Source organism: Coregonus lavaretus (assembly GCF_964263955.1).
Source record: "Coregonus lavaretus genome assembly, chromosome: 28".
Classification (NCBI taxonomy): Eukaryota; Metazoa; Chordata; class Actinopteri; order Salmoniformes; family Salmonidae; genus Coregonus; species Coregonus lavaretus.
Genome location: NC_140015.1, coordinates 33,669,503 through 33,803,478, shown reverse-complemented (window position 1 = coordinate 33,803,478; position 133,976 = coordinate 33,669,503). Strand labels below are relative to the sequence as shown.

The window sequence follows — 133,976 nt, the reverse complement described above, 5'->3', positions numbered from 1 at the left end:
GGCGCAAACCCAACACCTCTCATCACCCCGAGAACACCATCCCCATCATGCTGTGGGATGTTTTTCATCAGCAGGGACTGGGAAACTGGTCAGAATTGAAGGAATGATGACCTTTTAATGGCGTCAGACCGAGGCTCTGCATCTGTCCTCGTGCTACTAGACCTTAGTGCTGCCTTTGACACCATCGATCACCACATTCTTTTGGAGAGACTGGAAACCCAAATTGGTCTACACGGACAAGTTCTGGCCTGGTTTAGATCCTACCTGTCGGAAAGATATCAGTTTGTCTCTGTGAATGGTCTGTCCTCCGACAAATCAACTGTACATTTCGGTGTTCCTCAAGGTTCCGTTTTAGGACCACTATTGTTTTCACTATATATTTTACCTCTTGGGGATGTTATTCGAAAACATAATGTTAACTTTCACTGCTATGCGGATGACACACAGCTGTACATTTCAATGAAGCATGGTGAAGCCCCAAAATTGCCCTCGCTAGAAGCCTGTGTTTCAGACATAAGGAAGTGGATGGCTGAAAACTTTTTACTTTTAAACTCGGACAAAACAGAGATGCTTGTTCTAGGTCCCAAGAAACAAAGAGATCTTCTGTTAAATCTGACAATTCATCTTGATGGTTGTAAAGTCGTCTCAAATAAAACTGTGAAGGACCTAGGCGTTACTCTTGACCCTGATCTCTCTTTTGACGAACATATCAAGACTGTTTCAAGGACAGCTTTTTTCCATCTACGTAACATTGCAAAAATCAGAAATGTTCTGTCCAAAAATGATGCAGAAAAATTAATCCATGCATTTGTTACTTCTAGGTTAGACTACTGCAATGCTCTATTTTCCGGCTACCCGGATAAAGCACTAAATAAACTTCAGTTAGTGCTAAATACAGCTGCTAGAATCCTGACTAGAACCAAGAAATTTGATCATATTACTCCAGTGCTAGCTTCCCTACACTGGCTTCCTGTTAAGGCAAGGGCTGATTTCAAGGTTTTACTGTTAACCTATAAAGCGTTACATGGGCTTGCTCCTACCTATCTTTCCGAGTTGGTCCTGCCGTACATACCAATACGTACGCTACGGTCACAAGACGCAGGCCTCCTAATTGTCCCTAGAATTTCTAAGCAAACAGCGGGAGGCAGGGCTTTCTCCTATAGATCTCCATTTTTATGGAACAGTCTGCCTACCCATGTGAGAGACGCAGACTCAGTCTCAACCTTTAAGTCTTTACTGAAGACTTATCTCTTCAGTAGGTCATATGATTGAGTGTAGTCTGGCCCAGGAGTGTGAAGGTGAACGGAAAGGCTGGAGCAACGAACAGCCCTTGCTGTCTCTGCCGGGCCGGTTCCCCTCTCCACTGGGGTTCTCTGCCTCTAACCCTGTTGCAGGGGCTGAGTCACTGGCTTGCTGGTGCTCTTTCATGCCGTCCCTGGGAGGGGTGCGTCACTTGAGTGGGTTGAGTTACTGACGTGATCTTCCTGTCTGGGTTGGCGCCCCCCCCCTTGGTTTGTGCTGTGGTGGAGACCTCTGTGGGCTATACTCGGCCTTGTCTCAGGATTGTAAGTTGGTGGTTGGGGATATCCCTCTAGTGGTGCGGGGGCTGTGCTTTGGCGGAGTGGGTGGGGTTATATCCTTCCTGTTTGGCCCTGTCCGGGGGTTTCTTCGGATGGGGCCACAGTGTCTCCGGACCGCTCCTGTCTCAGCCTCCAGTATTTATGCTGCAGTAGTTTATGTGTCGGGGGGCTGGGGTTAGTTGGTTATACCTGGAGTACTTCTCCTGTCTTATCCAGTGTCCTGTGTGAATTTAAGTATGCTCTCTCTAATTCTCTCGTTCTCTCTTTCTCTCCGAGAACCTGAGCCCTAGGACCATACGTCAGGACTACCGGGCATGATGACACCTTGCTGTCCCCAGTCCGCCTGGCCTTGCTGCTATTCCAGTTTCAACTGTTCTGCCTGCGGCTACGAAACCCCTACCTGTCCCAGACCTGCTGTTTTCAACTCTTAATGATCGGCTATGAAAAGCCAACTGAGAGACCTGAGCCCTAGGACCATACGTCGGGACTACCGGCCGTGGTGACTCCTTGCTGTCCCCAGTCCGCCTGGCCTTGCTGCTATTCCAGTTTAAACTGTTCTGCCTGCGGTTATGGAACCCCTACCTGTCCCAGACCTGCTGTTTTCAAACTCTTAATGATCGGCTATGAAAAGCCAACTGAGATTTATTCCTGATTATTATTTGACCATGCTTGTCACTTATGAACATTTTTGAACATCTTGGCATGGTTCTGTTATAATCTCCACCCGGCACAGCCAGAAGAGGACTGGCCACCCCTCATAGCCTGGTTCCTCTCTAGGTTTCTTCCTAGGTTTTCGCCTTTCTAGGGAGTTTTTCCTAGCCACCGTGCTTCTACACCTGCATTACTAGCTGTTTGGGGTTTTAGGCTGGGTTTCTGTACAGCACTTCGAGATATTAGCTGATGTAAGAAGGGCTATATAAAATAAAATTGATTGATTGATGTTGCTAAATACAGGGAAATTCTTGAGGGAAACCTGTTTCAGTCTTCCAGAGATTTGAGACTGGGACGGAGGTTCACCTTCCAGCAGGACAATGACCCTAAGCATACTGCTAGAGCAACACTCAAGTGGTTTAAGGGGAAACATTTAAATGTCCAATTGAGAATCTGTGGTATGACTTAAAGATTGCTGTACACCAGCGGAACCCATCCAACTTGAAAGAGCTGGAGCAGTTTTGCCTTGAAGAATGGGCAAAAATCCCAGTGGCTAGATGTGCCAAGCTTATAGAGACATACCCTAAGAGACTTGCAGCTGTAATTGCTGCAAAAGGTGGCTCAACAAAGTATTGACTTTGGGGGGGTGAATAGTTATGCACACTCAAGTTTTCTGTTTTTTTGTCTTATTTCTTGTTTGTTTCACAAATTGTTTTATTTTGCACCTTCAAAGTGGTAGGCATGTTGTGTATATCAAATGATACCAACCCCCCAAAAATCAATTTTAATTCCAGGTTGTAAGGCAATAAAATAGGGAAAATGCCAAAGGGGGTGAATACTTTCGCAAGCCACAGTACAATTGTGTATTATACACTTTTTTGAAATGTGTATAATTTTTGTTGGTTCTGGGATTCAAACTAGCAACCTTTCAGTTATTGGCCTAATGCTCTAACCGCTAGACTACCTGCTGCCCAGGTTGAAGTTCAGGTTGAATTTACAGGTGAAAAATTATGTATTTGTTTTTCATTAAATAGTTTTTCATTTTCCTCTGAGTTCACACATTTCTCTTGTACTTCATTCCTCATATTTTCCCTAAACTCTATGGTTTCATAAGCAATTTATCCTTAAACATTATACTACTTTATAAAATCATTCAATAACTTTGTCTTAAAGATGAGATTATGATAAAGTCAAGCTTCACTTAGTCAAAATTTCCCACAATGTATCTTCCCTTTAGACAGTTGGTTGGTCATGGTGGATAATATCAGACATAGCAATTTTTTTTAAAGAACAGCTCCTTTTTTAAATGTATACTAATCTTTGTAATTTAACTCAAAAGATGGATTATCAGGGCTGTATTAACTAGGAACCAAATTGAAGCAAACAGTCCAAAACTGGGAGGGACTAACTTGAACTTGTTTTCGTTGTGAAACCTTTTCCATTTGACCAGATCTTGCTTCAGTTATTATGTTATTTCATAATGTAATTGACTATTTACTCTTTAATAAAAACACTAAATAAATAAACATGGAAGCATTGCAAAAGTCTCCAAATGGGTTCTATACAGTATATGAAAGAGGAATGGAAATATTTGTTGCTAATAGTAACCAATTTTTTTAAATCCTTGCCATGCATTAGCCAAGTTGCAACAAAGGTATATTCACTTTTCTACAGAAGTGCCTTTATATTTTTTGGGAAGGTTTTGCTAAATGCTTTTGCATTGTTCACACTGCCAGAATCGACTTTTTTGCTTGTTTAACTGTTCATCCCCATTTCAAAGAGCATTTCTCGTCTGACACTAGCTAGGATCCCATAAACTTGTGCTGTGATTTTTGTCGACATTTAGAAAGTTTGCGTAGAAGGTAGATGCATCAATTGCCTGCCACAGTGTAATGACGTCACACCTGGAGAAAGAAATATGGGCGATTATTTTGAATTTTTTGAAAACCTATAATGTGGAATAGAAATGAAGTGGTTGAAGTGTTTCCATGAGCCATTTAGGCAAATTGCGCATGAAAGTGGCGACCGCCTGTATGCCCTGAACGCCTATCTGTTTCATGTCTCAGGTAGCCCACAAAAGCCAGCATGGATAGAATGCAATAATTTACTAATATTTGCCATATTCTAATAATTATCATGAGCCTAGGCTACTTATAGCCACAGTTTGTGCCATGGTGTAACTTGCACTCACATAGGCCTAGAGATGTGAAACAATTTGATGGTGAAACTTCAAATTGCTTGTGAAGCAATTCAGGCATTCTCGAAAGTCTAGACAATCCGTGTCTTGCAAAGAAACATTATTTTTATAGTTTAATAAATTGATTTAGCAAGCGGTAGGCATTTAGAATTAATTGTGGAGTGGAGCTTTATAGTTATGCGATTACATCACATGCCCTGAGTACCCTAAAAAACATTTCCATCATCATTTGCTGCAATAAAGAAACTTTGACTAAAGAAAACGTCACACTGTCTGCCCGCTCCATGATCCTGCCATCACGGTTGACAACTCCATTGTGTCCTCCTCCCAGAGTGCAAAGAACCTTGGCGTGACCCTGGACAACACCCTGTCATTCTCCGGTAACATCAAAGCGGTGACCCGATCCTGCAGGTTCATGCTCTACAACATTTGCAGAGTACGACCCTACCTTACACAGAAAGCGGCACAGGTCCTAATCCAGGCACTTGTCATCTCCCGTCTGGATTACTGCAACTCGCTGTTGGCTGGGCTCCCTGCCTGTGCCATTAAACCTCTACAACTTATCCAGAACGCTGCAGCCCGTCTGTTGTTCAACCTTCCCAAGTTCTCTCATGTCACCCCGCTCCTCCGCACACTCCACTGGCTTCCAGTTGAGGCTCGCATCTACTACAAGACCATGGTGCTTGCCTACGGAGCTGTGAGGGGAACAGCACATCCTTACATTCAGGATCAGACCCTACACCCAAACGAGGGCACTACGTTCATCCACCTCTGGCCTGCAAGCCCCCCTACCTCTACGGAAGCACAGTTTCCGCTCAGCCCAGTCAAAGCTATTCGCTGCTCTGGCACCCCAATGGTGGAACAAGCTCCCCCAAGATACCAGGACAGCGGAGTCACTGACCACCTTCCGGAGACACTTGAAACCCTACCTCTTTAAGGAATACCTGGAATAGTATAAAGTAATCCTTCTACCCCCCCACCCCCCCATTATTTTTTAAATTATTTTTTAAAAGTGGTTGTCCCACTGGCTATCATAAGTTGAATGCACCAATTTGTAAGTCGCTCTGGATAAGAGCGTCTGCTAAATAATGTAAATGTTACACTATCACTATAATAACATGTAATTGCTGTCTGTAATTACAGGGGTGTAACAAGGAATGCATCCCAATGCATCATATTTCAGCCTGCGCTAGCCAACTGAAAACCGACCATCTCATTGACACAACTCTGCTTTATAAAGGGCTCTGGAGTCTGATGCCTAGGTCAAGCTTTCGTTCCACATTCATGGGAGCTTATCAGCGCAAACGGGTTCACAAAGTATTTTATATAAAAAATATATAGTTTAAACTGTTTAAATCATTTAATGGGGCATTTGACAATGGGTCAATTACTTTAACCATCAATTAAACATGCTTATACACATTAATAAACACTTATGGTTAAAATTGTAAAATAGCCATTAATGCTTACCAAATTGCAAGCCTATTAAGCTTGGTTGAAAAATGGTGAAAGAAAAACCCTTATTCCATCACGTAACCTTGCAAGGATTTCACTGTTGAAGAACATTCATCACTTTTGGATGGGATGCGTTGATGCTATTATTTATTTATCCCAGGAATTAAGGAATCAATCATGTCAAGATCTGCCCATCTGCACAAATAACAACGACCTGTGCCCACGTTTTGACACTGACATCAGAAGTCCAGTGTGCAAAATCCAGATATGAGATTGCCGCGAAAGAAACAGTGTTGTAGACAAGACAAAAACGACAACACAGAAGAGAGAAAATGCGTTTTCCATGCAATTTCTTTAGCTGTTTTGGATACATTTATTCTGCTGGACCAGGGGTATTCAACCTGGGGTCCGCGGAGGTACTCCAGGGGGTCAACCCCCTAAATGGATTATTTATGAATATCGATAGCAACAACAGAATAAACAAATGTTTAATTACATACCTTCGGTACAAAAGAGGGGAATATCTTATTTCTAATGATGTCAACTCGTAATATTGAGCAAATTATACTCATTGGGCTATTACACTCACTGGAGTATCTGACATAGGCTTGGAAAAAACACCTGCAAGTACCAGTCGCAGCAAGTGCTGCTGGTACGCTTTCTTGACTTGGACATACATTTTTGCCTGCCAACAAATAACTTTTGTTTCATCAGCTAAACAGCTGCTATTAGCAAAAATGTATTTTGAGTTACCTTTCTAGCTAATTGGCTATGTTAGAGTTTACACTCCCTCTTTAATTATTTACCATTTTAGTCATTTAGCATACACTCTTATCCAGAGTGAATTACAGGAGCAATGAGGGTTAGGTGACTTGCTCAAGGGCACATCGACAGATTCGAACCAGCAACCTTTCAGTTACTGGTTCAACGCTCTTAACTGGTAGTCTACCTGCCGCCATTATTATGTGGAGAGGTCAAAAATAATGAAAAAATATACAAAATCTATTCATTTGAACATTTGAATTCTCCTTGAATTAAGCTGATTCCGCTGATGATAAGACGAGATGTATTCACCAGTTTGCCTGGACGGGGGTCCCTGGGCAAGAAAATGTTGAAGACCCCTGTGCTAGTCGATTTAGCATAGGTAGTTTGCCAGCTAGCTAGCCTAGTGTTGGTTAGCCCATTCATAGAGGCTAACTTTCTTTAGTGTCTATTCATGAAGGTCTCTTCTGGCCGGGGGAGTTTTGTTAAGTGCTCCGACGCTCATTTTGAGCGTTAACTCGCATTGCTTGCGGTACGGTTTTGGAAGCATAAGGAACGTATCTTTCACATCAGTGTGAAAAAAAGAAAAAAAGGTAACATTTCTACACACCTATATAGGGTTAAGGTGAGGGGTTCCCACATGGCCAAATCTCCATGTTAAAGTGCTTGTTTACGGAAGACAGAGGTGACCACGTGTTAATTAGCTATCTAGCATGCTCGAACACCTGTGTGTAAGCTTAACTGGGGAGGAAGTGTAGCGGAAGTGTAGTTCGATGGATCTGTGCAAACCAGCTACATTAAGTGTATTTGTTTTATTTGAAAGATTATTTCATATCGCAAGCAATGATAATTGACGTTTCTAAACGTTAAAACAGAGTGTTGGGATTGTAGTTCAGATGATCCCATCGGTAAGTGGTGCTTATAGCTGAGAACCCTTTGGATAAGGGTTCTTGAGAGCAAAGTGTTGGCTAGCTAGCTAGCAAAGGTTAACTGGCGTTTTTGTTAGGCCTACTAACTAAGCTAGCTAGCTAGTTACATCAGTGGTCACCAACCGGTTGACCGATCTCCAAGACTTTCCTAGTCGATCACCAAACATTTATGTAAAAAGCCGAACGATAATCCTTGCGTTCCTATTTTTTTATTAGTTTCGCACTGTTTGCAGTAGATGCACTTGATTCATCTGCCCTGCACGCCGGGTAATCGAAGTGTTCCCAGTTCCCATTTCAAACCATTTAACGTGTCTGTATTTACAAACTCTGCCTACCCGGTGTGCCCGGAGAGCAAATCAATTGCACCTATAGGCATACGGCTTGCCAATCAGATAGCTCAGATCACCGTGTCTGCAAACTCCACAAGCCCACAGCGAGGATAGTCGACTCTACTGTGTGAGATTTCAAAACTTTTAAAACCATGACTAGAGAGAGACTGTCAACGAATACAGCAAAGAGCTGCTGTTTTTATGAATGAGTTCATGTTTAACATTTTATTTCACTACTGTCAACACTTTTTTCAACACTTGATTAACCATAAAGCGCCCTCTCCCTATCCACTCGCACTACAAAGTGTATTGATAGACTTGCGTTGTTATTAGCGGCTTGTGTCTTTCTAATATCGGGGAGTATTTCAAATTGTCTGGTCATGTAAGTAACAACATGAATTGGAATGAGTCAGAAATAATGAAGTGGACTCGAGTTTCACCATCAGCTGGAAGACGGTGTCCCCTTTTTGGTCAGTTAGTGGAGGGAGGAAGAGCTGAGGGATGCTGAGAGGCTGCTTTCGCGCTCTCTCTCATCTCTCCCTCTATCCCTCCAGGCACCACCAGTCCAGTAAAAAAAAACGCTAATGATTGTCACGATCGTTGACAGATGAAGCGGACCAAGCGTACATTCTTTATTTGTGTACACAACACGAACCAAAAACAATAAACAAACGATACGTGAAGTCCTAGGTTACAACACAAACCTTTCGGAACAAGATCCCACAAAACTAACATGCCAAAAGGCTGCCTAAGTATGGTCCCCAATCAGAGACAACGAGCTACAGCTGTCTCTGATTGGGAACCACCCTGGCCAACATAGATATAAACGATCTAGAACGAAAAACATAGAAAACTAAACAATGAAAATCCACACCCTGGTTCAACATTTAAGAGTCCCCAGAGCCAGGGCGTGACAATTATTTCAATGTATGCCTCACAAGTAATAAAACAAATTATCTATTACCAGTGTGGTCATATACTTCACGTTTCGAAATATCATTTTAAAATGGTCTGAGAAGAACAACATCTGCAGAGAAATTCAAGAATAGCTAATATGCAATGATAATGTGTTGAGCCTATAGCCTACTGCACAAACCTCATTGCAACATAACTGTTTTTAATAGGTTTAATAGGTTGCATATGCATAAATTCTGAGTGGTAGATCAAGGTCTTCATTTTGACTCAGGAAGGGATCTCGGCTCAGAAAGGGTTGGTGACCACTGAGCTACAGAATAGACTTTCCATGCAATCAGTTTTTTATTTATTAGCTAGCAAGCTAGCTAGCTAGCTAGTTTTTCTAACCTTGACTAGCTAGCTAGCTATCTAAAGCTGGCAAATATCTATGCTATGGTCACTACTCGCTAGCTAACTAGCTAGCTAACTGGGCTCGATGTAGGGCTGGGCGATATATCTAATTAATTTGAATTAATGTTTTAGGGTGATGGTCCAAATGCCTGTATCGCAAGAATCAAGGATTATATTTGTTTCTATTTTTTATGAGTGTTCATGTCTTTTTGGTCTCGTCTCCTTCGCTCCTTCTGTGCTGTGTGCACTGCATGTTTCCACTCGCACACAGACATCAAGTCCCTCCCACTGCCACTCACAACAATTACCACGATAGATCATCTTCCTCTCTGACAACAAGCAGTTTCAACTAGCTATTCACATTTGAGGTTTGTTCTAACAAAAGTCGTATGGACACCAAAACACATTGAGACATTAATTTACTGTAATAGAGGAGAACTTAACCTTTGTAACGATACCCTTTTTATGTCTCAACTCCCAAAATGTTGAACAGAGCAGACCCTACTTTAAAGGGTAAAGTTCATGATGTCCCCTGTAGCTCAGTTGGTAGAGCATGGCACTTGCAACGCCAGGGTTGTGGGTTCGTTTCCCACGGGGGGCCAGTATGAAAATGTATGCACTCACTTAACTGGAAGTCGCTCTGGATAAGAGCGTCTGCTAAATGACTAAAATGTCAAATGTAAATGATGCCGTTGACCTTAACAAATTGCCCCAGGACCAGTGGAAGCAAAATAGCCCCATAACATCAAAGATCCACCACCATATTTTACAGTAGGTATGGGGTTCTTTTCTGGTCATACTTTCTCATTTCGACACCAAACCCACCGTAGCATCCCAACCCTGTGACGCTCATCTTTTCCCATTGAATGCAATGTATTGACATAAGCATCAACCATTGTGATGCTCATCTTTTCCCATTGAATCCAATGTATTGACCTAAGCATCAGCCCTGTGACGCTCATCTTTTCCAATTGAATGCAATGTATTGGAATAAGCGTCAACCATTGTGACGCTCATCTTTTCTATGTCATTTGGTAATTTGGGTGAACAATCCCTTTATGGCCATTGTTGCAAACATAGTTGATTATTTGGAATGAATTTTATAACACGTTTCCTTCTTTTACAGGACAGTAATGTGGACTGAATGCAATGTTGTGAAACCCTCTGTATTTTCAAGTTTTGTGGTGGCAGCATCATGCTGGCTGCAATGAATCCTAAAGAAGGATTAATGTGGGCTCCTCCTGCACAGCGGCTCCAGAGACGTGCTTTGAACATCAACTGTCTATCATATGTGCGCACAGGAAAATAGAACATGCTGCAGGCCGCATAGAGAAGAAAAATGCATGTTTAGAACTGATAATTGATTGCTTGGTGCAAGAATGAATGAATTGATTATTGAATGTTATCGATGGACAAAGCATTGTAGAACCAAAACATACACAGCCGCTTCTGCTCAACAAACTCAAACTCGAGAATTGTTTGGGGGGCTACTGCAGTTCGAACAATAAGCATTTTGGTTGCATTTAGTGATGGGCATTCTGAGTCTTTTCAGTGAGTCAGCTCATTTGGCTCCATTAATCTAAAAGAGACGTTTATTTGGCTCCCAAACAGCTCTTCGTTCAGTAGTGCTTAAACGTTGACCTAAAACCGTGAACGAATTGCTAATCAATAATGTAACGACCCGGTATTGTGTTCTGTGTTCGTGGGTGTGTTATCGTTCTCATGGGTGCTAGCAGGGGTTAAATATGCCAGGACAGATGGAAAGGTTGGGGGGGTATGATGCGTAATCCCGCGGGGTTTTGGAATGCTTAAATAGGGGTTACGGTCTCATCTCTCTCTCTTCTGTTCGGGACCCTTGACTTGACATGTAATATTTGTGTACGTTCGGAATTTAGCAGTGTGGGCTGTGGCCTGAACAATAGCCCCAGTTAGGAATAAACCTGTGTTCTGCCTGTACACCTGGTGCCCGTCTCTCTTTTACTTTATGACCCAGCTGGGTCATTACAATAATATAAATAATAAAACATTGCCTGCCATTATGTCAGATTGTGATATAAATTCAAATACATTTTTACCTTAACAAATTATTAGAACGCACTGCAAAAATGTGTGTGGAGCAGGATGAGGCGCTCTCCTCACTATCTATTGTTCCTGCATTGAGGAGTTATTATCTTCAGAAAATGTTTTATAATTTATCTGTAGATAATCGTTGTCTGGTGCTCAAAAAGCAGTAGTAACGGTATGCAAATCAGGGAGCCAAATGATGCGATTCGGTTCTCGACATTCATCAGAGATTTGTTCAAAAAATAGCCATATGTCGCGAACGACCCAACACTAGTTGCATTCCGCCAAGAGTCGTTGTCAATCTAGTCCGCAACTAGACCTTGTTTCGAAGGTACCGTATCGAGAAATAACCGTATTTGTATGCCTAGCAATCACAAATGTGCATTGTTTGAATCACACTTTTATAAATCTCAGTCACAAATGACAGCTCCTATAAGACCCCAATAACTTGGGAAATTTTGTTTTTCCCCGTTGCCAGCAACATTGCTTGGCAATATTGCAACAACAGAAAATCCAGTGTTTCATGGTTTCAGATGTGCTGCCATTATGTTTGTCTGATTACGTCCACCCTCTCTTCTCTTCCACCCACATGCATACACGTGCACACTCACGTACACACGTGCACAATACACACAACCACCCAACAGATTCATTCAATCACATTTATTTTATAAAGCCCTTTTTACATCAGCAGTTGTCAAGCAGGGCCCGATTTCGACCCCAGTTGAGCGTGCATAAATGGAACATACTTCCCTTTTTATGCACTTTTCTCTCTGTGTATTCTTACCTTGAACTTAAGCATGAGTATAGCATGATGTTCACCCACTATTCCTTCGGGGTGGAGCTCTAAGAAATAAAGGTGTGGCAGAGGTGTGTTTACAGATACACCATATTCTGACCTTTACTTAATTCCCTCATAATTCCACCACATTTATGTGCGAGGAAACCATGAATAAGGGTGAGCGAACCTGCAGGTTCCACGTGGAAAAAGCATCTACTTGACAAGAGCAGCTATTGATAAGAGCTAGGTAAATGAGTAATCTGTTTGGATAAGGGAATTGTAAATATAAATTACACTTATTTTACCCTATTGCTCGAGACAAATGTGAAACCAGTCATATGGCAGCAAACTGAAGCAGATCAACTTTCCCACAGTAAAGTTTAGGAAATGCTGTGCCATTATGCAGAATTTAAACTGTACAGCCTTTTAACTTGCAGGGATGGGCACTCTCCAATGTCTTAATTATAAGCTACCCAGACTTTCTCTGTTTCCTATTTCTATCATTTTCAATATTAGCCACTATCAGTATGGACCATCAGTAGGCCTAATAACCACACATACAGTGGGGGGAAAAAGTATTTAATCAGCCACCAATTGTGCAAGTTCTCCCACTTAAAAAGATGAGAGAGGCCTGTAATTTTCATCATAGGTACACGTCAACTATGACAGACAAAATGAGGAAAAAAAATCCAGAAAATCACATTGTAGGATTTTTAATGAATTTATTTGCAAATTATGGTGGAAAATAAGTATTTGGTCAATAACAAAAGTTTCTCAATACTTTGTTATATACCCTTTGTTGGCAATGACACAGGTCAAACGTTTTCTGTAAGTTTTCACAAGGTTTTCACACACTGTTGCTGGTATTTTGGCCCATTCCTCCATGCAGATCTCCTCTAGAGCAGTGATGTTTTGGGGCTGTCGCTGGGCAACACGGACTTTCAACTCCCTCCAAAGATTTTTTATGGGGTTGAGAACTGGAGACTGGCTAGGCCACTCCAGGACCTTGAAATGCTTCTTACGAAGCCACTCCTTCGTTGCCCGGGCGGTGTGTTTGGGATCATTGTCATGCTGAAAGACCCAGCCACGTTTCATCTTCAATGCCCTTGCTGATGGAAGGAGGTTTTCACTCAAAATCTCACGATACATGGCCCCATTCATTCTTTCCTTTACACGGATCAGTCGTCCTGGTCCCTTTGCAGAAAAACAGCCCCAAAGCATAATGTTTCCACCCCCATGCTTCACAGTAGGTATGGTGTTCTTTGGATGCAACTCAGCATTCTTTGTCCTCCAAACACGACGAGTTGAGTTTTTACCAAAAAGTTATATTTTGGTTTCATCTGACCATATGACATTCTCCCAATCCTCTTCTGGATCAGCCAAATGCACTCTAGCAAACTTCAGACGGGCCTGGACATGTACTGGCTTAAGCAGGGGGAAACGTCTGGCACTGCAGGATTTGAGTCCCTGGCGGCGTAGTGTGTTACTGATGGTAGGCTTTGTTACTTTGGTCCCAGCTCTCTGCAGGTCATTCACTAGGTCCCCCCGTGTGGTTCTGGGATTTTTGCTCACCGTTCTTGTGATCATTTTGACCCCACGGGGTGAGATCTTGCGTGGAGCCCCAGATCGAGGGAGATTATCAGTGGTCTTGTATGTCTTCCATTTCCTAATAATTGCTCCCACAGTTGATTTCTTCAAACCAAGTTGCTTACCTATTGCAGATTCAGTCTTCCCAGCCTGGTGCAGGTCTACAATTTTGTTTCTGGTGTCCTTTGACAGCTCTTTGGTCTTGGCCATAGTGGAGTTTGGAGTGTGACTGTTTGAGGTTGTGGACAGGTGTCTTTTATACTGATAACAAGTTCAAACAGGTGCCATTAATACAGGTAATGAGTGGAGGACAGAGGAGCCTCTTAAAGAAGAAGTTACAGGTCTGTGAGAGCCAGAAATCTTGCTTGTTTGTAGGTGACCAAATACTTATTTTCCACCATAATTTGCAAATAAATTCATAAAAAATCCTACAAGGTGATTTTCTGGATTTTTTTCTTCTCAATTTGTCTGTCATAGTTGACGTGTACCTATGATGAAAATTACAGGCCTCTCTCATCTTTTTAAGTGGGAGAACTTGCACAATTGGTGGCTGACTAAATACTTTTCCCCCCCACTGTATTCAACTGCCAATTTACTGTTAGTTCCCTTTAGTTGGTATAGCCTACAATAGCATTCCATTTAATTACATTGTTTTGTTTACCTTCATTTGCTTCCTCTGTAAACGTCATCATGGCCGAGTGGTTGTTGCTGAGTATCATTAGTAACAGTTGATAATATAAAAAAAGACTGGCTAATTAAACCATTATGGAGCGGAGCGCAGACCAAGCAGTAACAGTTTGAACCCAATACTTGGCCGTGTCGTCACACAGTTCCATGGTTAGTGCAGGCAGTAGACAAGGGTATAGCCTACTATTGTACACTATTATTTTTATTATAATTCTATGTATACTAATCTTCCAACCTTACCATGGGTTGAAGAACTGAATTTGACAATTTTCAGAATGAAACAAACCAGTTTTCTTTCGTGCTTAAAGGCTCTCCAAACCTGTTTTTTAAAATAATTTATAACTACTTTCCTAAATCTAAATAATCTACAAAATCAGAGTATTTTTAAAACTACCAATTGGTGCTGAAATGGAGACGAATATGCATATATTTAGATGGATTTCATTGATCCCTAATATTCTGAACCCATTCTCTCAAGTCTGTGGACAAAATTCAAACTAAAAAGGTACACTGTATTTAAAGGGATGGCTTAAGATAAATGTACTGAAAACCCAATTGAATGAAAACCCCACAAGAAAATCTGTTGGCCACCAATTTATTCAGAGCGTGCAAGGTCGCCACACCTGCAGAGCGTGTTACGCGACTGAATAAGATACGTCTGAATACCAAATACTGAGAAGTGTGTAGGGCCCATGCAGATGCAGAAGCACAATGGTTAGGGAAAACTCCCTAGAAGGCAGGAACCTAGGAAGAAACCTAGAGAGGAACCAGGCTCAGAGGGGTGGCCAATAAGGCCAGATCGTTATTCCAGATGATCAAACATTCATAGAACACCAGCCAGGTCAAATAATAACCATAGTGGCTATAGAGCAGGGTTGGGCAAGCCCACAGATAATTTTCTTTAGAAACTCAGTTGGGCTTTCAACTTACTGTGGAGAGTTAGAATAGTAGAATACACAAGGTGAAATTTCGAAATTTGGTTGTTCATCAGCAGTTTTTCTATTGTTATGTCAGTCACTGACTGTCACTCAATTAGCCCATGTCAGCAAAACATTTTTTAGATTGGTAAATTAGTCTAGCGGCCAGTTTACCGGGCAACCATTGATTTTGTCACTCACACTCAGATATCATATTAAAAATTGCAAATTTTTCTCTCTGCCCCATGGCAATATTATTAGAATTGCATGAAATGTGTCATAAAATTGCTAAATCTTCTCTCTGCCCCATGGCAAAATGTGTGAAATTGCAGGAAATTAACTCTAACTCTAAAACGCCGTCAAGAGAGGGCCACTAAAAAAAAATCCTTGCAAGGTGGATGGGATTCCCAACAAAATTTTGCTTAGGGCCTTCAAAAAACTAGGTCCGGCTCTGACTGCATGTGTGGCTATGGATGTGGGTACGCAGACACATGAGCCACCGCAGTCCCTCATGATGCCTTCCGATGCATCCCCATCAAAGTTGCCCCATCTCTGCTATAGAGGGTGCAGCAGTTGAACACCTCAGATTGTGGCCAGTAAAAGAGGAAATGTCATTTGAATGTCTGATCCACCCTTAACAGTAACTGCCTGGTATGGTATGATAAAGACTTCAAAAGACAAATGTCACGGATCCAAGAGAAAACTCATTATACTGTATCTTGAGTTGGATGATCATTTTGTAAATACTCTGTGACTATTCAAAGTTTGAAAAAACATGTAGATCTGTCTGCAAAGACAGACAGGTAGATTTTAATGTACTCGTTTCCACTGAAAGTAGAACTGTAACTGAGTAATCAGTGGATTTGTCATGTGTCATCCCAGTCCTTGGGAGGTGAAGCTGTGTTAACTATTTCTAAATGTCCTTTTGACACAAAGATCCTGATCAAATGTGGGATGATTCAGTTCTCAGTAAGTGGGGGTCTGACTCTTGTAGTTTAAAAACGTTTCTGTGGAAAGGAACCATGGAGAGCAAATTAGGCAGCTTGGGAGATTTCATAAAGATTAGAACATAAAGGAAAATATTCCATTGAGAGCAAGCATGGAGAGCAAATTAGGCAGTTTGGGAGATTTCAAAAAGATTAGAACATAAAGGAAAAGATTCCATTCCCACTGAAAGGTGACTTCCGAGCTGTGTGATATTACATGAAGTAATACAAAAATCAGCTGTTTTTATAAAGGCATTTTAACCTCTGCAGTTGTCACTAACTGCTTTACAGATACCCAGCCTAAAAGCAAGCAATGCGGTATCAGAAACTCACTAGACAGAAGGAACCTACACAGCAAATTAGCAAGTGTTAAAATCCTGGTGTTAATGTAAAAAGTGTTATATCTGAGTGTTGGTTGTAGTGGGGTTAACACCAGTGGGATTGATATTGACACCACATGTGGTGAATAAATTAACTGTTATTTGAATCACAGTGTAATCAACACATTTTTACATTTCAGTCATTTAGCAGACGCTCTTATCCAGAGCGACTTACAGTTGGTGAGTGCATACATTAAACAAATTTATTTTTATTTTTAATACTGGCCCCCCGTGGGAAATGAACCCACAACCTTGGCGTTGCAAACGCCATGCTCTACCAACTGAGCCAAATCCCTGCCGGCCATTCCCTCCCCTACCCTGGACGACGCTGGACCAATTGTGCGCCGCCCCATGGGTCTCCCGGTTGCGGCCGGCTACGACAGAGCCTGGATTCAAACCAGGATCTCTAGTGGCACAGCTAGCACTGCGATGCAGTGCCTTAGACCACTGCAAATCAAAATATATTTTATATTTAAAGTAGCCACCCTTTGCACACTCTTGGCATTCTCTCAACCACCTTCACCTGGAATGCTTTTCCAACAGTCTTGAAGGAGTTCCCACATTTGCTGAGCCCTTGTTGGCTGCTTTTCCTTCACTCTGCGGCCCAACTCATCCCAAACCATCTCAATTGGGTTGAGGTCGGGTGATTGTGGAGGCCAGGTCATCTGATGCAGCACTCCATCACTCTCCTTCTTGGTCAAATAGCCCTTACACAGCCTGGAGGTGTGTTGGGTCGTTGTCCTGTTGAAAAACAAATGATAGTCCCACTAAGCGCAAACCAGATGGGATGGCGTATCGCTGCAGAATGCTGTGGTAGCCATGCTGGATAAGTGTGCCTTGAATTCTAAATAAATCACTGACAGTGTCACCAGCAAAGCACCCCCACACCATCACACCTCCTCCTCCATGCTTCACGGTGGGAACCACACACCCTACTCTGCATCTCACAAAGACATGGCGGTTGGAACCAAAAATCTCAAATTTGGACTCATCAGACCAAAGGACATATTTCCACCGGTCTAATGGCCATTGCTCGTGTTTCTTGGTCCAAGCAAGTCTCTTCTTCTTATTGGTGTTCTTTAGTAGTGGTTTCTTTGCAGCAATTCGACCATGAAGGCCTGATTCACGCAGTCTCCTCTGAACAGTTGATGTTGAGATGTGTCTGTTACTTGAACTCTGTGAAGCATTTTTTTGGGCTGCAATTTCTTAGGCTGGTAACTCTAATGAACTTATCCTCTGCAGCAGAGGTAACTCTGGGTCTTCCTTTCCTGTGGCGGTCCTCATGAGAGCCAGTTTCATCATAGCGCCTGATGTTTTTTGCGACTGCACTGGAAGAAACTTTCAAAGTTCTTGAAATTTACCGGATTGACTGACCTTCATGTCTTAAAGTAATGATGGACTGTTGTTTCTCTTTGCTTATTTGAGCTGTTTTTGCCATAATATGGACTTGGTATTTTACCAAATAGGGCTATCTTCTGTATACCACCCCTACCTTGTCACAACACAACTGATTTGCACAAACACATTAAGGAAAGAAATTCCACAAATTACCTTTTAACAAGGCACACCTGTTAATTGTAATGCATTCCAGGTGACTACCTCGTGAAGCTGGTTGAGAGAATGCCAAGAGTGTGCAAAGCTGTCATCAAGGCAAAGGGTGGCTGTTTAAAGAATCACAAATATAAAATATATTTTGATTTGTTTAACACTTTTTATGGTTACTACATGATTCCATATGTGTTATTTCATAGTTTTGATGTCTTCACTATTATTCTACAATGTAGAAAATAGTAAAAATAAAGACAAAAACTTGAATGATTAATTGTGTCCGAACTTTTGACTGGAACTGTATTTTAAAAGTAATCTGGGTTGATAAATTACTTCATTTTTGTAATCTGATTACGTAATACCTGTAACATGTAATCCATTACTACCCAACCCTGCAGTTTCCTGTGCATCGTGGTTACTGTCATATATAAGTCCCAGACTCACTGGACGGCTGTCAAATTGAGACAGTGGTAGACCATGGAGATATCTGGGGACAATGTTTATCTCAATGAAGACGGTATGGGAAAACAAACACCAGGAGCGAAACACTCTGGTAATGTATAAAGCTATACCGCTATTTATATATACACACACACACACACACAACAAACAAACACACACACACACTTATTATCCATGCTTGTATCACTTGTGTCATGCACATTATTTGGTGTGTTTGCACTCAGATGTTTAGGCAGTTAATGCAAAAATGATTGTAGGTTATAGAAACACCTTCTCTTTTCAGAATCTAAGAGCCCGGGGAGAAGATCCCCCGTAGCTGCTGTAGTGTGTCTGGGGCTGCTGTGTGCTTTCCTGCTGCCTGGGATCATAGGCCTGTGTGTCCACTGTAAGTTTAATTTGGTATTTGAAAAACAACAAAGCAGTCACCCCGCCACATTCGTAAAACCATTTTATAAATCGAATCTTATACTCAAAGTTTGAAATCTAAGTACATTTTAATAAAAGAGGCCCCAGGTACTCTATAATAATTTTCCCACTTAATTGTTGATGCTTACTGTCGCTTTACGTCACAAAACAGAATAATTTTGCATTCTGATTATTTAATATCTTTCTAGTCTATCTGATATAATGTATTTTTATATTATACAGGGTTCAATTCTTGGGCCGACTCTTTTCTCTGTGTATATCAATGACGTCGCTCTTGCTGCTGGTGACTCTCAGATCCACCTCTACGCAGACGACACCATTTTGTATACATCTGGCCCTTCATTGGACACTGTGTTAACAAACCTCCAAACGAGCTTCAATTCCATACAACACTCCTTCAGTAGCCTCCAACTGCTCTTAAACACTAGTAAAACTAAATGCATGCTCTTCAACCGAACGCTGCTTGCACCCGCCCACCCGACTAGAATCACTACTCTCGACGGGTCTGACCTAGAGTATGTGGACAACTACAAATACCTAGGTGTCTGGTTAGACTGTAAACTCTCCTTCCAGACTCACATTAAGAATCTCCAATCCAAAGTTAAATCTAGAATCGGTTTCCTATTTCGCAACAAAGCCTCCTTCACTCATGCTGCCAAACATGCCCTCGTAAAACTGACTATCCTACCGATCCTTGACTTCGGCGATGTCATTTACAAAATAGCCTCCAACACTCTACTCAGCAAATTGGATGTAGTCTATCACAGTGCCATCCGTTTTGTCTCCAAAGCCCCATATAATACCCACCACTGTGACCTGTACGCTCTTGTTGGCTGGTCCTCACTACATATTCGTCGCCAAACCCACTGGCTCCAGGCCATCTATAAATCACTGCTAGGCAAATCCCCGCCTTATCTTAGCGTATTGGTCACCATAGCAACACCCACCCGTAGTCTGCGCTCCAGCGGGTATATCTCACTGGTCATCCCCAAAGCCAACACCTCCTTTGGCCGCAATTCCTTCCAGTTCTCTGCTGCCAATGACTGGAACAAATTGCAAAAATCTCTGAAGCTGGAGACACTTATCTCCCTCACTAACTTTAAGCATCAGTTGTCAGAGCACCTTACCGATCACTGCACCTGTACACAGCCCATCTGAAATTAGCCCGCCCAACTACCTCATCCCTATATTGTTATCTATTTTGCTCATTTGTACCCCAGTATCTCTATTTGCACATCATCTCTTGCACATCTATCATTCCAGTGTTAATACTAATTGTAATTATTTTGCACTATAGCCTATTTTATTGCCTACCTCCATAACTTGCTAAATTTGCACACTGTATATTATATGTATTTCTGTTGTATTTTTGACTTTGTTTTGTTTTACCCCATATGTAACTCTGTGTTTGTTTTTATCGCACTGCTATGCTTTATCTTGGCCAGGTCGCAGTTGTAAATGAGAACTTGTTCTCAACTGGTTTACCTGGTTAAATAAAGGTGAAAAAAAAAAAAAAAAAAAAAAAAAAATGTCTTTGATCTTATGAGCTGCATGGGATTGAGAGGATAAGGACATTCCATGTAGTTATTTCTGTCACTGATGGGTGCCAGAAGGTCTGCGTGCCAAGGTGGTCCTCTGTAGCTCAGCTGGTAGAGCACGGCGCTTGTAACGCCAAGGTAGTGGGTTCGATCCCCAGGACCACCCATACACAAAAAAAAAATGTATGCACGCATGACTGTAAGTCGCTTTGGATAAAAGCGTCTGCTAAATGGCATGTTATTATAGCTTGGGGGCCACTTGTGTTAATCTTAGAATGAGTACGTGATGGAATATCCTTATTAGGGTGCAAAATGGAATTAGCTTGCAAAGCAGTATATAAACAGAGAGATTTTGTATGCCTATCATTCAGATGACAATAGGCTACACCCGTACCACTTGTCATGTGAATCCAGTACTGTAATATTAAATAACTCTGAACCAACTCTCCATCTAAGTGTTTAACTATTCTCTTACATCCTGAAGTACTAGATACCAGAGAAACTCATCATAAAACTATCCAACTGAAAGAATTATAGCGAAATCTTTACGTTTCGGAGAAAGTTACTGTTGATCTAACCACATAACATTTTATTTTTACATCAGAAATACTGCTCAATCTAACTGTCTCTGTTGTCTGGGTAGGGGATTCCGCTATAGAATGTAAGTTACAGCCCCAGAGCCCAGGAGCCAAAACCCAGGAGCTGCAAAGAAATCAGAGGCAACAATGGTGAGTATTAAATGTATGATTAGTCTGTTGGAAAAAACCAGTGAAACTGACGTACGATGACTAATATGATGTCCTCATACACACCCAGGCAACTGTGGCATGCCACTGGTTTGTAATATCTGAGTCTACTCTAGGGCTAAATCATATTTAACAATCTACATTTGATAAACCTGACTATCTGACTCCATTACATATTATAGTTAAAATGTGCAATCAAGTATTATGAGTTTAGCTGACTAAGATCAAGGAATGGTCATGAGAAGCCAATTCACATAAAAGTTACAGGGCAATACTGATATTAGCATAGCCAGCGGTGTAAAGTACCTAAGTAAAAATACTTTAAAGTACTACTTAAGTAATCTTTTGGGTATCTGTACTTGACTATTTCTATTTTTTACTAGTTTTACTCCACTACATTCCTAAAGAAAATTATGTACTTTTTACTCCATGCTCATGTTCCAATTATTTCTGATGAGTTCAAGTCCATATGTGAAGAGAAGTTTTCTATAGTAGAGATTAGAGATGCTCTTAAATCTATGAAGAAGGGCAAAGCACCTGGAACAGATGGTCTTTCTGTGGAATTCTATTTACACTTTTGGAAACATTTAGAGCGACCAGTATTCAACATGTTCCAAGAATGCCTAGCTAAGGCTGAGATGATTACTACCATGAAACAAGGGGTTATTTCCTTAATACCAAAACCTGATAAAGATCCCCTTTTCATATATAATTGGAGACCTATTACATTATTAAATACAGATTACAGATTACAAAAAGATTAGCATATGCTAATAGACTTAAAATGGGCCTAAACCACCTTATTAATGAAACCCAAACTGGTTTCAAGAAAGGTCGCCATATCAGCTGTAACATTAGGTTAGTTTTAGACTTGATTGATTACGCTGATTCAGTTGACTCCGAGGCTATTATTTTATTCTTTGACTTTTGTAAAGCATTTGATACAATTGAACACTAGTCCCTAATACGTTCGTTGTACACTTTTGGTTTCGGGACTAGCTTTGTCTCTGTTATCAATATGTTTTATAAAGATATTAGTAGTTCTATTATGATTAATCGTAACACATCTAAAATATTTAATATTCACCGTAGTGTACACCAGGGTTGCCCTATGTCAGCTTTCTTATCCCTTTTAGTTGTAGAATTCCTATCTATTAGCATTTTAAACAACCCTGTATTAAAAGGTATTTCAATATTTGGAAAATATATACAAATATCTTAATTAGCAGACGATACAGCTCTGTTTCTAAAAGACAAGGATCAAGTTGTTATTGCACTTAATATGATCAAATCATTCTCTTCTGCTTCTGGTCTGGAACTTAACTTAAATAAATGCTAAATATTGTCCCTGCATAACTCAAATGACCAATCTGTTGAGAATATTCCAGTGAAAAATAATCTGAAATATTTAGGGGTGCACATGGCGAAAAACCATATTGTCTGTCAACATCTCAATTTCTCTCAGAGTTTAAAGGAAACAATATCCACAATAACTGGCTCCAGCGTGACCTCTATATTATTGGAAGGGTTTTATTGTCCAAAGCAGAGGGTCTGTCACGTTTTGTCTACCCTGCTCTATCCCTATTTGTAGCTGATCAAACCAGCAAGGATATCAACAAAACTTTCCTAGACTTTATATGGAAAAATAAACAACGCAAACTGAATTAGTCTGTAATATCAAACCAAAGAGCTGATAGTGGGCTTCAGGTACTAGATTTCAACAATGCCTTTAAAGTAAACTGGATAAAAAATATGTATGCTTAGCTCTGAATCTATATGGTACTTCATTCCCTGTCATATTTTTATGAAATTGGGTGTTCTTCAATTTTTGTGGAAGTGCAACTATTCTCTGGCAAAATTACCCATCAAACTGTCAAAATTTCATGAACAAGCCCTTTCAGCCTGGAAACTATGTTATGTCCACAACTTCTCCCCACACAAGGCACTTCTGTGGAACAACAACAATATTGTGGTTAAAAACAAGTATTTGTTCTTCCCTAAGTGGTTTGAAATAAATATTATATTTGTGCTTGATTTATTTGATAAAGAAGGAAATATACTCTCTTCTAGAAAGTTCTTAGAAACATATAACTTCCCAATACATTATAAAGAATGTAATTCTATATGCAAAGCATTACTCAATTAATGAAATCTCATCTGTGTTTTGGAGAACATGTCAAGCTAGATGCACAATTTATGTTAGGAGGTTGCCCCCTGCTGGATAAGAAATGTAATAATACATTCAAAAGATAACTTTAACTCCAAGAACAAGATCTCTTCTAGAGGGAAATTCTTCTGAAATGCATATATTACTGAAATTGAATGGAAGAAAGCTTGGTTGCTCCCTCACACATTTTGTATATAAAATAAGGTGGAAGAAATTCGCTTTAAAATCTTGCACAAAATATACCCTTGCAATAACTTGTCTAAATTCATGGACTTAGAAGACATATGCCTTTTGTGACAAAGAAGGGGAAACTATTATACAATTTTTTTTATGTGTGACTCTGTGAAGTTATTTTGGAGCGAGTTAAGCATTTACATTTTTTTATTTCATCAATAAGACCCATGTATTTACAATGAAAGATGTAATATGTTGTTATTCAAATGAAAACAAAACTACTGAATTAGTCGTTAATTTTTTCATTCGCTCTGATAAATGTTATATACACAAAAACAAATATTTGAAATCTGTCCCCAAATGCAATATATATTTTACTTGAAATCCAATATTTAATAAAATCTCTAGAATTAGTCAATAACAGAAAAAAACACTATATTCTTACAACTATCATAGGTTTGTACAACTCTAACCCCTGACCTTATTTCATTTATTTTATTTTAGATACTTTAAATCTTTTGAAAGTCAATTCTTTTTTTGCTTTAATGTTATTTTATGTTTCTTCAGAGAAAATATACGTGTAGTGATGTCCTAGGGTTTTTTGTTATTGTATTGTAATTAGAAATTGTATATATATTTTTTTTAAGTCATCATTATGAATCAAGTCGACAATCTACTGGCAAATACTTTTTAATCCTAGTGATATAAAGAGAAATAATAAAGAGAAATTATAGATAAAATGTATCGATGCTCATTGGCCATTGGACATAAACATTACACAACAAGTTGGAAATCGCAAATTCAACAATGGAATCAGTGGCTAACTGCAAGCATTGCAAAGCAATCACTAGCCTGCTATTCAGTGGAGTGGGTGTGTGGTCCCAAGTCTGGATTTAAGGGTCTCTTTTCCAAGTTTAAAATGATAAACATTCAGCATTAGCCATGCTGTCAATCAAGCATGATTTCTGCTGCGCTCAAAACAACTGAACTTGGAACTGGGAAATCTGATTTCAGTGAGTTCAAGACAACTGGGAACTCGGGAAAAAACGAGCTCCGACTGGGAAAATACGTTTTGAACGGTCATCCAACTCGGAATTGTAAATCGGGAATTCGGGCCTCTTTCTTGAGCTACGACCTGAAGATCACTGACGTCATCATGATTCAACCTTATTTTTTTCAGAGTTCCCAGTTGTCTTGAAAGCACCATAAATCCAGAGAACACCAGACTTTGATGACAAAGTTTGATGACAAAATTTGTTCAGGAAGGACCGCCGCGCCACCTTCCTGTTCAAGTGAGCACAGCACAACAAGGTGAGTCCAAAAATGTATTGTATGCTGCTGCATAAATGATGTAATATGCCAGGGAGATATGTATACTGTATCTAAGAAAGTAATACTAAGTGTATGTTGTGTAGTAAGCTGTTAGTAGCCCATGTGCCTCACCCTAATCATTTGGTCTATTTTCCCCTCTTTAATTTCGCCTACTGTTCTGACTTGGTGGTGCACATGTAGCCTATAACCTGTTTTAGAGAAATGTAATCATTAAATATTGTAAGAGCTTACATTGTCTGCTTATATGTGCCCTTTATTTATCCTACGGTTCTGACTTGGTGTACAGGGAGAATACTGTAAGAACGGCCCATGTTCAGAATTCTGTCGCTGTACATTTCAAAAGTGTTATATTGACTACGTCTATCCTAGCTCGCTCATTAATGTTTTAATCGAAATTACGGATTTCCTCTTATCCGCTTGTCGTCCCCTTATGCCATAGTTTGTACATCTCAATTGTCAGTAGGAACCACATTTGTTTAAGCAAGTCAGCCATATCAGCTATATATTTTTTAAAGGTAGTAAATGAGGCTGAATGAACTGTTTCGCTGCCAGACAAGGCTCCGCTGATAGCCAGGTGTAGCAGTGGTAAGGAGTTGGGACTGCTGTTTGGACTCGAACAGTTTGTGGGCACAATTTGTCACCATTATAGTGCAATTAATGTATTGTTTAGTGTTGTGTTGTGTAGTGGCTTTGCTGGCATGCATATATTTTTTGCCCCACCAAGATTGACATGCTAAAATTGCCACTGGATAGGATAGTGTGTAAAATAATGAATTTGAATAATTTATCTGCTCTGTATTATTGTTAGCTAGCTAGCCAGCCAGTTTTAGTGGAAGAATTCCATACATTTTTCAAATTAACTGCCAATATGAAATTCCATTCAAACAATGCAGTCAATCCACAGCCATACAATGGGTGAAATCAGTTGATGATATGAATTGGACTAGTTGTAAATGCAACAAGTACTGATATTGTATCATATAATAGCACTCAAAGCATTCCAATAAAACAATAATACATTTATGGTCTGTTTACATATACTGTATTTTAAAGGCTATTTATACAGAAAATGGATATAAAATCTGTATGAACAGTATTTGTAATTATATGACAACACTTCAGGTTGACAATTCTATTACACATTTTCTGATATATCAAGCCTTAATGTTATTTTCCTGCAGAAGTAAAATCAGGATTATGCCTCTACTGCCATTTATTCCAATTAGACTGGTAGGATTTCTCCCTGACCAATATGGCTGCCATTATCAACACATTCTGGAATGTTGAGGGTTTATGACATAGGCCCTCTAGTAATTGAATATTGTAATTTGGAATGTTCTATCAACTAATGCTGGATTTCCATGGGAACATAGAATGTTCATTCAAATGATGCAGAGTAAAGCACAGCGGCTCATGCCATAGAATATAATGCATTGTTTGTAATGTCAACATTACAGTAAAGCACAACATTTTATACTGAGTTTCCTGCGCTTATCTTCCTTGTTTACTCCGGTGGGTACGCTCAATATTGTCCACCGGGCCACACATCACATTTCCCTATCAGGTGAGGATTTTGATTGTATCCATTTAGGCCTAGTTAGTATTTGGTTAACTACTGGTTTTACTTCATTTCGACCTCGAGTTCTTACTAATGCTATATAAGCTGTCTCATACAGCAGCACTGAGATAGAATAGTAATAACTTCCACACTTCATTCGTAAAAAAACAGGTGAAACTCAATTGTTTGCTTATACTGTGTTGCCATGGTGTCTCTTTCAGAAGGGACAACAGGAAGTATGCTGAGGGTTTTGAAAGAATCAAATCTCTATCAAAATTGGCACAAGATCATTGGTGACAAATATGCGTATGCACTATCTTACAACACTGAATGGGTCCATGACTGCTCCCCGTCCTCCCCACTTATTAGTAGTGGAAGCTTCAACACTGGAGGCTCAGGAGTAGAGTCCTCTGACCAATGGGACCAGTGGGAACCAATTGTCCATGGGGTCTCATCGGCCTACCAACACCTCATGGTGGACCAACTCATAGAGGACCTTGACTCCACCACAGGATATATTCCAGTCACTGTCACCCCACAGACTGGCAAACATGGTGGAAGCTTCCTCTGTAAAAGCCCAGAGGGAGAGCTCCCTGACTCCAACGAATGGCAACCCCTGGCGCGCAGATATTTAACTGCCACCATCCAACTCCTCCTGGCCAGGGAGGATGTCAACATCCCTACCTCGGAGATTGAGCCAAACAGTGATGCCCACTCTACTGATATTAATTTAGCGGTCACCAAGGACTGCAGCAAAGTTTTGACTGAACCTGATAATGATGACAAGCACTCTATGGCCCTTGATCAAGTGCAGATCCATATTACTGAGGTGTCGTCCAATGACAAGGAATTCTCAACATTCAATTACATTTAATACACTTTATTTGTCCCCATGGGGCATTTTCTTAAAAGTAAATGTCTTGTTTTTCCTTATAATTATTGTAATCCCCAATAAGGGCATCACAGGAAGTAGAACTAGCAACCACAATAGAAATGCTGTGCAGATGAACGGTTAAAAGCACTATATTGCCTCTGACCTGATCATCAGCTGAACGGTTAAAGCACTATATTGCCTCTGACCTGATCATCAGCTGAACGGTTAAAGCACTATATTGCCTCTGACCTGATCATCAGCTGAACGGTTAAAGCACTATATTGCCTCTGACCTGATCATCAGCTGAACGGTTAAAGCACTATATTGCCTCTGACCTGATCATCAGCTGTAATGTTCTGTTAATTTCTTAATGATTCAACATGTTAAAATCGTCAACATTCATCAACACCCAACAGGTGAACTACTACACATGATCGATATTTATTATAATAATAATAATATGCCATTTAGCAGACGCTTTTATCCAAAGCGACTTACAATCATGCGTGCATACATTTTTGTGTATGGGTGGTCCCGGGGATCAAACCCACTACCTTGGCGTTACAAGCGCCGTGCTCTACCAGCTGAGCTACAGAGTCCTTTATGTGCATTGGGCCGAGATTCACTCCTCAAACTCTCTCCTTAGACCCAGCTCACAGCACAGAGCTGGTGAGGTGAAGGGTTGAGGGTGAACCCCAGTAATGGTGTGAGGTCCAGATCATCCTCTGTTACTCCAGGAGGAGGAGAGAAACTAAAGTGCTGCAGGAGGGAGGTGAAGAAGAGGAAGAGCTCCATCCTGGCCAGACCCTCCCCCAGACACACCCTACGACCTGTGAGAGAAAGAGATGGGAGATAACATGAAGTCTGTCCAATAGATTATTCTAGAACTACTTCCTGCCTCGTGCTACAAAGGTACATTGAAGGAGTTATTAATACCTGCAGAAAAGGCCATGAAGGTGGCCCTCTTGATGAATCGCCCCTGCTCATCCAGAAAGTGGGCGGGGTTAAAGGTGTGGGGGCTCTCCCATTCGCTTTTGTCCTGCAGGACGGAGGTCAGCAGAGGAAACACAGACGACCCTTACAACCAATAGAATTAGAGACAAATCCAGAGTATAAGAGATGATTGACATCAACATTACAACACTTGCTAAAAGATGGGTTTACTTACAGAGCAATTCAATGATCTCTAATTGTATAAATGTTTTAAACATTACAGATTCAAATCAGATATCTGGTATGACAGTGCAGTTAGTATGCCATCTAGTATGACAGTGCAGTTTCAGTGTAAGATATTTGTCTCTACAATAACCAATACATTATAGTCATGGAAATGTACATGCAAATGTATGATGAAAACCAGGTATCTAACCTTTTTGATTAAGTATCCCTGGAAGGTGACGTCTCAGCTGGTGGTGTAAGTGATGGACATGGGTACAACGTTGGCCAGTCTCTCGGTCTCATGGATCACTGCATCAGTGTAGGGCAGGTTCTTCCTGTCCTCTACCAAGGGCTGATGACTTCCTATAACCCTGCTGATCTCCTCCTGGACCCGGTCTGAGACAGAAAGAAGGGAGGACCAAAGTTACTATAAAGTTAAACCTCAACCTCAAGGGACCTTCAAACAAGAACTAGGAAGGTCTGTGAAATTCTAAAGCAGAACAACATAGGTAAAGCTACACAGAAATGTGTTTTGTTGTATGTGACAGAAATGTTATTTGTCGTAGTTACGCATGATCATCAGTCTGTATCTGTATCTGGCTGTATCTATTGGTCCTTACACTGTATGTGGGTCATGAGCAGCAGCGCCCATCGAAGGGTTGTCTCTGTGGTGCCGGTACCAGCAGCAAACAGATTCATCACAGAATACATGAGGTTATCGTTGTGGTAGAAGGAGTCCATGGGGCCTGCATCCTGACAGACACAGACCCACAAATAACATATAGAAGTCACATGGCTGATTCAAAGAACACACATGATGATGACAACTCCAAGGTTATTATAGTAAACTAAAACTAGCTAGTAAACGGAAATAATTATAAAAACTGAAACTGAAATCTTTGGCTCTGAAACTAAAATATGAAACTAAAAGTGAAACTAGGCAATATGTGATGCCACTGATGAAAGTTACTGCGTTAACTCTCCATACCTCCGGGGTCTGCTTTCGGACAAGGAACAAGTCCACAAAGCCACTACACATCTCAGGGTTGCGAGTCTCATTCAGGCCCTTGATCAACTCTTTTATCTCCTTCTTGTTGATGTCAACATAAGTTTCCACTTTTTCAGCTCCATCTCCCGATACAGAAAAGAAAAGCATGAGCTTACACTGCCTTCAAAATGATTCAGACCCCTTGACTTTTTCCACATTTTGTTAGGTTACAGCCTTATTCTAAAATGTATTAAATTTGTTGTATTTTTCTCATCAATCTACACACAATACCCCATAATGACAAAGCAAAAACAGTATTACATAAGTATTCAGACCCTTTACTCAGTACTTACAGCCTTGAGTCTTCTTGGGTATGACTCTACAAGCGTGGCACACCTGTATTTAGGGAGTTTCTCCCATTCTTCTCTGCAGATCCTCTCAAGCTCTGTCAGGTGGATGGGGAACGTCACTGCACAGCTACAGTTGAAGTCGGAAGTTTACATACACCTTAGCCAAATACATTTAAACTCAGTTTTTCACAATTCCTGACATTTAATCCAAGTAAAAATTCCCTGTTTTAGGTCAGTTAGGATCACCACTTTATTTTAAGAATATGAAATGTCATAATAATAGTAGAGAGTGATTTATTTCAGCTTTTATTTATTTCATCACATTCCCAGTGGGTCAGAAGTTTACATACACTCAATTAGTATTTGGTAGCATTGTCTTTAAATTGTTTAACTTGGGTCAAACGTTTAGGGTAGCCTTCCACAAGCTTCCCACAATAAGTTGGGTGAATTTTGGCCCATTCCTCCTGACAGAGCTGGTGTAACTGAGTCAGGTTTGTAGGCCTCCTTGCTCGCACACGCTTTTTCAGTTCTGCCCACACATTTTCTATAGGATTGAGGTCAGGGCTTATTGACGGCCACTCCAATACCTTGACTTTGTTGTCCTTAAGCCATTTTGCCACAACTCTGGAAGTATGCTTGGGGTCATTGTCCGTTTGGAAGACCCATTGCGACCAAGCTTTAACATCCTGACTGATGTCTTGAGATGTTGCTTCAATATAGCCACATAATTTTCCTTCCTCATGATGCCATCTATTTTGTGAAGTGCACAGTCCCTCCTGCAGCAAAGCACCCCCACAGCATGATGCTGCCACCCCCGTGCTTCACGGTTGGGATGGTGTTCTTCGGTTCGCAAGCCCCCCCCTTTCCTCCAAACATAACGATGGTCATTATGGCCAAACTGTTCTATTTTTGTTTCATCAGACCAGAGGACATTTCTCCAAAAAGTATGATCTTTGTCCCCATGTGCAGATGCAAACCGTAGCCTTGCTGAGCGGCCTTTCAGGTTATGTCGATATAGGACTCGTTTTACTGTGGATATAGATACTTTTGTACCCGTTTCCTCCAGCATCTTCACAAGGTCCTTTGCTGTTGTTCTGGGATTGATTTGCACTTTTCGCTGTTTAAAGGCACAGTCAACTTAGTGAATGTAAACTTCTGACCCACTGGAATTGTGATACAGTAAATTATAAGTGAAATAATCTGTCTGTAAACAATTGTTGGAAAAATTACTTGTCATGCACAAAGTAGATGTCCTAACCGACTTGCCAAAACTATAGTTTGTTAACAAGAAATTTGTGGAGAGCTTGAAAAACGAGTTTTAATGACTCCAACCTAAATGTATGTAAACTTCCGACTTCAACTGTATTTTCAGGTCTCTCCAGAGATGTTCGATCAGGTTCAAGTCTGAGCTCTGGCTGGGCCACTCAAGGACATTCAGAGACTTGTCCCGAAGCCACTTCTGCGTTGTCTTGGCTGTGTGCTTATGGTCGTTGTCTGAGGTCCTGAGCAGGTTTTCATCAAGGATCTCTCTGTACTTTGCTCCATTCATCTTTCCCTCATTCCTGACTAGTCTCTCAGTTCCTGCCGCTGAAAAACATCCCCACAGCATGATGCTGCCACCACCATGCTTCACCGTAGGGATGGTGCCAGGTTTCCTCCGGACGTGAAGCTTGGGATTCAGGCCAAAGAGTTGAATCTTGGTTTCATCAGACCAGAGAATCTTGTTTCTCATGGACTGAGAGTATTTAGGTGCCTTTTGGCAAACTCCAAGTGGGCTGTCATGTGCCTTTTACTGAGGAGTGGCTTCTGTCTGGTCACTCTACCATAAAGGCCTGATTGGTGGTGCTACAGAGATGGTTGTCCTTCTGGAAGGAACTCCCATCTCCACAGAGGAACTCTAGAGGACCATCAGATTATTGGTCACCTCCCTGACCAAGGCCCTTCTCCCCCGATTGCTCAGTTTGGCTGGGCGGCCAACTCTAGGAAGAGTCTTGGTGGTTCCAAACTGCTTCCATTTAAGAATGATTGAGGCCACTGTGTTCTTGGGGACCTTCAATGCTGCAGGAATTTTTTGGTACCCTTCCCCAGATCTGTGCTTCGACACAATCCTGTCATCTCGGAGCTCTACGTACAATTCCTTTCGACCTCATGGCTTGTTTTTTGCTCTGACGTGTACTGTCAACTGTGGGACCTTATCTAGACAGGTGTCTCTCTGTGTGCCTTTCCAAATCATGTCCAATCAATTTAATTTACCACAGGTGGACACCAATCAAGTTGTAGAAACATCTCAAGGATGATCAATTGAAACAGGATGCACCGGAGCTCAATTTCGAGTCTCATAGCAAAGGGTTTTAATACGTTTGCAAAAATTCTAAAAAACAGTTTTTGCTTTTTCATTCTGGTGTATTGTGTGTAGACAGACTGCTGAGGATTTTTATTAATTTAATCCATTTTAGAATAAGGCTGTAACATAACAAAATGTGGGAAAGAGTCAAGGGGTCTGAATACTTTCCGAAGGCACTGTATATGCTGACCATATTGCTCAACATAACGGAACAGCCTCTCAACAGAATTTAGAACATGGATATCACGTCGATATCATTATCTGTCATTATCTCATTTAGTTATCCGTCTATACTGAGAAACAGAGAACACACTGATTAAATGTAATCACAAAACGGAATAAGAGGAAGTAGCAATACAGGTTCATCTTGATTGTCTTTTAGGTCTGAATGTGTTTCACACTTTCTGAAGAAGCAATTAGCAGATTGTGAGAAAGGCACGTCACGACAACATGAACAAAGAACTGACACAATTCCCTCTCACAACTATTAAATACTTTTCTCCACGCTTCCTGGTAATACGAATGTCTTTGACCAACCCCTACTTTTCTATTCAGGGGAGTGAAATAATAACCCAAGCCCAATAAAGGTTGTAGGACATAGGTCGGTTTCCCAGACACAGATTTAGCATAGTCCTAGACAAAAAATTATCCATTAGACATGCTATTAAGTCCAGGACTAGGCTTAACCTGTGTCTGGGAAACCGGCCCATAGGTTCCAGGTTGTATGACATACGCTAATCTGGCAATACAGCAAGGAATAGGGAGGTCAGATAACTGGTCCTGCAAGATTTCTTTCCCTAGTCAAAGTTTCTGTGCCTTCCCCTCTGAAAACACCAGAGAAATAAATGGGTTGTAACTACTGAGGGTATATAGATGGGTCATGTTCTGATTAGCAAACCAAGCATATAGGTGTTAACATAGTATATATGACCACAGTGTACTCCTGGCTGAGTCCAGCTGGTCCAGTTTTATAAGGTTATAGAACCGCTGTCTTAAAATGAGAAATACCTCATCATTGATCATGTATAATGGGAGTATGGTGTTTCTAAAGTAAAGGAATACTTGTTTTTGCTTCTATTTGCATAGAGCAAATTTAATTAAAAAATAATAGCAGTAATTATACAGTAGACAAGGTTAGTTCCATGATACAGTACATACGATTTCAATGATGAAGATTCCCTTTTTTAAATATGATACATTGTATTTTATCCTAATCATTTGCATCATCATCACAATGTTTTCAAGTTCTCTTTAACTTAACTCAAAATGTGACATTTGGGTTGATTCTCAAGAAGTAGCTGTAAGACATGTCCATATAGGTGAACTGTGCATCTATATGATATGTAGAAACGTAACAAAAACATCATTTGTCAGGACAGAGCCCTGTATAATCAATAAGCCCTATTTTTTTGTCTTCCAAGCATGAACGTCTGCCTCTAGTTAAGTGTTGTCTGTAACCACTTGCCTATCAGTTAGTCAACTATCAGTTTGTCAACTATCCTACGCAGTGCTTAAGTTTAACCATCCCAGAAACAGCTACTGTTGCAGAGGTTCACTTCAAGAGTGCTTTTAAAAAATACATAGAGTCAACTCGTTAGATTGAGTGAGCTATGAGTAGGAATGTCACCTTCAGCAATACATAGGTGTTTGTTAACAATAACATCAGTTCAGAAAGCAATACAAGACCATGGTCGTTTCTTCACATGTTACAATGACCCTCACATGTGTGAGGCTGTTTTACAGTCAGTTGCATTGATAAGTTAACCATTATCAGAAACATTATTTTAAAGGGACAGTTCACTTTTTTAAAAGTTAAAACGTCAACAAAAAAAAGTCAACTGACGTTTACACTATTCTCCCATGATTACTGTTGATAGTTCAGATACATAACCACATCGACCAGTGTAGCATTGGGAGAACATAGGAGAGTTAGCATGTCTAGACACAAGAGGAGTAAATATTGGACTAGGCCTAATCATTTTTCACAAAGCAAAAAAATTAAATAAATGGAATGCTGGGACAAGAAGAAGCAGGAATTCTCTGTCTGGACAGAAATACTTTCATTCCAGTGGAAGCTACTGTCTTTAAACCTCGCATTCGCTTCATTCAATTACATTAAGAAAGGCTTTGCAAATGAAAAGAACAACAGCCAATGGACGGAAAAAGGTGACTGGTTTGTTGAGTGGACGGTGTGTTATTTTACTCTATAGTAAAGTACTCTAAGCTCTATATTAAGAGGATGTAACAGTGCATTGGTCCATAGCTGTAATGCATCTACACATTCATAAGCAAAAACGTCATTTTGTTTCAGCCTTCAGGAATAACATTGTAGTACTGTAGTAGTATAATTGACAGCAGTCAAGGGACAGCACACAAACAAATAAAGTTAACATGGAATGCTTAAGCTGCAGTTAAATTTGTGTGGGTAAACAAACCAAAATATGCCTCACTTTAAGGGATAGTTCAGCGATTTCACATTTTACAAAGTCGTTGACCTATCCCTTAAAGTCAAATAATTACCGTAACTGTTATAGGTCAGGAATGACAACATGTTCACCAATATAACATATATGGAACTCAACAGGTGGATTTAGTGATTCTGTATCTATGTCCACTGCTATAGTCAGTGGACAGACCCAATGCTAAGCATAGGAACCAAACAGTCCAACATGCCCAAATCCTTCGAGATACTTTTTTTCCTTTGTGAATCTTGCAATTAGGAATTTTGATGATGGTTTGAGGGCATCTCAATACCTAGCACGGTTTTTTTGTGCAATGCAATGCAGTGCAGAGAGGTTGTTGTTATTTCAGATATGCATTTGTTAGCTAACGTTCCTGCAACGTTTCTGCAAACCAATCTAATGATTTCCTACAGGAAGTGGCTTCAGTACCATGAATCTATTACATACAGTGGGGAAAAAAGGATTTAGTCAGCCACCAATTGTGCAAGTTCTCCCACTTAAAAAGATGAGAGAGGCCTGTAATTTTCATCATAGGTACACGTCAACTATGACAGACAAATTGAGAATTTTTTTTCCTGAAAATCACATTGTAGGATTTTTTATTAATTTATTTGCAAATTATGGTGGAAAATAAGTATTTGGTCACCTACAAACAAGCAAGATTTCTGGCTCTCACAGACCTGTAACTTCTTCTTTAAGAGGCTCCTCTGTCCTCCACTCGTTACCTGTATTAATGGCACCTGTTTGAACTTGTTATCAGTATAAAAGACACCTGTCCACAACCTCAAACAGTCACACTCCAAACTCCACTATGGCCAAGACCAAAGAGCTGTCAAAGGACACCAGAAACAAAATTGTAGACCTGCACCAGGCTGGGAAGACTGAATCTGCAATAGGTAAGCAACTTGGTTTGAAGAAATCAACTGTGGGAGCAATTATTAGGAAATGGAAGACATACAAGACCACTGATAATCTCCCTCGATCTGGGGCTCCACGCAAGATCTCACCCCGTGGGGTCAAAATGATCACAAGAACGGTGAGCAAAAATCCTAGAACCACACGGGGGGACCTAGTGAATGACCTGCAGAGAGCTGGGACCAAAGTAACAAAGCCTACCATCAGTAACACACTACGCCGCCAGGGACTCAAATCCTGCAGTGCCAGACGTGTCCCCCTGCTTAAGCCAGTACATGTCCAGGCCCGTCTGAAGTTTGCTAGAGTGCATTTGGATGATCCAGAAGAGGATTGGGAGAATGTCATATGGTCAGATGAAACCAAAATATAACTTTTTGGTAAAAACTCAACTCGTCGTGTTTGGAGGACAAAGAATGCTGAGTTGCATCCAAAGAACACCATACCTACTGTGAAGCATGGGGGTGGAAACATCATGCTTTGGGGCTGTTTTTCTGCAAAGGGACCAGGACGACTGATCCGTGTAAAGGAAAGAATGAATGGGGCCATGTATCGTGAGATTTTGAGTGAAAACCTCCTTCCATCAGCAAGGGCATTGAAGATGAAACGTGGCTGGGTCTTTCGGCATGACAATGATCCCAAACACACCGCCCGGGCAACGAAGGAGTGGCTTCGTAAGAAGCATTTCAAGGTCCTGGAGTGGCCTAGCCAGTCTCCAGATCTCAACCCCATAGAAAATCTTTGGAGGGAGTTGAAAGTCTGTGTTGCCCAGCGACAGCCCCAAAACATCACTGCTCTAGAAAAGATCTACATGGAGGAATGGGCCAAAATACCAGCAACAGTGTGTGAAAACCTTGTGAAGACTTACAGAAAACGTTTGACCTGTGTCATTGCCAACAAAGGGTATATAACAAAGTATTGAGAAACTTTTGTTATTGACCAAATACTTATTTTCCACCATAATTTGCAAATAAATGCATTAAAAATCCTACAATGTGATTTTCTGGATTTTTTTCTCTCATTTTGTCTGTCATAGTTGACGTGTACCTATGATGAAAATTACAGGCCTCTCTCATCTTTTTAAGTGGGAGAACTTGCACAATTGGTGGCTGACTAAATACTTTTTTCCCCCACTGTAATTTACATCCGACCAAAAAGGATGAGCAAGCGTTAGCGCATGGCATTAGCATGGCATTTAACCCAGTAAAAAAAAAAAAAAAGTCCACCCTTTCAATCGTTTCTGATAAGGCTATAAGGGCTACTACCATTGTGTTGATTTGTTTTACAATTGCCTCACTTGAAGTGCTTCATTGTATATTTCAATCATATCAGTGACAAACAATACCCACTGGGCACAATTCTTTAGGACCAAAGTAAGAATCATATGAGGAGACCAAAATCATAAATAACACAAAGAATGCTGCATACACGTGCACAAAAGGAGGCAACCCTGTCTGTCACACATTCACAACCCTGTCTGTCACACAGTAGCCTCGCAGTAGACCACAGAGTCACAGTAGACTCGCAGTAGACCACAGAGTCACAGTAGACTCGCAGTAGACCACAGAGTCACAGTAGACTCGCAGTAGACCACAGAGTCACAGTAGACTCGCAGTAGACCACAGAGTCACAGTAGACTCTCAGTAGACCACAGAGTCACAGTAGACTCGCAGTAGACCACAGAGTCACAGTAGACTCTCAGTAGACCACAGAGTCACAGTAGACTCTCAGTAGACCACAGAGTCACAGTAGACTCTCAGTAGACCACAGAGTCACAGTAGACTCGCAGTAGACCACAGAGTCACAGTAGAGTCGCAGTAGACCACTCATATCCAGTGGTATCCAGTGGTAAACATGGTCTTTAAACGTCAAAGACAAGAAATATGTAACATCTAAGATTGGTTACTTGGTCATATAGCAGACCCCCCCCCCCCTAAACCAAACTCCCTAACCTTCCCTCTGGACTGGCCTAAATGTCCAACACACACAAACTGATTGAACAGAAGAGAAAGGAGTGGTTGATGGTTAAGACCCAGGCTTGGATCAACGTGTCCAGTCTCTGTGGCGGTCCAAGAACACGGCCACGTTGAAGTCCAGGTGTCCAGGGATTCAACCTCTGCTCCATCACTGCACAGTGTCTGTCTGTCTGTGTATATGTATGTAAGTGTGTGTAGATCAAGAGCTGAGCATAGCTCAGTGGCGCGTCACATAGTCGAGTCCATGTACACAGGTCATCCACACAGAGTGGAGAGATGCACACGACGGATGGACAGAGAGAAAGAGAGAGAAACAGAGAGATGGAGCTCCCTCCCTCTTCTTCCTCCTCGCTCCATCTATTTCCTGCTGCAGTGCTGGAACTGGGCGAAGCTGAGGAACACCTGTTCCAGGGAGATCTGGCTCACAGCATAGTCGTCGATGTTGTACTTCTCTTTGGCTGCCTCCAGGGTGCCAAACACCTGGGGGAGAATGGGGGGGATAAAGAGAGGGGAGAGAAAGAGGGGGAACATGGGGGAGTAACATACGGTGAGTCACATAGGGTGAGTCACATAGGGTGAGTCACATAGGGTGAGTCACATAGGGTGAGTCAGTGCTTAGACTGAAATCACAAGCTGTTTCTGACAACTTCAATAGTCTGGAGTAGTCAGACACAAATCAATTGCAAATACACTTAGTGCCAAGAGTCATTACACTCTTCGTATTTTTTAAACTTTTATTTAACAAGGCAATTCAGTTAAGAACTAATTCTTATTTACAATGACGGCCTACACCAGCCAAACCCGGACAACGCTGGGCCAATTGTGCGCCGCCCTATGGGACTCCCAATCACGGCCGGTTGTGATACAGCCTGGAATCGAACCAGGGGGTCTGTAGTGACGCCTCAAGCACTGAGATGCAGTGCCTTAGACCGCTGTGCCACTCGGGAGCCCTATCTAAAATCTAAAAAGGCAGTTTGGCTGACATGTTAGGGCCAAGGAGAAGGGTTAAGGAGTGAATAGGGACCGGCTGAGAAAGAGAGATAGTTACCTGTGCCCAGGTGAGAGTCTTGTCAGTCAAGTGGTAGTGCACCATACCCTGGTGTTCATCTGCCAGTAGACTTCCTGTGGAGAGAAGGAAGTGATGTCATGTTAGACCAACCCCCTAAACCATTGACAGTCATACATCTTGGATCGCCTCGGGGGGTGGGGTGAGTGCGTGCGTGCGTGCGTGTAGTGCCTTCGGAAAGTATTCAGACCCCTTGACTTTTTCCACATTTTGTTACGTTACAGCCTTATTCTAAAATTGATTAAATACGTTTTTCCCCTCATCAATCTACACACAATACCCCATAATGACAAAGCAAAAACTGTTTTTTAGAAATATTTGCAAATGTAAAAAAAAACAAAAAAAAAACTGAAATACCTTTTAATAAGTATTCAGATCCTTTGCTACGAGACTCGAAATTGAGCTCAGGTGCATCGTGTTTTCATTAGTTATCCTTGCGATGTTTCTACAACTTGATTGGAGTCCACATGTGGTCAATTCAATTGATTGGACAGGATTTGGAAAGGCACACACCTGTCTATATAAGGTCCCACAGTTGACAGTGCATGTCAGAGCAAAAACCAAGTCATGAGGTCGAAGGAATTGTCCGTAGAGCTCCGAGACAGAATTGTGTCGAGGCACAGATCTGGGGAAGGGTACCAAAAAATTTCTGCAGCATTGAATGTCCCCAAGAACACATTGGCCTCCATCATTCTTAAATGGAAGAAGTTTGGTACCACCAAGACTCTTCCTAGAGTTGGCCGCCAAGCCAAACTGAGCAATCAGGGGAGAAGGGCCTTGGTCAGGGAAGTGACCAAGAACCCGATGGTCACTCTAACAGAGCTCTAGAGTTCCTCTGTAGAGAAGGACAACCATCTCTGCAGCACTCCACCAATCAGGCTTTTATGGTAGTGGCCAGACGGAAGCCACTCTTCAGTAAAAGGCACATGATAGCATGCTTGGAGTTTGCCAAAAGGCGCCTAAAGACTCTCAGACCATGAGAAACAAGATTCTTGGGTCTGATGTGCCTCCCGAGTGGCGCAGTGGTCTAAGGCACTGCATCGCAGTGCTAGCTGTGCCACTAGAGATAATGTATGCACTCAATAACTAAGTCGCTCTGGATAAGAGCGTCTGCTAAATGACTAAAATGTAAATGTAAATGATGTAACCAAGATTGAACTCTTTGTTCTGTTTGGAGGAAACCTGGCACCATCCCTACGGTGAAGCATGGTGGTGGCAACATCATGCTGTGGGGATGTTTTTCAGCGGCAGGGACTGGGAGACTAGTCAGGATCGAGGGAAAGATGAACGGAACAAAGTACAGAGAGATCCTTGATGAAAACCTGCTCCAGAGCGCTTAGGACCTCAGACTGGGGTGAAGGTTCACCTTCCAACAGGACAACGACCCTAAGCACACAGCCAAGACAACGCAGGAGTGGCTTCAGGACAAGTCTCTGAATGTCCTTGAGTGGCCCAGCCAGAGCCCGGACTTGAACCAGATCTCTGGAGAGGCCTGGAAATAGCTGTGCAGCAACGCTCCCCATCCAACCTGACAGAGCTTGAAAGGATCTGCAGAGAAGAATGGGAGAAACTCCCCAAATACAGGTGTGCCAAGCTTGTAGAGTCATACCCAAGAAGACTTGATGCTGTAATCGCTGCCAAAGGTGCTTCAACAAATTACTGAGTAAAGGGTCTGAATACTTTCATAAAAAAAAAAAATGTTTGTTAGCAAACATCATGGGGTATTGTGTGTAGATTGATGAGGGGAAAAAACTATGTAATACATTTTAGAATAAGGCTGTAACGTAACTAAATGTGGAAAAAGTGTGTGTGTGTGTGTGTGTGTGTGTTTGTCTCTGACCTGGGAAGGTGCTCTCGATGAAGTCCTTGAAGAGTTGCAGGTCGCTGTCCTCCACCTCCTTGTCGACTCGTACTTTAGCCAGCAGTGTGTAGCCGCTGCCAAACTTACTCTTCAGGTGCTGGGGACTGCCCAGACACTTAAACTGACCGTTCACCATCACAGCCAGCCTGGTGCACAGGGCCTCGCATTCCTCCATACTACAGCAGAGAGAGCAAGACAGAAGGGGAAGAACAGTGGGAAAAAGAGAGGAGAGGGAGAAAGATTGAGAGAGATAAAAAGAAGATACCAAGCATGACAACATCTATTTCAATCTCTGAGTCTCTCTGTTCCTTCCTGAAACAAAGTAATGGCTGTACTGGAAGGTGGAAGATGATGAAGAAATGAGGATGATCATGTTAGCGATGAAGAGGACGGTGTGTGTGTGCGCGCTATGTTCACCTGTGAGAAGTGATGATGATGGCCTTTCCAGACTCTCGGGTGCGCGTCACGGCGTCCCACAGCAGTCGCCTAGCAACCGGGTCCATGCCGGTGGATGGCTCGTCCAGGAAGATGACCGGGGGTCCACCAATCAGAGCCACAGCCGCACTCAGCTTCCTCTTATTGCCCCCACTGCAGGGAGAGAGAAAGAGGTGAAGGAGGGAAAAAGAGAGAGGGATAGGAAGGGATGGGGAGGGGGAGGGAGAGGGAGAGGGAGGGGGGCAAGATGGAGAGATGTATGTAGGAGGGAGGAAGGAAGGAGGAAAGGGAGTGTGTTTGTACTCAGCAATCTCTTGACATTCGTGAGCTATGTCTAGAGGAACAGAAGGAGTAGTGTACACTATAGGACAAGCTATGTCTAGAGGAACAGAAGGAGTAGTGTACACTATAGGACAAGCTATGTCTAGAGGGACAGAAGGAGTAGTGTACACTATAGGACATGCTATGTCTAGAGGGACAGAAGGAGCACAACAAATATAGAGCAAGAAAAGGACTCTGTGACCAGCAACTGCCCCACACACACTCACACACACACACTCTGTCCCCCACCTCCAAACCAACACACACACACCCAACCCCTTCCCCCCTACTCTCTCCCCTGAATGCTTACCTGTAGCTGCGGCACAGTTTGTCAGCATGGGGATCTAGTAGTAAGGACCGTAGCACGTTCTCCACGCAGCCCGACACGTATTTCTCTGGTATCCCCCGGAGCCTAGCGTACATGCACAGCGTTTCTCTTCCTGTCATGTGATCCAGGACAGCGTCGAACTGCGGGCAGTAGCCAATCCTCTGCTGTACCTACGACACATGGGAGAGAGGGTGGTGTCATGCAAGGTGATTTTGTGAGTTTCATTGTATATTAGAACTGGTTCGTGTTCAGGAGGCACAAAGCGTAAGAAAACAGCCCCTAATTGAGAAGGTCCTATCTGTATGTGTTCAAAAGGAAATGCTAGTTTTTGTTTTCTGTTGCAAAATGCTTTGCTACGGTGTGCCCTAATGAACTTTCAAGTAAGGGCGGCAGTTAGCTTAGAGGTTTGAGTATTCCCGAGCCGACAAGATGAAAAATCTGCAGATGTGCCCTTGAGCAAGGTAGTTATCCCTAATTTGCTCAAGGGATGCCATACTACTATGGCTGACCCTGTAAAACAACACATTTCACTGCACCTATCCGGTGTATGTGACAAAACAATTTTAATAATTTTTCAAAAGTGCTAATTTCCCCCTCCCTCTCTCCCTCCCTCCCTCCCTCCCCCCTCTCTCCCTCTCCTTACCTCCCTCTCGCTCTCCTACCTTCTTGACATCCCTCAGGATGCTGTAGCCGTCAATGTAGGCATCACCAGAGGTGACGGTCTCGTCCCCTGTGAGCATCTTGAAGGTGGTGGTCTTCCCTGCTCCATTGAAACCCAGCAGGCCAAAACACTCTCCTTTCCCCACTGCTAGAGAGAGTCTGTCTACCGCCAATACTGTTTCACCACTGCTGTAGACCTGGGGGAGGGAGAGGAGAGGGTGGGAGATCACTGCTGTAGACCTGGGGGGAGGGAGAGGAGAGGGTGGGAGATCACTGCTGTAGACCTGGGGGGAGGGAGAGGAGAGGGTGGGAGATCACTGCTGTAGACCTGGGGGGAGGGAGAGGAGAGGGTGGGAGATCACTGCTGTAGACCTGGGGGGAGGGAGAGGAGAGGGTGGGAGATCACTGCTGTAGACCTGGGGGGAGGGAGAGGAGAGGGTGGGAGATCACTGCTGTAGACCTGGAGGGAGGGAGAGGGTGGGAGATCACTGCTGTAGACCTGGGGGGAGGGAGAGGAGAGGGTGGGAGATCACTGCTGTAGACCTGGAGGGAGGGAGAGGGTGGGAGATCACTGCTGTAGACCTGGGGGGAGGGAGAGGAGAGGGTGGGAGATCACTGCTGTAGACCTGGAGGGAGGGAGAGGAGAGGGTGGGAGATCACTGCTGTAGACCTGGGGGGAGGGAGAGGAGAGGGTGGGAGATCACTGCTGTAGACCTGGGGGGAGGGAGAGGAGAGGGTGGGAGATCACTGCTGTAGACCTGGGGGGAGGGAGAGGAGAGGGTGGGAGATCACTGCTGTAGACCTGGGGGGAGGGAGAGGAGAGGGTGGGAGATCACTGCTGTAGACCTGGAGGGAGGGAGAGGAGAGGGTGGGAGATCACTGCTGTAGACCTGGGGGGAGGGAGAGGAGAGGGTGGGAGATCACTGCTGTAGACCTGGGGGGAGGGAGAGGAGAGGGTGGGAGATCACTGCTGTAGACCTGGGGGGAGGGAGAGGAGAGGGTGGGAGATCACTGCTGTAGACCTGGGGGGAGGGAGAGGAGAGGGTGGGAGATCACTGCTGTAGACCTGGGGGGATGTAGAGGAGAGGGTGGGAGATCACTGCTGTAGACCTGGGGGGAGGGAGAGGAGAGGGTGGGAGATCACTGCTGTAGACCTGGGGGGATGTAGAGGAGAGGGTGGGAGATCACTGCTGTAGACCTGGAGGGAGGGAGAGGGTGGGAGATCACTGCTGTAGACCTGGGGGGAGGGAGAGGAGAGGGTGGGAGATCACTGCTGTAGACCTGGAGGGAGGGAGAGGGTGGGAGATCACTGCTGTAGACCTGGGGGGAGGGAGAGGAGAGGGTGGGAGATCACTGCTGTAGACCTGGGGGGAGGGAGAGGAGAGGGTGGGAGATCACTGCTGTAGACCTGGGGGGAGGGAGAGGAGAGGGTGGGAGATCACTGCTGTAGACCTGGAGGGAGGGAGAGGAGAGGGTGGGAGATCACTGCTGTAGACCTGGGGGGAGGGAGAGGAGAGGGTGGGAGATCACTGCTGTAGACCTGGGGGGAGGGAGAGGAGAGGGTGGGAGATCACTGCTGTAGACCTGGGGGGAGGGAGAGGAGAGGGTGGGAGATCACTGCTGTAGACCTGGGGGGATGTAGAGGAGAGGGTGGGAGATCACTGCTGTAGACCTGGGGGGAGGGAGAGGAGAGGGTGGGAGATCACTGCTGTAGACCTGGGGGGAGGGAGAGGAGAGGGTGGGAGATCACTGCTGTAGACCTGGGGGGAGGGAGAGGAGAGGGTGGGAGATCACTGCTGTAGACCTGGGGGGAGGGAGAGGAGAGGGTGGGAGATCACTGCTGTAGACCTGGGGGGAGAGGAGAGAAAGAGACACAGAGAGAACGACAGAGAGAGAGACAGACAGACAGAGAGAGAGAGACCCTCACCACTACTGGATGCCTCTGGGAGGGAGAACAGACTAACAGACAGGTGCTGTACCTTGCTGAGGTCCTGCAGTATGAGAGGGCTCCCCACCATAGACTCTACTATGGGCTGACACTCCAGAACCCTCTTCCTCTCCTCCGCTACGTCCCTGTCCTCCGGCAGTAGGGCCACATCCCCTATCAGAGGCAGCTAGGAGACACATACAGACTATTACTATCAATGGGCTCTTTTTATACTACTGGCATAATACAGCTGTAAGAATTTGCAACAGGGAACATTATGTTGAATTTTGTACCCAACCACACCAAAATATACCAGCTTTTCAGAAATCAGAAATTCTTCAAAGAAATGTGTATAATTTCCTCTTGTATACAGCCCTACAGAAACAAAGGGGGCATTAGTTTAATCTCGCTCAGGGCACCAGGTGGGCGGAGTATGCACATTTGACAATTCCATAGGTCATAAAGTGAAAACTCCACCCACCTGGGGCATGAGGCAGCACCCTATGGTCAATTCTCTGGCCCCTCCCCTGCTGACCTGTTTACGTCTCCTGGCGAGGTGGGTGAGGAAGCGGCAGAGGGTTTTGACACACTGCATCTCGATGATGAAGAGGAGGGTGATGAAGACTACACCCTGCAGGGACAGGGCCACGAGGAAACGGCCTACCCCCGGCTCCGACATGGAGAAGTAGTTCTCCTGGTACGTGATGTCTGGAGGAGGGAGGAGCAACAAGACCAGTCAGGGCTACGAAGGGTTAACTAGAAAATGGCAGGACAGGTTCTTCATCATACTCATTACCATCGTCGTAGTCAGAATCATTCTCATCAACATTATTGTGATCATCATCATCAACACAATATTCCTACAACTACATATCATGTAACACAGTGGTACTCAAACTTTTTCAGCGGGGACCCCATTATTTATTTTTTACGCAGGAATTTCTGGAGAGACCTTTTTTTATTTTTTTATTGTGGCGACCCCACCCCACCCCAAATCTAACGACAACCTTAAAATCTGTTTAAAAAAAAATTCACATCAACAAATATCAACAAACAACCTTTTACTCATTACATTTGTATCTCTCCTATCAAAATTAAGAGAACCAATACATATATTTACACAATAACATTACATTTTTCAAATGATCTTTCTCAATAACATTTGTATATTGTTCCATAAAATAATACTCTACATTTTTGGTCCCCACCCCACTCCCCAAAAAACGACTAATACGATAGGTAGTCCTACTGAACTACGGACACAGTGATACAGCTACGGTTTCTCTCTCCCTGCTGTAGCAGAGCATCGTGCACTACTCACTCAAGAAACGGCAGAAGCCCGTGGCCATGGGGTTGGAGGTGCAGAAGGTGATGAACTGGTAGTTCTGGTAGAACTGGCTGAAGGACATGCCCAGGCAGTAGTTAGGGAAGAGCAGGAACACTTTGTCCAGGATACGAGACAGGTCCTGTAGCTTTAGCTCTGAGAGGGGGAGAAGAGAGGAGGAGAGGAGGGAGAAGGGGAGAGGGAGAGGAGGGGAAACAGGAGGAGGAGAGGAGAGGGAGAGGAAGGGAAACAGGAGGAGGAGAGGGAGAGGAAGAGGAGGGGAAACAGGAGGAGGAGAGGAGGGAGGAGGGGAGAGGAGAGAGGGAGAGGAGGGGAAACAGGAGGAGGAGAGGAGGGGAAGGAGGGGAGAGGGAGAGGAGGGGAAACAGGAGGAGAGGAGGGAGGAGGGGAGAGGAGAGAGGGAGAGGAGGGGAAACAGGAGGAGGAGAGGGAGGAGGGGAGAGGAGAGAGGAAGAGGAGGGGAAACAGGAGGAGGAGAGGAGGGAGGAGGGGAGAGGAGAGAGGGAGAGGAGGGGAAACAGGAGGAGGAGAGGAGGGGAAGGAGGGGAGAGGGAGAGGAGGGGAAACAGGAGGAGAGGAGGGAGGAGGGGAGAGGAGAGAGGGAGAGGAGGGGAAACAGGAGGAGGAGAGGAGGGGAGAGGGAGATGAGGGGAAACAGGAGGAGGAGAAGGAGGAGAGGTAATGAGAAAAGAGAATCAAGGTAAGGGAAATTCATCAAATGTATTTCCACAGCGTATTTTGCCAGCCTAATCCCCAGTTGTGAAGCAAATAAGAGCACCAGGCTGGCACTGGCTACGCATCCCCACAGTCGCTGGACCATCCTGAAAATATCAGAGCCGGCACAGTTTGGTTTGGGTCGGCACGATAGTGTGAAACGCTAGTATCTAGTATCCTGGCCTTGGCTCTCACCTGGGATGGTCATGATGGTGACAGTGAGGAAGGTGGCGGTGCCGCTGATGATGTTGAAAATGGTGAGGCGGGTGTATGCGGAGGCGGCAGTGGAGAACAGGAAGCTGAGCAGGTACATGAGGGGGACGACGGCCCAGCCGTATAGCAGCAGGAGTAATAACACGTCAACCAGGTGGTTGTCCGCTACGAAGGCCTTGACTGCAAACGCCCGGAACACCACCTGTTGGGAGGGAGGGATGTTTGGGGGGGATAGCCGATATTTTTCAGTTTACCCTCCCCACTCAGACCACTCCATAGACAGTCTTAGCAAAATTCTTGCTTGAGAAATTGCTCTTGCTAAGAAGCTATTTTTGTTTCCTTTTGAGCATTTTCATTGGAAACAATCACAGTAATGTACTTAATTGTTACCCAGAAATGATTTGATATTGATATAAAAACAGCTGCATTGTGCCTTTAAGTAAATCCAGATGGTATACTGACCAGCATGAGCACGCAGGGCAGGAAGAAGTTGACCAGGTCCCAGAGCAGTGCAGAGAACCAGAAGTTGGAGAGGTAGACGCCGCTGACCTGCTGCACGTGCTTGGATTTGATTGAGCGCTCGGTGACCAGGAGCAGGGCGAAGGTGCTGGACAGGGACGCCATACCGTACATCAGGTTGATGGCGATGGCGAATCCCGTCTGACCTCTGTGTCGAGGAGGGAAGGAGTGAGAGAGAGAGAGGGGGGGGATTACTATTTATTATTAAAACTGTCCCTAAAGCAAAAAAGCAATTTGAATTGAATTGAGAGAGTGAGGGGGAGAGAGGGAGAGAAAGAGAGAGTGAGCGAAAGAGAGAGCGCAATGAAAGAGAGAGGAGGGTAAACAAGTGTGAAAGAGACGGGAGGAAAAGAAAGAAGGGGATGGAGCTGGGAGGAGTGACAGAAAAAGAGAAAGAAAAGTAAGGGAGGAAGCAAATTATTTATTGAGTGGTGAGGTAGGCAGACAGAGGGGAAAAGGAGAGAGAGAGATGGAGGAGTATTATGAAACTAGAAATATTCATCTTCATCAGACCTCTATCCTCTCATCCTTCTCTCACTCAGTCCTTCCTCCCATCAATATAACTTCGCTGACCGAACCACTACCACTCTCTCTTTATCCTCTCACCTCTAAAAAACCTCCTGATGAATGATGTTGGTCAATATCTCCCCCTCAGACCCTAACTTATCATCAACCTCTGTTGCTTCCCCATCGATCCAGCCAGCAGGGCCGGGAGCTCATTGACTGGGCCTACATCCCAAATGGCACCCTATTCCCTACATAGTGCACTACGTTTGACCAGAGCCCTATGGACCATGGTGAAAAGTAGTGCACTCTATAAGGAATAGGGTGCCATTTGGGACGTAGCCTGGTTTAATTGGGATTTAGTGGCTGTAACGGATGTGTGGACCGCAGGTGTTTAAAGGAGAGACCATAATAGGGACCCAAAACAAGGTGGTTGATGGAAAAGTCAACTTCTATCTAACAACAATAAGGAAGATAAATCGACTGAGTCAGAGTGACTCATGCAGAGTACCCAACTAAACATTCACCCCTCTTCTCAAATGTGTTAAAGATAACACCTGTGTTCCTTCCATACCCTCTTTTCCGTCCCTACAACTTCTCTCCTTTTTTTTTCATCCATTCTCCCTTCCTTTCCCATCCCCTCTCCTCTTTTCATAACACCCGCTCCACTTCCATTCCCCCATCCCTCCCTCCCTCCCCCCTTCCTCCTCCCTTCCTCCCCTATATCCCTGCCATCCTCCCCATTCCCCACCTCCACTCACTCTGTCAGCTGACTCTGAGCACTCTCGGAGACGTTGCGGGGCATTGGCATGTTTCCCGTCATAATCGAGGCGTTGGGCCCGGCCAGCATCTTGAACAGGGTATTGTCCACCATCATCAGGGCCGTGGCGGCCGTGTGGTAGCCCTGGTTATTGAAGTAGGCCGTGACCTCGGCGAACTTCCCCGTGCCGCCACAGAACGATGCACCCACCACGCAGCGCTCGTTGAATGCCCCGCCCTCCTCCTCGGTCTTGGTGAGCACGTACTCAGTGAAGTCTAAGGAAAAGGAGCAGGGGATAGGGTGGATCAGTAAAGATAAGCTTTTTCCATGGGTGCATCTCTATGGTCTAAAGCCTGAAGTAGATTCCACCATGCGTGTTTGAGATTGACTAGATTGCAGACAGGCTGCACAGAATCACTGATCTACAAATGACCTTGCATCTCAAATAACTACTCATTATGTGATCATCCGATCCCTTCCAACATGCTGACACGCTTACCGCTAATACTGACATCCTGGGCTTTCTGGGCGGCCAATTGCGAGGAATACACCTGTGCCAGGGCGATTGCCAGAGGTCCCTTGCCGGGCTCCAGGGCCACGGGTACGGTGGTGGGCCCGTAGCGGCCCAGTGCCAGCCTCAACTGCGGTGAGTCGTGGCGCCCGGGGAAGGTCTTCGCCACCACCAGGGCCAGCACGGTGAACACCAGGGGCACCAGGAACTGGGCAACAATCACCTTCCAGTTCCTCCAGCTATAGAGCGCCCGCTTCAGGAACATGGCATAGAACTGCTGCATGTACAATCTGGCCTAGAAAGACAGAGACAGAGACACAGACAGAGACACAGACAGAGACACAGACAGACAGACAGACAGACATACATTATTTTCATATCATCTGTGATTTAATACAGTATGTTCCTATATTTTGTAAGCTCCTAAACTTTCCTATTAATAAACCATATTGATGACAGAAAGAGAAGATGTGTTAACAGGCAACCTTCTATATTGACATTCAGCTTACTTTCTGCCTGAATCCACACAAAAAACTATCCTCTCTCACCCCTGTGTTGAGCTTGATGTTGGAGCAGTCCTCGGAGATGAGCGTGCCGCTGTCAGTGAAGTCGGTTACGTCGGTCATGGCGCTGTAGCTGCTGGCGTCGTCCAAGGTCCAGTCGTGGGAGCGTCTCTCGTGTTGGTACTGCAGCGCTGGCAGCTGGATGGCCTGGATGTCCAGGCTAGAATCCACCAGCTTCCCCACTCTGGGAATACACAGGAATGTACAGCTTAGTACAGTAGCATTATATCTAACCCTAACCCTGGATGTCCAGGCTAGAGACCAACAGCTTCCCCACTCTGAGGACACACACAAGGAAATACAAACATTATAATATGGTTGATGTTGTATCTATTACTTATCTTTACCATTCTGACAGTACACAGGGACATATGCAACTCAGTGCACTTCTCTAGCCTGACAGTACACAGGGACATATGCAACTCAGTGCACTTCTCTAGCCTGACAGTACACAGGGACATATGCAACTCAGTGCACTTCTCTAGCCTGACAGTACACAGGGACATATGCAACTCAGTGCACTTCTCTAGCCTGACAGTACACAGGGACATATGCAACTCAGTGCACTTCTCTAGCCTGACAGTACACAGGGACATATGCAACTCAGTGCACTTCTCTAGCCTGACAGTACACAGGGACATATGCAACTCAGTGCACTTCTCTAGCCTGACAGTACACAGGGACATATGCAACTCAGTGCACTTCTCTAGCCTGACAGTACACAGGGACATATGCAACTCAGTGCACTTCTCTAGCCTGACAGTACACAGGGACATATGCAACTCAGTGCACTTCTCTAGCCTGACAGTACACAGGGACATATGCAACTCAGTGCACTTCTCTAGCCTGACAGTACACAGGGACATATGCAACTCAGTGCACTTCTCTAGCCTGACAGTACACAGGGACATATGCAACTCAGTGCACTTCTCTAGCCTGACAGTACACAGGGACATATGCAACTCAGTGCACTTCTCTAGCCTGACAGTACAAAGGGACATACAGTAACTTTGGAAAGTATTCAGACCACTTGACTTTTTCCACATTTTGTTACGTTACAGCCTTATTCTAAAACGGATTAAATTGTTTTATTCCCTCATCAATCTCCACACAATACCCCATAATGACAAAGCAAAAACATGTTTTTTTAAATGTTGGCTAATTTAGTAAAAATGAAAAAATGAAATATCACATTTACATAGGTATTCAGATCGTTTACTTTTTTATTTTATTTCACCTTTATTTAACCAGGTAAACCAGTTGAGAACAAGTTCTCATTTACAACTGCGACCTGGCCAAGATAAAGCAAAGCAGTGCGATAAAAACAACAACACAGAGTTACATATGGGGTAAAACAAAACAAAGTCAAAAATACAACAGAAATAAATATATATACAGTGTGTGCAAATGTAGCAAGTTATGGAGGTAAGGCAATAAATAGGCTATAGTGCAAAATAATTACAATTAGTAATAACACTGGAATGATAGATGTGCAAGATATGATGTGCAAATAGAGATACTGGGGTACAAATGAGCAAAATAAATAACAATATAGGGATGAGGTAGTTGGGCGGGCTAATTTCAGATGGGCTGTGTACAGGTGCAGTGATCGGTAAGGTGCTCTGACAACTGATGCTTAAAGTTAGTGAGGGAGATAAGTGTCTCCAGCTTCAGAGATTTTTGCAATTCGTTCCAGTCATTGGCAGCAGAGAACTAGAAGGAATGGCGCCCAAAGGAGGTGTTGGCTTTGGGGATGACCAGTGAGATATACCTGCTGGAGCGCAGACTACGGGTGGGTGTTGCTATCGTGACCAATGAGCTAAGATAAGGCGGGGATTTGCCTAGCAGTGATTTATAGATGGCCTGGAGCCAGTGGGTTTGGCGACAAATATGTAGTGAGGACCAGCCAACAAGAGCGTACAGGTCACAGTGGTGGGTAGTATATGGGGCTTTGGAGACAAAACGGATGGCACTGTGATAGACTACATCCAATTTGCTGAGTAGAGTGTTGGAGGCTATTTTGTAAATGACATCGCCGAAGTCAAGGATCGGTAGGATAGTCAGTTTTACGAGGGCATGTTTGGCAGCATGAGTGAAGGAGGCTTTGTTGCGAAATAGGAAACCGATTCTAGATTTAACTTTGGATTGGAGATTCTTAATGTGAGTCTGGAAGGAGAGTTTACAGTCTAACCAGACACCTAGATATTTGTAGTTGTCCACATACTCTAGGTCAGACCCGTCGAGAGTAGTGATTCTAGTCGGGTGGGCGGGTGCAAGCAGTGTTCGGTTGAAGAGCATGCATTTAGTTTTACTAGTGTTTAAGAGCAGTTGGAGGCTACTGAAGGAGTGTTGTATGGCATTGAAGCTCGTTTGGAGGTTTGTTAACACAGTGTCCAATGAAGGGCCAGATGTATACAAAATGGTGTCGTCTGCGTAGAGGTGGATCTGAGAGTCACCAGCAGCAAGAGCGACGTCATTGATATACACAGAGAAAAGAGTCGGCCCAAGAATTGAACCCTGTGGCACCCCCATAGAGACTGCCATAGGTCAAGACAACAGGCCCTCCGATTTGACACATTGAACTCTATCTGAGAAGTAGTTGGTGAACCAGGCGAGGCAGCCATTTGAGAAACCAAGGCTATTTAGTCTGCCAATAAGAATGCGGTGGTTGACAGAGTCGAAAGCCTTGGCCAGGTCAATGAAAACGGCTGCACAGTACTGTCTTTTATCGATCGCGGTTATAATATCGTTTAGGACCTTGAGCGTGGCTGAAGTGCACCCATGACCAGCTCGGAAACCGGATTGCATAGCGGAGAAGGTACGGTGGGATTCGAAATGGTCGGTGATCTGTTTGTTGACTTGGCTTTCAAAAACTTTTGAAAGGCAGGGCATGATGGATATGGGTCTGTAACAGTTTGGATCTAGAGTGTCACCCCCTTTGAAGAGGGGGATGACCGCGGCAGCTTTCCAATCTCTGGGGATGTCAGACGTTACGAAAGAGAGGTTGAACAGGCTAGTAATAGGGGTTGCGACAATTTCGGCGGCTAGTTTTAGATAGAAAGGGTCCAGATTGTCTAGCCCAGATGATTTGTAGGGGTCCAGATTTTGCAGCTCTTTCAGAACATCAGCTGTCTGGATTTGTGTGAAGGAGAAGTGGGGGGGGGCATGGGCAAGTTGCAGCGGAGGGTGCAGAGCTGGTGGCTGGGGTAGTGGTAGCCAGGTGGAAAGCATGGCCAGCCGTAGCAAAATGCTTGTTGAAATTCTCGATTATTGTAGATTTATCGGTGGTGATAGTGTTTCCTAGCCTCAGTGCAGTGGGCAGCTGGGAGGAAGTGCTCTTATTTTCCATGGACTTTACAGTGTCCCAAAACTTTTTGGAGTTAGTGCTACAGGATGCAAATTTCTGTTTGAAAAAGTTAGCCTTTGCTTTCCTGACTGCGTGTGTATATTGGTTCCTAACTTCCCTGAAAAGTTGCATATCGCAGGACTATTTGATGCTAATGCAGTACGCCACAGGATGTTTTTGTGCTGGTCAAGGGCAGTCAAGTCTGAGGAGAACCAGGGGCTATATCTGTTCTTAGTTCTGTATTTTTTGAATGGGGCATGTTTATTTAAGATTGAGAGGAAATTACTTTTAAAGAACAACCAGGCATCCTCTACTGACGGAATGAGATCTATATCCATCCAGGATACCTGGGCCAGGTCAATTAGGAAGGCCTGCTCGCTGAAGTGTTTTTGGGAGCGTTTGACAGTGATGAGGGGTGGTCGTTTGACCGCGGACCCGTTACGGACGCAGGCAATAAGGCAGTGATCGCTGAGATCCTGGTTGAAGACAGCGGAGGTGTATTTAGAGGGTAAGTTAGTCAGGATGATATCTATGAGGGTACCCATGTTTACGGATTTAGGGTTGTACCTGGTAGGTTCGTTGATAATTTATGTGAGATTGAGGGCATCTAGTTTAGATTGTAGGATGACCGGGGTGTTAAGCAAATCCCAATTTAGGTCACCAAGCAGTACGAACTCTGAGGATAGATGGGGGGCAATCAATTCACATATGGTGTCCAGGGCACAGCTGGGGGCTGAGGGGGGTCTGTAGCAAGCGGCAACAGTGAGAGATTTATTTCTGGAAAGGTGGATTTTTAGAAGTAGAAGCTCAAACTGTTTGGGCACAGGCCTGGATAGTGTGATAGAGCTCTGCAGGCTATCTCTACAGTAGATTGCAACTCCACCCCCTTTGGCAGTTCTATCTAGATGGAAAATGTTATAGTTGGGGATGGAAATTTCAGAATTTTTGGTGGCCTTCCTAAGCCAGGATTCAGACACTGCTAGAACATCAGGGTTGGCGGAGTGTGCTAACGCAGTGAATAACTCAAACTTAGGAAGGAGGCTTCTGATATTTACGTGCAGAAAACCAATACTTTTACGGTTACAGAAGTCAACAAATGATAGCTCCTGGGGAGTAGGAGTGATACTGGGGGCTGCAGGGCCTGGGTTAGCCTCTACATCACCAGAGGAACAGAGGAGGACTAGAATAAGGATACGACTAAAGGCTTTAAGAACTGGTCTTCTAGTGCGTTGGGTACATAGAATAAAGGGGGCAGTTCTCCGGGCGTTGTAGAAAAGATTCAGGGCATTATGTACAGAAAAGGATATGGAAGGATATGAGTACAGTTCAGGTAACCCTAAGCGTTGGGTAACAATGAAAGAGACAGCATCACTGGAGGCACCGATTGAGCCGGTCTCGGCGTGTATGGGGGGTGGAACAAAGGAACTATTTGAGGCAGTTTGAGAGGGACTAGGGGTTCTACAGTGAAATTGTATAATAAGAACTAACCCAAACAGCAATAGGCAAGGCATAATTGACATGGGAGAGAGGCATAAAGCAGTCCCAGGTGTTATTAGAGAGAGCTAAGACAACAACTGGTAATAGCGATAACGTTTGGGCTAAGGCTAAACAGAATAAACAGGACAGGGTACCGTGTAAAGGAACAGTCCAGCAGGCATCAGCTGTGCAGCTGAGTGATCATAAGGTCAAGTGAACAGCAATATGTGAGTCCGAGAGCAGTTCAAATTGGTGCTTCAGCACAGCTAGCAGGGAGCACAGTTGTAGTTTGCGTGTGCTAGCGGGCCGGGGCTGGCAGATGGATCTTCGTGGTCGTCGCAACGGGAAGCCTGTTGAAACCACATCAGACGATTTCGTCGGCAAACCAGTCGTGTTGGATCGGCGGGGCTCAGTGTCAACACTAGGAGGTCCCGTCCGGTTGACAGAGAGGTAGATAGCCGGGAGATGGGCCTGAGGCTAGCTCAAGGCTAACTGGTGCTTGCTATAGGGCAATGGTAATTAGCCAACAACAGGTTGCAGCTAGCTAGCTGGTTGCGATGATCCGGCGCTAGGGTCCAGTGATTCCGGCAGAAAGTCCAATAAACTCTGGGTCGATAGCATGCTGTGCAGACTGGCCGACGAATTGTCCAGGCTAGAGCTAGAGCTGGCTGGTGGATAGTGTAGGCCACGGACAATGGTGAAGACGCTAACGGTGACTAATAGCAAGTAGCCATTCAGTTGCAGCTACACTAGTTTCAGCTTAAGGTTCTTGATGAAAGTTATAAAGAAATAATAGAATCCTTTCCACGTTGGGTGAGGCGGGTTGCAGGAAAGTATATTTAGTTAAAGAATGAAAAGTAAAAATTGAGAAATATATACAAAATAGACAAAAAAAACAAGAAACGGGATATTTACACAAGGACAATGAATAAAAGCGACCGCACTGCTACGCCATCTTGGATACTTTGTTGAAGCACCTTTGGCAGCGATTACAGCATTGAGTCTTCTTGGGTATGATGCTACAAGCTTGGCACACCTGTATTTGGGGAGTTTCTTCCATTCTTCTCTGCAGATCCTCTCAAGCTCTGTCAGGTTGGATGGGGAGCGTTGCTGCACAGCTATTTTCAGGTCTCTCCAGAAATCTTCGATCGGGTTCAAGTCCGGGCTCTGGCTGGGCCACTCAAGGACATTCAGGGACTTGTCCCGAAGCCACTCCTGCATTGTCTTGGCTGTGTGCTTAGGGTCGTTGTCCTGTTGGAAGGTGAACCTTCACCCCAGTCTGAGGTCCTAAGCGCTCTGGAGAAGGTTTTCATCAAGGATCTCTCTGTACTTTGTTCTGTTCATCTTTGCCTCGATCCTGACTAGTCTTCCAGTCCCTGCCGCTGAAAAACATCCCCACAGCATGACACTGCCACCACCATGCTTCACCGTAGGGATGGTGCCAGGTTTCCTCCAGACATGACGCTTGGCATTCAGGCCAAAGAGTTCAATCTTGTTTTCATCAGACCAGAGAATCTTGTTTCTCATGGTCTGAGAGTCTTTAGGTGCATTTTGGCAAACTCCAAGCGGGCTGTCATGTGCCTTTTACTGAGGACTGGCTTCTATCTGGCCACTCTACCATAAAGGCCTGATTGGTGGAGTGCTGCAGAGATGGTTGTCCTTCTGGAAGATTCTCCCATCTCCACAGAGGAACTCTAGAGCTCTGTCAGAGTGAACATCGGGTTCTTGGTCACCTCCCTGACCAAGGCCCTTCTCCCCTTATTGCTCAGTTTGGCCGGGCGGCCAGCTCTAGGAAGAGTCTTGGTGGTTCTAAACTTCTTCCATTTAAGAATGATGGAGGCCACTGTGTTCTTGGGGACCTTTATTTAATCCATTTTAGAATAAGGCTGTAACGTAACAAAATGTGGAAACAGTCAAGGGGTCAGAATACTTTCCCAAGGCACTGTATGCAACTTAGTGCACTTCTCTAGTCTGACAGTACACAGGGACGAATACAACTTAGTTATAACAATTTTACTGAGCTACCCTACAGAACTGAGCTTTATCATGACAACATATAAGGAAATATACAATTTAGAGTAGTTAGATACCTAGTGTTAAATGATGAGATTATGACAATTTAATTCAGCTGTAAATTAATTTAACTATGCTGAGTTTTTCCAGAACATGTGATCTGACCAGGAAACTAGCTTTTCCTAATCATGTCAGGTGGTCCGGAAGAACGTAGGACTCTTTCTTTGTACTGTATGACATCTTGACAGTTTGTACAAAACGTATTTATAGACATGAAACATTAATTCATAATTGGATGAATCATCGTGTTCAGGAAGTGGCTTATGGAGAGAGCACTCTGTGCGAATCAGATGGGATTTTGATGCTGAAATCTCTTCACAGGACTCAGGAACACACCCCAGGGGGGTGTCTATTGTACACAAAACAAAGGAGCACATCGGAGAGTACTTAATAAGTGTGTGTTATTGGTGATGGTGAGCATTTTATGTAATTCCAGCCCTGCTAACTCTCTTGCCTTCTCCCTCTCAGAGGGGATGGACAGGAGCTTGGACAACCACAATAGCCAGAACACAATTTCTGTTCGTTACAAATCTATGATGAATTCAGCCAGCCAATCTCCACTCCCACAATGCCTGACAGACATCTTTCTGTTTCAACAGGCAGACAAAGAAGACAGGTAGAGGAGAGAGACGGAGCGGCAACATTTGATTCCATCTACAGCTAAATTCTCAAGGAGCTTCATCTAACAGTTCTATAAGAGATCAGCAATGAAAATGGACTAGGGGCCTCTGCAGTAGCTCTATGAAATTGATAATGGCCATGAGACCACATATGTAGTAAGATGAAAAGAAGCAGAAATTACTAAGCCAAGGTAAGAACAGTCTGAACAGGTGTTAAATTAGGTAGCTTTCAGCATATGTAAACAGAAACTGAAATGACAGGACTAATGTAGATGGTCCACCCCTTCAAAGAGCAGGGTGGGAATAAAGCTGAATGAAATTAATAATGGAAAGAGGCTGTATGTTGTAGGGCTGAAAATAAGCTGAAAAGACCAGTTAAGGCTTTAGCTACAGCATGTACAAGCCAGGGTATGTACAGACTGAACACGTGTTAAGATGGCGGCTTTTAGTGTAGTTAAAAATAAACCCTAATGATAGGATTAATTTAGATGGTGTTACACCTTCAGCTACAGTATGTACCAGTGTGAACAGATTGAACATGTGTTAAGATGGTGGCTTTTAGTGTAGTTGAAAACAAATAGACTAAATGAGGCTTTTGTATACGGTTAATGACTGAGACACTCACTGATAGACCCACAGCATGATGTAAAAATAATGACGCCTGAAATTAGACATTTTGGAGGTAATTGCTACATCCTGTTTAGAGCCTTTACAGCTGTGTCCTACTGAAAGAACACGTGCCTACAAGAACGTGTGCACGCACACAAACTGTACTAACAGACAGTAACACAAACTGTACTAAACCCCCCCCCCCCCCCCCCTCAAAACACACACAGACAAACAGGCTTTAAACACACAGGCAGAAATAATTGCTCAGAAGTAGGCTGAAGGCAGCTGGCTGGTGATGCGGAGTAATTGAGCGGAAGATGAGAACTGGAATAAGTGTGGGTGTCAGTGGAGGCTCTTCAGAGGAGGAAGGGGAGGACCATCCTCCTCTGTGAATTTCATACAAATAAACATTGTAAAACATAAAAAAAGTTATCCTTTTTAGATACAAATACACAAAGTATATTCACATCACCAAATAATTGATAAAAAAAACATTTTTTTGCAATGAAGGTCTACAGTAGCCTCAACAGCACTCTGTAGGGTAGCACCATGGTGGAGCCAGAGGACAGCTAGCTTCCGTCCTCCTCTGGGTTCATTGACTTCAATACAAAACCTAGGAGGCTCATGGTTCTCACCCCTTTCCACAGACTTCCACAGTAATTATGACAACTTCCGGAGGATGTCCTCTAATCGATCAGAGCTTTCGCAGCATGAACTGACATGTTGTCCACCCAATCAAATGATCAGAGAATTAATCTAGTACTGAAAGCATAAGCTACAGCTAGCCAGCACTGCAGTGCATAAAATGTGGTGAGTAGTTGACTCAAAGAGAGAGAAAGATGAAGGAGAAGCAAGAGAGAGATAGAGATTGTCATTTAGTTTTTTTACTTTCAGTTTCACTTACTTAGCTAGCAAATGCAGATAGCTAGTTAAGCCTACTCAAACACCCTGCTCAAATAGAGGGATGCTATGTTAGCTAGCTGGCTATGACTATCCAAAACAACACTGGAACTCTTCCAAGTCAAGGTAAGCTTTAGGTTTTACTAATTTATTGCCACCGGGGCCCGCCGGTGCAAGTACTAAACTGCTTACTGACTGTACACTGTAACGTTACTGCATGATTGTAGCTACAGTTGAAGTTGGAAGTTTACATACACTTAGGTTGGAGTCATTAAAACTCGTTTTTCAACCACTCCTCAAATTTCTTGTTAACAAACTATATTTACATTTACATTTTAGTCATTTAGCAGACTATAGTTTTGGATAGTCGGTTAGGACATCTACTTTGTGGATGACATAAGTAATTTGTCCAACAATTGTTTACAGACAGATTATTTCACTTATAATTCACTGTATCACAATTCCAGTGGGTCAGAAGTTTACATACACTAAGTTGACTGTGCCTTTAAAATGCTTGGAAAATTCCAGAAAATGATGTCATGGCTTTAGAAGTTTCTGATAGGCTAATTTACATCATTTGAGTCAACTGGAGGTGTACCTGTGGATGTATTTCAAGGCCTACCTTCAAACTCAGTGCCTCTTTGCTTGACATCATGGGAAAATCTAAAGAAATCAGCAGAGACCTCAGAAAGAAAATTGTAGACCTCCACAAGTCTGGTTCATCCTTGGGAACAAATTCCACGGGGTACCACGTTCATCTGTACAAACAATAGTACGCAAGTATAAACACCATGGGACCACGCAGCTGTCATACCGCTCAGGAAGGAGACGCATTCTGTCTCCTAGAGATGAACGTACTTTGGTGCGAAAAGTGCAAATCAATCCCAGAACAACAGCAAAGGACCTTGTGAAGATGCTGGAGGAAACGGGTACAAAAGTATCTATATCCACAGTAAAACGAGTCCTATATCGACATAACCTGAAAGGCCGCTCAGCAAGGCTACGGTTTGCATCTGCACATGGGGACAAAGATCATACTTTTTGGAGAAATGTCCTCTGGTCTGATGAAACAAAAATAGAACTGTTTGGCCATCGTTATGTTTGGAGGAAAAAGGGGAGACTTGCAAGCCGAAGAACACCATCCCAACCGTGAAGCACGGGGGTGGCAGCATCATGCTGTTGGGGTGCTTTGCTGCCGGCGGGACTGGTGCACTTCACAAAATAGATGGCATCATGAGGAAGGAAAATTATGTGGATATATTGAAGCAACATCTCAAGACATCAGTCAGGAAGTTAAAGCTTGGTCGCAAATGGGTCTTCCAAATGGACAATGACCCCAAGCATACTTCCAAAGTTGTGGCAAAATGGCTTAAGGACAACAAAGTCAAGGTATTGGAGTGGCCATAACAAAGCCCTGACCTCAATCCTATAGAAAAATTGTGGGCAGAACTGAAAAAGCAAGGAGGCCTACAAACCTGACTCAGTTACGCCAGCTCTGTCAGAAGGAATGGGCCAAAATTCACCCAACTTATTGTGGGAAGCTTGTGGAAGGCTACCCGACACGTTTGACCCAAGTTAAACAATTTACAGGCAATGCTACCAAATACTAATTGAGTGTATGTAAACTTCTGACCCACTGGGAATGTGATGAAATAAATAAAAGCTGAAATAAATCATTCTCTCTACTATTATTATGACATTTCACATTCTTAAAATAAAGTGGTGATTCTAACTTACCTAAGACAGGGATTTTTTACTAGGATTAAATGTCAGGAATTGTGAAAAACTGAGTTTAAATGTATTTGGCTAAGGTGTATGTAAACCTCCGACTTCAACTCTATGTTGACTACTAATATGGTGACAACGATGTATGCTGTAGTGGTTATGATATGGTTTGGAAAGGTTTTTTCGCCTGGTCACATACAGCTGATGTGTTGTGCATTGAAGTCCACAAGCGAAGAGAAAAGGTGAGAGGAGGACAGCACATAGATGTGAGAAGGAATACAACGTGGCTGCTATGAAAGTGAACTGTGTTTACGCGTGATCAGGGGTGTATTCATTCCGCCGATTCTGTTGAAAAACCTTTCTTAAACGGAAGCAAATGGAACGAAACGGGGATAAACATACCTGAATTTGTCCAATAGAAACTCTTGATTGCAACTGTTAGACTAATGATTACACCCTAGATCAGCTAGATGCAGGCAAGAGTGTGCAAGGCGGTATTGAATGTGTCACTGTCTGTCACCTCAAATGTTTCTCTCGACGTGCATCTATGTTGTAAACGTTAATTCATAGGCTAGGTTGTAACAACCTCATGATGGGTATGGGGACATTTTTTGTATCACGTAGTAGCCTAAACCTATCGCTGTTACATTGAACTGGGTGAATGGAATATGAATGACAGTCATCCAATATACTGTAATAGAAATAATCATCCACCCTCATCTTAGACGGCACCGACCGCCACTGGTGTGTGTGTGTATGTTTGTGTGTGTGTGTGTACACTTAAAAGCCTGCAGGTACATACATACTCATGACAAGTCTTAATTACAACGGCAGGCTTTAAGTAAAGTGTATTATCAATATTTGATCCAGGCCTAGCTGGTACTCTCCCTGGGAGCTGTGGTGAGAGATCCAGACCTAGCTGGTACTCTCCCTTGGAGCTGTGGTGAGAGATCCAGACCTAGCTGGTACTCTCCCTGGGAGCTGTGGTGAGAGATCCAGGCCTAGCTGGTATTCTCCCTGGGAGCTGTGGTGAGAGATCCAGACTTAGCTGGTATTCTCCCTGGGAGCTGTGGTGAGAGATCCAGACTTAGCTGGTATTCTCCCTGGGAGCTGTGATGAGTGTGTGGTCCCATACCTGAGGAAGACCTCCTCCATGGTGGTGACAGAGGCTCCATAGCTGGCGATGCCTAGCTCCTCTCTGTTCATCTCCAGCTCTGCAAACAGCAGCTCAAACCTGGAGAGGTAAAAACATTGATCCATCAGAGATCAATCAGACCCGGGTCTAAAACAGTCTTGTGTCATGGGGGAGCTATGGATACATCTCAGGCCGTTAAACCACCTCTTAACAGTCACTCAATACAGATAAAACCAACAACTATGGCTGTGACCAAAATGGCACCCTATTCCCTTTTCAGTGCACTACTTTTCACCAGGTCAAAAGTGATCAAAAGTAGTGCACTAAATAGGGAATAGGGTGCCATTTGGGACGTCAGCTATATATATCTACTTGAAATATCACCCTCACCTCTAGAAGTAGAGGTCTCTGTAATCATACTGTAGCAAGTAGCAACACCCTCAGATTGGACCCAACTTGGGCTCATCAAAATAGACTGACAGAAATAGTATGTCACACTAAACTCAGAGCTGTGGCCATCGGCACTGATAGCCTGTGTGAGATTGGGTATTGATTTTAGGTTGGGAGGGAATGAGAGACATACAGGTGTGTGTGTGTGTGTGTGTGTGTGTGTGTGTGTATGTCTTACCTGTTGGTGCTCTCTTTGGGCAGTATGTATGAGAGCTCAGCCCCGGCACTGCTCTCCAGCGTGGCATTGGGAACGTACATGTGGACCAGCCGTGTGATCTCAGACACGTTGCACAGCGCGTCCTTCACGATCACCATGTGGTAGCCAGCACCTGAGACGCAGGAGAAGGAAGATGAAGTTAGATCTCTGAAACATTCTCTTATCACCTCAAGACATTCTACAACTACTAGTTATTCACACTATTCACATTCAGCACGTTCTGTATTGTATTCTTCACTCCGCACTCTTCCACTTCTCACCCATTCTGTCCAACCCATTTCCTTTCACCACTCCATTCCACCTCTTTTCTCTTCTCTCACTTTCTACAACCTCTCCATCACACCTGTTCATTTTACCTTCCCTCCTCTCTTCCCTTTGCCCCATCCTTTATCCTCTCTACCATGCCTCTTTTTCTCACTCTTTTCTCTCACCGTATTTGTTCTTGAGAAACAGCGGCGACCCGCAGCACTGCAGCTCTCCCCCAGCCATGATGGCTATTCGGTCCCCCAGCAGGTCGGCCTCGTCCATGAAGTGCGTAGTCAGCAGGATGGTGCGCCCACGTTTCTCGCCCTGTAGCAGGTCCCAGGTGGCCCGTCGCGCCGACGGGTCCATGCCCGACGTGGGCTCATCCAGCATCACCACCTGGAGGGGAGGGGTCGTGAGATGGAGGGATGGATGGACAGAGATTGAGAGAGGGAGGGGGTGGAAGGGAAGGGACAGAAAAAGTGCCAGAGGGGTAAAATGTGTTGAAATAGCCTTGTGTGTTGCACATACAGTGTCTTCAGAAAGTATTCATATCCCTTGACTTATCCCACATTGTGTTGTGTTACAGCCCAAATTCTAAATGGATTACATAGATTTCTCACCCATCTACACACAATACCCAATACTGACAAAGTGAAAACATGTTTTTAGAAATGTTTGCAAATGTATTGAAAATGAAATACAGAAAAGTATAATTTACATAAGTATTCACACCTGAGTCAATACCTTGTAGAAGCACAATTGGCAGCGATTACAGCTGTGAGTCTTTCTGGGTAAGTCTCTAAGAGCTTTCTACACCTGGATTGTGCAACATTTGCCCAATATTCTTTTCAAAATTCTTCAAGCTCTGTCAAATTGGTTGTTGATCATTGCGAGACAAACATTTTCAGGTCTTGCCATAGATTTTCAAGCAGATTTAATTCAAAACTGTAACTCGGACACTCAGGAACATTCACTTCTTCTTGGTAAGCAACTCCAGTGTAGATTTGGCCTTGTGTTTTAGGTTATTGTCCTGCTGAAAGGTGAATTCATCTCCTAGTTTCTGGTAGAAAGCAGACTGAACCAGGTTTTCCTCTAGGATTTTGCCTGTGCTTAGCTCCATAACGTTTCCTTTTTATCCTGAAAAACTCCTCAGTCCTTTACGATTACAAGCATACCCATAACATGATGCAGCCACCTCTGTGCTTGAAAATATGAGAGTGGTACTCAGTAATGTGTTGTATTGGATTTGCCCCAAACATGACACTTGATATTTAGGACAAAAGGTTAATTTCTTTGCCAGATTTTTTGCAATATCACTTTAGTACCTTGGTGCAAACAGGATGCCTGTTTTGGAATATTTTTATTCTGTATAGGTTTCCTTATTTTCACTCTGTCAATTAGGTTAGTATTGTGGACTAACTATATTGTTGTTGATCCATTCTCAGTTTTCTCATATCACAGCCATTAAACACTGTAACTGTTTTAAAGTCACCATTGGCCTTGTGGTGAAATCCGATAAGTTTCCTTTCTCTCCGGAAACTGAGTTAGAAAGGATGCCTGTATATTTGTAGTGACTGGGTGTATTAATACACCATCCAAAGTGTAATTAATAACCTCACCATGCTCCAAGGGATATTCAATGTCTGCTTTTTTTTTTACCCATCTACCAATAGGTGCCCTTCTTTGTGAGGCATTGGAAAACCTCCCTGGTCTTTGTGGTTGAATCTGTTTTTGAAATTCACTGCTCGACCGAGGGACCTTACAGATAATTGTATGTGTCGGGTACAGAGATGAGGTAGTCATTCAAAAATCCCGTTAAACACTATAATTGCACACCGAGTGAATCCATGCAACTTTATTATGTGACTTGTTAAGCAAATTTTTTCTCCTGAACGTATTTAGGCTTGCCATAACAAAGGGGTTGAACACTTATTGACTCAAGATATTTCAGCTTTGAGTTTTAATTAATTTGTACAGATTTAAAAAAAACATAATTCCACTGACATTATGGTGTATAATGTGTAGGCCAGTGACAAACATTTCAATTGAATCCATTTTAAATTCAGGCAAAATGTGGAAAAAGTCAAGGGGTGTGAATACTTTCTGAAGGCACTGTGCATGTGTATATGTATTTATTCATGGAATTATTGTATGCTTGTACACTGACAATGCCATGCTAACTACCCCTCTGGGATAAATAAAGTCATTTTGAATTGAGTGACGAGACAATACCTTTGGGTCAATAGTAGTGCACTGAATAGGGAAATGGGTGCCATTTGGGACGCAGACCAATACTGACCTTGGAGTCTCCGATGAGGCCGATGCCGATGGATAGTTTCCTCTTCATCCCACCTGACAGCGTCTTGGAGTGGGAATGCCGTTTGTCCTCCAGGTTCAGGATCCTGATGATCCGGTCCACTTCCGCCGGAATCTTCTCCTGGGAATACCCCTTCAGCTGGGGACGAGAGAGAGAGACATAAGGAACACCCCTTCAGCTGGGGACGAGAGAGAGAGACATAAGGAACACCCCTTCAGCTGAAGACGAGAGAGAGAGACATAAGGAATACCCCTTCAGCTGAAGAAGAGAGAGAGAGACATAAGGAATACCCCTTCAGCTGGAGACGCACAAGAGAGAGAGCGCATAAGAGAGAGAGCGCAAGAGTGGTACTCAGTAATGTAGTCCCCTGTAGCTCAGTTGGTAGAGCATGGCGCTTGCAACGCCAGGGTTGTGGGTTCATTTCCCACGGGGGGCCAGTATGAAAATATATGCACTCACTAACTGTAAGTCGCTCTGGATAAGAGTGTTTGCTAAAATGACCAAAAAAAAGAGCGCAAGAGCGCAAGAGAGAGGGAAGAAGGGAAGTATGGAATGTGAGGAAAAGTTAAAGCGTGGGGAAGTGAAAATGAGAAAGTAAACTTAGAAGGAACGATAAGAGGACAGAAGATAAGGAACGTAGAGGGGAAAGGAATGGTGTCTGTCTGACTGTCTCTGTGCCTGTCTGTCTCTGCGCCTGTCTGTCTCTGCGCCTGTCTGTCTCTGTGCCTGTTTGTCTCTGCCCCTGTCTGTCTCTGCGCCTGTCTGTGCCTGCGTGCGTGTTTGCATGTCTTACCTGTGCGTAGAAAAGCAGGTGCTCCCGGACAGTGAGGTTGTCAAAGAGCACGTCGTGCTGCGGACACAGGCCCAGGCTGTGGCGAATCAGAGCCATGTCCTGACAGATGTCATAGCCGTTAATGTAGGCCCTGCCACTGCTGGGAGGAAACAGACCTGGAGGATACAGAGAGAAACATAAGGAGTGAGTTATACAATACAAAGCCTATTGTGAGTTTGGTTTGAGAGTGAAAACACTGGACTGTCTATGCTTTTGGTTCTGTTAGCATCATCACTGTTTTCAATTCCGTCTGTAGATTGTACAAGGGAAAAGTAGCAATGTGTATGGCTGTATGTGCATGTGTCCCACCTGTCAGCATGGACAGTGTTGTGGTCTTTCCGGCTCCATTGTGCCCCAGCAGAACCGTGATCTGGCCCTCGAACATGTTCACCGTCAGGTCCTTGACAGCCTGCCGCGTCTTGTTACCCACTTTGAACTCCTGGCAGGATTAAAATCATTACATATAAATGACTACAATGGCCTACCTATCCCTGGATTCAAGTCATTACATATAAATGATTACAATGGCCAGCCTATCCCTGGATTAAAGTCATTACATATAAATGATTACAATGTCCAACCTATCCCTGGATCAAAAGCATTACATATAAATTATTACAATGGCCAGCCTATCCCTGGATTAAAAGCATGACATATAAATGATTACAATGACCAACCTATCCCTGGATTAAAATCATTACATATAAATGATTACAATGGCCAACCTATCCCTGGATTAAAGTCATTACATATAAATGATTACAATGGCCAGCCTATCCCTGGATTAAAGTCATTACATATAAATGATTACAATGGCCAACCTATCCCTGGATTAAAATCATTACATATAAATGATTACAATGGCCAGCCTATCCCTGGATTAAAATCATTACATATAAATGATTACAATGGCCAGCCTATCCCTGGATTAAAGTCATTACATATAAATGATTACAATGGCCAACCTATCCCTGGATCAAAAGCATTACATATAAATTATTACAATGGCCAGCCTATCCCTGGATTAAAAGCATGACATATAATTGATTACAATGGCCATCCTATCCCTGGATTAAAAGCATTACATATAAATGATTACAATGGCCAGCCTATCCCTGGATTAAAATCATTACATATAAATGATTACAATGGCCAACCTATCCCTGGATTAAAAGCATTACATATAAATGATTACAATGGCCATCCTATCCCTGGATTAAAATCATTACATATAAATGATTACAATGGCCAACCTATCCCTGGATTAAAAGCATTACATATAAATGATTACAATGGCCAACCTATCCCTGGATTAAAATCATTACATATAAATGATTACAATGGCCAACCTATCCCTGGATTAAAAGCATTACATATAAATGATTACAATGGCCAACCTATCCCTGGATTAAAAGCATTACATATAAATGATTACAATGGCCAACCTATCCCTGGATTAAAAGCATTACATATAAATGATTACAATGACCAACCTATCCCTGGATTAAAATCATTACATATAAATGATTACAATGGCCAACCTATCCCTGGATTAAAAGCATTACATATAAATGATTACAATGACCAACCTATCCCTGGATTAAAAGCATTACATATAAATGATTACAATGACCAACCTATCCCTGGGGGAAGTCATTATTATGGTCTTTATTGTCCATCTCCACCCCTGGGTCTAAGGGCCCAGCATCATAATCACCTTCTCCTCATCTCCTTCTCCCAAATGTAGCCACGTTTTTTATCCACCCAGCCCTGGGTTGTGTTCATTAATCTTCAAACGGAAGAAAACTTACTAAAAATTTACTAAAAATCTCCTCCTGCCTAGTTCAAAATTATCATTACATAACAATATGAAATGAGATGCTCTTTTACATGTTGAGGACCACTTTGAAATAAACACACACTCCCATAATGGTAAAGCTACAAGGGGGTTTCTTTCTTTATTTTTTTAACGTGTTCTACCACTTGATGTCTCAGTCCCAATGCGCTCCCAACTCCTTGGCCCTAACCTTCTATACTTAGGGAACTGAAGGGTCTGGACAGTATAAGCAGTGTAGTGGAGGAGCTGCCACCGTGTTGCTTCCACCTTACAGATCTAAAGACATCATAGGGTTACAGCCAAGGGGAGGGGTAGGGATCGATTTTGGGACTGGGTGGACAGTTTGCATTTAAGACCTTGCCTTGTTCAGGTGTTTGATCTTGACTCCTGAGACCAGGCCGGCTGGCTCCTCCTCGATGAACTCTCCCTTCAGTGCCTTCTCCACGTCCTCCTCTTCCTTCTCCATGGCCATGCGGGGGCTACTGCACCAGTAGGATGGCTGGGGGGAGAGAGAGAGAGAGAGAGAGAGAGAGAGAGAGAGAGAGAGAGAGAATCAGTGGAATGCTTCTCTTTCCTCAGCTCGTACCCTTATGGTCAGTATCAGAAAGATGCCTCTATCAAAGGTCTTGTCTATGGAGTAAACCTTGACCTAGTCAGGGATGGGTAACTCCAGTCCTCGGGGGCCGGAGTGGTGTCACACTTTTTCCACATCCCTAGCAAACACAGCTGATTAAACTAATTGCATTCTAAACTGAAGATCATGATTAGTTGGTTATTGGAGTCAGGTGTGATAGCAGGGACTTTGGATCGAAAACAATTCAGTGAGACCCAAACTAAGGTCAATGGCAATGCATCCAAAACAAAACAAAACCACCCTATACAGCCGCTAATGGGGAAGTAATTGAGTTGTTAGAAAAACTGTCTGTCTGTCTCTTTGCTCCTTATCAAGACACTACACCAGCGTTTCCCAAACTCGGTCCTCGGGACCCCAAGGGGTGCACGTTTTGGTTTTTGCCCTAACACTACACAGCGGATTCCAATTATCAAAGCTGGATGATTTGTTTATTATTTGAATCAGCTGTGTAGTGTTAGGGCAAAAAAATAAATGTGCACCCCTTGGGGTCCCGAGGACCGAGTTTGGAAACACACACACACACCAAACTAAATCAACAAAAAGTCCCTCTTGAAAGAGAACAACAGCTGTGACTGTAAATTAAGGTTGGGATGTGGGTGGGCTGTTTTATGCTTAATTAATTAGTTATCCATCCCATTCTTGTTAAGCAGTTCGCATATCAATTACAATAATCTAAAGGACTCTATGGAATGGTTAATTGAGTAGGGAGGGAATAAGCACTATTGCTGCAAAGTATTGCTGACCTCACAAAATGAATTTCCATGGAAATGGACAATACAAGCATTGCATTGTATAGTTGTCTAGAGTCATTTCCTTGTCTATTCTCGTCTCTCTCTCTCTATCAAGCCAACTCATGCTGACTAAGACTATTGTTCATTACTGGATGCAACGTCAGCAAATTAAATACGTTTCCCTTCCAGCAGAGAGTCAATGAAAATGTGATCATCTTAGTCTATTTTACTGGTAGTCAATCTAAGTCATCCTAGTCTGGCCTGTTTAATGCTAAGTGGCTATTAAGAACATCTCCCTCCCCTCTTAAAGGAACCATCAGACATTCTCCTAACTCTAGTGGACCTTAAAGGAACCATCAAAGTCATCCATCTAACCATAGCCCTACTTTTGTATACTTTTTAGCCAGTAGTTCTGAAAGTAGCACTCATGGTCCCTGAAAATTGCATTCTACGTCACATATGAGCAGATATGTGCACCATGTCATTGCTCTCTCTCTCTCACTCTGCTGTGTGTGCGCCTCTTGCTAGCTGTCACTCTGAAGCTCATTGGTTGAACTCAAATTGTTAGGGGGCTGGCCCACGTCGGGGAAAATGTAGGGAAAATGGCGCAGCACAGCTTCTAGAAAAACAGTTTCTTTCAAACTAGCGATTTCACGGCTAATTGAGGTAAGACAGTAATTCTGTGCATAGATTATGCATGTATGAACTACACATTGACACCTCCAGCCCAAAGCGGGAGGTTTAAAAAATACTTAGTAGTCGCCAAAGTACTGGAGCATGTCTTTAAAGGAACCATCAAATATATCTGTCTAACCCTAACCCTAGTGGAACTTAAAGGAACCATCGAAGACATCCGCCTAACCCTAATGCAGGGGTTCTCAAACTTTATTGGGCTGAGGACCCCTTTTGTGATAGCAAATTCATTGCAAAACATTTTGGGTTTCCAGTCCTCATACACAGCCAGCCAGTCAGCCTGACTCACTCTCACTGTCTGACACAACATACACTTCCTGATACTTCTTGCTAATAAAAATACTTGGGTCATTCTGCATTCCTCTCAGACTACGGGTCAACGGCCAAAGCTCTAATGCGCATGTGTCAAACTCATTGCACAGAGGGCCGAGTGTCTGCAGGTTTTCACTTCTCCCTTGAACTTGATTGATGAACTAAGGTCACTAATCAGTTAGGAATTCCCACACCTGTTTCTTTAGGGCTTAATTTAAAAGGGGGGGGGGAAAACCCGCAGACACTCAGCGCTCCATGGAATGAGTTTGACACCCCTGCTCTAATGGCTCTAGTAAATAAATTCAGAGCATGCAGGTCATAAAACACTATTTCTGGCCCAGTAGTCCTATTGATTGTTATTGTATGTGAATATAATTGAAAAGAGATAAGTTCTCTTCTCATGTCTTAAGTAGATATTACTCCCCTGGGAACACTGCCTTCCTGTACACACACACACACACACACACACACACACCAATCCCCCCACCCCCACCCAGACCCAGACCAAACCTACACCCACCCCTACGTACCAGTAGGAAGAAGTAGCAGGGCAGGGGGACTCCGTACTCCCCTGGGAACACAGCCTCCACGTACCAGGCCACCAGACCATAGAGCAGGGCATCCAGCAGCAGCAGCCCCAGCACCTGGGCCAGGGAGAAGTCATCGTCCACTGTCACTGGCTCAAACAGGTTACACCACTGGATCCCCGTGCCTGAGGGAAGGGGGGAGATGGACGGGAGGGGAGAGAGTGAATAAAGTTGGGTAGAGAAAAGTGAAATGCATAAACTGTGAAGACTCATAATTGGAGTGTTGGTATTTAAACACAACATTGGTATGAGGGAATTGGTGTGTCTCTCTGTGTGTATGTGGCTGCATGTGTGTTAACATGTAACCATGGCTCACCTTTGCCCTCAAACATGCCCAGTAGCTGCGCTCCCATGGCCATGGCCACATTGGAGATGAGGCAGGCGGACACCTTCTGGGCGTGGCTAAGCAGGTCGTAGCGAGGCCACAGGAACAGGTACGGCAGGTAGGACAGGAAGTAGATGAAGCCTCCCGCCGCCGCCGCCACGTTGGCTGGAGAGGGAGAGAGACGGAGTGTGCTTGAGATAGATTATAGCAGTCGGACTGCACAGAATCACTGATCTACAAATCACCTTGCATACCAAATAACTACTCATTATGTGATAAAGATTAGTGATTTTGCAGCTGGCCTTGATCAAACTGATCTCCTTAAACAAGCTGAGAGGGAAAGGTCAGGAGGGGGGGGGGGGGAACAGTGTAGATGCAAAATGGATGCCAAATCAATAGACAGTCTGTGGGAAATGCTCAACACTTTATGAATAACAAAAGTATGTGGTACTTGTGGCTTTTATACAGTGGGGAAAAAAAGTATTTAGTCAGCCACCAATTGTGCAAGTTCTCCCACTTAAAAATATGAGAGAGGCCTGTAATTTTCATCATAGGTACACGTCAACTATGACAGACAAAGTGAGAAAAGAAAATCCAGAAAATCACATTGTAGGATTTTTAATGAATTTATTTGCAAATTATGGTGGAAAATAAGTATTTGGTCAATAACAAAAGTTTCTCAATACTTTGTTATATACCTTTTGTTGGCAATGACACAGGTCAAACATTTTCTGTAAGTCTTCACAAGGTTTTCACACACTGTTGCTGGTATTTTGGCCCATTCCTCCATGCAGATCTCCTCTAGAGTAGTGATGTTTTGGGGCTGTCGCTGGGCAACACGGACTTTCAACTCCCTCCAAAGATTTTCTATGGGGTTGAGATCTGGAGACTGGCTAGGCCACTCCAGGACCTTGAAATGCTTCTTACGAAGCCACTCCTTCGTTGCCCGGGCGGTGTGTTTGGGATCATTGTCATGCTGAAAGACCCAGCCACGTTTCATCTTCAATGCCCTTGCTGATGGAAGGAGGTTTTCACTCAAAATCTCACGATACATGGCCCCATTCATTCTTTCCTTTTCACGGATCAGTCGTCCTGGTCCCTTTGCAGAAAAACAGCCCCAAAGCATGATGTTTCCACCCCCATGCTTCACAGTAGGTATGGTGTTCTCTGGATGCAACTCAGCATTCTTTGTCCTCCAAACACGACGAGTTGAGTTTTTACCAAAAAGTTATATTTTGGTTTCTTCTGACCATATGACATTCTCCCAATCCTCTTCTGGATCATCCAAATGCACTCTAGCAAACTTCAGACGGGCCTGGACATGTACTGGCTTAAGCAGGGGGACACGTCTGGCACTGCAGAATTTGAGTCCCTGGTGTCGTAGTGTGTTACTGATGGTAGACTTTGTTACTTTGGTCCCAGCTCTCTGCCGGTCATTCACTAGGTCCCCCCGTGTGGTTCTGGGATTTTTGCTCACCGTTCTTGTGATGATTTTGACCCCACGGGGTGAGATCTTGCGTGGAGCCCCAGATCGAGGGAGATTATCAGTGGTCTTGTATGTCTTCCATTTCCTAATAATTGCTCCCACAGTTGATTTCTTCAAACCAAGCTGCTTACCTATTGCAGATTCAGTCTTCCCAGCCTGGTGCAGGTCTACAATTTTGTTTCTGGTGTCCTTTGACAGCTCTTTGGTCTTGGCCATAGTGGAGTTTGGAGTGTGACTGTTTGAGGTTGTGGACAGGTGTCTTTTATACTGATAACAAGTTCAAACAGGTGCCATTAATACAGGTAACGAGTGGAGGACAGAGGAGCCTCTTAAAGAAGAAGTTACAGGTCTGTGAGAGCCAGAAATCTTGCTTGTTTGTAGGTGACCAAATACTTATTTTCCACCATAATTTGCAAATAAATTCATTAAAAATCCTACAATGTGATTTTCTGGATTTTCTTTTCTCAATTTGTCTGTCATAGTTGACGTGTACCTATGATGAAAATTACAGGCCTCTCTCATCTTTTTAAGTGGGAGAACTTGCACAGTTGGTGGCTGACTAAATACTTTTTTCCCCCACTGTAGCTCCTGTCGTCACACTAGTCATCCATGTCAGAGGCAACATCTCGGCAGGCACACATCAACCACACACACACACACACACACACACACACACAAAGAGGTGTGAGAAGCATGAGGATGTGTGATGACGGGTACATAAAGTGTGAATTAACACTTCTCTTCAGCTTCACCGACATCCAGGCAATTACTCTAATGACCCCACAGGCACAGCCTTGAGAAGGTCTGTATACGAATGGTCTGCATGCTTAGAAAAGTCTGTATGATAATAGTCTACACCGATAGGATTCTCGAAAAGTTGTGACACGCCGCAACGTCGGGAGAGCTATAGTCACAACGCATGGGTCCACTGCACCATCAGTGTTTTCTAAAGCTACTGTCAAACTTTTTTGTCGTTGGCTCGTCAGCTTCTACAGAACCTTCAGACAAGAAGACAGTAAAGGAGGGGGGAAACGGTTGGAGAAAGGGAGGAGAGAAAACAGAGAGGAGAGATGCATTGTGCAAGAAGAGAAATCACTCAACACGTTCATCTTGCTCCTCATTGTTCATGTGAAAGATGGGCCCTGTGAAAACCCACTGGCGGCTGACAATGTGCTGCTTTAGGCCTGAATGGAGCCAACCTACAGAGAAACTATTACGTCTCCATTATCTGTTCCTTTGGAGAACGAGAAAGAGAGAGAAGAGAAAAATAACCTCCTCCATCCTTTCAGATTAGATGTGAAGGCAGTATTTAGCCTCTGTTCACCCATCAACTCCTTTCATCTCTATCTAGTCTGGCACCTAACCTCAACCCATTACTATCTAGTCTGGCACCTAACCTCAACCCATTACTATCTAGTCTGGCACCTAATCCCAACCCATAACTATCTAGTCTGGCACCTAATCCCAACCCATAACTATCTAGTCTGGCACCTAATCCACACCCATAACTATCTAGTCTGGCACCTAACCTCATCCCATTACTATCTAGTCTGGCACCTAACCTCAACCCATTACTATCTAGTCTGGCACCTAATCCCAACCCATAACTATCTAGTCTGGCACCTAATCCCAACCCATAACTATCTAGTCTGGCACCTAATCCCAACCCATAACTATCTAGTCTGGCACCTAATCCACACCCATAACTATCTAGTCTGGCACCTAATCCCAACCCATAACTATCTAGTCTGGCACCTAATCCCAACCCATAACTATCTAGTCTGGCACCTAATCCCAACCCATAACTATCTAGTCTGGCACCTAATCCCAACCCATAACTATCTAGTCTGGCACCTAATCCCAACCCATAACTATCTAGTCTGGCACCTAATCCCAACCCATAACTTCACTGTACCGTAAAACTTAAATTAAACGCTGAGTCTCAAATAGCCGCCTGTCCCTTTTAATAGCCGGGCATCGGCACATGTCAGCAAATAAACGTCTGTTTCAAATAAATGCCGGGTCTAAATTAATTGTTTACACGGTTACCATGGACATAGCTCATATTCCCACGGTCATTTTTAATTTTTTTATTCTGTCAACGTTGCTAGCCATGGTACCATCAATAAGAAAACACGACATCAAAATCAAGCTAGCAGTGATCAAATTCGCAGAGCAAAATTCGGGCCAGGCAACAGCCAGGCATTTTGGGATTGATCCAAAACGAGAGACAGAATGGCAAAGTCAAAAAGTTGAACTTCAAGGTTTGTCTGAGGTGGATCAGAAGAAGATTGGGGGAGGAAAAGGGTTAGTAAGGAAATAGACGCCTGGCTTAAATAGAAGCCTGTCTAGTAAGCGCTTGTTGTGTTTAGTTATTGAAGCAAATAAACACTGGACTATTAATTAATCTTTATAATATGGCGCCGACAGATATGGCAGCTCTGCTTCTAGCTCCTAAGCAACTTTGCAGTATTTTGTTTTTTTGTGTGTTATTTCTTCCATTTTTAGCCCAGGAATTTGTTTGTGTTATTACATACAGCTGGAAATAACTTTTGGATAACAGAGCGGTGCTAACTCACCAGCATTTCGACCAGGAATACGACTTTCCCGAATTGGATCCTTTGTTCGTACCCTCCAGGGCAACTGAACTTATTCCAGAGGCTGCTCCAAAAGGTATTCGGAGTGGACTTCTAGTCCGACTCAGGAGGCGTGCACACCATCCACCGCTTCCGAGTATATTACTCGTTAATGTTCAGTCTCTGGATAATAAAGTAGATGAGCTCAGGGCGAGGATCTCCTTCCAGAGAGACATCATGGATTGTTACATACTCTGTTTCACGGAAACATGGCTCTCTCGGGATATACTGTCCCCGTCCATACAGCCAGCTGGTTTCTCAGTACATCACACAGACAGGAATAAAGAACTCTCCGGGAAGAAGAAAGGCGGGGGTGTATGTTTCAAGATTAACTACTCATGGTGTGATTGTGATAACATACAGAAACTCAAATCCTTTTGTTCACCCGACCTAGAATACCTCACAATCAAATGACGACCGTATTACCTCCCAAGAGAATTCTCTTCGGTTGTAGTCACAGCCATGTATATTCCCCCTCAAGCCGATACCACGACAGCCCTCAAAGAACTACACTGGACTTTATGCAAACTGAAAACCACATATCCTGAGGCCGCATTTATTGTACAGTAGAAGTCGGAATTCTACATACACCTTAGCCAAATACATTTAAACTCAGTTTTTCACAATTCCTGACATTTAATCCTAGTAAAAATTCCATGTCTTAAGTCAGTTAGGATCACCACTTTATTTTAAGAATGTGAAATGTCAGAATAATAGTAGCGAGAATGAATTATTTCAGCTTTTCATCACATTCCCAGTGGGTCAGAAGTTTACATACACTCAATTAGTATTTGGTAGCATTGCCTTTAAATTGTTTAACTTGGGTCAAACTTTTTGGGTAGCCTTCCACAAGCTTGCCACAATAAGTTGGGTGAATTTTGGCCCATTCCTCCTGACAGAGCTGGCGTAACTGAGTCAGGTTTGTAGGCCTCCTTGCTCGCACACACTTTTTCAGTTCTGCCCACACATTTTCTATAGGATTGAGGTCAGGGCTTCGTGATGACCACTCCAATACCTTGACTTTGTTGTCCTTAAGCCATTTTGCCACAACTTTGGAAGTATGCTTGGGGTCATTGTCCATTTGGAAGACCCATTTGCGACCAAGCTGTAACTTCCTGACTGATGTCTTGAGATGTTGCTTCAATATATCCACATAATTTTCCTTCCGCATGATGCCATCTATTTTGTGAAGTGCACCAGTCCCTCCTGCAGCAAAGCACCCCCACAGCATGATGCTGCCACCCCCATGCTTCACGGTTGGGATGTTGTTCTTCGGCTTGCAAGCCACCCCCTTTTTCCTCCAAACATAACAATGTCATTATAGCCAAACAGTTCTATTTTTGTTTCATCAGACCAGAGGACATTTCTCAAAAAAGTACAATCTTTGTCCCCATGTGCAGTTGCAAACCGTAGTCTGGCTTTTATGGCGGTTTTGGAGCAGTGGCTTCTTCCTTGCTGAGCGGCCTTTCAGGTTATGTCGATATAGGACACATTTTACTGTGGATATAGATACTTTTGTACCTGTTTCCTCCAGCATCTTCACAAGGTCCTTTGCTGTTGTTCTGGGATTGATTTGCACTTTTCGCACCAAAGTACATTCATCTCTAGGAGACAGAACACGTCTCCTTCCTGAGCGGTATGACGGCAGCGTGGTCCATGGTGTTTATACTTGCGTACTATTGTTTGCACAGTTGAACGTGGTACCTTCAGGCGCTTGGAAATTGCTCACAAGGATGAACCAGACTTGTGGCGATCTACCATTTTTTTTCTGAGGTCTTGGCTGATTTCTTTTGATTTTCCCATGATGTCAAGCAAAGAGGCACTGAGTTTGAAGGTAGGCCTTGAAATACATCCACAGGTACACCTCCAATTGACTCAAATGATGTCAATTAGCCTATTAGAAGCTTCTAAAGCCATGACATCATTTTCTAGAATTTTCCAAGCTGTTTAAAGGCACAGTCAACTTAGTGTATGTAAACAGTGAAATAATCTGTCTGTAAACAATTGTTGGAAAAATTACTTGTGTCATGCACCAAGTAGATGTCCTAACGACTTGCCAAAACTATAGTTTGTTAACAAGAAATTTGTGGAGTGGTTGAAAACCGAGTTTTAATGACTCCAACCTAAGTGTATGTAAACTTACGACTTCAACTGTAGCTGGGGATTTTAACAAAGCAAATTTGAGGAAAACGCTACCGAAGTTCTACCAACACATTGACTGTAGCACTCGCTCTGGGAAAACATTGGACCACTGCTACTCAACTTTTCGAATTGCCTACAAGGCCCTCCCCCGCCCTCCCTTCAGCAAATCTGATCAAGACTCTATTTTGCTCCTCCCTTCCGATAGGCAGAAACTCAAACAGGAAGTACCCGTGCTAAGGTCTATTCAACACTGGTCTGACCAATTGGAATCCATGCTTCAAGATTGTTTTGATCATGTGGACTGGAATATGTTCTGGGTAGCCTCTGAGAATAACATTGACGAATACACGGATACGGTGACTGAGTTCATCAGACATATTCAATCTCTCCCTATCCCAGTCTGTGTCCCCACTTGCTTCAATATGTCCACCATTGTTCCTGTATCCAAGAAAGCAAAGGTAACTGAACTAAATGACTATCGCCCCGTAGCACTCACTTCTGTCATCATGAAGTGCTTTGAGAGGCTAGTTAAGGATCATATCACCTCCACCTTACCTGACACCCTAGACCCACATCAATTAACTTACCGCCCCAATAGAGCCACAGACGATGCAATCGCCATCATACTGCAAACTACCCTATCCCACCTGGACAAGAGGAATACCTATGTAAGAATGCTGTTCATTGACTATAGCTCAGCATTCAACACCATAGTACCCTCCAAGCTTATCATTAAGCTCAGGGCCCTGGGTCTGAACCCCGCCCTATGCAACTGGGTCCTGGACTTCCTGACGGCTGACGGGCCGCCCCCAGGTGGTGAAGGTAGGAAACACCACCTCCACTTCATTGATCCTCAACACAGGGGCCCCACAAGGGTGCGTGCTCAGCCCCCTCCTGTACTCCCTGTTCAGCCATGACTGCGTGGCCACGCACACCTCCAACTCAATCATCAAGTTTGCAGACGACACAACAGTAGTAGGCCTGATTACCAACAACAAACGAGACAGCCTACAGGGAGGAGGTGAGGGCCCTGGGAGAGTGGTGCAAGGAAAATAACCTCTCACTCAACGTCAACAAAACAAGGAGCTGATCGTGGACTTCAGGAAACAGCAGAGGGAGCACGCCCCTATCCACATCGATGGGACCACAGTGGAGAAGGTGGAAAGCTTCAAGTCCCTCGGCGTACACATCACTGACGATCTAAAATGGTCCACCCACACAGACAGTGTGGTGAAGAAGGCGCAACAGAGCCTCTTCAACCTCAGGAGGCTGAATAATATTGTCTTGGCCCCTAAAACCCTCACAATCTTTTACAGATGCACAATTGAGAGCATCATTTTGGGCTGTATCACCGCCTGGTACGGTAACTGCACCGCCCGCAACCGCAGGGCTCTCCAGAGGGTGGTGCGGTCTGCCCAATGCATCACCGGGGGCAAACTACCAAGACACCTACAGCACCCGATGTCACAGGAAGGCCAAAAAGATCAACCACCCAAGCCACGGCCTGTTCACCCCACTATCATCCAGAAGGTGAGGTCAGTACAGGTGCATCAAAGCTGGGACAGAGAGACTGAAAAACAGCTTCTATCTCAAAGCCATCAGACTGTTAAATAGCCATCACTAGCCAGCTTCCACCCAGTTACGCAACCCTGCACCTTAGAGGCTGCTGCCCTATATACATAGACTTGGAATCACTGGCCACTTTAATAATGGCTCACTAGTCACTTTAATAATGTTTACATACTGCTTTACTCATCTCATATGTATATACTGTATTCTATTCTACTGTATTTTAGTCAATGCCACTCCGACATTGCTCAATCTAATATTTATATATTTCTTAATTCCATTCTTTTACTTTTAGATGTGTGTATTGTTGTGAATTGTTAGATACTACTGCACTGTTGGGAACACAAGTATTTCGCTACACCCGCAATAACATCTGCTAAATATGTGTATGTGACCAATCAAATTAGATTTGATTTGATAATTGAAGTTTTACAAAATTACATAGAAGACAACTCTGGGCCAGGGAGAGGTAGTTAGAACAGGGGATTCATTGGTCCTCTGTGTGCAATGCCAGGGTCGAAGATTCATCTTAAGATAACTGGATATATTTATTCTGTGCCCGTCAGCTGAACAAGAGCTAGGCTATCTGTATTTGTTATCTGTGATTCTTTCAACCTTTATTTATCAAGGTTAGCCTTGTTGAGATAAAATATCTTCTTCAAGAGAGACCGAGAGAAAGTTTCACCGTCTGACACAAAAGACACTTCCTGATAATATACAAGGCCTTCGTCATTCTGCATTCCTTTCAGACTAGCACTCACGGACACACACATTCAGAGAGAGACAGAGAGAGAGAGTGAGTGAGTGAGCGAGTGAGAGAGAGACAGAGAGAGAGAGTGAGTGAGCGAGCGAGTGAGAGAGAGACAGAGCGAGAGTGAGTGAGTGAGAGAGAGAGAGAGAAAGAGAGAAACATTACTCACAGAAAACATTCATCATCTTGAATCCTATTCCACCTGCTTTCCCACCTAGGGACATGAATAATTCAGTCCCCAGAGAGCCCAGGGTGCCTACCTGACAGTAGGAGAGGGAGAAAGAGAGAGGAGAGGTGGAGAGAGAAGGGGATATGAGCTACTCTACCTTTTCCTGACAAATGGGGGAGAGTGGTAGCAAATATAAATAAATTAGGCGAGAGCGAGTGCGGAGACAGAGACAGGGAGAAAGAAAGACAAAGGAAGAAATGCCTCATCTCTAAACGCAAGACACTAAAAACCTCAGACTCTACAGCCCACAAAGGGGCGCTCCTTCCATATCAGCCCCTGATCCAGTCCCCAGTGGACCCCAACGTTCAGGCCTGGTTGATTCCTCCATTACTACCAGCAAGAAGCAAAAAGCAATTAAGAAATAATGTTTCAGTTTGCTTCCTGAATTTAAATGAAGCACTCTTTGCCAAGTCATGCTGAGGAGCCTGTCTGAATGGGAGTACCCACTCACCTAACCAGCTAAAAGCCCTTTCTCACTCTACTCTAATAATGACATCATACTGTATGTCACACACCCAACCAATAGGCTCAAAGAAGATGCATATAATTTACACTGCAATCAGACGCAATTTCAAGATTTTAATTAGCTAAGCTTTCAGCTACTCTTTTAAAAGCCAAACCCTGACAGAAATTGTATGACTGCTGGGAGTAAATAACAGCTTGCCTGATTACACCAGAGTCCAAAATGGCCTTGAACACAATCACAGATCATTTGAATCTCTATCTGCACTCTTTTGTTAAAGAACGATTTGGAGAAATTGGAGGGTCTGGACTGGACTTTTTTGTTCGAAAAGATAAGAAAGTATAGAAGGAGAAATGATAAAGGACTATCAAGTGTAATCAACTGAAGGCCACTTAATAAATCACAATTTCCTTTTTGTGTGAGGGTATTATATTAGCAATAACCAAATGAGCCGGTGTGTGATTGGCTGTGTGTGATTGGCTGTGCTTTAATCCTCGGTCGTGTTCAGTAGGCACAAAACAGAAGAAAACCTCCCCAAACTGAGTGAAATGAGGAGGTACCATCTGAACGTGTCCAATAAGAAACACATATTTTTGTTTTACGTTTTGAAACGTTTTGCTACAGTGTGCCTTTCTGGACCCTGACAACGGTGGACATAAACAACCAAACAGCCTCTGTAAAAGTCAGTACGTAGACTTGTTGACATGACTGTCTGCTGACCTCACAAGTCATCATTACAGTACAGCACAACTCTGACCACACCAGCAGGGCTAAGAAATCAACATCCGCATTGTGCCGAGCCTACATTAGCTCAAGACCCAGGATGTGTAGAACTGGAAATGTAATGTATCATATAGCATCAATCGCCTTAGATTATAACATAAATAATTCATTATTCTAAAACGCCCAAGCAAGCGTATTCGCTGCAAAACACAAACATGTTCACATACATGTTTTTCACCACATCTCCTCTCCCCTTTGTTCCAGTTCGTCACGCTGACTGATTGTTCTATTATTCCATGAAGCTGAAATGACATTTGATTGACCATCTTCCAGGCTCCAATGATTGATGGAGCTGGTTTACTGCTGTTCACTCAGAGAGGAAAGACTAACAACCACAGGAGAGTCAAATAATATGACCTACAGTACATTGAACAGAACATACTATACACAATGGAGCATCTCTCAGATAGCAGAGAACAGCTAAGGTTTTAGAAAACCATGAATAAACAGACAGACAGAAGAATGGATAGACAGACAGACATCTTGAGACACACACTAACAAACCTCGAGACACACACACACACCTCTTGAGACACACACTATCAAACCTCTTGAGACACACACACACACCTCTTGAGAAGAAGGCACTGATCATGAAGCTGAAGTTGATGGTTGCCACGGCGAAGACGAGCAGGAAGACTAATACCAGGGTGGGGTCACTATAGGTCAACACAGCTCCATTAGGGCTGACCTAGAAAAGGCCAGGACAGGAAGGAACATCATTATCATCATCAATACTAAACACACTGTATTTGACACCGACACCTTGGTTTGGGTTCATTAGGGCACACTGTAGCAAAACGTAGGAAAACCTTTTGCAACACAAAACGAAAACAAGCATTTCTTATTGGACAATTTCAGGTAGTCCTTCCATGTTTCAGATGGTTTTCTTTCGTTTAGTGCCTAATGAACACATTAGCTTTATTATATCAACCTTATTCAGACAGGTACTGCTAGTCAGAGACATTCTCTTGATTGACGTGACCTCGTTAGTCAAGAGGTGAACAGTTGAAAAAACAATTGACAATTTAGAATCATGCCCCTTCTCTAAGCAATAGAAAGAAAAAAACTAGTGAAGTGTTTTTGTTTTGTAACATAACAGTTATGTAAAGTGTAAACTCACCTTGATGCAGAAGAGCAGCGTGACGAAGAACATGGAGATGGAGAGGAAGAGGAAGAACATGAGGAACCAGGCCATCCAGTGCAGCCAGTTACTGAGGCCCATCATCCGCATGTACTCCTGTAGAGAGTGAGTAGAGTGAGATTAACAGTTTGCTTGATTGACAGACAGGTAATCCACCACCTCACCCCTTCACCCACCTTGAGCTTCCTCTCCTTCTCCTGCACCACGGCCCTCACGATGTTCAGGGAGGTGTAGGTGAGGCTGAGCACCAGGAGGAGGGGCAGCTGGTTCTGGATGGCCAGTATGAACACGTCGTAGATGAACGGTGGGAAGGGGAACCGGCGGAGGACCACCCGGGTGCGGGAGAGGAGCCAGGCTGCTCCCGTGCTGTTATAGGAACGCATGATGGCCCGGTTGACCGCATGCTGCACCGCCAGGAAGCCCTCGCGGAAGTAACCTACGGAGAGGAGCCAGGTTATGTTAGAATAACTGCGTCTCAATTCTAACAATGTGGGCCCTTGTGCATTCCTCCCTATGGATCAGTGCAAGCATGGGCTGGAGCCTAGGGAGTTTCTTTCATCAGTCTCCTGACAATGTTGTCAAACACAAGTCATGATGACACTGACAAGCCATGACGACACGGACACAAGTCATGACGACACGGACACAAGTCATGGCGACACGGACACAAGTCATGGCGACACGGACACAAGTCATGGCGACACGGACACAAGTCATGACGACACTGACAAGCCATGACGACACGGACACAAGTCATGACGACACGGACACAAGTCATGACGACACTGACAAGCCATGACGACACGGACACAAGTCATGGCGACACGGACACAAGTCATGATGACACGGACACAAGTTTTTCCTGACCACGTGACTTGACCTGGCAAAACTCGGAGCCCTAGTTAGAGCCTATCCCTAGGGCCTATTGTTTTTCCTGTTCATGTCATATTTTGGTGGGAAAAAACATCTGGTTCTAAGTATGACACTCTTCCATTACCATGGAGATAAACAGGAAATTATGACTCATTATCTGACCTTTTTACCAGATCATTCCTTCACCCCACCAAAAGTTCATATTAACATATGCTGATCTGAAAATGATGACAACAGCTATTCACTGAACAATCTGAACTGATGAAGGGATAACTGGCATTAAGAGGCAGGAGCTAGGCCTCAGTAATGATGAACCCTTTTTAAATTGTATCTATATTTAAAAATCATGTATTCTGACTGAAACTCTTTGTGGTAATTATCATGTAGACTGGAATGGTGTCCTCTAGGCGAGCCTTGGGCCATGTTCATTAAGCACACACAAAAAAAAGATTTAAAAAAAGATAAAAACACTGAAACACCAATAAGAATGGAACATTTTCATAAACGTTTTCCATTTTGTGCTTTAATGAACATGACCCTGATATCTCCCATTAGAGACACATTAACACAGCCACTTAATTTTAGATCAAAGGTCTGGCTCAGTAGAGGACACCAGAACGCCATCTCTCCTGTTCTCATCCCTCGTTAATCATCTCTTCCTCTTCCGGGAGTCAGAATATGGACATAGCTTCAAAGAGGAAGGAGGAAGGGCATCAAAAGGCCAGGATCAAAGATGGAGGACCTGGAGCCATGAGCAGAGAGATGGGGCAAATCTCAAATGGCATCCTATTCTCTATATAATACACTACTTGTTATGCAACCACCACCATTGTTTCTGGAAAAGATCTAAAAACAAATACCTGAGCCATCACTATCACCATTTATCAGAGAGAACTAAGTGCATCCATGTGGATGGACAAAAAAAACTAACATCTAGTTTCCTGATGATAAAGGCAAAGCTGTGAAAAATACAGTTTGGGTCAGAAAGGTAGTGTGACAAGGGGGTATCACTAGATTACAGGGCTCAGCCAAACCCTGTGGCCCTGTGACACAAAGCCAGGGTTGCCATGGGAACAAGGAGGGAGCAGGGAGGAAAGGTTATCTTTCAAGGGGCTGTACAAATAGCTAAAGCTCTCCCATCGAGTGGGTGATCTGTGAACACAAGAGATAATGACAGTGCACCTGACTGCGGCAGTTGGTTAAACCCACCTGTGTAGGAGTACAGAATTTGACATTTTATATAGTATATGCCACTTAGGAGACACTTTTATGCAAAGTAGAGTTGCGTTTAATAAAAAAATAAAAAAAGTGTTTGTCATGCTTCAGACAGCTACTGTCTCTCCACACACACAAACTCATTCCTCTCGTATCTGGCTCTGATCCACTGTTCCCGAAGGAGCCTGCAGAAACAGTTGGTGTTGTTTACTATATTTACTGTGTTTATGCTTGAAAAGATTCACTGTCAATAATGTCTCATTAACCAACATGGATGACAGATCAGGGTGGTGTTCATTAGGGCACACAACTGAAAATGTTTTGCAATGGAAAACAAAAAGGAGAATTTCTTATTGGACCAGTCCAGATAGTTCCTCCCTGTTTCAGTCCGTTTGGTGCCTAATGAACACAAGTTCTCATCCAGTGAATGTATAATGCAGTACTTATCTTTTAAATATTATAAATATTATATTGCTCCTCTGCCCTGTCAAATAATCAGGATTGCCAAGTCAAAATATTTTTGCTACAGAAATGATTGGAATGGACAATCACCCATAAACATATGTTGACACACTTCTCTCCAATTCCCTCTGACTCGCTCTGAATTTATCACTCTCATTCCACGTCTTCTTCCCTCCCTCCCTCCCTCCATCCCCACCCTTGTCTTTCAACACTTTCCCTCACTATCTCTCTCTCTTCGCTCTGTCTGTCTTATCAGTAATCCGTCTTAACATGCACACAGGCAATATGAACAGACAAACACAAACGTATAAATCCTGAGACTGTGTGTGTGTGTGTGTGTGTATTTTTATCCTTGTGGGTACCGGAAATCCCTGAAAGTCCCGACAAGGATAGTAAAACAAGGAAAATTATCCATCTTGGGGACATTTCCCACTTCCCCACGAGTACAAAGGCCATGTTAAACTTAGGGGATAGGTTTAGGGTTACAATTAGGGTTAGGGCTCACCGGGCGTGCCCCCCTGGAGGTCGTACTGCTCCCTAGGACCGGGAAGTTGGAAGAGGGGGAACAGGTTAAGGGTGTGCCAGTCAAAGTCATTGTTGATGTTTAGCTCAGACTTCTCCTTGGCCGGGGCATTACGGGGACTAAAGGTGAACCGCAGGTGGTAGCTGACCTGTAGGGTATAAGAGGAGGAGGAGAGGAAGAGAGGGAGGGAGGGAGAGTAAAAAAGAGAAAGACATTATGAACAACTGGTAGAGTATATTTTCTTTTTGTAGATGTGAAAGGTCAGTTGATGTACACTACCGTTCAAAAGTTTGGGGTCAATTAGAAATGTCCTTGTTTTACATGAAAACATACATGAAATGAGTTTGAATAGGAAATAATGATTTTTAATAGAAATAATAATGGTCCTTCAAACTTTGCTTTCGTCAAAGAATCCTCCATTTGCAGCAATTACAGCCTTGTAGACCTTTGGCATTCTAGTTGTCAATTTGTTGAGGTAATCTGAAGAGATTTCCCCCCATGCTTCCTGAAGCACCTCCCACAAGTTGGATTGGCTTGATGGGCACTTCTTACATACCATACGGTCAAGCTGCACCCACAACAGCTCAATAGGGTTGAGATCCGGTAACTGTGCTGGCCACTCCATTATAGAAAGAACAACAGCTGACTGCTTCTTCCCTAAATAGTTCTTGCATAGTTTGGAGCTGTGCTTTAGGTCATTGTCTTGTTGTAGGAGGAAATTGGCTCCAATCAAGCGCCATCCACAGGGTATTGCATGTCGTTGCAAAATGGAGTGATAGCCTTCCTTCTTCAAGATCCCTTTTACCCTGTACAAATCTCCCACTTTACCACCACCAAAGCACCCCCAGACCATCACATTGCCTCCACCATGCTTGACAGATGGCATCAAGCACTCCTCCAGCATCTTTTCATTTGGTCTGCGTCTCACAAATATTGTTTTTTGTGATCCGAACACCTCAAACTTCGATTTGTCTGTCCATAACACTTTTTTCCCCCCAATCTTCCTCTGTCCAGTGTCTGTGTTCTTTTGCCCATCTTAATCTTTTATTTTTATTGGCCAGTCTGAGATATGGCTTTTTCTTTGCAAATCTGCCTAGAAGGTCAGCATCCCAAAGTCGCCTCTTCACTGTCGGCGTTGAGACTGGCGTTTTTGCGGGTACTATTTAATGAAGCTGCCAGTTGAGGACCTGTGAGGCATCTGTTTCTCAAACTAGACATTCTAATGCAGGGGTGTCAAACTCATTTTAGCTCAGGGGCCACATGGAGGAAAATCTATTCCCAAGTGGGCCGGACCGGAAAAAATCATGGTATATATAACTTAAAAACAACAACTTCAGATTGTTTTCTTTGTTTTAATACGATCAACATACAACATAAAGCTGGAGCCTGAGGACAGTGTGTCCAAAATAGTACAAGCACAACATCACTATTAATCATAAAACACGTCAAGTTTATTTGAAAATTCTAAAGAAAAAGAACACACAAACACACAATGCCTCAGTGATTAACAGAACTGTTTCACAGATCTATATCAGGGTGTCATTTCTCAGGCAGAAATGTAGATAAAAATAATGAAATCCTGTTCCCCAAACAAGTGCAAGAACCACAGAGTCAAGAATAGGTTAAATATACAAATAAAATAATATCAATTAAAAACAATAGCACATCAACATAAAAACATATAAACATAAAGCTGGAGCCTGAGGACAGTGTCCAAAAGCACAAGATCACTATTAATCATAAAACACCTCAAGTTATTTGAAAGTTCTGAGGACAAAGAACACACAAACACACAATGCCTCAGTGATTAACATAACTTTTTCACAGATCACAGAACTATATCAGGGTGTCATTTCTCAGGCAGAAATGTAGATACAAATAATGAAATCCTGTTCCCCAAACAAGTGCAAGAACCACAGAGTCAAGAATAGGTTAAATATACAAATAAAATAAAAACAATTAAAAACAATAGCACATCAACATAAAAACATATAAACATAAAGCTGGAGCCTGAGGACAGTGTCCAAAAGCACAACATCACTATTAATCATAAAACACCTCAAGTTATTTGAAAGTTCTGAGGACAAAGAACACACAAACACACAATGCCTCAGTGATTCACAGAAGTATATCACAGAACTATATCAGGGTGTCATTTCTCAGGCAGAAATGTAGATAAAAATAATGAAATCCTGTTCCCCAAACAAGTGCAAGAACCAGAGTCAAGAATAGGTTAAATATACAAATAAAATCAATTAAAAACAATAGCACATCAACATAAAAACATATAAACATAAATCTGAAAGCGTTGCTCAAACTCCCGTAACAGTCCCGTTATTTTATCTTTGAACCGCTTCATGTCTGCCACATGTTGGGTCGCGCACACATTTTTCAGACAGGGGAAGTGAGCTGCATCACCACCGGCAAGTTGCGTCTCCCACAATGACAGCTTCAACTTGAAAGAACGTATACTGTCATAATACTGCGTGACAACTTTGTTGCGCCCTTGCAGCTGTTTGTTCAAGTTATTCAGGTGCTCTGTAACATCCACCATAAATGCAAGGTCCTGCATCCATTCTGCGGAATGAAATTCTAACACTGGTTTGCCCTTTTCTTCCATGAACTGTTCAATTTCTTCTCGTAAATCAAAGAAACGCCTCAGCACAGCACCTCGGCTTAACCATCTTACCTTAGTGTGGTATGGCAGGCCATAGATGTGGTCTTTCTCTCTGAGAAGGCTGTCAAACTGACGGTGATTCAGGCTTCTGGATCGGATGAAATTAACAGTTTGGATGACCACCTTCATGACGTTATCCATCTTTAATGACTTGCAACACAAAGCCTCCTGGTGCAAAATACAGTGAAAAGTCAAAAAATCATGTCCTCCATTTGCAGATTGCACTTTCTCTCTGAACTTTGTCACAACGCCTGCTTTTTTCCCGATCATTGAGGGCTATACCATCTGTAGCCAGGCTGACAGCGCGGGACCAGTCCACTCAGACCCTGTCCAGCGCGCCGACGAGTGCGGTAAAAATATCAGCTGCTGTCGTTGTATCTGTCATCGGCACCAACTCCACGAACTCCTCGGTGACGGTCAATGTGTCATCAACTCCGCGGATTGAAAATGGCCAGTTGTGCAACATCTGTAATGTCCGTGCTTTCATCAATTGCAACCGAAAACGCAATAAATGACTTTACTTTTTGCTTCAACTGGCTGTCCAAATCCACTGAAAGATCGGAAATCCTGTCTGCAACTGTGTTTCTTGTCAGGCTGATATTTGCAAAAGCCTGCCGCTTTTCAGGGCACACAATCTCCGCTGCCTTCATCATGCATGTTTTTACAAATTCACCCTCACTAAATGGTTTTGAAGCCACTGCGATTTCATTAGCAATGAGGTAGCTAGCTTTCACTGCAGCGTCACTGATGTCTCGGCTGTGAGTAAACACAGACTGCTGTTTCTTCAGACCCGCCAACAGTTCATTCACCTTCTCTCATCTCCGCTGTCCTTGAAAGTTGTCATATTTGTCGGCATGAAGACTCACATAGTGGCGACGAAGGTTATATTCTTTCAGCACTGCAACATGCTCTGAACACACCAAACATACAGCTTTCCCATTCAATTCCGTGAAGAAATAGGATGACCATTTTTCTTGGAACACTCTGCACTCTGCGTCCACTTTTCTCTTTTTTGACAGAGACATATTGGGGCAATGAGGGTGCCAAAGCACATAATGTTAAAAGTAGAAGCCGTAATAAATATCGCGGGCAAAACAAAGTAGCTCATTGGCTGCACGTGCTTGACCTACTTGCTCTGCCCCGGTATAAACAGTTTGCTTGCTTAACACAATTGCTATTGCGCCATCCAGTGGACGCAATTGGAACAGCAGTTTATTTTATTGAAAAATTGCAGCGCATTTTTATACTTTACAAAATTATTATTTTTTTACTCCCACTCCTCTTTCGATTCTGGTTAGAGCCATTTTGCGCTGTTCTGTGAAGGGAGTAGTACACAGCGTTGTACGAGATCTTCAGTTTCTTGGTAATTTCTCGCATGGAATAGCCTTAATTTCTCAGAACAAGAATAGACTGACGAGTTTCAGAAGAAAGTTCTTTGTTTTTGGCCATTTTGATCCTGTAATCGAACCCATAATTGCTGATGCTCCAGATACTCAGCTAGTCTCAAGAAGGCCAGTTTTATTGCTTCTTTAATCAGCACAACAGTTTTCAGCTGTGCTAACATAATTGCAAAAGGGTTTTCTAATGATCAATTAGCCTTTTAAAATGATAAACTTGGATTAGCAAACACAACGTGCCATTGGAACACAGGACTGATGGTTGCTGATAATGGGCCTCTGTAGATATTCCATTAAAAATCATCAGTTTCCAGCTACAATAGCCATTCACAACATTAACAATGTCTACACTGTATTTCTGATCAATTTGATGTTATTTTAATGGACAAAAAAATTGCTTTTCTTTCGAAAACAAGGACATTTCTAAGTGACCCCAAACTTTTGAACGGTAGTGTATATTGATCCACCACCATCTACCTCTCTGCCCACCCCACACCTAAGCACCACCACATTCCACTATGACACAGACAGACAGACACACCCTCTCTCTGTACTCGACAGACAGACAGACAGACAGACAGACAGACAGACAGACAGACAGACAGACAGACAGACAGACAGACAGACAGACAGACAGACAGACAGACAGACAGACAGACAGACAGACAGACAGACAGACAGACAGACAGACAGACAGACAGACAGACAGACAGACAGACAGACAGACAGACAGACAGACAGACAGGACAGACAGGACAGACAGGACAGACAGGACAGACAGGACAGACAGGACAGACAGGACAGACAGGACAGACAGGACAGACAGACAGACAGACAGACAGACAGACAGACAGACAGACAGACGCTGGGCCTGAGATCATCAAGCTATCAGCTCAGTCTGCTCATGACTGACTGACCACAGGTCTCGCTAAAAGACAGATGAAAAGAGGCAGAGAGAGAGGGAGAATGAGAGAGAGAAAAGAAGACAAGACACACTGCAATTAATCTCCCAACGGGCCCTGGTCTAAAGTAGTGCACTATATAGGGAATAGGGTGCCATTTTGGGACACAACCAAGCTCTCCATCCACCCCTCAGAGCGGGCTGTGAGTGAGCCTCTCTCAGGTTAAACATGGTCCATCCACCCCTCAGAGCGGGCTGTGAGTGAGCCTCTCTCAGGTTAAACATGGTCCAGCTTCATAAACCTGTCAGTCAGACTAACTGCTTCAGATAAGCAATAGAGTGTGATTGGTCTGCACTCAAAAAGACGTTGCATAAAGCTTACTTCATTTTTCTATTTTTGTTTTTACTGCATCAGGATAGCATACACAGAGCGTTTTACTCATCAACCGAACTTTTGGGAGAGCGCGATAGACTTACTGTTTCAGACAGACACCATCCTCCCTATGCAGATTTAACAGTATCAACCCAGCCAGGGAATTCTGTTGCCTCTTTTTCCTGATTTCCTTCCAGCAGGACATTCCTGCTGCACAGGTTAAAAATACACTGTGGAACTTTAGCTTTTGGTGCACCTAAATGGGTGTGGCGAGGTCTGCCGCTTTCTGTCCAATGAGGTCATTTCTGTAGAATATTTCTGTCTCTATAGGGGACCCCTTTTGGCTCAAGAGCACCCCCAGAGGCAAAACTTCTGTATAGCCTCTTCAACCAGGAGGAAATACTAAGTGTGGTTAAATGTTAGCACGTCAAGGACTTGGCTGGACTGCAGGTGACTCCAGGATTAAAGTATTTGAATGACTGGCAATAATACTGTCAGTGAGAACCAGATGCTTTCATTTGTAAACAAAGAGCTGATTCAGGGTTCAAGATTCAAGTAGGGTAACCACATGTACCGGATTGTGCGGGACAGTCCCGCATTTTGGCCCTTCGTCCCGCAACCAAACAATCATGTCCCGCATTTTATCAACAAATTAAAACCCCACTAATTTAGGAAAAAGGTACATTTGTCGCGTATTTCGGTCAGACTTCCTATTCATTTGATGAGAATTGACATTCCAACCTGTCTCTTTTGCAGTCACGTTGCACTTATGACAAGATAAATATCAAGGATGTGGGGCCGGTGATGTTAAACTATTCTCCAATCGTTGTTGAGATCTGATATTCTGCACAGCGCAAGAAGAGAAGTAGGCCAATGTCATATCATCACCCAATCACATTTGTCAAATCCTTTCAGGCTAAATTCCAGCTAAACTTGGAGAGGATCGTTAACTACTTACAAAAAGTGTGCGTGCGTCTAACGAAGAGCTACAAAAGTAAGTAAATAGCCATATTAGACTGAAAGATATAAGGTCATTTTGTCAAACTTGTGAGGCTCTTCATGCTCATTAGTTGCTCAACGTATTTGCTACTACTTCACTCAATCCCATTTTAAAAGTCTCTCCTCCTAACTGTTTTACATTTCCTGAGACCAACCTGAAATGTTTCCTTGACTATATATTCCCAGATTTCCATAAAACTGCCACGCAAGTGGTCTCTCGTTTATGCATCACAACATTTTGCTTGAGGAAAAACAGTAGGCAAGGTACACTTCAATTAGCTCGCTCGGTGCAGCAGTAGGGAGATTTGTGTGCGTGTAACTTGGGAAAAACTATTCAAGTGTAGGCTACACTGTCCCACGAATGTCCCGCAAAATCATACCGTTGTCCCGCATTTGGGCATTTTAAATGTGGTCACCCTAGGTTCAAGTACAGTGAAGCTGTCCAGCCAGTGTGACTGGTCACTAACATACTGTAATAAATGCATGTGTTCCCTGTCTATCAACCCCACATCCACGTGGTTCAGAGGGTAGGTCTTCCCCCTCTATCCAGCAAGGACAGGATTCAGATAAGAGACTTTCCCAATTCCCCCAAATACGCTCACTGCCATGAATCTCCTCCACCCCATCCCCTCTACCTTCTTGCCCGTTTCCTCACCCCTTCCCTTCCCAGTCTTGAAGCCTGCATATCTCCTTCATCAATGATGAATGAACAAACTAAGACACAGTTTATTGGTTTGTTAGGAAACGGGCAGGCATACAGTGCAAAATGTAGGGCTGTCCCAGACTAAAAAACATCTTAGTCGACCGAAAGTAGTCTGTTCTTTTGACCAATCGATTGTATTTTTCTATATATAGACACACCGTATGTGTTTGAATAAAATCAACTATATACAGTCGTGGTCAAAAGTTTTGAGAATGACACAAGTATTGGTCTTCACAAAGTTCGCTGCTTCAGTGTTTTTAGATATTTTTGTCAGATGTTACTATGGTATACTGAAGTATTATTACAAGTATTCCATAAGTGTCAAAGGCTTTTATTGACCATTACATTAAGTTTATGCAAAGAGTTCATATTTGCAGTGTTGACCCTTCTTTTTCAAGACCTCTGCAATCCGCCCTGGCATGCTGTCAATTAACTTCTAGGCCACATTCTGACTGATGGCAGCCCATTCTTGCATAATCAATGCTTGGAGTTTGTGGGTTTTTGTTTGTCCACCCACCTCTTGAGGATTGACCACAAGTTCTCAATGGGATTAAGGTCTGGGGAGTTTCCTGGCCATAGACCCAAAATGTCAATGTTTTGTTCCCCGAGCCAGTTAGTCATCACTTTTGCCTTATGGCAAGGTGCTCCATCATGCTGGAAAAGACATTGTTCGTCACCAAACTGTTCTTGGATGGTTGGGAGAAGTTGCTCTCGGAGGATGTGTTGGTACCATTCTTTATTCATGGCTGTGTTCTTAGGCAAAATTATGAGTGAGCCCACTCCCTTGGCTGAGAAGCAACCCCACACATGAATGGTCTCAGGATGCTTTACTGTTGGCATGACACAGGACTGATGGTAGCGCTCACCTTGTCTTCTCCGGACAAGCTTTTTTCCGGATGCCCTAAACAATCAGAAAGGGGATTCATCAGAGAAAATGACTTTACCCCAGTCTTCAGCAGTTCAATCCCTGTACCTTTTGCAGAATATCAGTCTGTCCCTGATGTTTTTCCTGGAGAGAAGTGGCTTCCTCGCTGCCCTTCTTGACACCAGGCCATCCTCCAAAAGTCTTTGCCTCACTGTGCGTGCGATGCACTCACACCTGCCTGCTGCCATTCCTGAGCAAGCTCTGCACTGGTGGTGCCCCGATCCCACAGCTGAATCAACTTTAGGAGAAGGTCCTGGCGCTTGCTGGAATTTCTTGGGCGCCCTGAAGCCTTCTTCACAACAATTGAACCTCTCTCCTTGAAGTTCTTGATGATCCGATAAATGGTTGATTTAGGTGCAATCTTACTAGCAGCAATATCCTTGCCTGTGAAGCCCTTTTTGTGCAAAGCAATGATGATGGCACGTGTTTCCTTTCAGGTAACCATGGTTAACAGAGGAATAACAATGATTTTAAGCACCACCCTTCCAGTCTGTTATTCTAACTCAATCAGCATGACAGAGTGATCTCCAGCCTTGTCCTCGTCAACACTCTCACCTGTGTTAACGAGAGAATCACTGACATGATGTCAGCTGGTCCTTTTGTGGCAGGGCTGAAATGCAGTGGAAATGTTTTTTTGGGATTAAGTTCATTTTCATGGCAAAGAGGGACTTTGCAATTAATTGCAATTAATCTGATCACTCTTCATAACATTCTGGAGTATATGCAAATTGCCATCATAAAAACTGAGGAAGCAGACTTTGTGAAAATGTATATTTGTGTCATTCTCAAAACTTTTGACCACGACTGTACATTGAGCTTGTCTGATGCTTTAAGCACACTTTGATGAAATAAGACACAACTTACTCAAGAGGGAGCAAGACATCAAGATAAAAAAGAAGAAAAAAAACGTAACCTGACCATCCTCCTCCCACTACTGCTGGCTTTCGCAGATTCTGCCCTTACTCTCCTGAAGTTTCCGGTAATAGTCTACACAAGGAATTGGTAACCTTTCTCATGTGGAATGACAATTTATCTTACTATTTCTACCAATCTGCATGCCAGTTATGGTTTACAACTATTAACTTGGGACTGGCCCGAAGCTAGCAAACTTGCAATTTTGTATAAAATCTTCTGGGCCCTCAGAGTTTCCTGCCCCAGGGAGCTCGGGACAGACACAGCTGTAGGCTATTTGCAGGCTATTTGCGCAAGGGATAAGAAGTAACCAGGTAAGCCTATTTTATGACATTTCCACTGGATCAGAACATTACATTTTTCCCTTTCACACAGTGATTATTGAAAGGGATAGAGCTGGAACAATTTTTCAAATACATCGAGGAACTATTTTCATTCTCAATGGATGTAGAAATTGACTTTGTTCGCTTGCTGTTTGAGGTGAAGTAAACATAACTTTGAGTGTTAAGCCAATCAGAAATAATATCAGATCCCCAAATGAGCACATTTGTCTGCCTACACTTGCGCGCAGGCCAGGTAGCCTATAGTCCTACTTCTATGCGTAATCAGGTGCGCGTCCTTACTCCACATTGACTGGAGAGCTCCAAACAAAAGACAATGACTAAATTGACAAAACTCATAAATAGAATGAAATAAACCAAAACTTGTAGCATAGGTTGTGTGCTCTGCAAACTCCGACAATGAGAATGGTAATAGACTGGAATAATTATATATTGAATCCATTAACATAAATTACTGTAACCAAACAAACATTGTAGATTAGAAATTTTAGGAATTAACGGTAAATGTACTACTGGTGATATATGTAATGGGGGCTTGATAGACACTAACAATCAAAGGCAAACAATTCACACAATGAAGTTATGAAACAATGAATGTGCACAAATTGGAGGGAGAGAGCACATTCTGGAGAGAGACGTGCATTGTGCATCTTAGCGACACTCCCCTTCTTCTTGGACTGCGCCATTCCCGCGGCCTCCGCAATGGACTAGTCTCTGCCTCCGCAATGGATTATTTCACTGAGATGGGCGCGAATAAGACAGGTGCCTCATGTGCCATAAGAAATATATATAATTTATATTTGCTACAGCTCAACAAAAAAAAAAATCGACCAAATAATCGACCAGTCGACTAATTGGGGTCAGCCGTAAGTGCAATACAAACTATATGAATACACTGTTAAACCAACCTGTTGGGGCAGAGACTCGTCATCGTGAGTAAAGGAGTGCTCAAACACCACAGCAGCCAGAACCTTCCGAGACAGAGGGTCCTTCCTCACAAAGTCCTCAAACTGCTCCTCCGTCTCAAACCCACGCACTGTTGGGGCAAACAGAGAGAGAGATTAGTTGAAGTGAGAAATTCCCATGACATGTCTACCCACACCGGACTCTCCCTTTAACCTTGTGAATTCTACCAGTTGACATCGAGAGAGAGAGAGACACACACACACACTCTGTACTACCCTGATATGAAAGCCAGCTGAACACACAACAGGCTGATATAACAGTGGTATGATATAGACACAGTGAAGTGTTGAAATAAGCCTCAATTTCACCCCCGTGTTCCAGTTATGGAAAACAAACAATATCACATCTTCAGCTCAAACAATCTTTTCCATTTATTTATAAATTTGTCTACCTATCCCATAGATTTCAACTTACTCTGTTTACCTTATCTTGAGCATTGATATTCAGGCCCACACGCACATACAAGCGCTCTCATTTTAAAACAGTTCAATGAAAGCTGCTGCCAAACCACACCAGTGTAAACAAGCACTCTATGGGAGCAGCTCAGCCTAGATGCACTTCCATTGTGTGTGTGTGTTGATGTGTCCTGCGGGACCAGACGGGGTGAGCTCCTCTCCGTCTCCCCCGCCTCCCCATCTGACAGTGAAGAGATTGGCAGGGCTGGCCCTTACATGTTGCCTGAGGACTCAGGAAACGTTTCTGGAAGAACCAGAATTCTCAGGTCAGCTGAGGCAGTTATGTGAGCCTACAATAACACCAGGGCAGTGGTACACGCTATACTAGCACAACAACATTCAGCCATATTTCATAGATGAGCCTACAGGTAACAGGAAACACCAACATAAAGTGTCTTAATAGGGTGTTGGGCCACCACGAGCCAGAACAGCTTCAATGTGCCTTGGCATCCATTCTACAAGTGTCTGGAACTCTATTAGAGGGATGCGACACCATTCTTCCACAAGAAATTCCATCATTTGTAGTTTTGTTGATGGTGGTGGAAAACACTGTCTCAAGCGCTGATCCAGAATCTCCCATAAGTGTTCTATTGGGTTGAGATCTGGTGACTGAGACGGCCATGGCATATGGTTTACATCGTTTTCATGCTCATCAAACCATTCAGTGACCACTCGTGCCCTGTGGATGGGGGCATTGTCATCCTATGGAGGCATAGCCATGCTATCCAAAATAACGGCTACAGAGCCCACTATAACAGGCTACAGGCCTACTATAACAGGTTACAGGCCCACTATAACAGGTTACAGGACCACTATAACAGGTTACAGGCCCACTATAACAGGTTACAGGACCACTATAACAGGTTACAGGCCCACTATAACAGGTTACAGGCCCACTATAACAGGTTACAGGACCACTATAACAGGTTACAGGCCCACTATAACAGGTTACAGGACCACTATAACAGGTTACAGGACCACTATAACAGGTTACAGGCCCACTATAACAGGCTACAGGCCCACTATAACAGGCTACAGGCCCACTATAACAGGCTACAGAGCCCACTATAACAGGCTACAGGCCCTACTATAACAGGCTACAGGCCCACTATAACAGGCTACAGGCCCACTATAACAGGCTACAGGTCCACTATAACAGGCTACAGGCCCACTATAACTGGCTACAGGCCCACTATAACAGGCTACAGGCCCACTATAACAGGCTACAGGCCCCACTATAACAGGCTACAGGCCCTACTATAACAGGCTACAGGCCCCACTATAACAAAATTTGTAGATTCCTATTGAATAGATCAGCCTACAACAGTACAACAACATACAAGGCAGTGACACAGGCTTAACTATAACATAGTAGATTCCTATTGAATAGATTTGCCTTTACAGTATCAAAGCTGTGCCACTGGTCACAGAAACTTCCACCCATAATGCCTAGCATAGAGTGTAATTGGCAAAATGTATGCCACAGGAAGAGATCATTGACCTACAGTGGCACTGGGACAAAAGTGTGATTCAATCTAGTAATTCAATGAATGGCAATGTGGGCTTTGCTTTGCAGGGAAAATGGGGTCATTACAGTAACAGTATTGTATGTGACGGGCTTTCTTTAACACTATAGCCAATGATCTTTACAGGTCCATGCTTATAGAATCTCACAAATCTGCACTTAAGTGATAATAAAATGATTGTCCTGATGTTGTGTATGGCCATACAACCTTCCTCTGAACAGCTAAGGGGTCATCTTTCACAGGTCAGGATGCAGTAACAAGCTTTCACGCACACACAGGCAAGCTGTAAGTAACCCCAAATGAAATTGAACTCAACAAAGGCAATAATGTTCTCTGTTCGAGACAATGACACACTGACTACACCTGGGCAATCCAAACTAAACTGTGACATTTGCATTAGGGTTTGCATTACATTTTCCATCAATTTTTGTATCCATTATAAGATACAACTCCATGCAGGACAGTGACCAGCACAGAGATTAGGTCCCAGTCACCTCACAGCAGAACACAGACACAGGCTGGACAGACAGACGGAGCCTCTGATCCAAACCGCTACAAAGACTTGGTAGACCAGTCCCATCTTCTCTCTATGAGATGGCCTCTCACTGTAGGATGCACTTAAACTGGCAGAAATGAGCTTGTTTTCATGATAAGACAGTATTGTTTTTTCCAGCAGAGGATCATCTTGTGTTCTGAGGTTTTAGTCATACTCAACATCATCATCATCAATCATCATCAGATCATCAGAACCATATGGCTACAACCATGGTTAAAAGCTCCACTCTGCCACGTCCTCGTCACCATTCTATTTCTAGGCTCTCCACAGCCCTCACACTCTCTCCTTTACTCACCTGAACTGATGGCGGGGCCTAGGCTGCGCTGCACGTCCTCCGCCACCCGCCGCACCACACTGGCGTTGCCCGGCACGTAGGCCAACTGGTAGTGATGGTAGAACTGGTCCAGCGGGTTGGGCAGGCCATCCACAGAGAAGCTCTGGTAGAGGGTGGCGTTGGGGTAGTCCTTGAAGGGCACGCGCTGACGCAGTACAATGAGGATGCCCGCGAAGAGCAGGGGCAGGGCGATCTCCACGAGAGTCACCAGGATCTGACGCTTCTGTAGGGGGGAGAGAACAACTACAGTGGTAGAGGAACATTGGCAAAGGTTTTAGAAAGAGAGAAGAGAGGGAGAGCGAGAGAGCAAGCGAAAGAGAGCGCAAGAGAGAGAGAGAGCGAGAATGCGAGAGCAAATGAGAGAGAGAGAGAGAGAGCGAGCGAGAGAGATGAGTGAGCTGTAAATGACAGAACATTCGTCATCTAAATCAAACGCTTGGACTCAGTAGACAGTAAATCACAGTGATTACTATGGCATAGGAATTTTCTCAATGACCTCCTCTGACACACCGGAGGTGGCTCAGACTGAAAAAGCCAATCCATTTGAAGTACTGTAATGTACATTCCCATAGCTTCAGAAAACAATGGGGGATTTAACAATGTTGGATGAAATGTCCAAGCTGCCATTTGACCAGATGAGTCGAGACATCAATTATTTGAATGCTCATAGGAGAGATATGGTGCATTTCACAAGTTCCTCTGCTCATAAGATATGTGAACGCCACCCCTTGTACAGTGACTGGAGAAAGCAACAGCTTGGACAGTGTTCAGTAATCACAGTGGAGCTGCTCTCATCTCACTCTCACAGGTCAGGGCTGAACCTAAACAGACATTTCTGAGAAATTGCCATACAGAGTGTACAGTAGAGAAAAACAGTATCCAAGAGACAGTTTCATGGGGCCACTGAGTCCCCTTGGTGATGGTACTGGGGTCACAGGACTAAGATCGAATCCTACTACGCCGGCTCTGACGCTCCTCGGATGTGGCAGGGATTGCAAACTATCATGGATTACAAAGGGAAACCCAGCCGCGAGCTTCCCAGTAACGTCAGAAAGAAAAAGGAGCTGATCGTGGACTAAAAGGAAACAGAGGGCCGAGCACTCCCCCATCCACATCAACATGGCCGTTGTGGAGCAGGTCGAGAAAATGACTAAAATGTAATGTAAATGAGAACTTCAAGTTCCTCTGTGTCCACATTACTGAGGAATTTTCAGGGTCCACACACACCCACACAGTCGTGAAGAAGGCACGACAACGCTTCTTCCCCCGCATAAGGCTGAAAAGATTTGGTATGGGCCCTCAGATCCTCAAAAAGTTCTACAGCTGCACCATTGAGAGTATCTTGACTTGCTGCATCACCGCTTGGTATGGTAACTGCTCGGCATCCGACCTCAAGGCGCTACAGAGGGTAGCGCGTACGGCCCAGTACATCACTGGGGCCGAGCTCCCTGCCATCCAGGACCTCTATACCAAGCGGTGTCAAAGACTCCAACCACCCAAGTCATGCACTGTTCACTCTGCTACCGCATGGCAAGTGGTACAGAAGTCTGGAAAGAACAGGACCCTGAACAGCTTCTACCCCCAAGCCATAAGACTGCTAAATAGTTAACCAATTGCTACCCGGACTATCTGCATTGACCCTTTATGCACTGACTAATCGCATATGTTGCTGCTACTGTTAATTATCTATCCTGTTGCCTAGTAACGTTATTCCTAGTTATATGTACATACAGTATCTACCTCAATTACCTCGTAATCCTGCACGTCGACCCGGTACTAGTACCCTGTGTAAATAGCCAAGTTATCGTTAATCATAGTGTATTTATTCCTTGTGATATTATTTTTCCATAAATGTTCTATTTTTTCTCCTCTCTGAATTGTTGGGAAGGGCCTGTAAGTAAGTATTTCACTGTTAGTCTACATCTGATGTTTACAAAAAAATTGACAAATAAAATGTGATATGAACTCTGGTCCACAGGGATCACTGCACAACCAGTTGAACAAGATACGAGCTATACAGCCTGCTACAGTACAGCTAGCGTCTAATGTCTAGGTCTGGGTTGTGTACATTCAGGAGTAAACAGAAAAAACCAGATTGAAACAGGAAAGGACTACCTGAACTGGTCCAGTAAGAAGAGTTTGTTTTCCGTTGCACAATATTTTGAACACAACCCTGGCGAAACATGAAGGGGAAACAAACCATCTACTGATACAAGGAAGACCATGTGTAATCTCAGAACACCTACAGTGTGATACACATACAGTATACGGTCTAAAAGAGAAATCCAAAATAATGGAAGGTTAAACGTTTCTGAAAATAAATAACATCCCCATGCGCTTTATAGTGAGGGATCAATACCCAAAACAAACAAGATCAAACCTAGATTGAATTCTAGGCCATATAGAAATTCTTCTTAAATGTCATCTATGATTGAATTCAAATGGATTTACCCCTACCAATTTATTTATTTTTGGATGCGAAAAGAACATGAGCAAACTTTCAAGCAATGTATCCATTTATACTCTTACATCATAGACTTCCAAACTTGTGCTAATATAGAATCAGTTTTGCCTTTTAGATAAAAATGAATACTATTACCTGGACAGGGTTTTACCTGATCCTAGATCAGCACTCTCCTACTACTCCACCTACTCTTAGATTGTTTTTCAATACAGACTGACGCTCACAGATCAGTTCTCTCTGGGTCAATCTCTGGTTGCCTGGTATAAACCTCACATGCACTCTGCAGTGTCTCTGTGATGGGGCCAAGATAGACACACTCTTCCTGCCTGGGCTCAATGGAGTCTCCTAGCAACCACAACTGGAGCAGCAGGAGTGTGGGTTAAGGGTAAAGCAACAATCTTAAAGAGAGGCGTAAAGCAGAAAATGGAAGCAGCTACACACACACTAACACAAGGAACTGTGGTGCGATGTTGTTGTGTGTGTGTGTGTGTGCGCGTGTGTGCGTGCTTCGTTGTGCAACCACCCTCCCAGATTTGTGAAGGGGTTTGACTAAGTCTTCGTATACTAACCCCAATCTCGCCCCTTACCCCAAACAGGCTTTGTATACTAACCCCAATCTCGCCCCTTAACCTAAACAGGCTTCGTATACTAACCCAAATCTCGCCCCTTAACCTAAACAGGCTTCGTATACTAACCCCAATCTCGCCCCTTAACCTAAACAGGCTTTGTATACTAACCCCAATCTCGCCCCTTAACCTAAACAGGCTTCGTATACTAACCCCAATCTCGCCCCTTACCCCTAACAGGCTTCGTATACTAACCCCAATCTCGCCCCTTAACCTAAACAGGCTTCGTATACTAACCCAAATCTCGCCCCTTAACCTAAACAGGCTTCGTATACTAACCCCAATCTCGCCCCTTAACCTAAACAGGCTTCGTATACTAACCCCAATCTCGCCCCTTAACCTAAACAGGCTTCATATACTAACCCCAATCTCGCCCCTTACCCCTAACAGGCTTCGTATACTAACCCCAATCTCGCCCCTTACCCCTAACAGGCTTCGTATACTAACCCCAATCTCGCCCCTTAACCTAAACAGGCTTCGTATACTAACCCCAATCTCGCCCCTTAACCTAAACCGGGTTCGTATCCAAATCCCAACCCTACCCTACACATACACTGATACATCACACTCTTTCCCTTCTTTGAGCACACCCCTCTCTTTATTCATGTTTCTGTTTAGTCTGATGTTCTGACTACTGTTCTGTTGTTTTTCTTTTCATTTCTATAATTGTAAAGCTACTTTGGGTCCTTGAAAAGCACCATATAAGTCCCATGTATTATTATTATTAACAATAATTATAATAGTACTGTACACATTTCACTCTCTGCAAAGTACAACTCACAATAAAGTTATAGATCGTATTCAGATGGATAACTGTAGCATCCCCCTAAACATTTATATTCATATCCCCTACACCCCCCACCTGCTGAAGGTGGTTCTCCATACACCACTCACCTGCTGAAGTTAGTTCTCCATACACCCCCCACCTGCTGAAGGTAGTTCTCCATACACCACTCACCTAATGAAGGTAGTTCTCCATACACCTCTCACCTGCTGAAGGTAGTTCTCCATACACCACTCACCTAATGAAGGTAGTTCTCCATACACCACTCACCTAATGAAGGTAGTTTTCCATACACCACTCACCTAATGAAGGTAGTTCTCCATACACCACCCACCTGCTGAAGTCAGTTCTCCCTACACCACCCACCTGCTGAAGGTAGTTCTCCCTACACCACCCACCTGCTGAAGTCAGTTCTCCCTACACCACCCACCTGCTGAAGTCAGTTCTCCCTACACCACCCACCTGCTGAAGTCAGTTCTCCCTACACCACCCACCTGCTGAAGGTAGTTCTTCCACAGGAGTAATCCAAACTGGCGTGCTATCGCCATTTAGAGAGGAGACTGGAGACTGACCAGAACTACGGCAGGACCTGGACAGACAAAAAGAGAAATGTTCAGTTACTACATTTATCTGGTTCTGAACTATGCCTATTGATGCATTTGGTGTGTTTAGGGACATTTGATACTACATTTATCTGGTTCTGAACTATGCCTATTGATGCATTTGGTGTGTTTAGGGACATTTGATAGTGCCTGTACTTGAGCTATCCTACCAAACACAGTAGGTCCACAGAGGCTTTTCACCTCCAGATAACCATCATTTCACAATACAAACAAAGAAAATCAAACAAGCAAAAAAGAAAGAACTGAAACTGGTTGTTGGCTAGTTTCCCAGCTGGGTATTTGTATAGACTGTACATGTCAAACACAATCAGAAAACCTAATTCCGGGTTCTACAAAAGGAATTTGAAGTGGGGGAAGAGAAACACCATGTCTGAGTCTGACAACTGGGGAATGACACCACTGAGCTCAATGGAGGACATGGAGAAACATGTGGGATGGAGCCAAACAAGGGAAGAGAGGGTGAGAAGAAAACAATACTAAGCTATAAGTATACTGTTGATAATCGCTCACCAAAGCAGTTGAACCTAGTTTGTTTAGTGAGTGTTGACAGGACATGCTTGTTTAAATGTTTTTGGACTGCCTCCACAGAGTAGGCCTATGACAGGCAGACAGACAGGAAAAAGGTTATAATAGACCAATTTGATAATTGGGCCGAATTAGACGTGTTCAGACGTGTTCAGACGACCGTTAAGAAGAAGAAAAACCCCACACACCATATCACACCCGTCTAAAATAACCTGTCTTTATCCCTTCGACGGGGCTGTAGTGGAGCGGGTCGAGAGCTTCAAGTTCCTCCGTGTCCAAATCTCTAAGGAATTAACATTGTGCACACACAGCAACACAGTCGTGAAGAAGGCACAACAACGCCACTTCCCCCTCAGGAGGCTGAAAAGATTTGGCATGGGCCCTCAGATCCATAAAAAGTTATACAGCTGCACCATTGAGAGCATCTTGACTGGCTGCATCACTGCTTGGCATCCGACCGCAAGGTGCTACAGAGGATAGTGTGGACGGCCTAGTACATCATTGGGGCCAAGCTCCCTGCCATCCAGAACCTCTATACCAGGCGGTGTCAGAGGAAGGCCCTGGAAATTGTCAAAGACCCCAGCCACCCAAGCCATAGACTTCACTCTGCTACCGCACGGCAAGCAGTATTGGAGCGCCAAGTCTGTGACCAAAAGGCTCCTGAACAGATTCTACCCACAAGCCATAAGACTGCTGAACAGTCAGTCAAATGGCTACCCGGACTATTTGCATTGACCCTGTTTTGCACGGACTCCCTTGCAGTGACTCTATGCACACTCAAACACACACACGCTGCTGCTACTCAGTTTATTATCTATCCTGACTGCCTAGTCACTTTTACCCCTACCCACATGTACATACGGTATTACCTCAATTACCTCAACTACCTCGTAACCCTGCACATTGACTCAGTACCAGTACTCCTTGTATATATCCTCATTGTTATTTATTGTGTTACCATTTTTTTTTTGCTGCTAATTCTCTTACATTTTAACTCTGCATTGTTGGGAAAGGGCTCGTAAGTAAGCATTTCAGGGTAAAGTCTACACCTGTTGTATTCGGCACGTGACAAATAACATTTGATTGGATTTCATTCTGGTGTTTGGCCGTCCTTAGCTATTATACCGTTTTCATACTATCGTGACCTGAACCGCACTGTTCTGGCAACTACACTATACATACAAAAGTATGTAGACATCCCTTCAAATTAGTGGATTTGGCTATTTTAGTCACACCCGTTGCTGACAGGTGTATAAAATCGAGCACACCACCATGCAATCTCCATAGACAAACATTGGCAGTAGAATGGCCTTACTGAAGAGCTCATTGACTTTCAACGTTGCACCATCATAGGATGCCACCTTTCCAACAAGTCAGTTCGTCAAATTTCTGCACTGCTAGAGCTGCCCAGGTCAACTGTACGTGCTGTTATTGTGAAGTGGAAACCTCTAGGAGCAACAACGGCTCAGCCACGAAGTGGTAGGCCACACAAGCTCACAGAACGGGACCGCCAAGTGCTGAAGCGCTAAAAAATTGCCTGTCCTCGGTTGCAACACTCACTACCGAGTTCCAAACGTCAGCACAAGAACTGTTCGTCAGGAGCTTCATGAAATGTGTTTCCATGGCCAAGCAGCCGCACACAAGCTTAAGATCACCATGTGCAATGGCAAGCGTCGACTGGAGTGGTGTAAAGCTCATCGCCATTGGACTCTGGAGCAGTGGAAATGTGTTTTTTGGAGTGATGAATCACGCTTCACCATCTGGCAGTCCGACAGACAAATCTGGTTTTGGCAGATGCCAGGAGAACGCTACCTGCCCCAATGCATAGAACTTGACCCCATCGAACACCTTTGGGATGAATTGGAACGCCGACTGCGAGCCAGGCCTAATCACCCAACATCAGTGCCCGACCTCACTAATGCTCTTGTGACTGAATGAAAGCAAGTCCCCGCAGCAATGTTCCAACATCTAGTGGAAAGCCTTCCCAGAAGAGTGGAGGCTGTTATAGCAGCAAAGGGGGGACCAACTCCATATTAATGCCCATGATTTTGGAATGAGATGTTCGACGAGCAGGTGTCCACATACTTCTGGTCATGTAGTGTATGTTTGATGCAGAACTGGGCCAGTGCAGTACAGCTCGGCTCAGCCCGGCTCAGCCCGGCTGCACTCGAGGGGTGTAAAAAGGTTATTATCCAGTTGTGAGCCATACTCTTTCCTGTCATTCTACTTCAATGGCCCCGACACTGTGTTTCAACAGCCTTGGAGAGCAACAATAAACTGTCTGCTGCGGACAGATGACAACCGCCAACCGCCTGTCATATCATTCACCACCACCAAGACCTATATCACCACTACATTCACTGTGTGTGAAGGCAAGGCAGGTCATTTCCTTTTGAAATATAAGGCATCTTTATCCTCAGTTGCTATAAATCCGATAACGTCTTTCTGTTTAGACAAAGGGCCTGCTGTTGTGACTGGCCTCAAAGAAATAGGGTCCCTCTGTGAAAGGGTAGTTATAAACAAGAATCAACCTTTGTGCTTCTTGCCAATGGTCAGTGTGTCTGCTTGTGTCACATGCGGAGGGTCACACCAGAATACTACTACTACTACTAATAATAATAATAATAATAATAATTGTTAACTGGGTGAGGAAGGTAGGGAATAAAACTGTCTCAGAGGCAGTGTCTTCATGCTAAAGTGCATGTGCTGTAGAGCTAATTAAAGACGAATGTACGATAGAAAAAGCAGTGTCATTAATCTCAAAGATGAATGCATCTCTTTCATGACCTAATATTAGGCCCAAATTCATTTAATCAACAAATACTCTGTCTAAGGACTAGAATTAAGCTATTAATGTTTTATTTTAAATCATTGTATAGGGGATAGATAAAGGGCATTAACTACATGCATTTACAAATGCAATGCTGATGCAGTTAGATTATATACGATTTGTCGTTTATGTGAAATTTGAACGTCAGTTGCTGACTAAACTAAGCTAAACATCCAAGTGATGATGTTGGTCTTGATATGAACATCATAGATGTAACGCAAATAATACGTCTGTATTTTTCATAGATATTACGCCCTCCTGTCTTCACGGTTATTGGTCCAACCGAATTATTTGGCCTAAATGACAGGACAAACGACCCCCAATCCCTAATACTGACGAAGCAGGTCCAAAACAAATAATTCCCTAAAATAACGTTTGCTTTCTGATATTTCATTTATTTCAGTCTCAGAACAACTATTAAATACAGTTTTATGAAACCTAATTGAATAATTCCAAATGCAAGGCAACCTTACCTTATAAAAGCAAGGTTCGGTATGTGAACTTCATGGGCTGTCCTTAGTCGGCGTATAAAATTCCTCCTTTATTAAAACGATGGCTTCACATTTCCTCTCCGTTTACTTTTGCCTAAACACCCGAAGTTACATTCGTTAGCCTGTGGATGTGTTGTTGACAGCCCTGTGTATTTTTGCTCAGTAAATGCCAGTTACTGAAGTGATGACATTGCACCAGACACCGTTCAAGGCCGAATTCATTGTGCAAATGCAGATACAATCGTCAACAGATGCAATCACGTGACCTGATCCTGTCAACCATCACGTGACCTCGCACCAGCCGTGTGCGGGTTTTGTCTGGGTCCTCCATCCGGAAGTCCCAAAGATCCTGAATAACGTTAACCGTTTTGGCCGCCTGTTCCCTTTTCTTTCCAAATACAGAAGTCATTTGGGTACATTAAACATGTATGGCTCTGGGTATTCTGTAGATAGGGTGCTTTCGTATAATCAATTAAACTTGTGACAATTGCATTGTCCAATAACTCTATAAACAACAATACTTGAATTCTACCAGTATGTGATAATATTATTTCAGGAGAAAGAAACCATTTGTCATTAGTGCAACTCTCTGCACATAATTTCGTGTGCATACATACTGTATGTTCACGTGCAAGTACTCTCCTGGTGGTTGTACTGCTCCCCTGCAGGGCAGTTGGAAGAGGTGGAGGGTGTGGCAGTCAAAGTTGATATTTACATTTTTTACATTTTAGTCATTTAGTAGACGCTCTTATCCAGAGCGACTTACAGTTAGTGAGTGCATAAATTATTTTATTTTTTTTATACTGGAATCGAACCCACAACCCTGCCGTTGCAAATGCCATGCTCTACCAACTGAGCTACATCCATATTCAACTCAGAAGACACACAGGCAGACTTGCAGATGTTTGTTTTAATAGAAATTGATACATGGTGCACAGAAATATCTTCACACAAGTCACTTGACGGTACAATGTAGAAAAAACAAGTCAAAAGTCAACCTTTATGTAGAAAAAGGCAGTTTACTTGTCCTTTTTGGAATGAAACCAAAACAAAACATCCAATTTCAAGTAAAAGGCATGTTGTCACAGTTCTTTATTTTCCCCCTATACATTTACATATGTACATAACAGACAAGGGATATAAAACAGTCTGATCTAAGAGTTAAAACATTTACAGTCAGTCACAATAATTTGTGCACAATGGTTCCCTCTGAAATGGCACCCTATTCCCTATATAGCGCACTACTTTTGACCAGAGACCAACCAGAGAGGTCAAAAGAAGTGCACTACATATGGAATAGGGTGCCATTTCAGACAGACACAAAGGACTCCTCTGTGTCCTGAACTAGGCATACAGTACTTATCTACAATACATCAAGTAATCATTTGCCTTGTAGTGTCTTTACTTCCATTTCTCCAAAAGGAGGCAATGCAACTCCACTTACACCATCTGAATAACACTAGTAGTTGATTGTTCAAGCGTAGAAAATGTTACTGTGAAAAACAAAAACACTTCTCATTCAGCAGAAGTGCTAGACTTCATTCAAGATGAACCCATTGGGAGAAGCGAGTGCTAGACTTCATTCAAGATGAACCCATTGGGAGAAGCGAGTGCTAGACTTCATTCAAGATGAACCCATTGGGAAAGACGGTGGGCAAAACGAAGACTTGCTTTGACAAAACTTGTTAGATGTTCTGTACTTCAAATTTCATGTCGCTCTGTGCACCTCTTAGTTACTAAACTGTGACCCCATTGGTCAATGTTCATGGCTCTAAATGTTCGGATGACATCACTGATGATTCACCCATAGAAATAAAATCTATATAAATCTATTATATTTCTACGGCATCAACTTTAGTGGTTTCTAACAGACAGATGAAATCATGTGCTCTCACCAATGGAATTAGCTGTTATGGGGTCAAAGGTTAGGAGTGGTGGGGATGACTGAAATATTCTCCTTTTACAAAATGTTATGCTGTTTTCAAATGAAACAATACCTTGCTCTTGTTAAAGCTTGTAGAATTGATTTGTTTCTATATTATAGGTTATCTCCTGTGCTCCAACTCTAAACAGTAACAGGGTACAGTAGATGCAGCACAAACCGCATATTGTATTGGTAATGTCTCAGTACATACAAAACTGTAGCTAATAATGTATTTCCGTACACTTGAATTACTATCATATCAGTCTTCACAGGTAAAAGCTATTTACCCACCAATAGTCACCTCAATTAAGTTTTAAAGTACCTTTGGCATGTGAACAGACAAATGACAAAAATGGATCAGAGAAAATTCATACAATCAAAATAAGGCTTTAGACTTCACAATCGTAGATATCTAAAGAACAGATTGAACCTGGAATCCAAACTGAATATGGCTTTGTTTCACTACTCTGTTTGGACCCCAGGCTAGTACAGAGTAGCCAAATCCTGACCATTCTGTACAGGCAGTGCATATCAGAATCTCTTCGCTGGTATAAACGGTGATTCATGAAACTCCCAACATTAGGAGAGTTGCAGAGAGCAAAACAAAACTGTTGCATTGATTAATAATTGTAATCAATTATAGTCAATACAGTCACAATAACGCAGGTTGTGGTTCTTTTCACATGAGAAAGTCTTCATACAGACATATTTCAAAATGGTCCATGAGGTCTTTTTTTTTAGGTGGTAGCTGCAATCCTTTGACATCTGAGATAGGTTGTTGTGTGAGACCAGCGCAGAACACAATCTGGATCAATGCAATGTAACAAAGTCCTGAGGTGGAGAGTGAAGTGTTGTTCCAGTGGTTTTCAGGCTGATGATGAAGTGTCTGTCACAAATAACGCCCTATTCCCCATGTAGTGCACTACTTTTGACCAGGGCTCGTAGGAATCTGGTCAAAAGTAGTGCACTACATAAGGAATAGGGTGTAATTTGGGACGCTTCCAAAGTCAGTGAAAGATGAGAGGGAGCCACCTTATCTTTCTCAAGCAGAAGATGTCTATTGTTTACTCGTGTGAAATGTGAGGAATGAAAGAAGAAAAGGCAGGATTCTGGTATGACCGTTTGAGTTGACGTGTTCTCCTTTCCCTTTATTGTCTTAAAGCTTACAATAGGTATTTGTGATCTTATGGCATTCCGGGAACCAGTGCAGATTTCAGGTCTTTATGGAGTGAAGAAGAGTATCGTCAACAACGACAAGACAGTGCTCCTGGGTTGTGTTCATTAGGGCAGGAACGTTTAAAAACGTTTTACAACAGGTAGTCCCTCTCCTTTTGGGTCTGTTTGTCTTCAGTTTGGTGCCTAATGAACACGACCATGGCAAAAGAGGGTGAAGTTAAGGCAAGGTGGTAGAAAAACATCAGGATCCATTCAACTGTCAGTTAAGTCAGTTCTTATAGGCTTAGGAAACCTACACTTGAGGCATATACCACCTCTTCATCTTCATCCTCCCCTTCCCTCTCCATCTCTCCTCCGCTGTGCGCTGCTGCGTTCTTCCTCTTCACCTGTCTGCGAGCTGCAGCCGCTGCAGCCCGGGGTCTTTGCACCGGCACCAGGAGGCGGAACCCGGGCAGAGCCACCGTGGCGCTGGAGGCAGAGTCTGGCGTGGGGGGCACCGCCGTGAAGGTGCAGGGCATCAGGAGGGAAGAGGAGTTGGAGCAAGGACTGACACTCTGGACAGAGGAGTAGCCCGAGCTGTGGAGGTCGGTTGTGATGAAGGAGGAGAGGGGCTCTTGCGGTCGGCTCATGGCGCTCCCCTCCCCTTCCTCTTTGTCCCCCTCACAGAAACTGTCATCGTCGCTGGAGAGGGCTCTGCAGTGCAGTTTGGAGTCCTCGGGCTCTGTTGCTAGCTCCAGTGTCATGGCCAGAACGGAGGCTGCACAGAAGAAGAGACCGTTAGCTTGGCGGCATATCATAGTGAGTGTATTGACTTACTGTGAACAAAAATCCAACCCATGTCAATTATTAGGGCTGTGAATTGCCAAGGACCTCACGATACACGATTCTATATGTATTACGATTCTCAACGTATTGCGATTTGATACTGCAATTATATTACGATTTGATGTTCCCAACATATTGCTCACTGTCTGCTGCAGAGAGACAAGAGAACATAAGAAAACGAGTTTTGATCAGTCACGGAAATAAGTGCTGAAAATATGTCTATTTAAAAAGATTGAGAACAAGCTATAGGACGACAAATACCGGAGATTTGGCGCCAGTACAGCCGACTAGCGCTAGCTACAGTAGATTTATTTTCTATTTATTTTTACAAATCAATACGTGGGAGTCAAATATCTATATAATAATCGTCCAAAAATATTGCGATATGCAACTATCGATTCTCCCCCCCGCCCCCCCATCACTATCAATTATGGATGCCTTAAAAGAAAACTCCACACAAAAACTCTAGGTATTTGTTTCATTAGTCCATTGTTGATATAGTCACAAAATGTTGTGCATGTCAGCAATACACTTTCAAAATACAGAAATACAGCCTGTACGATGCATTTTGCATCATATGATGCTGCGTTTTGCATGTGTGTCTGCCTCTGAGCAGTCTGGTCTGTACCCCACATCAGGACAATCATGTCTGACTAAGTTTTCCAGTACATAGTGATGTCACTACATCTAGTAAACCAGTTGGAATGGCCAGCATGACACACTCGTCTTCCATTAACCCCCCATCTATAGATAGGCCTGGGGTGTATTCATTAGTGCAAGTTTTGCAATGGAAAACAGGCGTTTCTTATTGGACACATTTCAGGTAGGTCCCTGCCCATTTTTGCCCGTTTGGTTCCTAGTGAATACACCCCTGGTATAGAGGTGATCATAAATGATCAGAACTCATGTAGTTGATTCCCTCCACTCACTCTCTCCCTCCTTGGCCTCCTTCTCTCCTTCGCTCTCCTGGTCCCCCTCGTATCCGGAGCAGGAGGTGTCCAGGCTCCAGTCCAGCATGTCCCCCAACAGGGTCTCTTCCTGAGTGGACAGCTCAGCCGTGGGTGTGGCCACAAAGCTGCCTCGGTACACAGGCAAGGACTCCTCCCGTCTCCTGGGGGAGAGAAACACAGCAGATTGCAGTGAGTCAGTAACCACAACAGCTGTGATGGAAACAGGAAGTTTCGTTACAATTTGATAAATGCCGACAGATAATTTGTTCTTTTGACACGGTGGGATCTTCTTGTGATGGTAAAATTAATTATGAAAGAAATGGCGGCGGAAACACCTTTATGCGCAAATATTGATATAATACCCATCATATCGAAGTAAACTTGGAGTCACGCGATGTGGTCCTCTCATTACGACTTGGGAAACCATGCAGTTTATTAGGCTACAGAAGAATGTTATGATGAACGTCACAGGGTGGGGAAAGTGCACGATGATGAGCTTGATGCTCCTTTCCAATAAATATTGAGGGTCTTATTCTATTGACATGACGATCGATGCTTGACAAATAAAAATATTCTCGCTCTTCTCTATAATAATCTCATCATGTAGACTAGCCTACCCGCACTGCAGGCTGTTGGCTAGAGCGCATGTGCCAAGACCAGAGTAGGCATATTTTCTATTTAACCTCTAAAGCTTAAATTCTTATTAATCTAACTACACTGTCCAATTTACAGTAGCTATTACAGTGAAAAAATACCATGCTATTGTTTGAGGAGAGTGCACAATAACAAAAAACGTATCACGGTAACTGGTTTGATACATTCACCTCTGAAGGTAAATAATCTACTTACATTCAGTAATATTGCTCTGATTTGTCATCCTAAGGGTCCCAGAGATAAAATGTAGCATAGTTTTGTTTGATAAAATCCATCTTTATATTCAAATGTAGGAACTGGGTTCTACAGTTTGAACCCTGCTCTCTCTGGCTCAACACCCACCCCGCCCGGCCATCTAGATGTGTGAAAGTTAGTGTATAAGCTAATGATCCATCATATATGACATTCCTGGGAGTGTGTACACTTACATTTTGTATTACCATATAATTTTAGTATGTTCTCTATAGTTATGTACTTGAAAATGTATCAATTGCCCAATTCGGCACACTTGGGCAGACTTAATACAAAATAGTCCAGTATTGCAATGCTTCACTGGATCAATCTGAAACTTCGCACACACTGCTGCCATCTAGTGGCCAAAATCTAAATTGTGCCTAAACTGCAATATTATATTGTGGCCTTTCTCTTGCATTTCAAAGATGGAACCAAAATAAATAGAAAACGCATGTTTTTTTGTTTGTATTATCTTTTACCAGATCTAATGTGTTATATTCTCCTACATTAATTTCACATTTCCACAAACTTCAAAGTGTTTCCTTTCAAATGGTATCAAGAATACGCATATCCTTGCTACAGGCAGTTAGATTTGGGTATGTCATTTTAGGCAGAAATTGAAATAAAGGGTCCGATCCTTAAGAGGTTAACAGTTTGTGACAAAACTATCAGTAGAGTTGAAAACGCGACAAACGCATTGAATTTTAGATTTTTATTCGGTACATGAAAAGGTAAGCGAAAAAGTACATTGTGTGCACTACGTCATCACGCAGTCCGTTTGGTGGAAACAAATTGTGAGGGGAAAAAAATAATTTTCTTTAAGCAGATTTTTTAATATTTGCATGAAAATCTGTCGCCAATTTGATGGAAACCTAGCTATTGAGTCTTCTTAGTTTAGTTTATTAACAATTTTTAAAAACCTTCATGAATAAAGTCATCAAGGGTGACACAAAAGTTTAATATTTATTTCCATTGTGGTCATCTAGTGGACAGATGGCAATTACTCGGTACAGCATAAACAAACAATTTGGGTATGAAAGCACTTTTTTGGATGAGACCAGCGCTGGACAGCCACCATAAAAGACTATGTGAGAGTGGTCATTGTTGCTCAATCACAAAGGAACCCTTAGCCTTTACCATCTGCCTAGACACTTGGCAATGATTGGACAGAGGAAAATCCTACCTGGTCTATAAGAGAACAAGGTGGAGCTAATCAATATATTGCTGACACCTGTCCAATCCCTTCCGAGTGCCAACCTACACAAGTGTCTAGGTGAGGGGTAGTGGGGTCGATTTAGGTTAGGTTGAGTGAGCCACTGTGCTCTTTCCGTATGAATCCGATCTCACATTTGTGTGGCTTAACGGCAGTAACTCACCTCTTGCTGTTGCTAGAGGGGGAGGAGAGGAAGGTGTGGATGTCTGCTGGCTGGCCCGTGGGGCTGGGGAGCACCATGTGGGGCTCCGCCTCCGGCACCTCCAGGATCTGACACAGCTCCTTGAAGTCAATCACCTGGGAGAGAGCGTGAGAGAACACAGGTACAGAAACGCACTGGTTAGGGTAGTGTTCAGTTGGCACGAAATGGAAGATAAAGCTCTTAAAACAGAGAGGTACTATCTGAACTTGTCCAATAAGACATTGTTGGACAACATTATATTGATACTTGGACTCCAAATACCGATTTGTAAAAATAATTATATATACACACACACACACACACACACACACACACACACACACACACACACACACACACACACACACACACACACACACACACACACACACACACACACACACACACACACACACACACACACACACACACACACACACACACACACACACACACACACACACACACACACACACCGTTCAAAAGTTTGGGGTCACTTAGAAATGTCCTTGTTTTCGAAAGAAAAGCAATTTTTTGTTGTCCATTAAAATAACATCAAATTAATCAGAAATACAGTGTAGACATTGTTAATGTTGTAACTGGCTATTGTAGCTGAAAACGGCAGATTTTTTATGGAATATCTACATAGGCCCATTATCAGCAACCATCAGTCCTGTGTTCCAATGGCACGTTGTGTTTGCTAATCCAAGTTTATCATTTTAAAAGGCTAATTGATCATTAGAAAACCTTTTTGCAATTATGTTAGCACAGCTGAAAACTGTTGTGCTGATTAAAGAAGCAATACAGCTGGCCTTCTTGAGACTAGTTGAGTATCTGGAGCATCAGAAATTGTGGGTTCGATTACAGGATCAAATTGTATTGCTTCTTTAAATCATAATTGCAAAAGGGTTTTCTAATGATCAATTAGCCTTTTAAAATGATAAACTTGGATTAGCAAACACAACGTGCCATTGGAACACAGGACTGATGGTTGCTGATAATGGGCCTCTGTACGCCTATGTAGATATTCCATTAAAAATCTGCCGTTTCCAGCTACAATAGCCATTCACAACATTAACAATGTCTACACTGTATTTCTGATCAATTTGATGTTATTTTAATAGACAAAAAAATAGCTTTTCTTTCGAAAACAAGGACATTTCTAAGTGACCCCAAACTTTTGAACGTTAATGTAGTGTATGTATGTATGTGTGTAGTGTATGTGTATAAATACATATATATCACACACACACACACACACACACACACACTTAGGTAACGACACTCCCATCTATTTCTTTTTTAGCACTTTTATTTCCCTGGCTAATCAAAACTCATTCTCTCTGTAGCAGACATATAGCGACCAATATATGTTAGGAACATCACGAACCGCCATACATAAAGAATCGTGAGAATCGCAATACATATCGTATCAGCACCAAAGTATCGTAATAATATCCTATTGCAATTCCCAGCCCTAGTTTTGCGACGGTGTCCTAATGAGCACAACACCGCTACAGCCAAAAGGAGAATATCCGGGCCAGCAGCCCAGCACAGTGCACTTTGGGTCGACATACTAGTTTGAAAAGAGCAACAGTCCATGTCAGGAGGAGATGACAAGCTCACCTTTTCTTTGCTGATGTGTTGGTAGGCCTCATCCTCAAACCTCTGCTTGACACCTGTCAGAGACATGTGCCTGTAGTCTTTGGGTACATCCTTACTGAAGCTGTCAGAAAGAGAGCGAGAGGAGAAAGAGAGAGGTGAAAGAGAGCAAGAGGAGAAAGAGAGAGGTGAAAGAGAGCAAGAGGAGAAAGAGAGAGGTGAAAGAGAGCAAGAGGAGAAAGAGAGAGGTGAAAGAGAGCAAGAGGAGAAAGAGAGAGGTGAAAGAGAGCAAGAGGAGAAAGAGAGAGGTGAAAGAGAGCAAGAGGTGAAAGAGAGAGGTGAAAGAGAGCGAGAAAGAGGGAGAGAAGAACAAGAGGAGCGTGGTTAATCATCCAGTCTATATGTTCTCCAACTGTGTTATACCCATTTACATTTACGTCATTTAGCAGACGCTCTTATCCAGAGCGACTTACAGTTAGTGAGTGAAACCATCCCCACCGTCAAACATGGAGGTGGAAACATTATGCTTTGGGGGTGTTTTTCTGCTAAGGGGACAGGACAACTTCACCGCATCAAAGGGACGATGGACGGGGCCATGAACCGTCAAATCTTGGGTGAGAACCTCCTTCCCTCAGCCAGGGCATTGAAAATGGGTCGTGGATGGGTATTCCAGCATGACAATGACCCAAAACACACGGCCAAGGCAACAAAGGAGTGGCTCAAGAAGAAGCACATTAAGGTCCTGGAGTGGCCTAGCCAGTCTCTAGACCTTAATCTCATAGAAAATCTGTGGAGGGAGCTGAAGGTTCAAGTTGCCAAACATCAGCCTCAAAACCTTAATGACTTGGAGAAGATCTGCAAAGAGGAGTGGGACAAAATCCCTCCTGAGATGTGTGCAAACCTGGTGGCCAACTACAAGAAACGTCTGACCTCTGTGATTGCCAACAAGGGTTTTGCCACCAAGTACTAAGTCATGTTTTGCAGAGGGGTCAAATACTTATTTCCCTCATTAAAATGCAAATCAAATCTATAACATTTTTGACATGAGTTTTTCTGGATATATTTGTTATTCTGTCTCTCACTGTTCAAATAAACCTACCATTAAAATTATAGACTGATCATGTCTTTGTCAGTGGGCAAACGTACAAAATCAGCAGGGGATCAAATACTTTTTCCCCCTCACTGTATATGATATTACCTTCTGTTTGAAAATTGGACGTTGTCGATAAAGTGCAGTGCCTCTCACTAGTCTGACTCACACAAGTATGGTGCAGGATGAGTCATCACCCCCCCCCCCCCCCACACACACACACACACAGTCCAGCAGCCTCCCATATGCACATCCACCCTTATACCTAACCATCCCGCACACACACACCCCCTCCCTCCCTGCCACACACAAACCCTAGGTGCAGCTCCCTCCCAACACCCCACCCCTACAGCTCTCTGCATCCTGGTCACTGTGGCCCTTCGCTAATGACGATCTACATCGTGATTAATACGAGCAGATAAACAGTCTGCATCCCACTCCCTACACATTGCACTACCTTGGAAAACATCTGCACTAGAGAATAGGAGGCTATTTAGGACACAGCCACAACCAACCAACCTGATCTTCTAATCAATACCAATGTCCAATTTGTCTGTCTGCAGCGCTGGCTAGCAACAGTCCAAGACATCACCACACCACTTGGTTCATTTGTCTTTATAAGTATGTGACTTCATGTGATTTTCTACAGTGGCTGTGGAAATACAACGAGTGCTCAAAGAACTGCAGGAGGGAAAACGCAGAACGGTAAGAGCTGGCCTCTGTATGTGTGCGGTGAACGACAAACAGCGGTCGGTGTATTTTACTGGCTTTATAATGAGACAGCAACAGACAGCCCTCCTGCCGGGGCCATGAAGGAGAGGGAGGTGGGGGGAGGTTGTGAGTGGGCAGAGTCTTAACAACCTGCGAACACACAAGCACACACCGAGAACAAACCCAGTCTGATCAAAGGGCCAAGAGGACCAAAACACCACCTTTCACCTCTTCAAATAAAATCACTATAGAGATTGGCATTCCTCGCCTGCTGGAAATCACACTCGTATTGAAAAGAAGCAAGGCATTCATCAGAACTGCTAACTTTCTGACCTGCAGGGGTCCCACAGTAATGGTGCCCAAAGAGCACTTCAGATGGTAATAATGAAATCTACTGTAGCGGTCATTTAAATAGCACTTCACATTGACTACCGTGTGTGGAAAATGAACCGAGGAACGAAAAAAACATCTCAGTAAGTTATATAAAGTTGTCTTTGCACAAACACGTTCTAAAGAACACAGCTGCATGTACGTTAACGTTGCCTTTTTCCCCTAATGAAGACTCCAAGTTAAGTATAAAAAAAAAAAAAATCAAGCTAATGATTTGCTCTAATTGGCTAATTACTCAATAGGAGCTAAACGCCTGTTGCCTTCCCACCTGCCTGATCCTCCTATCCAACAGGCCCAGCTAATCAAACCCAGAGCAGCAGGTGATGAGCTGTCAAAGGGAACCTCCAGGAGAGGCTGTGGAGGGTTAGCAGTTAGCTGACAGCGCTAATTATCGCCTAGTGAATTAGCACAACTAACCTCTGTCTTAGTCATTCCCCTATTGCTGCTTCCCCGAAAAATAGTTGCCACTAGATAACACAGCCACAAAGTCAAAATTAGCTACATCGCAAAAAATAATTTACGGTTAGGATTGGGCACAAGGTTAGCAGTGTGGGTTAAGGTTAGGTTTATCTTCTTAAAATCTGATTACAAAAAAATTGAAATAGGCAGGGTTTATGGCTTTGTGGCTGTGTTAACTAGTAACAACCCGAAAAAGGGGGGAAATGCTAATTGCTAGAATACTAATTGCTAGCAGGATGGGCCTGCTGAGGAACAATGGGGATCTCCAGGAAGAGGGGCTATTGATACTCACCACAGCTAGCCTTGCATGCTAACAAGGTTGTTTACTACCACAACCACCAGACAAGCTTCAATAGAAACAGCTGGGTTTCAGTTGTAGTCAACAATGAATGGTCACAAAAGATCTCAGACTAAGGCTGGACGATGTGTAAACTTAATAAAACAAGCCATACTGGCAGTTGCAGTATGCAGGACTTTCTTTTCTCTATGTAATTGCTAACATCGTGGAACTATCTAGCCAATCAACTTTTACTGTGTATTTGTAGCAGTGGGGTGAGGGTTGTGTGTTTTGCTCTCACAGCTAGCACTCCTATACACCCCCCCCCCCCCCCCCCTCCCATGTTACTCTATCACCTAGGTAACACTCATCAGAACAGAGTCAAGCCAGCGAGCACCCCTTGCTTGTCAGACATTGGATTTACAAGGGAGAGAAATAGAGAAGGAATAAATGTTGGAGAAAGAACAGTACAAGAGAGAGGGGGACAAAGATGTACTAGAGGTAGTAGACTTTCTGGACTCTGACCCAGACTAACAGCCAGTGTATCTAGTATGTTTATAACATTGAATTCCATATATAACTGTTTTATAACCTGTAATAGTGATTTCTAAGATCTCCGTGGTATGTACCGTAATTTTCGGACTATAAGCCGCGCCTTTTTTCCCATTTTTCCACCCCTGCGGCTTATATAACGGTGCGGCTAATCTATGGATTTTTACAGCTAACGGCCACTAGAAGACCTCCTAAATCTATGGATTTTACAGGTTACAGTCCACCAACTTTAACTCTATGGGCTCTATGACCGGTCCGCGCCCCCCACCTTTAAGCGGCGGGCTCCAGCAGGAAAAGCTGGAGGCCGGAAAAGAGTGAGACAGGTAGCGCGCAAAAGTAAAAGTGGAACCGAGAGTGGTACGAGAGACAGAACGAGACATTACGAGAGCGAGACAGTTTGTGCAAAGGAAGTTTTCATGCACAAACCCTCATTATGGAAAACAAACGTAGAAATGCATATGATGCAGCTTTTAAGTTAAAGGCAGTCAATCTGGCTGTAAAAGAAGGAAATAGAGCTGCTGCACGTAGCCTTGGCATCAATGAGTCAATGGTGAGACGTTGGAGACGCCAGCGGGAAGAACTGTCTCAATGCAAAAAGTCAAAAAAAGCTTTCAGAGGTAATAAAAGCAGATGGCCCGAACTTGAAGACTTTCTTGAAGATTGGGTGAACACACAGAGAGCAGACGGCCGAGGTGTTTCCACCGTGCAGATCCGACTGAAAGCTGAAACAGTCGCCACCGAAATGAACATTGAAAATTTAGAGGTGGACCATCCTGGTGTTTCAGATTTATGAGATGAAAGGGACTCTCCATCAGGGCGCGGACGACTGTGTGTCAGCAACTCCCTCCCGACTACCAGGAAAAAATAACAAACTTCGGCGAATTCACACAAAGAATGATAGAGGAATATTCCATCGGACCGGACCAGATCATAAATATGGATGAAGTGCCTTTGACGTTTGACCTGCCTCTCACTAGGACTGTTAACAAGAAAGGTGAATCGTCCATCACGTTGAGAACCACTGGCCACGAGAGAACGAATTTCACTTGTGTTCTTGGCTGCACAGCATCTGGATTAAAGCTTCCGCCAATGGTGATTTTTAAGCGGATTACAATGCCAAAAGAAAAGATCCTGAACGGCATCTCCTTTAAAGTCAACAAGAAAGGGTGGATGATGGAAAGCGTAATGAATGAGTGGCTGAATGAGTGCTACGTCAAGCGCCCTGGAGGATTCTTTCGCCAAAAAAAAGCTTTGCTCGTTTTTTTCGGACAGCATGAGGGCCCATATAACGGATTATGTGAAAGCAGCCATCAAGAGCACAAACTCGATTCCAGCTGTGATTCCTGGGGGCACAACGAAGCATCTGCAGCCACTCGACATCAGTGTCAATCGTGCGTTCAAAGTGGCACTACGCGTTCAGTGGGAGGCGTGGATGACTAGCGGCGATAAATCATTCACCAAAACTGGTCGCATGCGAAAAGCAACTTTCGCTCAAGTTTGCGAGTGGATCCTGATAGCGTGGAGGAGTGTCAAAACATCCACGATCATTAACGGGTTCCGAAAGGCTGGACTGCTGCGTGATGAAGAGGAGGACGCCGCCATAGCTGAGGCCCTTCAGAGTCTGTTCGATTCCGACAGTGACGAAGAGGAGTTCGTTGGTTTTGAGAGCGTCAACGAAGGAGAGAGGAGAGTGGCTGACGAAGCCACCCTGAGCCTGTTCGTTTCCGACACTGAAGATGAGGACTTTGGTGGTTTTAGTACGCAGGAAGAAGACGGAGATGAGGATTAATGACTTGACTTTTCTGGTTACAGCCGTGTACTGCACCTTAGCCTAAAAGATGAAGACGAGGATTAATGACTTTTCTGGTAGGCTGATTACCGTATATTTTAAGCAGCCGTGTTGCTGCAACTTTAGGTTTACGCGCTTACTGTCGTGTTACAGGCACTTTATTTTGCACTTTAAAAAAAACACATTTAATTTAGCCATTGATATTGCCTCGTCAAGCGCTGTAAGCTTAGTTTTTTGTTATGGTACTACTGTAGGCTATAATGTAGATAAATATTCAAAGATGAGCACACTTTTTCAAGGTTTTTCAAAAATAACCAAAGTTAAGTGGTTAAATGATTGTGACGCTATTAACTAATTTTGCTGGAATACGTTATGCAAATATGCAACTTGTTTGTTGAAATGTTAATAAATGGGAGCTTCCTCAAGCAGCCATCTCTTTCCCGACAATCCCCTCTGTGCACGAACCCTTACATATGGTAATTAAACATTAAAACACCTGCGGCTTATAGTCCAGTGCGGCTTATATATGTACACATCATTCAATATCATTCAATTTAGCTGCTGCGGCTTATACTCCGGTGCGCCTTATAGTGCGGAAAATACGGTAGTATAACTTACCACTTGACATAGAGTAGTACAGCGCAGGGGACCAGGTCCTGCTTGGAGAAGCCTGTATACTCAGCCAGCTGGATGGGCCAGATGGGAGCTGCAATGCAGAGAGAGGAGGGGAAGAGCAGGGGTCAAGGCCATACACTAGAGCCGGGGTCAAGGCCATACACTAGAGCAGGGGTCAAGGCCATACACTAGAGCCGGGGTCAAGGCCATACACTAGAGCCGGGGTCAAGGCCATACACTAGAGCAGGGGTCAAGGCCATACACTAGAGCCGGGGTCAAGGCCATACACTAGAGCAGGGGTCAAGGCCATACACTAGAGCAGGGGTCAAGGCCATACACTAGAGCCGGGGTCAAGGCCATACACTAGAGCAGGGGTCAAGGCCATACACTAGAGCAGGGGTCAAGGCCATACACTAGAGCAGGGGTCAAGGCCATACACTAGAGCAGGGGTCAAGGCCATACACTAGAGCCGGGGTCAAGGATATACACTAGAGCCAGGGTCAAGGATATAAACTAGAGCCGGGGTCAAGGATATAAACTAGAGCCGGGGTCAAGGCCATACACTAGAGCCGGGGTCAAGGATATAAACTAGAGCCGGGGTCAAGGCCATACACTAGAGCCGGGGTCAAGGCCATACACTAGAGCCGGGGTCAAGGATATAAACTAGAGCAGGGGTCAAGGATATAAACTAGAGCAGGGGTCAAGGATATAAACTACACTAGAGCATTAATACTGATATGACGTTCAGCAAATGATAAAAAAATGCCTCAGAAGTTTTAATGAGAAGCTGATGAACTACAGCTAGACTCTAGGACAGTGGTATTCAAAGTCAGGTCGCGGGGAACTGCAGTGGGGTCGGCAAAAAAATTGGGGTTGCGAGAAATTCTTTAGGAAAAAAAAGATTTGAATACCACTGCTCTAGGGGTGTTTGAAAACCTAGGTCAACGGTGTGTGTGCCATGTATGGTTGTTCAGCAACTCCCTTGGGACTGGGGATACAGCACTTAGATAACTCTCCATTTTGAAGACGCTCCCAGAAAGATTTTTTTGTTGCACTTCAGCTCAAGTGAATACAGAAGTACATCATCGGGGCAGATTACATAACAGTTTGTAGACAAACAGACAGTGTGTAGAAGACAAACGGGTTGTGTCCCAAATGGCACCCCATTCACTATATAGTGCCCTATGTGCAATTTGGGACACAGCCGTAGACCGCGTGTTCGCCCGCCTTACCGTAGTGGTGCAGTGCCCGTGTGAGCAGCAGGGTGGCGTTGGCCAGGTGGGCTGAGGAGTATGTAGTGAGGACTGAGTAGAGCAGGGTGAGCTCACACAAGTAGCTGAACATGTGGATACTGAGCCTCTCTAGGGGTAACAGAGACAGCAGCACCTGGCCGTAGTCCAGCAGGGTGGGAGTCTGCAGAGGCACAACACCAAATGAGTTAAACCCATAGAAATACAATGACTAGACAGGATTACAACAAGACTTCAACAGCCAAGACTTGTGAATTTTGAAAACCCCTCAGACAAAAGATTCTCACTTCAACAGAGGCCTTTAGCCCAAGCTGATGAAACGAATACAGAAGCCATCATTGGGGCAGATTATAAAATGTTTACAGAAGTGTCCACTCCACTTACCCTGATCTTGCCCTTCAGCACAGAGATGACCTCCCCCATCATGCGGACCAGGTCCTCATACTTGTAGGTGTTGTCTGTGAGCCACACCGCCTCCCGGATGGTCAGGATATCCTTACTGATGTACCTAGACAGAGAGACGTGGGTTGTATTCATTAGGCACCAAACTGAAGAAAAACAGACAAACACGGAGGGACTACCTGAACTAGTCCAATAAATAAAACGCTCGTTTCCGTACAGTCTCAGAACTCTGAATATTGAAAACCCCTCAGAAATACTTCTTATTGCACTTCAGCTCGAGCCTTTAGCCAAAGCTGATCAAGTGAATACAGAAGTACATCATCGGGGCAGATTACATAGAGGATCAAATACAGACTAGTTTGTATCATGCTTAGGGTTGCAAAATTCCAGTTACTTTCCCAAAATCAGGAAGGAATAAGCAGGAAAACCAGAATTCTCCAACCAGGATTTCTGGAAAACCTGTAAATTTTGGGAAAATTGCAAGAATGTTGCAACCCTAATCATGCTACATCCACCTCCAGTGTTTTTCTGTCTCGTACCGCGTGCAGACGACCATGCAGGCGATGCCCAGCAGCTGCAGGCGGGCCTTGGGTACGGAGCGCAGGGCCAGGTAGCGGTCCACGCAGCCCACCGTCACGTGGAGGGTCAGGCTGGAGAAGTCCTTCATGGTGGTTACCTCCACCAGCCAGTCCACCAGGATGTATCTAGAGAGGTTGATGGGAGAGAGAGATGAATACTGTGTTATGTACCTAGAGAAGAGGGGGGGACACGAGAGAGAAACAGTTATGTACAGTGGCTTGCGAAAGTATTCACCCCCCTTGGCATTTTTCCTATTTTGTTGCCTTACAACCTGGAATTAAAATGGATTTTTTTTTTAGGGGGATTTGTATCATTTGATTTCCACAACATGCCTACCACTTTGAAGATGCAAAATATTTTTTTATTGTGAAACAAGAAATAAGACAAAAGAAACTGAAAACTTGAGCGTGAAAAAGATTTGGCATGGGTCCTCAGATCCTCAAAAAATTATACAGCTGCACCATCGAGAGCATCCTGACTGGTTGCATCACCGCCTGGTATGGCAACTGCTTGGCCTCCGACCGCAAGGCACTACAGAGGGTAGTGCGTACGGCCCAGTACATCACTGGGGCCAAGCTTCCTGCCATCCAGGACCTCTATACCAGGCGGTGTCAGAGGAAGGCCCTCAAAATTGTCAAAGACTCCAGCCACCCTAGTCATAGACTGTTCTCTCTGCTACCGCACGGCAAGCGGTACCGGAGTGCCAAGTCTAGGTCCAAAATACTTCTCAACAGCTTCTACCCCCAAGCCATAAGACTCCTGAACAGCTAATCATGGCTACCCGGACTATTTGCACTGCCCCCCCCACCCCATCCTTTTTACGCTGCTGCTACACTGTTAATTATTTATGCATAGTCACTTTAACTCTACCCACATGTACATATTACTTCAACTACCTCAACTAGCCGGTGCCCCCGCACATTGACTCTGCACCGGTACCCCCCTGTATATATAGCCTCCCTACTGTAATTTATTTTACTTCTGCTTTTTTTTTCTCAAAACTTTTGTTGTTTTTATTTTTTTAAACTTTTATTGTTTAAACTTTTTTTGTTTAAAATAAATGCACTGTTGGTTAAGGGCTGTAAGTAAGCATTTCACTGTAATGTCTGCACCTGTTGTATTCGGCACATGTGACCAATAAAATTTGATTTGATTTGAATGACTATTCACCCCCCCCAAAGTCAATACTTTGTAGAGCCACCTTTTGCAGCAATTACAGCTGCAAGTCTCTTGGGGTATGTCTCTATGAGCTTGGCACATCTAGCCACTGGGATTTTGGCCCATTCTTCAAGGCAAAACTGCTCCAGCTCCTTCAAGTTGGATGGGTTCCGCTGGTGTACAGCAATCTTTAAGTCATACCACAGATTCTCAATTGGATTGAGGTCTGGGCTTTGACTAGGCCATTCCAAGACATTTAAATGTTTCCCCTTAAACCACTCGAGTGTTGCTTTAGCAGTATGCTTAGGGTCATTGTTCTGCTGGAAGGTGAACCTCCGTCCCAGTCTCAAATCTCTGGAAGACTGAAACAGGTTTCCCACAAGAATTTCCCTGTATTTAGCGCCATCCATCATTCCTTCAATTCTGACCAGTTTCCCAGTTCCTGCCAATGAAAAACATCCCCACAGCATGATGCTGCCACCACCATGCTTCACTGTGGGGATGGTGTTCTCTGGGTGATGAGAGGTGTTGGGTTTGCGCCAGACATAGCGTTTTCCTTGATGGTCAAAAAGCTCAATTTTAGTCTCATCTGACCAGAGTACCTTCTTCCATATGTTTGGGGAGTCTCCCACATGCCTTTTGGCGAACACCAAACGTGTTTGCTTATTTTTTTCTTTAAGCAATGGCTTTTTTCTGGCCACTCTTCCGTAAAGTCCAGCTCTGTGGAGTGTACGGCTTAAAGTGGTCCTATGGACAGATACTCCGATATCTGCTGTGGAGCTTTGCAGCTCCTTCAGGGTTATATTTGGTCTCTTTGTTGCCTCTCTGATTAATGCCCTCCTTGCCTAGGCCGTGAGTTTTGGTGTGCGGCCCTCTCTTGGCAGGTTTGTTGTGGTGCCATATTCTTTCCATTTTTTAATAATGGATTTAAAATGGTGCTCCGTGGGATGTTCAACGTTTCGGATATTTTTTTATAACACAACCCTGATTTGTACTTCTCCACAACTCTGTCCCTGACCTGTTTGGAGAGCTCCTTGGTCTTCATGGTGCTGCTTGCTTAGTGGTGTTGCAGACTATGGGGCCTTTCAGAACAGGTGTATATATACATACATGTGACAGATCATGTGACACTTAGATTGTACACAGGTGGACTTTATTTAACTAATCATGTGACTTCTGAAGGTAATTGGTTGCACCAGATCTTATTTAGGGGCTTCATAGCACAGGGGGTGAATACATATGCACACACCACTTTTCCGTCAATAATTTTTTTGAATTATTTGAAACAAGTTATTTTTTTCATTTCACTTCACCAATTTGGACTATTTTGTGTATGTTCATTACATGAAATCCAAATAAAAATCTATTTAAATTACAGGTTGTAATGCAACAAAATAGGAAAAACGCCAAGGGGGATGAATACTTTTGCAAGGCACTGTACCTAGAGAGTGGAGAGGAGAGGGGTGGGAGAGAGAGACTCATACTGTTACGTACCTAGAAAAATGTGTGGTTATGGTAATAAATTGCATGAGAAAGAGTGCTTAGAATTTTGAAAGCCCCCTCAGACTAAGAATCTTCACCCTTAACTCGAGCCATTAACCAAAATTGATAAAACAACTCAATTGGTACAGAGTCAAGTGATCTTCAGCGTCAGTTCCAGACCAAACCGGTATGTTACCTCATAGTGTCATTGATGCCCTGTCGGAGCACCTCCTCTGCCCTGCGTTGGGGCACAGGGGGACAGGAGCGAAACAGCTGGGCCACAAGGTCGGCACAGGCCTTCTGCTCCAGACCCAGCGGATTGTCACTGCTGCACACCTTGGCCAGGGACAGCTGGACGCACACACACACACACAGAGAGAGATAGAGAGGGTCAAAGGGCACAGGTCAAAAGTCATGCCAGGCTTGCCAAGCAAGCTGGACAGGAGGTCGAATGTAATTAAACACCACCTGTGCTCAGTAACATACTCAATGACTCATCCACTTTAATTGGTTGGGAGAATAAACAAAACCATAGATTTTGTTTGTGTGTGGATTTGGACTGCCTGTTACAGTCAATGGATACATTAGCATGTCTATGCCATTGGATGAGTCTCTCTCCGTAAACACACACACCAAGACTGCGTTTACACAGACAGACCAATTCTGACCTTTTTCCACTAATTGGTCTTTTGACCAATCAGATCTTTTTTATTAAAGATCAGAATTTATCAGAATTGGCCTGCCTGTGTAAACGAACCCAAATAGACACACACACCTGTGCTTCCCAGCATCCTTTGGCTGCGTAGTCCCTGAGCGTGCGTATGAACTGTAGGTACCTGCCTGGGTCCGCCATCTGAGAAGAGAGACAGCACAGAACCACAGTAAGTTATGAGGTCGTTTTTTTTACTTAACCGACACTTACAGTGGGGGAAAAAAAGTATTTAGTCAGCCACCAATTGTGCAAGTTCTCCCACTTAAAAAGATGAGAGAGGCCTGTAATTTTCATCATAGGTACACGTCAACTATGACAGACAAAATGAGAAAAAAAAATCCTGAAAATCACATTGTAGGATTTTTTATGAATTTATTTGCAAATTATGGTGGACAATAAGTATTTGGTCAATAACAAAAGTTTCTCAATACTTTGTTATATACCCTTTGTTGGCAATGACACAGGTCAAATGTTTTCTGTAAGTCTTCACAAGGTTTTCACACACTGTTGCTGGCATTTTGGCCCATTCCTCCATGCAGATCTCCTCTAGAGCAGTGATGTTTTGGGCCTGTCGCTGGGCAACACAGACTTTCAACTCCCTCCAAAGATTTTCTATGGGGTTGAGATCTGGAGACTGGCTAGGCCACTCCAGGACCTTGAAATGCTTCTTACGAAGCCACTCCTTCGTTGCCCGGGCGGTGTGTTTGGGATCATTGTCATGCTGAAAGACCCAGCCACATTTCATCTTCAATGCCCTTGCTGATGGAAGGAGGTTTTCACTCAAAATCTCACGATACATGGCCCCATTCATTCTTTCCTTTACACGGATCAGTCGTCCTGGTCCCTTTGCAGAAAAACAGCCCCAAAGCATGATGTTTCCACCCCCATGCTTCACAGTAGGTATGGTGTTCTTTGGATGCAACTCAGCATTCTTTGTCCTCCAAACACGACGAGTTAAGTTTTTACCAAAAGGTTCTATTTTGGTTTCATCTGACCATATGACATTCTCCCAATCCTCTTCTGGATCATCCAAATGCACTCTAGCAAACTTCAGACAGGCCTGGACATGTACTGGCTTAAGCAAGGGGACACGTCTGGCACTGCAGGATTTGAGTCCCTGGCGGCGTAGTGTGTTACTGATGGTAGGCTTTGTTACTTTGGTCCCAGCTCTCTGCAGGTCTTTCACTAGGTCCCCCCGTGTGGTTCTGGGATTTTTGCTCACTGTTCTTGTGATCATTTTGACCCCACGGGGTGAGATCTTGCGTGGAGCCCCAGATCGAGGGAGATTATCAGTGATTTCCATTTTATCAGAGATTTCCATTTCCTAATAATTGCTCCCACAGTTGATTTCTTCAAACCAAGCTGCTTACCTATTGCAGATTCAGTCTTCCCAGCCTGGTGCAGGTCTACAATTTTGTTTCTGGTGTCCTTTGACAGCTCTTTGGTCTTGGCCATAGTGGAGTTTGGAGTGTGACTGTTTGAGGTTGTGGACAGGTGTCTTTTATACTGATAACAAGTTCAAACAGGTGCCATTAATACAGGTAACGAGTGGAGGACAGAGGAGCCTCTTAAAGAAGAAGTTACAGGTCTGTGAGAGCCAGAAATCTTGCTTGTTTGTAGGTGACCAAATACTTATTTTCCACCATAATTTGCAAATAAATTCATTAAAAATCCTACAATGTGATTTTCTGGAAAAAGAATTATCAATTTGTCTGTCATAGTTGACGTGTACCTATGATGAAAATTACAGGCCTCTCTCATCTTTTTAAGTGGGAGAACTTGCACAATTGGTGGCTGACTAAATACTTTTTTTCCCCACTGTACATCAACACAACACATGGGTTTCCCCATCACATTTTACAACCTTTAGCTACACAACATACATTGTAACATAATCAAAGCCTTTTGAGATGGGGACAACAAGAGAAGAGTGAAACTCACTGCGGTTTTACGGTTATGTTCCCACAGCAGGTAAGAGCTCTGTAGACAGCCCGACTGAGACGACTCTTCTAGTAATGTCAGGGCCTCGGAGCGCTTGTCATCCTCCTGAAACACACACACATTAAACCATGTTTTCAATATTGGATGTTTCACACAGCATACAGCACATTAAATACTCCTCTCTATCCAGCACAAGGCCTACTGAATATGTAACACAGGGTTCTGAGTATGCAGTATGTTAGTCAAGACCAGCCCATCATAATAATAATTAATATATATTTTGTGAGTGTGAATGTGTGTACGTATAAAACAACATTTATCCCATCTGGGCTGATGACTAGCAGGGCTGCCTACAGTGTGACGGTGCCTTCACAGCCTCATCAGAAACTAACTGGAACTGTGTGGTGGTTTGGTTACCATAGAAATGGAAGATGGCTGTTACTACAAAAATCACCACACTGCAACGCCTCTGCCTTTCTGGAAGACTCGCAGAGGTGTGTGTGTGTGTGCACTTACATCAAAAAGCTGGAGGACTCTGGCCAGACAGTGCAGCAACGGTCCCCTCCTCTCCTACAAAAAATTACAACAGCAAAATGTGAAAATGTTGCCTAATGAAAGAATTGTTAGAGCGCAACCATATCGTCTACAAAACATTTCACTCTTTTTATAGAAACACTGGAGTTTTCATTAAAGTCCATTCATTCCAATGAGCAAAGAAGACAGGCCCATCTATTTACAAAATCGCTGGACAAAACAGAGGTGATACATGCAGGGCACAACAAGAGAGGACAGGCAAAAACAGGCTATAAGGGATGGAACTTTCTGGCGGTGCCTGTTGGTCATAAATAAATGGGGGCCGAGCCACACCGTTGCACAAAGCAGCATAACAGTCTCTCCCCATTTGTCTTCACTACCAAGGTCTAGTAGGCCTTCGGCAGACTATTTTTGGCAACATGTTTCCCAATCCATCTCGCCTTTCTTCCCATGCAGTATTAGATGCCTACATTTAAGTAATTTAGCAGACGTCTTACCCAGAGCGACTTATAGAAGCAATTAGGGTTAAGTGCCTTGCTCAAGGGCACATTCACCTAGACGGCTCAGGGATTCGAACCATCGACCTTTCGGTTACTGGCACAATGCTCTTAAATGCTAGGCTACCTGCCAGCTTTACACATCTTAATTAGTGTTGATAATGGATGGATAGACGATGGACAGTTCTGAGTGAATGAACCAGGAAGGTACAACCATAGAAACAGAATCAACATTCCTCATTATATTTCTATGGGTAAAACAGCCCTCTAATTTGTATCCAGGATATTAGACTAAACTTGTGTTTATCCAATAGGAACCAAGGGAGATGACAGTGATGGTTGCTGAGGTTGGCTGTGTCTATGGCTGCCCATCTCCCCCAGCCAAGCTCAACCAGGCTTAGCCTGGTAACCACTTACCACATTGGTTTCACACTCGGCCTTGAGCCTATCGAACACCACAGCCTTGCAGCAGCTCCCAGTGGGGGACCAGGGTGGACGGATGAACACCCAGATGAAGGGGTCGGCGGTAGGGGAACGCAGGCTCTCCGCCAGGCTGAAGAACTGTGATGCCTTCCGGCCGCACACGTCGGCCCGCCCTTCGTCACTCAGCAACGCTGGGACAGAGAAGAGGGTGATTATTATACAGGAATTAATTAAGTGATTTGGTCAATGTCAATCAGTGATCAACCTCATAACCAATTCAGTGAGCAACAATGGAAGACAAGTGCAGTGAGACTTACGTCCTTCATTGTACAAATATGCAATCCCTAGTTTCACAGCTGCCTCAAAGTTTCCCTTCTCTGCGGCCCTGAAAGAGGAGACAGAAACCGAGAAACGTATTAGGGTATGCAGACCTTCAGTCTCCCTGATGTGAAACTAACATATTGGAAGACGTACAGAGTCGAGGGCATGGTTAGGGTGTGGGAGGAGTCTATCCTACCTCTCAAAGAGCCAGACTGTGTTGGGGGATGGCCAGGTATCCCTGAAACTGACCCGGGCCCAAACACTGGAGTGGTTATCAATGATGTCACGGAGCTGAGAGTGTACCTGGGAGATAACCAAATGCCTCAGTTAGCCTCCAACAAGGCAATCCTCTATGCATGTTCTTCTTCCTTTCAATAACTGAGTAAACATAACATTCCTTATACATGCTAAAGGAGGTGTATATAGGAGGAGAATGACACACATTGTGACTCACCAATTCGGGTGGTGACAAGATGTTCAGAAGAGACTTGCTCAAATGATATGTGTACTCCAGAGGCTGTTCAATTGTTTTAGTGTGTGTGAGTGTGTTTTAGGTGTGTGTTTGTGTGTGTGGACGTGTTTAACTATACTTGTGGGGACCAGAAGTCACCACAAGAATAGTAAAACAAACAAACATTTGGATTTCAGGTTAATGTTAGGGAAAATGGGATTTTGAATGGGACTGAATTGTATGTCCCCACAAGGTTAGTTAAACAAGACTGTGTGTTTGTATGACTCACAGCTCTGACAGCCAACAGGTCCTCAGCAGAGAGGCATTGGAGCACACACAGAAGCACCTCTTCGGGTAGAGACAGCAGTGTCAGGCCTGGAACACGCTTACGGATCCGCTTCCGTGCTGGAACCGTGAAGCATTTGGAACAACGACAGTGTAGCACTAATGAAGAAAGGAAAAAGAGGGAGAAATAAAAAATAAAATCACTGTCCATTTTAGATACAGATAACCATCAAATGCAAAAAACGTCCCTCTTTCCTACTCAACTGACTCTCCAACTAAACTGACTCTTACTCACAGTGCACCCATACATTTAGTCTTCATCCTAACTGTGGGACACAGTTTACTACTAACAATGTTTCAGACACTGTTTATTCAATAGTATTTGTTTACAGTTCTCATCTATGTGCTGCACCAGAAACAGTAATTCCAACCTGAATGTCAGTTAACGTTTGCTTTGTTTGGTTGCGACAGCTTGCTGGCTCAAACTAAATCAAAACAGGCAAAAGTGACCCAGTTAGATATAATTAATAATTGCGTGATATATCGGTAGTTATAACCAATGGAATCTATTTTGACTAATTAAGTTAGCTGGCCGAGTTCTGCCTAATGTTTGAGCTCAGTTTAACTCAGCGCCCAAATTTCCCTCCTCAAACCTAAGTTCACTTACAAGCTACTGTAAAGCTTCTTATTTCAGTCAAATCCAAAAACGTGAATTATCTATTTGCGTCGCTTTCAAAACCACACAAAGGTAATGACTTTACAACGTAGCTAACTATGATATAAATGTTACGAATGCTTTATTTTCAAATAAGGCACATTTATAACGTTAGCCACTGAATTAACTACTGGCTCTAGTACTGGCACCAAGCTGGGTACCAGTAGTAGCTAGCTAACTAGCCAGCCATCATTACATTAGCAAACCAGAATAGATAGCTAGCTAGCAGGCTAGTTAGCGGCTAACGTGACCAAGTCAGTTAGCTACTGTAGCTATAAACTGTTAATGCTATTCACTCTTACACAGTGCAAGTTCTCTAACCTAAATTGTATAAGGTGAAACCGGTTTCTGACTAAAACGTTTAAATGTTTATCTAGATAGATAGCACATTCACACGCTAGCTAATTGAGTCCGATAGATACTTACCGCCCGCTTTCATTTCGTGGAGATCACCTTAATTATGGCAAGCTCCCTAGCTTTAAAGTTGTGCAACCACAAAGCTGACAGTGTGAACAAAATACGAGTAAATATAACTTGTGTTATAAACTATGGCAATTCCAATGAATTATCAATTTGTCTAATTCTAAAACACAGCCTGAGAGCGCTGTCTAGCTTGTTGGGATGTTGTGAAATTGATAGCTTGAATTCAAATCCATGCATGCATCCCTCTCAACTTTTGAGATCCTCCCAAAATTGGCTAAGAACCGCCTGCGCGCAGAGTTTAAACATCAACTTCGATTTTATTGGCGGAAAATGAGTAAGCCCAGCTATTATCTAGCGAGCTTCCGATTCGTCTAGGAGAAGAGCGACAACTTCGATTGGTTTGTCGTTACAAATAATTAAATAAAGACCACTGATTGGATAACATCAAACCATTTTCGAAGTACGCGCTTCCAAATAGATGCATTTGATTGGTCAAAGGGGTTACTAAAAACGATGACGTGGCCCCGCCTCTTGGATTGAATTTTGGGATATGTAGTAGTCACAATTTACGTTTTAAACGTGCCATATTTAAAGAGATATTAAAAATAAAATAGGGTATCGCTCAAGATAATTAATTGAATAAAAACATATTTCTTAAATGTGTTAATGGTATAATTTTTATTAATGACAATTTTACACAGCTAAGGGAGCGTCGAAATTTACAGAATTGTTACCTGGAGGAAAATGGGGGAGAGTCATGCTTTTTCAATTCCAGTAAGGGGGAGGGTTTAGTATTTGTTTATTTAGTCCAGGGGAGGGTCGTGTCATTTGTAATCGATTAAATATCATATTGCTCAGTGTTTGAGAATTAGTTGCTTATTATATCTCGATGTGTGCCTGATGCTACCCCTCATCCCTGATTCTCTGCTGGGCGCACAATATCAAGGGTCACCTAGTGTGGTCTCAATCAAATTATCCATAGCCTATACTATAGGCAATAGGCTATACGAAGAGCATGCTCGGAGAAGTACAGGGCAAATTTATATTTCTAAGAAAATGTGCTTCCTTCATGATTTTTTCCGCTGCTGGGATGGTGCATATAAAACTAGGCAACACTGCATTACACACTGTAATGGATAGGCTATTCCAACCATAAGCCCTGCACTTGCTGATGTAAACCCTTGTGTGCTGCCTAACCAATGGCTCCTCACTGTACAGTGGCACTTGAGGAGCCGAGTCAAAGGCTTCTTCCGGAAAAATAATATTAGTTTAAAAAAATATCTGTGCGGGCAGACTAGGACTACTGATGTCCTGTTCAGTTTGAAAGGGAGAGCCAAAGATGAAAAGGAGGACCGGAGGTAAGCTTGCTACTGCTATAATTGTTTTGAATAAAAACAAAATGTTTCATTGCCCATAATGAAGCTATTTATCAGAGTTATTGACCTCACAATAAGGCATATTCGAGTAATTTGCATAACTTACATTACTATGAAGCGGCAGCCGTGGAGATGGACAGTGCATGGGTGCTGAAAGTAGGCTTGTCACGGTTTACTAAGCCAGAACCCAGAAGCAGACCAGGACAAGGTGAGTTGAACGAAGGTGAGTATTTATTTAACAGATTCAAAAAACGATGTAGAATAATCCAGGGGACAGAGCGGACGGCGGAGACGAGTTGGTGGAGGTGCAGTGGTAGATCCAAGAATGGCTCGGCAGCCGCCGACAACCAGGCAGGGGTTGGGTGAAGGTTCCGGGAGATTGACTGCAGATAGAAACAAAACGGAGGTAAGTACACGGCAAGCCAACAAGGTGCAAAACAACAAAATTAACGCTAGAAACTCCAAGGCTGATACACTGACAAACATACTGTTCATGGCTAACGATCCGGCAGGGAATGGATGTCAGGTCAGGGCTTAAGAAGGGTGATGATCAGGACCAGGTGTGCAGACCGCTGATGAGATGCAGGTGCGGTTAATCGGGAGATCTCCCGCCTAGCAACGTCGCCCGGCAACCAGGCCGGGAGCGTTCACGAACCCTCAGGAAACTGGAGATTCCGAGCAGAA

The 133,976-nt window shown here is 43.6% G+C and overlaps 3 protein-coding genes across 3 annotated transcripts; all 3 read right to left on the bottom strand.

Annotated features, from left to right (window-relative positions):
- Window positions 1-28,062: 28,062 nt before the first annotated feature.
- On the bottom strand, window positions 28,063-29,749 carry LOC311103236 (cytochrome P450 2K1-like; the record flags this gene model as incomplete). The annotated part of the gene is made up of 5 exons (XM_084144779.1): window positions 28,063-28,265; window positions 28,372-28,512; window positions 28,843-28,989; window positions 29,214-29,346; window positions 29,582-29,749. 5 exons carry the CDS (start codon window positions 29,747-29,749, stop codon window positions 28,078-28,080), a joined length of 777 nt encoding a protein of 258 aa, XP_084000905.1. The 3' UTR covers window positions 28,063-28,077.
- A 7,009-nt stretch (window positions 29,750-36,758) lies between these two features.
- On the bottom strand, window positions 36,759-106,310 carry abca3b (ATP-binding cassette, sub-family A (ABC1), member 3b). Its single transcript, XM_084146303.1, has 31 exons — window positions 106,084-106,310; window positions 102,127-102,221; window positions 97,720-97,981; window positions 94,830-94,957; window positions 84,676-84,841; window positions 81,797-82,056; window positions 81,600-81,716; window positions 81,047-81,167; window positions 70,409-70,582; window positions 70,036-70,217; window positions 67,497-67,634; window positions 65,608-65,737; window positions 65,260-65,414; window positions 64,449-64,604; window positions 62,335-62,545; window positions 61,865-62,015; window positions 61,237-61,335; window positions 49,338-49,536; window positions 48,778-49,084; window positions 48,280-48,553; window positions 46,958-47,162; window positions 46,478-46,697; window positions 45,545-45,703; window positions 44,759-44,931; window positions 44,276-44,410; window positions 42,299-42,493; window positions 41,619-41,806; window positions 40,970-41,140; window positions 40,532-40,728; window positions 38,674-38,747; window positions 36,759-38,105 (listed from the first exon to the last, which is right to left on the bottom strand). Exons 2-31 carry the CDS (start codon window positions 102,178-102,180, stop codon window positions 37,983-37,985), a joined length of 5,124 nt encoding a protein of 1,707 aa, XP_084002429.1. The 5' UTR covers window positions 102,181-102,221; window positions 106,084-106,310; the 3' UTR covers window positions 36,759-37,982.
- A 3,150-nt stretch (window positions 106,311-109,460) lies between these two features.
- LOC311103402 (cyclin-F-like) lies at window positions 109,461-132,009 on the bottom strand. Its single transcript, XM_084144966.1, has 17 exons — window positions 131,920-132,009; window positions 130,783-130,937; window positions 130,239-130,345; window positions 130,039-130,106; window positions 129,716-129,912; window positions 128,784-128,837; window positions 128,268-128,372; window positions 126,390-126,467; window positions 125,811-125,965; window positions 122,935-123,099; window positions 122,378-122,501; window positions 121,976-122,156; window positions 120,747-120,834; window positions 114,885-114,984; window positions 113,241-113,374; window positions 110,956-111,137; window positions 109,461-109,958 (listed from the first exon to the last, which is right to left on the bottom strand). Exons 1-17 carry the CDS (start codon window positions 131,930-131,932, stop codon window positions 109,477-109,479), a joined length of 2,388 nt encoding a protein of 795 aa, XP_084001092.1. The 5' UTR covers window positions 131,933-132,009; the 3' UTR covers window positions 109,461-109,476.
- Window positions 132,010-133,976: the final 1,967 nt, after the last annotated feature.

Excerpts from the sequence above, each read along its gene's own strand:
- LOC311103402 (XM_084144966.1), bottom strand. Across the intron at positions 128,838-129,715 it reads CCGAGTGTGAAACCAATGTG|GAGAGGAGGGGACCGTTGCT; the intron begins GTAAGTGGTTAC and ends AATTTTTTGTAG. Across the intron at positions 122,157-122,377 it reads TGCTGAAGGGCAAGATCAGG|ACTCCCACCCTGCTGGACTA; the intron begins GTAAGTGGAGTG and ends GTGCCTCTGCAG.
- abca3b (XM_084146303.1), bottom strand. The coding sequence starts at position 102,180 with ATGGCGATAGCACGCCAGTTTGGATTACTCCTGTGGAAGAACTACCTT. Across the intron at positions 49,537-61,236 it reads ATGGAGGAGGTCTTCCTCAG|AGTGGGGAAGCTGGTGGATT; the intron begins GTATGGGACCAC and ends GTGTATTCCCAG. Across the intron at positions 48,554-48,777 it reads CCAGGATGTCAGTATTAGCG|ACTTCACTGAGTACGTGCTC; the intron begins GTAAGCGTGTCA and ends CCTTTTCCTTAG.